Here is a 120882-nt window from a genome sequence, read left to right as displayed (position 1 = left end):
AACCAAAGTGACCAGCCGAACAATAATTACGATACAATGACGCTTGCGCAGATGATGAAGAGAATCGTCGTCCATTAAAGTGACCAGTAGTGCAGTAATTATGATCCAACAACAGATGTGCAATGATGCAGCGTGTCCTTTAAAATGTCCAGTGATGCGGAATATTGTCACAGCGGTTATACAAACATGTCGAGGGCTGAAGCTGCAATAGCCAATATTGTTTTACGATCGCACAGGGATGTGCAAAATAATTTGCAATTTTCAATGAACTGTTTTGCCTGCTGGTTTGCAGCATACACAGCTCGAGTTGAGGGAGCTGCTGGAAAAAGTGGTGACCAGGATGCCGAGGGTCCGGGAGGCGTTTGCCTTGCCCTTGTCTAGGTTCTCGCACAGTGGTAGGCAAACTTTTTGATTGGCGGGCCACAATGGGTTTGAACATTCAACACAGGGGCCGGACCAGGAGCAGATGGATGGGCTGTTTTGGTAACCTCACCTCATGGGAGAAATAAAATACATTTAATTTTAAATGAAAGTGAACAAAAGCATGACAACAATATATATGTCTTTGAAAAAACACAGTATTTAGAAAATAAAACATGAACAAGGTTTATTCATTTTTTTTTCAAATTTTTTTTTTTAAGTTCGGCGGGCCCGATTAAAACGTTTAACGGGCCGCGTGTGGCCCCCGGGCCGTAGTTTGCGCACGCCTGTTCTAGCAGTTTGATTATTTTTGACAGTCCGAAATGTTATATTTGACATGTGATCTAGACGATGGCCTGTGGGCTCTTTTCATCTTTACAAAAATAATATCATTTGTTCATGACTTCCTACACGCCAAACACAGGGAAAAAAAAACATTAATCTAAATACTGCACCAAAAACAACAAATACAGATCTTGACAATCAGATTGTCATGTTTGCATGATGCGTGAGGCTCACAAAGCATACTTTAGAATTTTCGTTCATCCGTAAATGAGCTACAAAGGCGCGACGCCGGAAACGATGCCGATTTTGAATCGAAAAACGGCAAATCGTACATAATTGTTATTTCCAAGATTTGAAATGTCGCCCATTACAGTAATCCATTTTAAAGTTGTGAGCCCCGTTTCACCCCGAGCTCTCTTCTTAATTGACTCCAGCATGGAGTAAATGAGAAGAAAATGAAAAGATAAATTACAATAATGGAAGGAAATGAAGTGTGTAAGAGACATTTTCTCCCAGTATATTCTCAGATGCGCAGCGTGCGTAAATTGAATTACAAGAACGATTCTTCGATGGAAGACGAGGCTTACTAACAACGCAACAAGATGTACTCTCATTGGTTCACTCACGCTTGGCAAAGATAAGATAAATACGCCTGAAAGAAATGGAATGGAATTGCAATAATCACAATTCAACAGAATTCGGCGCCGCTTGGAAGCTTCCTCGCGACAGCGTGCGCGCTGAACGGCCCATTTGCATTTTGTCGCTCGACGGTGTCGCTCATGCAAATACGGGCGCCGTGTCGGGATGCTTTTGTTCTGCTCCGGGTAAAAAGGTCACGCCTTATGAGCTTCTATTAAGACATAGTTTGTTTGGAGCCTGAAGGACGAAGCTCATTGAACCGGAACATAATAAATGACAGCGGAACGTTACGGGTTCTGCTCAATGAAGTCAAAGGGCAAAAGGAGGAAAAAAAAAAAGTGTCCATCGTATATTGCGATTTTTCATAAATCGCCAGGTTGATGGATTGAAAATTAATCAATATGATGCTTTTTAAAATCGGATTATTCACGGCCGAGCCTCACTCTGTTCAGTCGTCAGTCAGTCATTTTTTATTTATTAAAAAACAAAACCAAAAAAAAAACAGTTTGTTTTCCGAGCCAGTCCTCACTTAATTGAATTTTGTACATTTTCCTCCCGACACTTTATTTATTTCCACATCCGTGCACCTGTGACACTTCAAAGCCTAATTAAATTATCAATTCATTAAGTCCACTAATGGAATCATTTATCAGATTCAGCTCATTATGTCCTGTCGTCTTTCTTTATCGCTGCAGTGCAAACAAATGCTACAGGTATGGAGCGCATGTCAACGTGAGGACGTTTTCATTTCCTGACGTAAACCTCCAACCGAGGATCCGGGAAGTCACGCCGCCACTTGTGAAAGATGCGCACGTGAGCCCAATGGAAGCTGTCCATTGATTTGCTTGTCTCGAGGCGCTGTGTAAAAATAAGGAAATAAAGCCCCGGGATATAAAGGAGATTGATGTCAATCAGCAGCCCGCCTCAAGTGTGGCTTGTCCCATCTTATTAACACGCTCTCCATGCACTGAGTGTTCTCTGATGACTCCATTGATATGCAAGTGAAGAGAGAAGCTTGTCTCTTGCCATCTTAAGGAGGAGTCTCTTGTGACTGCTCTGTCGCCCGCCGCAGTTGGCAAAGACAGCCAGATAGATTGTCATGGATACCGAGATTCATCCCAACAAAGTCACAGCTTGTTCTTGCAGTGTTAACCGCACTTGTGATGAAGCGAACTATTTTTTTTTTCATGATGATGATTACAGAAGTTCACGTCTTTTTTTTAAATTTTTTTTATTTATTTATTTTTTATTTAATATATTCCAATAATGAATAATTCAGTCACAGGGCACATATTGACACATTTTAATTTAGCTCACTTTAAATTTTATTGTCTAAACTTGTTCTAATCAATGAATGATGCATTACCCCACAACCACAATCTGCTGTATTTAATTATTATCATTATTTTTTTATTTTTCATTTTTTGCAAAGTACATCCACAATCTGCTGTATTTAATTATTATTATTATTATTTTTATTAATATTATTTTGCAAAGTACATCCACAATCTGCTGTATTTAATTATTTTTTTTTTGTCAAGTCTCATTTGAAAGAAATCCAAACTCACAAAAGCAGCAGACATCAGAAAGACTTTAATAAAAAATTTCCATTTAATTCTTATCACACTTTTTAAATCCTCTATCTACCCGTGAGACCCGATAAAAGTAAAAATGAATTCTAAATGAGAATCTTCCTTTCACACCTCAAACCCCCCCCCCTCCATCCCCCACATGGCCAGTAAATTGCATCTTTGTGTATTTGTGCCACGAGTCTGAACAGGAACACGAAGCGCTGCGATAACAGTAATCTCATTCTGTCATGGCAGTCATCACCTTTAATTTATGAATACGCTCTAATTAACAAACCCGGGTGTCATGTGACTTAATGCAGTTCTCCGCATAACCTCTTAAGTGTTTCAGCTCAGGGATCTACTTTTAGCCCGAGCTGCTCGACTGCAGTAAATGAGCGCACAGCTGTGAGTTTACATCATCCTCAACACCGCCGACACTTTTGCGGCGCTTCAGCGGCGTCACATTCTGGATCCGGAACAGATAAGAACATGAATTTTGCATCCAAAGTAACCCAAAAGAAAACATCAGTCGTCTCTTGGGGGTTTTCAGTCATTGATCACCGGATCGTTAAATATGATGGCGATACGCCCATCTTGTGAAGCTGACAGAGCCCATGAAGATCACCTTGTTCTGACACTCCGATGCTTAAACCAGCATATTACAGTACAGCTACACTTGATTGGACTCCTTCAAGCGCAATGAATTTAAATTGGCTGGCAGGAGAGTGAGATGTTGCATCCGTGGATTGAACTGGGGGCCCTTCTGTGCTTATGAATCCCGAGTCAAGATCAGTCGTCTTTTGCCAAAATCACACTTTGCAAGTAGTAATTGCAATGGAAAATTTTCTGCTGCACTTCAAACAAATAGGAATATTTTGATATTCAGCTTACTCTCTGTGGCGGGCAAACAGACTCGCAATATTTTCACAGTATTAAGTTGAGAGCACAGAAGCAAAGAATAAATAAATAACCTGATAAGAAACATCGCAACCTGCATGCAGAGGAATCTTGGTCTAAATGGCCATTAGGCAATCACGAAATAGTGTAATAAAACCAATTAGGGCTGGGTTAAAAAAAAATTAATAAAATCAATTGAAATTGAATCGATTTTCCTTTTCATAGCCTGATATCGATTAATAAAACCATATATAGATACTTTAAATAATTGCAGCAAGCATTTTGTACTAATTGCAAATCGCATAAAATCCCCGATTGACTCGAAAAAGCAATCAAAGTGAATCGAAATCAAATCGAATCGGGCCCTTGTCTAATCGAATCGAATCTGGGAATTTGAACCGATACCCTACAATAAAACCTTTTTGAATTGCCTTTACCCTCAATAGTGTAAGATTTTCAAGTGGAGGGAAGAGCACCGTTTAATCCTGAGTACCGGACAAAATATCCAGAAGCAAAAAAAGAGAGATCGAGTTTCCACACTTCACTTTGTCTCGTCCTTCATCTGGGCCTTGTTAGCTTCTAGGATACTTATCTAGTACTTCATTAAAAAAAAAAAAAAAAAAAACTGACTTCAGTTTGTATAATTAGTCTTGCACGTTTATTCCCATTACAAAAGTACAAAAAGTCGAAGGGGAAAAAAAAAAAATAAAAGACTAAAACAAGTTTTCAAGTCTCTGAGTGAAACTTCTGCCGCAAACATCCAATTAGGGTTTGGAGAACATTGTGCACGGTAGCACGGTAATCACCACAGTGGGGTCTCCGACCTGTACACATTGATTTGCTATTGATCTTTGTGTGAGAAACTCTGCTTTAACCTAGTTCCCCACTCCATCTTTCCACACCACTCGATATTCCGACTGCTGGGAGCGAGCCGGATGGACAACAGCTAAAAGCGGAACGTCAAACGTCTTTCTAATGTTCTTCTGGATTTTGCGTGACGTGATCTTTAGACTGTTTGCAATTGTTTAAGTAGATCTGGTCTTGATGGATCAAACCTTTTCCCTCCAGCTCAGCGATTAAAAAAAATAAATGAAAAAAAATGGGGCATCGTTGTCAAGCTACAATGTCGCAATTCAGTCAGCCCGAATGACTCGATTCTACTTCAAAAAGGCAAATCAAACGCGTGAATTAGTCATTTAATTTTTTTCAAATTCGGCCGGCCGGATTAAAACGGATTAATGGGGCCGCATGTGGCCCCCGGGCCGTAGTTTGCCCACGCCTGAGTTAAGCTACGAGTCCTGCGTGGCTTTTTAAATGCAAGTTTGATTTTTTTTTTTTTTTCGAAAGATCAATAACGTGCCAGTCATATTTCCCGAGCCTGTTTGTTTGCTCGCTTGCTTGCTTGCAGACGGATTCAACTCAACGCAATTTCGATGCGACTGTGCATAAAAACTCTTCTGATGACCTCCAGACTTGTTTGTTGTGTCTTCACATGAAAACATAATTCCCAACAGCTTCACTTTTTAAGCACATTATGTTTGCTCTTCACTTTAGAAGAAGTCGATTGAAATGCCGCCACGAGATCGTGCGGTTTGGAATCAGCCATTTAAAAGAAGAACTTTTAAATTATGACTGCTTCGTGCCTGTCGACGATTTTGAAGGCATGAATATTTGCAGGGTTTGGCAACGCGAAAATGTGTTTGTCGGAACGCCTCAGACAAAAAGACACTTGTGGGCACAAAATTTAATTAGGTGGCATGAGCTGCCACTTAACTGTCGGTGATTACAGTGTACGCAGATTTCAGCCGTCACTTGAACAGATGTAGGTCAAACGTGCAGCAATAATCCTGTCAGGCTTGTTTTGTTTACTTCACGCCTGTGAAACAACTTTTATTTATCAAAGTATTTTAATTAAACATGAATTGGCTCTATGCGATTATTATTATTTTTTTTTTTCACTGGGATTGTGTTTAATTAAATTATTAATTAAATTTTCACTGTGGGTCAAGTCCATGAAGAGAACATACTTTGATTGTCCATCACGTCATCCGATTGACATTTTTTAGTGTTAGTTCGGCTGACTATCTAGCCGAGGCATGAAGCGATGCAGAGCAACCCACGTGCACGTATATTTCCTCGTCATGTCACCCTCTGGAGCGGGAAGCCAACGGCTCTTTGAATGTCAAACTATTGGTTGACAGCCACAACACACTTCTGTGGATGACGTGGGAGGAAGGCAAAACTTTGCATTTTTTTTCCCTAGACAAAGCGTGTCTGCTCGTAAAATTCCTGCTATGACATAAAGGAGCAAAAAAAAATATATATAAAATGTTCTCGGCTGTTTACTGTGTCACCTCCCACTTGATTCATGAGTTGGTTCCACTGGTATGATGTCGTTGTGAGATAACGAACACGGCTCCTGCCAACCTGCACACGCCCGAGAAACAGAAAAGTGATGAGAGATTATCGTTTTGCGTTTTATTCCGGTGATCCTGATCCAAATATCTCCATGCCAATGTATTGTTTTACTTTTAGGTCCAAATGAGAGCGACGGGAGGACGCCGGGTTTGAACCGGCGTCACCTCACATACCCGTCAACGGCAGACACAGAGAGCGAAGTCCACTGGGTCACCACGGCGTTGCCGATCAACAGCCCCGACCACCGGCCCGTCCTCAAAAGCCTCGTGCTTCACGAGCATCTTCTCTTGAGGGACTTTGAGGGAGACCAGCACTTTTTTAGGAGCGAAGACTCGATTGCGGCGTATCCCACCAGACCGGGCGCTGCGTCCGCCTCGGATTTTGCGCACCCCGTCACTCAAGTGGTTCCCCACGAGGACGCTCCGGCCTTCTCCGACATGGCCTCCACCGCCACCGCAGCTGCCACCTCGCCGCTGACCACCTTCTCCCCGACAACGCCCAAACCTCTGATGCCACTCCTTCAGAAGTCTTCGGAAGGAAAAAACCAAGGCGACAAGCGAGCGCCGACCTCACGCTCCCTCACAACACAAGTGGCACCCCATAATGACAACTCGCCAGCTGCTTCCGATCATTCTCAGCCTTGGAAGCCTTTTGCAAACTTTGCATCCTCCACAGCGAGGATGGAGAAAGACAAAAGCGGTCCCGATGAGCCCCTCGTGAAGCTGACAGCGTCCCGAACGGAGGGGGCGGCCGCGTCGACCTCCGTCACCATGACAACCATCACCACAGTGCAAACATCTGGTGAGTACGTTCCTAATTCCTTCCATTCCTTCTTTAAACTTTTTAGTCGGTGGAAGACAGAAGAGCTGTGAAGTTCGGAGTATCTCCTTGTTAGGATTTGACACACGCCTCTCCGAGGGGAAGAAAATTAAGCGTCGGATTGCGCCATCCTTTTCTGTTGGTTTTTCCATGCCGCACACAAGCTATTCATCTCTCCGCTGGGAATCACAGAGTTGCTCATGTGTCAAAGACAATCTGATTTGTCCAGAGAAGCAATCCTCCGAGATAGTTTGAGGGTTACACGGCCACAGAGACACAGGTGGGCTGTCAGGAAGAGTCAGTGGACTGAAGGAAAAAGGGAATCACCCGTCTTTTGGCTGTCTCCCGCAGAACCGTGCGGCCTAAATTTCACTGACCCCGAGGGCAACATTGAGATCCTGCAGCGGCTTGACACGGCAACGGAGTGCAACTACTTGATTACCGTCTACCTGGGGTACGGCATCGAGGTTCAGGTCAGTGCTCGAGACCCCGTGTCATTCTTGTGGGCATTTGAAACAACGTCGGGCTACTTGATGAAGTCATTGAGTTGCGGAAATATCTTTTTGTTTGCCGCAAATTAGCTCATCTCTAAAATGTCTTGTAAAGCGTGTTTTAGTCCGATTCTTTTTTTTAATTACTCAGATTTTTTTTTTTAATCTAAAGATAATTACAAAAAAATAGGAAACATATTATGCAGATATTGCATTATGTAGGCTATGAAAAAAAATATTAATCACAATTATTTTAGTAATAATTGAATTTTCTTTTTCAGTGGGGACACAAAACAAACCCAAAAAAATGTACATGTGGAAACAATATTAAGACAAACTTAAAAAAATAAAAAAATAAAAAATAATAAAAAAATAAAAAAATAATAATAAAAATAAATAAATAAATAAATAAATTAAAAAAAGGTGCAAATGTATAAAGTTGAGTATGGTTACTTGTAAAAAGAATTTTCTTGCTATACTCTTTGAAACTGTTGCAACATTCAAATAAACAATTTGCATAGAACGCTCAAATTTTGAACTCATGCATATTCAAAATAGTCTTAAACATTGAATAAAATGACAATAATTTGTACTGTTTTATCAATGTTTTGCACACACACACGTACATGTGTATATATATATATATATATATATATACACACATGCATAAAAATCATATATAGTGTAGATAAGTGTTTTTTACATCAACAATCATTGAGCGTAATAATCATAATCGTAACTGAAAATCGGGCATCCCTAGCATCGTGCACTAAAACGACATTAGCCACTTCCTTTCGCCATTCACCCACCAATCCGTCCTAATTGTCTTTCAACCCGAGTCAACTTTTGTGTATCAAAACAAAAAACACGACATTACATAAGGCTCCAAATGGCCGCCAATCGAATTATTCTAGCTATCTCATTCTCACTGCGAGTGACCCAATTTTTTTTTTTATTTCCAGGTGACTTGATATTGTTGCATATTATAAATGATGCCAGGCTGTTATGGCTCATAATGTGCTTAATAAGTGCTAATGTGTGTTATATAAAACACTCTCAAGTGAAATTAAGGGCGCATGGGTTAATCCATTAAAGAGCTGTGACATATTTGGTGTTAGCTTTTCGAATATTTGCCGCTCTTATGTGGGTTGACGGAGATAGACAGGCAGAAAATTGCTCGGGTGTGTGGGAGGACAGGGACAGTCTCAGGTTGAATGTTTGCATGGAAAGTCTTTTCAGAGAGGTTATAAGAATTAATTTTCTGTGTTTACGTGCGCGCGTGTGTGTTGCCTGGCATTTGCAATCCGTCAAACGGCTAATTTACCACAGGAGACTTTAAACTCTTTGTGAGCTTTGTTTCCTTGCCTCTGGAGAGCCAAGATAAGTCTTGACTGAGTATACGCTTTCTGAAGAGCGTATTTTTTATTTATTTTTTTTTTCTCCAAGAACCACAGAGAACCTCACCTGCTCGGATTCCACGCAGGCGTACCTGAGCAAAGACTTGGCCACATTTGATGTCATAGCTGTGAACCATCACAGATTTTCTCAGAGCGCTCGACAAAATATTCATGGGCTACTTTGAAGTCATCGGGCGCAAGAAAGGGAGTTTCCATCCGCCATACTGATGAGCTGATTAGGAAGGCTGAACTTTCAAGACCAGCGCGTGACACCGCTGATGAAAGTCAAGCCACGCTCTCCATTTCTTTTAAAAAGAGACGAGCGTGTGTTTCACCCGCTCGTCAGCCGTCGTCGGGGCACGTTCACGTTTCAAATTTCCGAGTGATCGTTCCTTCGCTTAAGTGCCGAAACTTGTATATGTAACATTTTCACGACTGTGCGAACTTATTGATGCAATTACGAGAAACACATCCCGGTCGTGTCCGTTTATTTCATAAAATGCGTTTCAACAAAATCCCTCCCCCTGCCCCCGCCACAACCACACACACACACACACACAAATTGATCTATTAGGCACCTCAATTTAAATGCTCTTTCCTCTCATTTGGAGAGTTCCACTTTTCATCATGTTGTGCAAAGTCATTTTGGTGATACTAATCTCCCTTTAATCACAGTATCCAATAAGAAAAGAGCCATGCCGCGAACTGTCGATAGAGCGAGTAAATTGATTGCTTCCACTTTCCTGATGAGTTTATTTGCCGGTTTCTCTCGACTATCTCTTGGAGGACAAGTGCCGTATATTTCTGCGCAATCTGCTCAACTCGGGAGACATACTATAAATGCAAATGCAAGATTGCGATGGAACGCCAAAGAATTCCGACGTCAAGGCTTGCTCGTTGGAGAGGCAGCATTTTACTGCAGCGGAATTAAATTTACAGATGATCGTTAATTACAGGGACGAGTGAAAAACATTCAAATATAGTGGTGATTTTTTTTTTTTTTTTTAGGAATTTGTGTGGAAGGTCAGCTCTCTTTTAAATGTGACACTTGCGGGGGATGATGAGTGAACGATGTTTCGGGCCAATTTTCAGTCAGCTGCCTGACAGTTGGATCTCTGTTCCCACAGCTCACAGCATTTAATGAATTTTTCCCCATCTGTTCTTATGACCGCTTTAGGATTATTTTTCAGAATAAAATGCACACACATTTGGAGGCTGAGCTCATCTAGGATAATATATGATCGACATGAAAAACATAAAAATTGACAATTAGTGGGCAATGTGCTAAAGTCTCAAGACGGATATTTGTGGTACACCCGTATTAGTTTATCTTAAAATCACTTAAAAGATTGAAAAGGAACACAAAAATATGGCACAGTTAAGAATAAATATAATTACTATAAAATGAAAGTAATGGCTTTATATTCGGTCGTCGGCAACCAAATCATTAATTTTCTGATAAACTTCCATATTGGCAAATATAACGCTGCATTATTTTTGCATCCTCCAAATCTCACTCCTTTCCTGGAGGGCATCACTTTTGAAATACAGTTTTAAAGGACAGACGGAGGTTTACAAGAGTGTGAAAGCGGTATTAAATTCCTTCAAATCTGTTTTGGAGCTGGTCTAATTTCGCCACAAGAATCCCATCGATAAACCAACCGCTTGTCAGGTTTTTGCGAGACATCTTTTCCATTTCGGTATTATCTAAGTCTTTTCCTCAGTCTCAAGGTCCTTAGGTGTGTGTACATGTTGTCCTCTCGGGTCTGTTTTGTGGAAGTCTGCATTCTCAGGGAAAAGAGGAATGAATTCTGTGGGGGCTCAGAGAGTTTGATACATTTAAGGGGTTAGGAACCCAGACGGGCAATTTCTCCCACTGCCACAAAGCATGATTGGAGGAGTTTTTCCATTTTCTGACAGGCTTAAGGCAGCAGCATTCAAGAAGATGGTGGGGATAGATTTTATGTTCAATACTGTGAATCCCATTCCTTCTTCACTTCTTTTCTTGTTTCCCCATTTCCATACTAATGCCACAGTTTCTCTATTTGTCGATGCCTTCAATCAGCATCACTTCTACAGGAAAGCTCTCAACCCTTAATAGTCTTGGCTCTTTCGCCCTTTGAATTAAATATGTAATCTCCAGTTTTACTTAGCCCATCAGCATCAAACATGCATGTTGTTTTGACTCAGCACTTTCAACCGGCGCACTAATGAAGAAATGTGACTCGAATGTTACAGAACATTAAATATGATTCCAGCTTTTTTTTTCTCCTTCATCAAGTTTCACCTTTACATAACGATGTATAATTGTTGCTCTAAAGTGCATTATTTATTGAGCTTGTTAAAGCTCTTTTGTCCAAAACTCCCAGAGAAAAGGTTGTAAATTCTATGTAATGCAAAGGTTCCCAACCGCCGCCTCCGCAATAGCTAACTTCAAAATAAAGCTGAGAAAATTATACTTTATACTACATTGATGTTATTGCAACAGCCTTCGAATACTTTTATTTTGAAGTTAGCCCATGTGGTGGTTTAACGGCCACCTTGACTTCCGCTTTTGACGTAGTGCTTTATCACGGTGACATAGTTGCCACCAACATCGACACAACGCCATCCCCAAATCATATTCAGTCGCTAATTTAGGATGCTAACAAACCACTAGTTAATTACGCCATCATTGTATGACACAACACAAGTCTCCGGTGTTAGTGGCTGCTACTGGCTAGCTGTTAGCATTAGCAACAAATGCCCTCACAACCACTGGTTGCCAGTCCGCAACAGTTCCACGGCAGAAAAAAGGTCGGGGACCACTGGTTTATAGTTTATATCCACAACTAAATACCTTTCATTGGGGAAGAAAGAGTCCAAGCTCAGATGTAAAAAAGAAAAAAAAAATGCATTCATCAAACGACATGACTAAAAAAAAAATTACAGTTGGCGAGTTACATCCACACCACACATCTGCGGAATGAAAAAACACCCAAATATTTTTACTGAACCACAAAAACATGGCACGATTGTCAAAAAAGAAGCAGACCTGTCAAAAAAGAAGCAGACCGCTAACCGTTGCGACACAGTTGACCTAACTTTGTAGTTGTAAAAGTAGCCACGTTAACATTTAAGCCAAGTTCGGCCCCACTGCTCGGTTTCCGGTGCGCCTTTAGAAACTACGCAGCGAGGTGGATCTGCGTAGTCTTTAAAAGAAACAATTGACTTTTGGCATGTCATATGTTTACAGCGAACCCTTTTGTGGTTTAACAATTGTTTGTCGACGCTACCACAGTGACCACGCTCTTCTGACTCCAATCAATAGTCATTTTAATAAGCAGCACTAACACTTGACACTCAGCCTCTTCACAGATCCGGGTGAATACCCGTATCGATCCAAGTACTCTTACTTTAAATTCATTGCATTTTTTTCCAAAGGAAAAAAAAAAAAAAGACCATGACATTGACCGTGGTTAAAGCGTGACGGATGAGACCGAGAATGACTTTTCTTTTGTTGGTGTTAATTGGCCGCACGTACGCTCGTCAAATGTGCAAGACAACAATGAATATTTCTTTGGACTCAACGGTGCGTTGGCACCGCCTGTCAACACCAAAAGATAGATTACACACACACACACACACCAGCCGAGACTTTATTTTGGCCTGATCTTAAAAAGTCCTTTTAGTGCAGTATATTGAAATTCATAGATCAACTTTTTCGATTACTTTTGTGAGTTTCTGACAGCTAAAAAAAAATATGAAAACGTTCATTCACACAAAGCAATTTACTGTCTCTTTAAAAACGTGAACGGAATTTAAATGGAATTTGAATAAAAATAAGTTGCAACTTAATGTTTTAAGGTCTTGGGTATGAATTGGGAGCAAACGTGTCAAATTTGCTTTCTCACAGATGATCACAAATTAAATTTGAGAATAAAATAAATAAAAAAAAAAAAAAAAAAGAATGGCTTCCTTTGATAGCCTGTCCGACCACATCCGCTCCATCAGGTCTTTTCAAGTTGAAAGTAGGATTTATCTTTCCGCCCCGGATTTGTTCCCCAATTTTTGAAAGCAAGCCGCAGCTGTCGATGAATCCCACATCTTTGGTGTTCACTCTCACCTTACGCGTGGTGGGTGTGTCAGAAGTCTGGAAGAGAGAATACGCCGAGATGGGAAAAAAAAAAAAAAAAAAAGGACGCAAGCCTCGACGGGGGACAAGAGACTTCACTTGAATGGGAGAATCTTACCCATTGTGCACAACAACAGATTTGTCCACGAGAAGCCGAGACTTTGCCATGGAGCTAACGATTCCTTCCGTTAGTCAATTTTGGAAGGAGATAACGTCGGTAAGAAGGATGCCGTCTTCTGGTGCTGAGGCAGGACATAAAGACCGCTTTGATCCCGATGAGCTTTTTCGGGCGTCGGGGGCCTTGCCGAGATGAGTTTTCACGAGGCCTCGCCATCTCGAAGGCAATGCTTTTCAGGTGACACTAATTGCCGCTGCACCCATCAAGCTGTCATAAAGGGAGAAGGCTACGCCTGGCAGAGAGGTTGCGTTCTCGCAAACACCGCGTCACCATGGAAATAAAAAGAGAGTAAAGACGCCTGCTTGGAAATACAAAAAAGTAATCCGCCAGGCAAGAATTGAACGCTATGGAAAAGTGCACACTGCAGTAAATAAACTCAAATGTTCCGGCTGGAGAGGCAGCGAATTTTTTATTGGAAAGTAAGGAGCTCATCTCATGAATAAGATTGATGCAAGGTTGGCTTCTGTCTTACTGTTTTCACAAGAAGGTTGTTAACGCAACGTTTCACTCCCAAGCGCATGTCTGACCGATACTCCCTAAACCTGTTCGGGTTGGTCGAACCAACCTTGGACATTAAGCGTCGACGTAACTCATCGATGTTAGCGGATCTCATTTGCCTCGATAACTTCCCACACATGACAAATAGGATTCTTAAGAAATAAAAATTGAAAAAACTGGAGAATATCTTATTGGAGATGATGTCACAAGTGAATAAATATGTTTGCAAAAAAAAAAAATGTGAAATGAGTCCAAACAAGCAATTTATTGATGAATTCAGCCAGAGTGTCTGGCATATTGTCATCCGCACGTTCGCCCGGTTGGTAAAGACTCATTGTTTTCGACAGGCAGCAACACAGGAAATGGCCTTGGCTTATTTGTACGGAGGCGAGTGTTGGCTTGAGATAATGTTTTTCACATAGCGAGCACTGGAAGCAGCCTGCTTTTTTTTTTTTTTCTTTTTTTTTACCAATGAATTTATCAAGACGTCCACAAAACCGCACCTGGAGGCGGCTTCTTCACCCCGTGATGGAGAAATGAGCATGTAAAATGGAGGGCGATGAGGCAGGTACCCTCCGTGAAAGCTTCAGTGTATCGGTCAGTAGGTTTCATCATCGTAATGAGGTCTCCGCAGCTGGCGAGTGCAAAAACTGTTGATTTATCATCACCCCCCCCCCACACACCCGCTCCCGCCCCCTCCCAGCTGCAAGGTCATTTAATTTACATGTATAGCGGGATGAGTTTGATTACATACTCCTCCTTTCAGCCCCACGATGGCTCCTGTGAGTCACTGTAAATGTTTATGACGGAGCGGCAGCAGATGTTTCCGACAATAAATTATCGGTATGAGTCAGCCGTCTGTGAAAAAAGTTCATTCATAGAATGTTTACTGACAGATTACACGTCACGTGTTTCATTCGCGGTGAGAAGTTTTTGTGCCTTTTTTTTTTTTTTTTTTTTGAAGCGCACATGCATCTCAAGCGGCGATCATTTAACTAATGTATTGCAGACGGTTGCCGGACCACCTCGGCTCATTAAAGTAAAAGCCGCAATAGTGGACGGTCTAAACGATATAATATCTGGAAGAGCTTGTTGCAGTCAAAACAGCACAATTTATGCAAGTGTTCGCCGAGCATGCACAAAATGTCTTTGGTTGCCGAGCGTTGTCATAAATTAACAAAGAATTATTATGCATGAACATTATCATTAAGTGAGATTCTCAAGAAGCCGCGAAATGACTGCCAGAGCGCAACACATTCATTATAGCGGAAAAGTATACATTTGCGTTTATGGAAACGAGCTGTTCCCGAATACTAAATATGAGGCGAATGGTGGTAACTTGAGATTTATCTTTAAATCGTTATAAGACCACAAATTAAATACAGTTTGCCGCTTAAAATAAATTAAAATGCCATTAATCCGTTCCGGCCTCTCCCAAAAAATAAAAATAAATAAAAAAATTAAAAAGTCACACACACTAGTAGTACATTGGTGTTTGCCGTAAAAGGGGCGTGGCCATGTGATCCTAGAGTCAGTCGGACGGGCGTGTATTAGTGTCTCCGACATGCTCATTGCGAGTGTTTTCATTTTGTATTTGTGTGTTGGAGTGATTGCGCTGGAAAAGTTCACAAGCAACTGCTCCGATTCGGAAATTTTTTAACATTTTGACTTATAGCACAAAGCAAATGTGTTGTTTTTTTTCACCTCCACCCCTAGATATATGATGATTAAATGGTGGATTAGTTGAATTTTTACTGATTGTAATAAAACAATTAATTTTTTATCCAAACAATTTGGTTCCCCTTTTTTTTTTTTTTTGGAGCCCCACACCCGACCAACACTGTTGCACAGAAGCGTGGAAGAAAATGTGCAAGAGCACATGAATTCACACGCTCACACACCAGTGAGCCAGTAAAAGAATGGACAGGTGAGCAAGAGAGTTGTCCCTCCGGGCTTTTGGCTGCACTAGCGGTGAATTTAAGGCAGTGTGATGTCTCCCGACATGGCCAATGAGTCATAATTGAGGCAGGACAGCTGTTGCCGGCTGCACTGACAGGTCCCGGGGAAGGTGACAGATGACAGGGCCCTCGGGGGGGCTCAGTCCAAATGTTCTATGCTGGCTGCATCCCCCCCCCCGTGTCCTTCACAAGCTTCCACCAAGTGGTCACACATTCAGATCATGTTTGATTTTTTTTTTTTTTTTTTTTTAATCATCCCAGTGAGAGATGAAAAAACACCAAAATATAATGTAGAATAGAATATAAACTGGCAAAGAAGTCTTGGAATATTTAAATATATCAAGTTTATAGATGGTCCTCCACACTAAATAATTTTCTGGCAAATACAAATGACTTGAAGTGTTTGATTTAAGCCCCGCCCCCTCGACTCGTGTGTCACCGCGTACCAGACCTGGTCAAACTAACATTGAACCATCGTTAAATGATGTTGATGGCCATGACGGTCAAAGCATCAATTGTGAAAAGGTCGCCGAAATGATGATGGCAGCTGTGTCCCCCCCCCCCCGTCATTGATCGGATGCGTGGACAGTCGTGGCAAATTGATTATATTTGGGAGCAAAGCCAATTAATCTGATAATCTGCGCAAACAAGATATGTATGTGATGCGCAACCACAGCTGCATGGCTACTAGATGTATGTTTTTAGTGATTGTCGGTAGTCTATGAAGACATTCCATAAACAGCTTATTCAAAACCAACAAAAATTTAAAAATTATATAAAATAATTTTTACATTTTTGTTTGATTTGGGTGGCTTTCCATTTTTTTTTCCCATTTCAATGGGGTATCATTATTGATATTTTTTAAGCATCAGGATACACCTGAGATCACAACTTTTTTATTTATTTATTTTAAAAAGACTTCTTATGTCAATGGAATTTAAGTTTTTATATAAGATATGCGCTTTTGGAATGGAGAAAAGATCAGAGAAAATTGTCATTCATTGTTTAAAAAAAATAAGAAAAATATTATCTCATTAAATTAAATTGAATCAGAACAGAAATGTTTAATATATCAAACAGGACTATGCAGAAAGACCTTTTTTTTTAAATCATAATGTAATTATTAACAGGATTAAATAATAATGACATCAGTTGTCGCTATTCTATTCGGATTATTTCATTTCTTCACCCATTGCGAGTCTTTGAGAGTTAATGACTAATCAGATTGATAAGCAGCAACGCTAGTGGAATCGGAAGCCCCTACTTTTTTTTTCCAATTCCCGCCAAAATTAAAAAAAAAATACATGAAATGATACGACTCTAAAATGAATTGCTAATAAGCCACGGTGATTGTTTCTTTTGTCAACAACGGGAAAAAAAAAAAATCAGGTGCTTGTTTGAAGACTTGCCGCTGTGCAGAGCGGTGTCATGGTGGCCTGTGATAAAAATCAAATCAATCAGAGTGTCTGACCTCATGGATAATTCCAGAAGAAGTCACCTCCAAACTCAGTCCCTCCAAGAGTCCATTAGCTGGCCTGCGCTTATTGTCATCAGCTCCAATGATATTTTATCAACGTGACCACATTTATTTTGTCGATGTGCTCACACTGCCCACACCGTCTCACCTCTTTCAGACTGTCTCAATAACACTCTGGCGCAGTCATCACTTTGCAGCCGACAGATTTTCAAGTTATCATTTCAGTATCTCGAGGCCGGGCCGAGTTCCCACTTTTTTTTGGGGGGGGGGAATAAAATATGGTCACTCTATTTACGTTCCTGTTATAATGCATTTTTATTTTGGCGTAATTAGACAGATTGTTGGAGTGAAGTAAAGTGAAGAAAATCACCCTTATCATTTTGGGCGATTAAATGCTTTATGCTATGACCGTGAAAATGACTACAAACCTAAGAACCAAAAGTCGCAAGACTTAAAATCAAAAATATGTATATATATTGTCAGTGTGAATTGTACAAGACTGAGATTCCACAAAGCAAACGTTTTGTATGTGTAACCATGTTGTGCGGTTGATTTTAGGTTCTGAATGCAAGTATGTCAGAGGGGGAGCAAGTGACAGTGGAGGACACGGGTGGCCGAGAAGCCTTCCCTCTCGCCAATGAGTCAGTGTTAATACGAGGTCTTGTGCTACGCAGTCGGAGCAACCAGATCTCCATTCGTTTCCGTAGCGACCAACAGCACAACTCCGGAGTCCTTCAGCTCCATTACCAAGGTGAGACAATGAATTATGATCCAATGCGGCTTGGAGGAAATGTTGATTTGAACCAGGCTCTGTATGCCTCAAGGTTTTTGTTTCGTTTCTGAGCTCAAAAATGTTTTTTTGGGCTGGGAGTGAACAGAACTGCAGAACACATTGAGAAATAAATGAATTGCCGGTGAATAGTGATTTTATTTTTTAATTTTAAATTGTGTTCTTAAAATTCTACATTTACACTAAACTTTTAAGAATATGCTAGAATTTACAATGTATTTTTATGGGAAACTTGATTGAGTAAAATAATTAATTATATTATTATCCACTAAAATGTGTTTAGAATTAAAACACAATAAATATATCTAATTTATTATTTTTTTAATTTAATTTTAATTTAATTTCCCCAAAATGTTAGCAAGGGTTCAACATGCATTGGTTAAAGATTGACCAATTATTACAGAATTTTATTTATTTATTTAGCTATTTTTATTTTTTTTCATTTATTTATTTTTTTAGTTTTAGTTTTTTTTCTCCATCTATTTCCCATATGGCCAAAAGAAGACATTGTTGGATGAATATTAGTCATTCACATTTCAGAAAATGAATTCAACGTGACAATTAAGTCAAATTAAATCGCAATGTGGCTTGGAATGAGCATTTAAATGGGCTTAAATAAGAACTCGTGAGCAAGGAAAACCTGTTGGAATAAATCATTAGCATGCTCTGGCAGCATATATGATGGCTCATAAATTTGTCCTCAGCTTGCCAAGTGTGTGTGTGTGTGTGTGTGTATATGCGACATTGATCTTCCATGTCCACAACAATTTCTGTTTATCTTAGCAATCGCACAAAGTGGCCGCCAATTACATGCCCCATCGATTTGAGTTGATGGTGGAGCTGGCCAACAAAACATTCATTCCGCCACATTACGGCAACTCTTTCATCAGCCCGAAAATGAAAGGCATCGCACAATAAATCAGCCCGTCTTTGCTGGTTGCGGTCGGTTGCGGTGTGTGTGCAGACTTGACGGGAAACATTAACGGGTGTGTACAAAAAGTACAATACGTTACTTTCAGTTTATGTATCGTTCTCCAACACTTCTTCCAACAACATCACAGACTGACGATTACAGTTTTGCTGGCGGACTGGCAATGGCGGGTACCACTGACGAATGACGGAGCGGCAAAATTTAGTCGATTGCCCACTTTGCTAAATAAATTCCTGCTTCGTCAAATCTGACGCCGTCGTTGTTAATGCTCCCGCTGCAGCCTGTTTTTTTTTTTCCTCCTTATATGACCTCGAGGTTTCAATCAATCACGAGCCCAATCGCGGTTGACTTCACCTCTCCATCTCCATTACGTGTTATCATTGGCGCAGGTTGGAAGAAATAACGAGCCCGTTTTAACAAACGGGTGATCTGCTTTCAAATGAAGAGTGTTAAAATGAAAAGTCTGCCAAATAAATACGAGTTGTATTTTATGACATCACACCACTGCGTACTGTGGCGGAGACATGGAGTAAATCGCCATCTGAATAAAACTTTTTGAGCCTATTTCAACATATTCCTTATTTTTTAGTGAGCTGGCCGAATCGTGAGATGAGTTTATCGGTGCAATATCGTGTTGTGTCTAAATTAGGATCAGTCAACCTTGGCGGAGGTCAGCGCGCTCATGAGTGCAATCCTACTTCAAACTTAAATCAAATTTAGCCACATAAAAAAAAAAAAAAAAACGGAAAAATGGTGCTGAGCTGATTTTAAATGGGGAGGGTGCACGCACCGGAGACACGGCAGATATTTCAATTTGTGTTCGTCTCCCCGCCCAGCCTCAGCGACACCTTGTCCTTTATAATGGGCTGTGAGAAATGTGATTGGACAAGCATGGAATAAGCGGACGGATGGAGTTGTGGAGGCTTGCTCTCTGCTCGGAGTAATTAATATCTGCCGCAGCATCGGCACCGCCTGCGACTGATTGATGCTTCTAGAACATTACCGGAGTGATATTCTCCTGCTGAGGCTTCAGAGCGATTTTCCTGTAAAGGCTTCATTGATCAAATATTTTACATAAAAGAATAACTTTGTGGCATTTGGACAAGAAGAAATAGATTTCATGACCTTTATTGAGTTTGATCCTTCTGCTCTAGGTTATTAAAAATTAATATGCATTATGCCACCGAGCATTGAGAAGAAAATCGCAAATGTAATCAAAATCGCAATATCTGTCACCCCCCCCCAAAGAAATCGCAATAGTTTTTTTTTTTGTTTTTTTTTTAAAAATCGTTCAGGCCTTAGAGGACACCTAGCATGCCAGATTTGGCAGCGGACACCCTCATTTAAGGTTTGATCCACTCAGAACGCGTATCTGGCATGAAGGTGCATAAATGAGAAACGTGCGCCGATGAGCGGATGTGGCGCAGCGAGAAAAGAACACAACTGTGCGCCTTTTCCCACTTCTGCGCATGGGGGAATATGAAAAAGGAGAATAATTGATGGAACTCCAGTGTAAAAAGTTTTTTTTAAATTCATAGACCATAAAACATTCCATTGGCTTTGCTTTTCTTTGCGAGTGAAGAATACACGTAACTGACAAATGATGAGATCAGAGAAAATGGGTATCAAGCCAAACCCAAAAAATTCGAAATTGGACAGTTTAGGGTTAGGAAGTTCAAGAATTCAAAGGTTTTGTAGGATTTGCTCCAAAATGTAATGCATTGGATTGTCGACAGATATTCGTTATTTGGAGGCTTAGTAAAAAAAATAAATAAAAAAATAAAAAAAGTGAGAGTCCAAGAATTTTTAAATATTTTTTTTTAAATAGTTTGGCAAATAGTTGAGTAAACAATTATTGACTGGCTTCGGATTTAAAAACTGATAAATTCCATCATTTTTTTTGTGTACGTAAAATGTGGATGTTCTTTTGCTCCTCGTTCGTGAAATATAAAAAAATAAATAAAATGGGCATAACAAATGAAACAGATTTCATTTATTTTCGCCAGCTTTGATTAAAGATGGATATTTTTGCAGCCTTTTAACTTTATTTGCTCCAGTATTTAATAGTGAAATAATAAATGAAATAAAATAATTAAGCTGCTTCATGGCCGCTGCAAGAATTGATGATCCTTCGCTGTTGTTCTGCGTCGTGTTAAATACAGAAGCAGGTTTTTTTTTTTTTTTTATTTAGTTGTGTTATGTCGAATAATGCCACAAATTGTTGCAGAAATTATGTTTTCAGTTTGAAATAAATGAAACGTATTTAATGACAGTGTGAGGAGACCTTTCATCCTTTAATTTAAGAAAAAAAATCCATTGACACTTTTTCAAGACAAAGATTAATTGCGTTTTTGGGTGGAATGAAGGCTGACCTTTATTTGAGCGTGATCTCATTCAGTGGCATCCCCTTAAAACTTGAGAATTTAAGCCATACATCTGTTTTTCTCATGGCCTAACGGTTCCACCGGCTAATCTCTCAGGCAGCGCGTGCCGTGCAGCTATTATTTGTAATAGCTAAATAATCAGACTTTATGGACCGGCATCTAAGGGAATGGAAGCAGCGGCAAATTTAATACTTCTGGAATTGGCTGTACAAGTTTGGCCCACGGCTCTTCTGCCGCACGCTCAATAGGGATGTAAATGCTTCTAAGATAATAGCAATAACTAGGTTCATTGGAGCTAGTGATAAACGACGAATTGAATGGATGACCCAAGGGCGGTGCGCCTCATCCCCGTGGCTTGCCCATTTGCTGCCGCGCGGGTGGGGTGGGGGGGCGTGGGTGCTTGTCTTTTTATTAGTGGCGGGAAAGCAATGGCTTGTGTAAAGGAAAAACATAAGTCATTAAATTAAAACAAGGGATAGGAGCGGTTTTACAAGCAGTTTATGGCCATTAGGTACTTGCGGCTATTTTCCCTTGAGGTTAATTTCAAAGACGGGCATTTTTAGCGCAAAGTTATATGTCTCATAAAGTCAACTTTTTCATCTTCTAAATGAGTGTGTGAGAAGAAAACTGTCTTTTGTGCAGTTTCGCAATCATCATCGTCATGATGATAAAACGCAATGTGGACAACTAAAGCGATTCAGGGGGTTCCATATGGGCTGCCTATCAAGATTCGGCTTTCCTTGTGGATACATGTGAAGTTTAGAAAGGTGCATTTGTCAGAATCGAAATGTAAATACCACCACGGGATTAAAAATCCGTCATGAACACAATATTGTCAATTTGAAATCATGCTGGACAGAAAGTTAAAATTGATGTATATATTCGATTGACTTTATATCAAGTATGGGCCCACGTGCCACATGATGTTTTTGGTGATTGCCCAGTAGCGCTGATGAAAAATCTGAGCCCCAAGCCTCAAATTTAGATGCCCATCCCTGCTTTGTATACAAGTCATGCTAATAATCATAATTTATAAGTGACGTATTCATATTTTACATTTATTTTAATGTACTTGCCACAATGTTTTTGAAGGTTATTTACAATGGACTTTTGATCATTCGGAGTGGCAACTTAACTCATTCACTGCCATCCCTGGTAGAATGACGTCTTTATCCGTCAATGGGAGGGAGTGAGTTAATGACCACGAAGAAGTTAAAAGTTCCATTCCAGCATTTATGCAGATGTTATCTTTCAATATTGGCTTTTTTTGTCACCATCATATCAGCCATCACTGAAGCTTTGGAACAGCTCATTAAGCAGAAAGTTGCGGTGCAAAGTTGCAACTATTTCTGTAATTTTGCTTGCTACGCCATGGCTTTTATTGTGCTAAACCATTGTGGCTCTAATTATGTTTACTTGCTATGGCGCTCACACATTTCCGAGAGTTTAAAAGTTGTAGCGCTGTCATTAAAAGGCCTGCCCTAATGAGGTAGAACCGTGTGGTTATTAGACAGAAGAGAGCTTGTTTAATAGCTTCCATTAGACTTGGCTTCCATGAGAGATTCATTTATTTTTCAACAGGGACAACAATCCGGTCTTGGGACATTGATCTTAACCAGCTCGAGTCACAAACATATGCTTGACATTCATGTTAGAAGTATCACTTTATATTGATGTGCAATCAGGATTTACATTATGGTGTGCCATCCTCGTGACACGTGATTACGTGCCACCCGACAGCCAGCGGTCGATTGAATATAACTCAAAGCGTACTTTTCTTGCTTTTTAAAGGTATTTTTTAGATCTTAACTGTAACGAAGAAGAAATAAATATGCAGGTCTACAAATGAGCACTAAGCATGGAACGATACATATCTATACGGCCGCGTTCCAAATAAGGTACGTACTTGACCTCAAGTAATTGTTTAGGAAGTTATAAATACTCACAAAGACGAACGTGTGAGATTTGGAGTGAATACGCCTCATTTATGAGCTATTCTTATCCAACGACGACGATATCGTGAACTACGTCAAAGATCCTCTATTGACAACTGATGCGCTTACATCAGTGAAAGCAAAAACGATTCTCCAAAAGAAGTCTTGCACTATGAAATTGAGTAGAATAAACTTCTGAGCAAATATGAACTGTTTGACAATAGGAGATAAAATGTGTTGCAGCAGCGCGCCTTATTTAGTACGTTTTATGGCCCCAAATACGACAAGCTCCAAAATATGTTTTCTGTGTTCTCGCTTTCTTTAGCGTTTGTGTTGAGCTGTTCATTCCCCAAAGAGCCGACTGGTGGAGAAGTTTCCGTGACGCACCTGTATGCTGGGGGAGAAGCCTACTTCAACTGTTTCACGGGCTACAGATTGAAAGGTCTGAAAATGCTTACCTGCCGCAACGCCACCACACCGTACTGGAGCGGGAAGGAGCCGCACTGCATCGGTAAGACAAAAACGACGTTGGCTGGAAAATGCACAGCATATAGGATCATTTTCTGCATCGCCGATCTGGTTCGGGGTCACGGGGAGCTGGAGTCTATCCCAGCTGATTCGGGAAGAAAAGCGAACTTCACCCTTCACTGGTCGCAAGTTTGGCATCGTGCCTGCGACAAAGTCAGGCAAATGTATCACCGCGTGAAGTACGAGAATGAAAAAGTAAACTAAAAAAACTTTTTTTTAATAAAAACAATAACTCATACACGACTAATATGTTATTCCTATAAAGTCACATTTCATTTTCAACCACTAAATTGCTTTTGGTGAAATTCCTGCTTTTCTCTTAAGGGGACAAAAGATTCTGATTAACAAAAGGTGTCGGCTTGGTTTTTTTTTTCCTACCGGGTTGATTACTGTACAATGCCGGGCCAAATGAATGCGTTTTCGTACGATTAGCAGCACAGGCAGTTATTGTCTGGGGGCACTTAGCACCTGGCTGCCTTAATTGGAACCCGGTCGCACGACTTTCCCTGTCCTGCTGGTAAAATGCTCATCTACCAAATCCAGCTGCTCTGAACCGATACCGCCACTGCTCATGCCATTTTTTTAACAAATCCCTCTCACACACTCCTCCGCTATCTGCGAACCTTTTGATGTGGTCCAGTCTGCTGGAGGTCCAGGCAGTCTGTCTCTAAAACCTTCCAGTTTGTGTGATTACGGTGTCTCATTTGGTGCTTTCCCCACACACATGCAGCTTCCTGTGGCGGAATGATCAAAAATACCACCTATGGTCGTATTGTTTCCCCTGGATTTCCTGGCAACTACAGCAACAACCTGACATGCCACTGGGTCCTCGAGGCCCCCGAAAACCAACGGCTACACATTCATTTCGAGAAGGTGGCTCTGGCAGAGGACGATGACAGGTGGACAAAGCGCACACACACACACACACACACACACATGCGCGTGCACACACTGTGAAATCAAAAAATGAGTTGGTTCGTGCATGCTTAAAAAAACAGGGAACCCTCGATTTCAACATCGCCAGGCCATTTTGCTTAAATACAGTGAGCAATGTTGCAGGGACTGAGACATAAATTTTAAAATCTGTGCATAATTAAAGCCCCCACCAAAGATGTATCATTGAGCTCACACTGGCGTCACGGCACTATTTTTATTTTATTAGACAGTGTGCTGGCCTGACAAAATGAAGCTCCGCCCCAGCTTAGTTCTTGCCAGTAAAGTAGTTATTCTCAATTATTTTCTGTTACGCCCCCCCAAAGCAAGGAGAAAACGATTCGCCCCCCCCCCCATCAATTACTCTTAGCTGCAGCTATAAATAATAGCGTTTTCGTTGCGAAACAAACCTACACCGTCGAGTTAACACTCGCTGTGCAGAATGGGCGAGGTGAGCGCCACTGCCAACTACTGGAGTGGATGCGCAATTACACTTTGGTGTATGGTGGGGGAAAAAAAGGTTCACGCAGCGCCCCCCCCCCCCTTTGCAAATATATAACTGGATGCGAGCGAAGTGGAAAGCATCAATTGCTATCATCACACACGTGACCTTTCACCTCATTCTGAGGCGTTAGACGACAGTGATCACAGCTCCGCATCTTTTGTGCATCTTTTAAAACTCAAGGGTAACGTGCATCTATTTTCATCTTTAATTCCTTTTGCTTTTTTTAAATTTTATTTTAGACTGCTGATTAAGAACGGCAACAACATTGACTCGCCTCCGGTGTATGACTCCTACGAGGTGGAGTATTTGCCCATCGAGGGAGTGCTGAGCACAGGACGTTATCTGTTTGTTGAGTTTACCACCGACGGCACGCTGACCTCCACCGGTGCCGCCATCAGATACGAAGGCAAGCTTATTGTGACTTTTACGTGTTGCGTACTCTATTCACTTGTCACTTTGATTTATTTTATTTTTTCTCCTCCCACTTCTAGCATTTGCAAAGGGAACGTGTTACGAGCCTTTTGTGAAGTACGGCAATTTCAGCAGCAGTGACTCCACGTATAGCGTCGGGGCTGTTGTGGAGTTCTCGTGCGACCCCGGTTACACGCTGGAGCAAGGCTCTGTGGTCATCGAGTGCGTGGATGCCCAAAACGCTCAGTGGAATGAGACCGAACCAGCCTGTCGGGGTGAGCTATCTGATTGACTCATTCCGAGTCAATTAAATTTCATACAAATCGACCGGATGACCCAAAAGCTTTCATACTGGCACGATTTAAAATGAAAATCAAGGAGGAACAAACTGAAATTCTATTGGGGAATTACTTTTTGATAGAAGCGTATCTTAGTCATGTTAACTAAATTTGTCCGTGAGGAGATAGCAGGGGGTTTATTTGCCGCGACATTAAACCGCACCATAAGCCGTGCGTTCACGCAACACGCTAAGCTTATCGCAAGCCAGTATAGGCTGCAAGTTGATTTTTGCAATTCAGCAAAATTGAAAAGCTCTCCTGGAAAGCTCAGCCAGAGAAATAGAGAAAGAAATAATAATAATAATAATTTGCACCCCCCACCCTCCACTGGGTCACGGTCACCCTGTGGTTTACTGGTAGAATGTTTTTTTTCCCCTCCGTTTGACTTCACGTTAAGCTTTTCATAAAATATCTCATTAATATAAATGCATAATTACCTGCAAACATGGATTTTTCTGTCAAAGTTGTGCATGGAGGGTGAGTGAGAGGAGTAGTAACAATTTAAAGAGTATTTCGGGAAACAAAAAGGAATACAAGACACTGGGCCATAATAAATTGGTAAAAACTGCAAAACATGGATCAACGTAACGAAACAAACACGAGCAAAATAACGATGAAAACTGAAGCTGGCCAGGAGGCATGAACACGGGATGCTGACGACAACGAAGCGACACAAAGGGAAAGCCAACAGGGAACTAAATACAAACAAATTAAGGAGATAACGAGGAGCACCTGGACAGGACGCAAAGGCTTGGAGGGAGCTGATTGGTTCACACCAGGGCTTGGATAAACCATCACAGGTGGACACCTTAAACATGACATTTTCAGGTCATGTTGATTATTTACAGTCAGCCAATACCCTTCATAAATAATCTGCCTTTTTAATAAAAATAAAAAAAATTATTGTGGTTGCTTTGGAGTAAAACTCAACTCCCATAAATATACTCGGATGTCAAAAAGTATGAATCAATATAAATCGATTGCGTTTGCTACACACAATTATTTATTTATTTTATTTTTTTTAACATATCGCGCTAAACTTCTGTAGAAGTCAATCCTTTTCATGTTTTTAAAATTGACATGACACACAATTCGGTTGCTGACAATTTCCAACACTTTTTCTCTCTTTTTTTTTTTTTTGCAGCTGTTTGCAGCGGCGAGATGACCGACTCGGCCGGCGTGGTGCTGTCTCCTAATTGGCCCGAGGCCTACGACAAGGGGCAGGACTGCATCTGGGGCATCCACGTGGAAGAGGACAAGAGGATCATGCTCGATATTCAAGTGTAAGGCGTCGTTGCACTCAGGTGTATGAGCGCAAAGTCACGCGTCCAGGTCTCCGAGGTCACGCCGACCTCCAGACATGAAACACGACATCTCTCTCTCCACAAAAGCACATGCCAGGCTCTTCTTCCGCTTCACTTTCTCTCGCCCACACTCACACCGACACTATGACAGGCACATGGGAATGTGTTTCTGTAGTTGCAGTCGCTAATTAGATTTTTTTTTTTTCCCCCTCCTCATCCTCTACATTAAGCATTCTGCCTTGCTTCCAGCTCGTTCTCCGACCAGATTAGCCAGTAAGCCTTCCTGCTCTCACTTCCCTGGTGTGTCTCCGAGTTGGCTTTGAAATGAATATGCTCTGGCAGTGAACTACCCTGAGCCACTTATCCAGCCCTCCCAACTGGAACTCAAAACACATGCACACACATGTCAACATTAGACGTGCACATCAGCACACGCGCACGCACACGCTTTCGCCTTCACCTTTTACTCTTCGACCAACGTTCCCTCAAATACGCTTTCCGCTCATTGAGATATTACCAAACAGTGTTCAAAGACCACATCATAAAACATTCCTGCACTGCACAAGTAAAGAAAAAAAAAAGTGATTTTTCACCGGAATGATTCTCGTTTTTGTGAAGCCGTATAGAGAAAAAAAAAATGGTATAAGTGATGATGTTATTGCCTGAAGCACTTGCACACACGGGGGCACAGCGAGGTTAAATTTAAACCAGCGGGAATGCTGCCGCGGGCTGTAGAAAAATTGACTCGCAGACAATGCCCATCACAGGCTATTGTTGCTTATTGGGCATGCGAGTCATGTGCGCATTTAAGTCTTTATACGATTGTGCTGCACATTGTAGAGACGTCATCGATGCATTCCGGCATTGTACAATCAGGTACATATTCACCTTTGGCAATTAAAGCGTCTGGTTACAAATTAACGATTAAAAATAAATATCTTTGCAGCATTTTGCTAAGGCTTCTCAATGTTATTTTCAGCTTGCTGTATAATTCTGTGCACAAGTGAATCGGGGGCAGCTTGGCTCCGATGATAGAGCGGTGTGGCTCTCAACGCCGAGGTTGAGAGTCTCGCCCCCAATTCGTCCGTATCCCGTCGACGTATCCTTGAGCAAAATAATGAACCTCTAGATTTTATACCAGCCCAGATAAATGGAATGCACTTTTTGACGTCTATACCCGTCATTGGTAGTGAATGAGTTAAGTGAGTGGCTCCTTGTTGGCACTTATACCAGAGGCGTAAAAAAAAACAAAAAAAATGTCATGCAGTCAATATTCGGAATAACCCGCTTCCGTGGTTTGCGTGGACAGCCAAGAAGCCAAGAGTTGACAATATGTTCTTTTATATGCACCTTGGTTCATGTCATGAAAAGTTCTGGAGCAACAGCTTGTTGATTCTTGTTCAAATGACAATAAATGATGAAAAAAGGGCAATTGGGCCAGTTGGTTTTTTGGTGGCAAAGATTTGCAAGGATTTTATTTGTTTCTCCACAGATTCCAATTGCTTTTCATTTTAATGGACGAGGTTATTAAGTATTCAAGATTTGAATTTTCCGGTCATTAATCTTGTGCATATGTTCAATTATTCAAAGAAAGAGATGGTTTGGGGATTATAGGGTCTCAAATCTTGCAGCGAAATAATTGAATCGACATTTTCAGTGCTTAAGCTACCAATTAATTGTCAGAATGTTTTCACAAATATGTCAATAGTCCCAAAAAAAATTGATAAAATGCAGTTTTATGTAAAATGGCTTCAAAATTTTAAATATTCAGAATTTTAAAAATCAGAATAAGGGCATATTTATGTTATTGCCCACATTTACATGGCTTTTAAATGCCTAAATCGTGCCAATATTCAGCTTTTAAAATTTTTGGGGACTTCATATAAACATCACTGAGGCTTTTTCTCGCTGGTTGGTCTTTTGCTGTCCAAAAATTACTGCGTGTCCCTAAAGTAACTATTCAAAACAGGCTTACAAACACATTTTCGGAAATAGTTAAATAACCAAAGATTGACATTGTTTGTTTAATTTCACGCTTGATTAATGGACAGGCGCACCCGCCAAACTTGTATAACGTGGAAACAATTAAAACTTCCATCTGTCCATTTTCTATAGCGCTTGTCCTCATTTGGGTTGAGGGTGAGTTGGAGCTCGTCCCGGCTCGTGTTGGCCAAAAACGCCACTGACAGGTTGCCAGGTCATATATAGAGACTGACGACCATTCATAACTCTGAGCAATTTATAACGTTCATATAACCTCCCGTGCCATTTTGCTGTTCGGTGGAAGAAAGCCATAGTACCCCAAAACAAACAAACAGGACAAACTCCTGCTGCCAGTGGATTTCTAGTTTCTCCCCGTTTTCACCAATGACTGTTAATCGTCAATAATTTTCATCATATCTGGCCCGCAGATGACAAGATAACATTTCATACAAATCAGATAACTTCAAAGAGGCGTGCGTTTCAATGCTGTGATTATGACTGATTCATATTCAACGTTCAACGTCAACCACTTCACCTTGGTAGGGGGGGAGAAAAAAAAATTATCTGAAAAGTAAATAATTTGGATATGAGGCCATCTGATTTCCATTCAGAGTGCAGTAAGGTTGCTTGGCCTTTGCAGCATTTGCTTATCTTAACAATATAGGAGAAAAATGTAGCGGTTACATTATTTATTTATTTATTTAATTATTTGACACATTTGTTTGCTCCCGTCACACGTGTTGACTTGACAAGAAACTCTTGCGGATGAGTGCTGTCTCATTATTGAAATGCGATGGGGGGGGGGTTGGTGGTCCACACCTCCCCACATTAATGATAACATTTTCCGTATTATCATTCATCACCGTGCTTGTGCTGGAAATGACAGAGGAGCAGCGTGCATAATGAGGACTGATTAATTTAGGCCAAACAGGAGGGCTGGCTCGTCGCTAATTAGCATGGCGGCAGGCGAGGTTGCAGCTGATCTGCACCTGCACAAAGCTTTAAGAAAATGTTTCACATTGCTGTATTACACAATGGGGAAATTGTTAAAAAAAATAAATAAATAAATGGCATCGCACATATTAGGTTTGGGGAGCCCTCATGTGGAGACTGGCATGACTACACGGTAACGCGCAAGCTTGGTTTGAAACACAAGCCGGCAATTTAGTTGTCAAAGAATTACAATATTGGCTTTTGAAAGCATGACACTGAAAGCAATTGAGATTCTTCTGGATAATGTCGTATTCTTTGGACTTGGCAGGTCCGATTCAAAAGGCTAACGTACATTATTCAGCACATGCCATTGTTATTCAGAAATAGATTTTATTTTTATTTATTTATTTATTTATTTTTTTTTCAAAAAGAGCCCTCAAGTTAAACATGTGAAACCACGCGCACCATTGAAGACAGAATGCAAGCCCTTTTAGAAAATTGCTTTTTCAGCCCCTGATAGTAAATTGTCATGAGAACCGAGTCCAAATGGGTATCAGTCAAGTCAATGCCGGGTTGCTATAGTGAGGCCAGTTCAGTTCAGCGGCTGGTGGTGTTTAACTACTGAATGATGTGTAAGTCTTAGCTGAAGGGTGCTTTGTCATCCCATCTTGCGTGTGTGTTGTTTGGAATTGCAAAAGCGAGATGTCAGTGTTTTGTCTGACTTAAGGTGACAATTTAAAGAGCGATCAAAGTGTTTGGGCAGATGACGTTGCGACTTGTGTCCCGGGAAAGCTTCTTGATTCGAGGTTTATTTGAACTTTCTTGTCATTTATTTGTGCGACACTTCCGAATGACCAAAAAGGGAAAAATCTGGAAGAAGCTTTAAAGTAAAGTTTAGCTTGAGTTCATTTTTATCGATTTACGGAGATGGATCCACCACCGAGCTGAGGTGTTTATTTAAATTGTGTCTGCGTTGGCATTTTTGGAGTTTATTGCACCTTGTAAAAAAAAAAAATTTGCAATGCAATATTTTAGACCACACAAATAGGTGATCTCAGGTTGCCACGGCAATGGCAGGAGCTATTGTCTTTACTACAAGCCAAGTGTACCAGTCAAATGATTTAACACGTAAAAATCAGCCGACATTGTGGCTTGAAATGAATGCAGTCGATTTCATGAAGTGGGAAGAATGCTCAATGCACGTGTGAATGTGAAGCAAACAAGACAAGAACTGACCAATGAGCTGCGTGGAATAAGAAAGAGGAATGAGGCGAATGCCCCTGCCACACGTCTGAACATCTGAGGCTGAAGCGAATCACAGTCGATAAAGATCGTTTAATGGAAGATACACATTGTCTGGGCTGCTCTGATTTTTGGGGAGACCTTTGGAGGGGGTTGATAAGCTTCCATTGTGCATATAAGCCTTGTTAAAATAGGACACAGCTTGAACTGAATGGAGGTGTGGTTAGTGATTTAAAAAAAATAATAATCATAAGATGCAGAAGGAACAATATGACTTTATCAATATTGATTAAAGGAAGTAATCCTTGATACAATGGCAAGCTGCGCCGCTCCATAAATCCAACGACATAACTGGAAGACAATAAGCATAATGCATCAAAGTCACTCGTCAGCAGTATGGAAAATGTTCATTGTTGAATGTCGAATGGAGCTTGGTGCCCATTGTGCTATTATTCGGACATTTTCAAGTTGGCTAAAATATTGCTGTTGTTTTTTTTTCCTCATTTGCACCCGCCAGCCTGCTTCACAATATTTCACATATATATTCTTATTTATTTTTAGTTTGACCTTTTGCCTGGGATACGCATCCACGAGTATCGTGAATGCAAATAATTGATTGGTTCCTCTCAAAAGCTGGACCGGTGCAGGTTTTCACTGAAAGCTGCATTTGAATGCCGGGAGGACAATAAATGTATTTAAATGTAAAGTCGCTTTTTTTTTTTTTTTTCCCCAGGTAGAATTTTTCTCTAAGGTGAATCAATAACGCTGCAGTGGTGCGAGCTGTTGATTTTCGGAAGAGATGTGTGAGGTGTTGTGGAAAGAGATGAGAAATAATGTGGAGGACATTGTGAATGAAAATGTGAAAATTTGTTGACATCATCACTCGTTTCACATCATCCATCAGTCACACGTTCTGTCTTCTTATAAATTACGAAGCAAATATAGATACAAAGTTTAACCTAACCCAACTGCTTTGCGCGACAATTGGGAACACCTGGACAAGACTTGAACGACTGGAGGGAGCCGATTGGTTGACACAAGGAACAGGGCTGACGAGAAGAGGTGAAGACGAAAAATACAATCGGGCCAAAAAGACACGGAAATAATAAATCGACTCAACAAAAACCCTCATCATGAAAATCGTCTTATGAATTTTAACCGACGAGTATTGCAAATATTCTTGACATTTATTCCACTAACTAAGTCAATACTTTAAACTGGAAAACGCAAAACTAAATATTCATCACAGTGCAACTTGCAACATTATTATGCTCTGTTCGTTAACTCGAGGTGATAGAAAATGGCTGGTGGGCCGATTTTTTTTATATTCTGAATCTCATTTTGATTTGTAGGGAAAAACCAGCCTGATATCAACAAATTGTTTTCATTATTCTTTCTATTTGTTTTGAGGGCTTAAATGAGCAGCCGGACCTAAAACAAGAAAGTTTGTTTATCTTCTCACCCTAATTAGCCCAGCAGTCAATTTATCTAATTAAAAAAAATAAAATAAAAATACTTATTAGGACATAATGAGACACTTTGATGCCCGGGTAAGAATAAAAAAAAAAAGTCATTTTCATTTTCCTGGACAAAAAAAAAAAATTGTTTGTTGGTGAAAAATGGATTATCTTCACAACTGATTTGATTTAACGTTTTGTATGGGGAAAAAAAAAAATAATCCGCATTTGTGTGCATCGTAGACTCAACTTGGGCAAAAATGACCTCCTCACCTTCTACGATGGCGATGACCTGTCGGCCAACATTCTTGGCCAATACAGCGGCAAACGTCCGCACTTCAAGCTCTACACGTCCATGGCGGATGTCACCGTCCAGTTTCAGTCGGATCCCGCCACCAATATCTACGGCTACAACAACGGCTTTGTGGTCCACTTTTTTGGTAAGATTTTAAAAAAAAAAGAAATCTCGATATTCCTCCTGTTGCGTTGTTTGCCTCGCGGCCTTGTTTGTCTGGCTCATCGCAGGTGTGCTGCATTCGATAACGGAGACAAACAGGAAGACAATAATTGGGTACGCTTAATTGTGGGCTGCCTTACGTGATGCTTTGTGTTCTTTGCCACGTGCTTTTGTGTTGCCAAGCTTCCTGCTGCGTTCCTCCCGGCAAACATCTCAAGCCTTTGTTTACATTTGCTTCTCAAAATACTCTTGTTTTTGTTTGCATCAAAAACCTCGCATTTGTATGCCGGGCTGCTACATGAGTTTTTTTTTTTTTTTTTTTTTCATCCTTAAAAAAAACAAAAAAAAAACACTTTTCTTCCTTTACAAAACATTTTGAATGTTAATTGTGGTGTGGACCGAGAAACACGTTATTTCGGAGATGCTATTGCCAAGAGAAAGGAAAATGTCTAGAATTTAGGTGTATAGCACTGGGCTTTGCAAAGCAACAGTTTTGAGAAAAAAACGCCTGCAGAGATGTCTCCGTTTAGATCGTTTTCAAGAATCAGAAGAATGTCTTTGAATTAAAATATACTTCATATTTGGTGATTTTTTGCATTAATTCCGAGGTATTATTCACGTTACAAGCTTCACAATAAATTGAAGTTGAAAAATGTGATTCATCGCAATTAATCATGGAATTTTTTTGTGATTAGTTAAAAAATGTAATCACGACAGCACTAATATATGCTTTTTTTCCCCGCAGCCGATCAGTTCAAACAAGTCCATAACTCTTGTGGACCTGCAGCAGTGCAGTGGGGGGGCGATGTTGGCTGACTAATATAAGACTATAAAAAAAAAAATTAATGGTCACTATGGTAACGCAACCACCATATATAAGCCGCAGAAACTCCCTTTTTTTGAAAAAAAAAAAAAAAAAAGGGATTCATGAGTCACACCAGGCTATAAGCCGCAGTTTTCTATGTTTTCAAAAACGAGTTGTTTACTGCATGTACAGAACGATTTTGTACTGTGAATGCACATAAAGGTACAAAAAAAGTGCCTTTTTATGACAACAGATTTGCTTAATAAAACAGAACAGACCCAAGAGAAAAAATAAATCATTTCTATTTATTCAGCGTATTTTCTGAACTATAGACCGCCCCCTAGTGGTGAAAGAAAAGAAAGCTGCACCCTTGTATAAAAAAAATCTAGGAAAAAAGTAGCGGCTTATATAATATGCATGAACAAACGACACAAAACTGGTGTATTTTGTCGGTATTACAATAAATGTGAAGCCGCATTTTAATGTAACTCCATCCATCCAGCGGGATGAGACGACATTCACGCACAATTACTCATGACCCACCTGACACGTTGCCTATTTCCTCCCCACAGAGGTGCCGAGGAACGACACCTGCTCCGAGTTGCCAGAGATCACCAATGGCTGGAAGAGCACATCCCACCCCGACCTCATCCACGGCACCGTGGTCACGTACCAGTGCTACCCGGGATTTGAGATGGCCGGCTCCGAGATCCTCATGTGCCAATGGGATCTCAGTTGGAGCGGTGATGTGCCCAGATGTCAGGAAGGTGAGGACAACTTCATGTCATGAAATGAAATTCACAATGACTGCTGAGATATTGTCAAGTCACATGTCAGCTTTCAACGTTCAGGATTTATTTTTTTTTTTATTGTCAGAACAAGATCTCTGTTCATTTCTAATTGTATCCAACACAGACCTAATCGACTTCAGAAGAGCGATTGTAAATGACTGAGGTTATATCAGTCAATGATTCTTTTCACGGTGCTGCCTAACAATTTTCATCGGGCTTATTTCTTGCAAAATATCAGGGATTTTTGACACCATTTTTTTAAATGTTGGATTCTTGCATTTGTAGCGCCGAGTACTACTCCAAAGCAGTGATGGGTAAATGAAGCTTCAAATTTGCTTCATGAACCAGTTGTAGTATTTTTGGACTCCTGTAGATGGCGCTCTCTGTTCAAAATTGGGCTGAAAGCCCACTGACTTGCCATTTTTTAAACCCTTTATTTAAACCAACAGTGCCATCTAGAGGACTCAAAAATACAACAACTGGTTCATGAAGCAAATTTGAAGCTTCATTTTCCTAATCTTCGACTTTTTTTCCCCCTCCCATACACCAGTGATGACATGTCAGGACCCGGGAAACGTGGAGCACAGTCGGCGAGTGAACACGGGCTCCCGCTTTGCTGTTGGATCGTCGGTGCAGTTTTTTTGCAACAAAGGTTACGTTCTGTCGGGCAGCAACCTCCTTACCTGTTACAACCGAGACGCAGCCAAACCCAAGTGGAGTGACCGACTGCCCAAGTGTCTTCGTAAGTCATGCTACAAAAATAAGCCTGGTTGTGCATTTATCATTTTTTTAACTGCTGAGAAGATTTTTTTTTTTCACAAAGTATAACATCTGAGTCACAGTTAGGGACTCGTACCTGCCAACGTTTCTGTCTTCAGCCGAAAAGTACGAGCCATGCCGGAACCCCGGAGCCGCCTCCACCAGTGCGCAAAGTTCTGAAAAGGCCTTTTACCAAGCCGGCGAGATGCTCGTCTTCTCCTGCCACCCGGGCTACGAGTTGCAGGGCCAGGCCACACTTTACTGCATCCCCGGACACCCGTCGCAGTGGAACAGCACGCCACCTGCTTGTCGAGGTAAAGACTCGCTTTCACGCTCCCAATTTCATGCGCGATTGATTTTCTTGCTGCAAAACAAGATTTTCTTTAGCGCTCAAGTGTGACGTGCGCTTTGTGTAACCGCAACAAAGAGGAGCAAACACTGACTAATTGTCTCTTTGCAGCTTCCTCGAGTCGATACGTGAATGAACACAGGCGGGACGGTGAGTTCTACTTTGAAATACGACAACAACGATGCGTCGATATTTGTTTTGTAATATTTTGAACAGATGTTGGGTTTTTTTTGTGTGTCTGTGTGTAATTATATGTTCTGACCCCGCAGTTGTCAATACCGATTATGGCATCGAGGGAACCAATATTACCCTCGCCGTCTTTATTCCAACTGCAGTTGTCTTGGTGGTTGTTCTTGGGATTTACGTCTGTGCTGCAAAGTAAGCCGTTGTACTCCACATTGCAAACGAATGCACATTTCATGATGCCCCACGTCACCCCCGCCCCCCCCCCCCCTTTCTCAACCTTCCATTCAGACTCCAAGGGAAGTCTATGAGCATGGCGACATCATCGCCGCCGTACGACAACATGGCAGAGGAGTCCGCTTTTGACAACCCCGTTTATGACAGAGGAGTAAGTACAGATGTGATGAGCATGCAAGCCGTGGACTCGCAAAACACCAGCGTGCTGTCCTGAATCATCCCCATCTGTCTGTCTATTTGGAGCATCTTGTTGCATTCTCATGTTTCACCGGAAGAGGGCACCAAAACTCATCTTCCCATCACCATTTTCCCAGCTGCGGAAAACAATTGCGAGTAAGACGTCCACTACTAACGACATTACAATAAAGTAAAATAAATAAATAAAATATTAGTTAGCTTATGTGTTGACATGCAAAAAAAATCATATCTGAACTTCTGCACGTAACCTAGCTCATGGACAAAATCCTGGTCCGGAACGTTAAATGGAATCAAATCGAGACCCAGCCACTTTGTGTCGTCCTCCATTATTTTAAAGGCATCGCTCCATTTTGTCTGCGTGATTTCGCCATCACAGCAAAGTGCATTTTGTTGCCGAGGTGGTTATAAAGCATCGTCTGCAATCCTTTTCCTCTTCTCCTTCAGCACTGGCAGGCACAGTCTAGATACTAAAGCTGTCAGCCTGTCCTAATGTTCACGTTGGCGCCACTTCACAACTATGAGGTGAGATCTCCGGCCGTTGCTGAGAGCACATCTAACTCACTGTCACCTGAGCCACCAGGCCGCCATTTTGACTACCTCTTCCAACCTGTCACACCGTTTCATAATCTCCACATTTATGCCGGCCGCCTTCAGAATACCATTCAGAGAAATACATCTTTTACCAAATGATTTTTTAAATAACAAATTACTAATATCCCAGCAGAGTACAAACTATATGATGTTATATGAAAGTTATTTACAGTTAGCTACATGAAATATTACAATTACAGTTGAATTAAGGATTTTTTTTTTTTCACCTCATAGCTGCTTTATTATGTTCACCTGCGCCGATTAATAAACGCCAATTCAATAGCTGTGTCCAAAATTCAGTTTTCTGTTTTGTTTCTGAAACATTTATTTTCTTGTTGTGGGTCAAGTTTGCTAGTAGCTTCAAAATGCAATCCATCCATAATGTGCAGGTGTAACGATTCAAAGTGGCCACCAAGTGTTTGTTCAACGTTGGCCCGTAATTTATGTGTCAGAATCATACCAAAAGCAAGAGTTGCTAACAATACCGCTTCTTGTACGGAGTCTAACGTGACATGTTTGCAAAACATATTTGAAGGGTGTGTAACTTGCAATTCAAGCAAATAATCAACCTATTAACATCTGTGCATTTTTTCTTTAATTCTGTTTGTGATATTGTTTGGTTATATTTTTAGGCGCCATAACCGAATGGTCTTTCCACTTTTGTGAGCACGGTGGCATATACAGATGTATCCAAATTCACATCTGGCTGGCATATGACCAGGCCTTTGTATATTACAACGAAAGACAGATTCTTTGTATGCTGTATAAACAATGTATAAAAATGTTATATCAACTGCCCTTTGACTGATTTGTGTGTCTGGTCTTTACAGGATTAATGAAAAAAAAAAGATTAAGAGGTGTCAATTTAGAGACCTTGAATTTCTCAAGCTTTGCCTTTTGGGATCTCCCTCTGCACTGTTCATCTTTTCCTTTGAGGATTTTTGTAAATAGGTCTTTCCAAGGTCGACTCTGTGAATCTGTGGATCACCATGGTGATATTTTTATAAACTAAATTGCTTGTGACAGAAGGTGATCACTTGATTTTTTTTTCCCTGTATTTTTGATGCCCTAACTCAGTAGCAGACCTTGAGGGAAAAGGGGCTTTTGTTGAAATCCGTTCGCTACAAATTCCTATCATCTCGCTTTCTGTCAACTTGCCGATATTATTGTATTTTGTTTGCGTGTCTGGATCTGCTCTTTGTAAATAAAATGCCTGTCCAATATATGTGTCGCCTGCCTGACTGTCACCGGAGAAACCTGACTGAACGGTAACATGATTATTACATGGAATTAAACAAGAGTACATTCATTGGTCCAAAGGTTCAGAATGTGATCCTTGTACCTTGGAGTTTATTCTGGATTGACACAGAAAAAAAATATACTGTTGGCACCAAATAACGTTAAGTTAAGCAGACAAGAAGGAAATTAGATATTCAATTAATAAATTAGCATATTTAAATATTGAAAGAATGACAGTGCAAACATCGATGTCCAGCAATAATAAAAAGTACATATGGGGGAAAAAAAAGCCCAAATATAGACTGAAGCAACCGCCTCAAGAGTTATGTTTGATGTGATAAGAATACAACAGTAAACATTTGTTAATCTTTTGTCATAGATGTGTAAATAGATGACAAGATGTTGAGGTTTTTAAATTAAAACTCATGTAATAACAAAGTTTCAGTCGAAATATATAATGCTGCCAATAGAGGGTACTATAACACCGCAGTGGTCATTACACTTGATCGAATTTGTATACGCACATTAAACCAAGTTTTTTTTGTGTGTGTGTGTATAGCCCTTGATCACAAGTAGTTGGCAATATTTATCACATATGCACTTCAGAATTATATTTGCGCGTCTAAATCGTTGTCTAAATGTCTTCTGATGGAAACAGAACTCCTGTTCATTATTTTTCAATTTCTTGAAGCAGTAACATATTCCACCACCAGGTGTCAGTCTACTCCCGAGTGACGCATGCAGCCGTGAAGTCTGAGCCGAACCTTCCACAACTCACGTGGCGTGATGAGGGCCTTTTTGTTGTTCACGTGGCTCACAATTAAAATGAGACCATCTTACAATCCAGAAGAGACCAAAGCATGCCACTTATTACAGTCGACCATTATAGACGCCCCGCTAAGCGTGTGCAGCCTGGGGGGGGGGGAGCAGACAGTACACTTTCCATGCGCTGTGGGGTACATTTTATGAGACGTCGTTTAATTGAGGCTAATGGTTCGTTCAAAAGTAGTATTTTGCAATAGTGCCTCAACGTGTGTGTAAATTCATTACAGTCTCAAACTAAGGGGAGACGAGTTTATTGCGGGGGGAAAAAAACGTTTAAGGCGTAATGTGTCTTTTTCTGTCAAAGAACAAACGCAGCGTTAAGCATTGTCTGTTTCCTTTTAAAAAGAAAGCAGCATCTAATTCTCTCCCAAAACGGAATCCCGAAAGGACACCCGAGAACGGGCTATGAAGATCTATTTCCAGCTACTCAAACTGGAACATGGCTAAAACCAACAGGGAGTTCTCAGATCAGCGTGTGATTTCATTTGGATTTCAACGAGCACACCTCACAGACGTGACGGGAAATAGTTCTTGAAAATTCCATGCTACAAAATATACAAGTCAATTCAACATTTAATCGCCATCGCAATTCAGAAAAGGATTCTTGTGCTCACCGCTTAATTTCACCGTTCATTTATGTGGCGCTCTGTGCTGCTCGAAGCGCTTTTCTTTGTGAAACCACAACTTCTCGGAATTTGGTTTCTACACCCCGTCTTTTGTTCTTTTGCTCAACACGAGATGCTGGACTTTAAATGTGTCACCACCACTAACGCCAGTGATTGACGTCATGTTTGTTCGACGTTGCAAACAAAAGCAACAAGACGAGACAAGGGTGGAGGACATTTTGAAATAACACAGCTGATAAAATACTTAAATAATAAAATAAGACTACGTAAGTTTTTTTTTTTTAATTCAGAGATTGAAAGAAAAGTTCTAACGCAAAACATGTTTATTTGTACAAAAACATCTATACAATCTAGACTATATGCTCTTTTAAACTCAACTCAATTCTGAGTCCGGTGGTAAAAAAAAAAAAAAAACTAATAATAATACAGTATGTTGTGGAAAAGTTGACGCTTTGTGTGGAAGCAGAGATTTGTCCGCCAGTGTGTGGTTGCGAGTCTGTGTGTGGCGTACATGACGGGAGATGGAGCTTTATACGAGATGTTTTCCTTCCAGGACGCTGAGCAGGTTTGAGATTGAGGGCTCTGAACAGAGGGAGGACAAAAGCAAGCAAGCCAGAGGGCGGAGGGGAGCGGATGAACCGGTGAGATGATAATGCAGCATGACACCTCTGAAATGAATCCCTGGTTACCATGGCGAAGAAGCGGGATGAGCCGCTCTCTTAGGAGCCTCAATAAAAGCATGTTGTAAATGATGTTTGATTAGTATTTTCAACATGTTCCTGCTCGGAAGAGACGTTTTTTTTTTTTTTTTGTCAGCTGGCTCTTCTATTGTTCTTCTCCAAACCGATATGATGAGGATAAATAAACGGCAACTTGCAATTTATATGGTACCCATAAATAGTTTATTACACTTATTACTTTGCACATCCAGACTGTTTGCTGTAATTTAATGAATAAATACATAACTTTTTTTTTTAAAGAAATCAAAACAATAGGCTAATTAAAAAAAAAAAGCTGGATGTCAAATTCATGCAAGAACACAATCTAAATTGCATCATAATTTATTCAGCCTAAACATCGAGCACCCGATCGTGTTTGCTGGAGGCTTAAGACGAAAGAACGTGTGTTCCACATTCCAAATCTAAAAACATGTGGGAGGAACTTATTCATGACACAATTATTTACTTAAGCACCTCAGCATATTAAGCAGGTTCCTTCTTATTTTCCATTCATAAATTCATGACAAGTGAAATGATGTTTATCTGACTTTAACTCATTCTCTGCCAGCCCAGGTAAAATGAAAGTACGTCTATATCCGTCAATGGTAGCGAATGAGTTAATAAGATATTTTTTGTACATTAGCGTTCCTGCGTAAGGATTTCACCCATAGTATTATTTAGAACGACAATTCAGTGAGTGGAAATAAAATACAATAAAAACTGAGGATGGCTACTGGGGTTTGTGGTTTCACAGCTTTGAGATGATTCATCCATATTTCCTGCATCACAGATCGTTGAATTAAGATCATCTGTCCCTTGTCGCGACAGCGATTATATAACCATTTATATTTCCGGCCTGTACTTTGTATTTTTCTGACAGCCTCTTCCCCAATAGACTGGCTCGAGTACCAGGAACTCTCTTAACTGTTTGGTCAAAAATCTCCAAAATGACCTCCACTTGGCATTTGATGAGTTTGCTAACCACCCACAAAGTCAACCTCATCAATCGGGCGCGACGTTCTCAGTGACCGGCTTACCTCAATTGGAATGTCTGAGACACTTTGGGGCGTACCATTCTCGTTTCATTTAACACAAATCATTCCCATCCCACCACACCTTTCTCCTGGCGTTCCCCAAGGCTCTTTCCTCTGCCCGATTTCTTTGTCATTTGTCTTACATCCGGTTAATACAAAATCTAATTCCCTCGCTTAACCTGTCCATGCTGTGACTTTACTCTCGATGCATGTTCGTGATTTTTAGATCCATGATTTAATATTGTCTTTAAAATTGAATTTAATGTACAGTGCATTCAGAAGTTCTGAAAGCAGATTTGAAACAAAATAATAATATGAACATTTCGATAACTGAATTCTCGAATGATTGGGAATGGATTCAAGCTTTGAACGGTCACCATTACTTTCAAAGACGGATCCATTCACCCATTTGCCACTTTGCGAGTTTTCTGGCACGTGTGTGTGTGTGTGTGTGTTCTGAATGCAGTCATATTGCAACTCTCTTCATGTGGCGACCAAACGGCCCATCTCCATCTCATGTAAATGCACGTCCAAGACAATCACTCTGTCACCGAGCTTATACAAAGACGATGCTTATCCACTTATACTTACTGTTTAAAGTATTGACGTACATGACAGGTATTGGCCAATCAATGAAAGCAATTTCAGGAAACATCAAGGTTTTTTTCTTCTTCTTTAAGTTTTCAAAACATTTAAAGTACAAGTCTGCATCATTTCTGAGTACATATTCACCAGTCTCATCGTCGTGACTCATCGTCACTGACGATCGGTGATTAATGAATGTTGATAGCGCCATGCTCACTTTCATCTGATATTTCACTGATGACCAGTTCAATAATTCGATCAGGAATCAAGATGCCAGTGACGCCAAAGTCGATAGTAATTAGAGTAAGATCATTACTAAGAGTAGAAATGTCAAGCAAACAAAATTGGATCCACTTAATGTCACTGTTCAATTAAAGAGTGAAGCAGTGACAAGAAAAAATGCCCCAAAAAATGTCAACTGTGAGAAAAACACGACATTGCGAACGATTAAAATATTAAAAACACGTTTCAACAATGGGTCCTTGGCTGAAGTGGATGAAATCGAGTTTATTTTCCAAATAGTCGATTCTTTTTGTACGATTCTCTTTCGGAGAGGACGCAAAAAACTCTTATTATTCGCCCCTTTCTTCTCGCAATGTCGTCTTTGTGGCTTGTGTTGCACGTCACGAATACTCCGTCTGATTTAGATTCATATTAGTATACGTACCCTTGACGCCAAAGACAAAAAAACAGAAAAAGACGCGGCTCTGTCTGAAATGCAAAAAGATACATATGGGAAAATTATGGAAGAGCTGAAGATGAAAGTGTGATAATGGCGCACAGGTACTGAATTATTTTCATCTAATCATGGCGGGAATACTGGGGGTGGGCCGGTTATGTGAAAGGAGGAATTTATCATTATTGACTTGTACCTCCATCCCTTGCTCAAGCCGTCTTCCCTCCGATACGACATAAATCATGATTTCTCCTGTGCCATGAGAGGAACAATAGCCTGCTCATGTCAGCCCCCCCCCCCCTTTTTTTTTGAGTCCCTTCCGTATTTTATCTCTGCATAGTCAAAGCATAGTCATTATCAAACATTCCTGATTTGAGGGCCTCAAGGGTGGGAGATCAAGTTTGTGTTGCTGCTTAATTTGGATGCATGAGATGCAAAGAGGAGTAAACAGCACACAGTTTGCAGAGCTTGTGCATTTGCATCCTTTTTTTATTTATTTATTTTTCTTTCCGTCTTTCTTTTTTTCTTTTTTTATTTTTTTTATTTGTGACCACCGGAGAGAATCATAAGCAGCAGGAAATTGAAAGAAAACAATGATTATCATGAACAAGCACTTTCATATGTTTGGGCTCATCACAGCCCAAACCAAAGATGTTTGCTGCTGTACAAACACAAACACAAAGTCCTGATGTGGAATTATATGACAAAAAAATAGGAAAATGTTTTTTATTTATTTATTTTTTTAATTTGATAACACAACAGCAGCTGCGTATTAATTTAGCAAATTAAAATGCAATTAATGGCTTGTTAAAGCAACGCATGATTCAAAATTAATTTTCATTTATTCTCTCAAAAAGTGTGTATTAACATTAAAAATGCAAATATGGCGTTGGATTCCCCGAAAGAAAAAAGGTTTTAGCCATCCAGTATTCAAATAATAATTTACCCTATAAATTGCGATATTGGAAGTTTTCAACCACATGGAATACGTAGCAGAGATTACATAAACTGGTAAAAAATAAATAAATAAATAAAAAATATTCTGATATTTTTTTCAGATTTGCATTTTTTAAAGTTCAAACACACTGCCAAATGCAGAAGAATAAAGAAGAAAAATTATATTTGGAATATCGGCAACCTATGAACACAAAGACACTTCTTTTTTTTTCTTTTTTTTTTTCCAAGGGTGCCAGAGAGCCAGTGTATCATAACTACAAATAAGAATGATTATCAGGCACCTGGTACCTAAAAGGTGATAAATATTTCATTTTAATTAAACATCAAATATTAACACGTTCCTTAATATGTTAATCACTTGACTTGATTGATCACATTGCAGCAAATGTATTTCCAAATCATTAGTCCCTCTTTGTTTCAACGGCTGCAAAAAAAAAAAAAAATCATGTGCACATAATTTAACCAACATTATATTTCATTAGAAATATCAAGAAGGGGGAGTCACAATCAAAGAATGCACTTTTGCGCTTTTATCATCGCATATTCTGCATGCGATGCAACTAATAAGTAATAAATCATTTGGAAATACTAATTTAATGGCTAAAAACATATCAGTGTCGTGTTGGACAAATATGTCGAGATATGAATTCATTTTGGCTATTGATGTTTGACGTAGCCTTCCTTCTCTTAATGGGCTCATGTAATGTTTGATGATATTTTGATTTCATGCAATGCTGCTCCAATTATCTGGACTTCGATGATGGACTTTGCCCTCATATTTCGACGTTAATCAGCGTAATTACTGCCACAAACAGAACGTCTGCGCATTTTCATTGTCACGAGGTAATTTTCAGCCATCGTTTAATTTTACCGAAACTAGTCATGTAGATGAATCGAGTTTATGGGATCTTATTTAAATCAAACATAATTAAGTATACACGTAGATGTAAACATTGCTGGGGGGGAAAAAAAAAAAAAAGACTGCCGGTTTAATGAGCTTCAAACACATTTCTTTGGATTAATGATAAATACAAATGAAAATAAAAATAAATAAATAAATAATAAAAAATAAATCAATCCTGATAATGAAATATTGATGAAATAAAGAAACAACTTCATTGCAATTTAGATCATTTAAACGTGTACGTGCACATTATATAATCTGCTTTATGCGTATTTTCGCTATTAGTGAAAGTCTGAGATTGTGAACTTCTATGCCGTTTTGTTTTTCGCCTTTTCGCCCAAAGTCAACCGTGATATTCTCCATCTACCTGCGCGGTAGGGAAGCGATATTACAATTACATTATTACATGTTCAGTTTTGTTATCCCACAACAATACAAATTGATGAGTTTTTTTTCTTTTTTTTTTTTTTTTGTTACATAATAATCGTGATCCAAACTAATTTCATAGAGCTCAAGACCCGTGAAACAAATCGCACTCTATTACATGATAACAAGCGCTGTAACGGTTCAGATGTCACCACATTGCCCAAATAATCAATATCTAATTGTGGAGTAATGATACTTCAACGCTTACAAATTAGACATTGTTTTGGTGGAGTTTGGAGCTCAACAAATAAGACATGAGGCTAATCCAATCCAAAGAAAATCAGCGTGGTGGATTCAACAGTGTGTAAGCGGCTCGGCATCACCGCAGAGGACGTTGAAACCTTGGTTGGCATCAAATTTAATAATGTTCATGATTAATTCCAGCATTAAAAAAAAATTGCAAGGATTTTAAGTGTGCAGCATCAGAACTTTTTGGTGTCAACAGCCCAAAGGCTGTTGCCGTCGCATCAACCTTTGACTTCTTCACTGCGGCCAAAATGAACAAACTCACATCCAAGTCCAATTAACTGTCCCCATACAGGCAGGCGCCGCTTCTAAATTTGTCATGTCCATGAAATATTCAGAATTGATGGTGTTCTAAAAAGTTGAAGTGATTATTTTCTGTCTTGGACAAGCGCTTCTGGAATGTGTCACAAGTGGACCCTGTTGGTCAAGTGGCGTGATAGACTAGAATTATATCCCACATTTTTTTTCTTAAAGCCTTTTTTTTTTTTTTTTTGCCTGCATTAAATTAGGAAAATTCATCAAATATGGCTTTAAAAAAATGAATAAATAAATAAAAAAATTCAAACGTCAGATGGGTTCAAACGGACTTGAAGGCGATAAGGTCCAGCTCAGCTCTTTCTGATAATTAAAGAGACAATGATTGCAACACATTTTCTCAGTCGTCACCAAATATGATGATAAAAACGCATTTATTATGCCTGACTAAAAACAGCCACAAAAAATATATTCCTGCAAAAGCTCACCTCAAGAAATACAAACAACGGTTTAACATTTATTTGTGATAGCCTTAAATCGTACCGCAGAGTTTAATGACAAAATAACTTCCCGTCAAACTCCACAAACTGTTTAAATAATACTTGGCGGCGGCCGGGTGCTGTTAGCAAATGGTAGCGCCATTATGGAAAATTGGAGGTGGCTTCAGCGTGTTGCCTCGCCGTCTGCTTTCTGTGCTCCGTCTCGTGGCCTCTAATGACAGCTTACAGAGCGTTTACCCATCTAACCACAGCAATCATGCGATTTATTTAGAGGAACAGTACAACACATTTAATGGGAACAATATTGGCTTTTTTTTTCTTCTCTCGTCTGTAAAACGAAAAAGGTGCGGATGAATTGTTGGGGGAGATTGGTGCAGGACTCGGTTCCTTAACAGGTCCAATTTTGTGAGTATAAACAAAAGCTGAGGGGCAGAGTGCCGCGTCACTCCAAACAAAAGGCGTGACATAGAAGTGCGAACAAAAGCCAACAACAGGAAATAGATTGGTTGGAAAAAAAGGTCACTTTTGAGGGAGCCTCAGTGGAAAGTTTCCCGTATTTGGTGGTCCGCTTTGTAGCAGAGGACAGGTCACAAAGGTCGCAGTGATGTTAGCATTTCAAGCTAAGCATAATGTCTGATTTAAAAAAAAAAAAGAAAACAATAAAAAAGCTGTATTAAAAAAAAGATCTCCGCTTTGCTTCATTCGCTGGCGTTTCACCGCACAGCTGTTCACGACTCACAGGGAAGGGGGAGGGGCTTTGCTTTGAGACGATGACAGCGTTTCCGCTAGCAAACATTGCAGACGTTGTGCTAAAGCGAATTGAAACAATATTGCCGTCTTGGTAAAGTTCAACAGCTGTTAGAAACAAAACAAAAAACAAAAAAAGAAGAAGTAAAACATAGATACCATTTTTTTTCTTTTTTTTACTTTTTTTCTATCATGGTAGCTAGCCTTGTTGAAAATTCTGGATGTCCACCAAAGCCAACAATCATTTTCACCTCCATTTTTCTTTCTTCTCTTTTCAATTCAATCACGCCGCCGAAAACGCTCGCAATGGATTTGATGTGAACCAAGCATTAGACTGCACCTGAGGAGACCTGCCTTCATCTCGGCGCTTTGACCATGAGCGGACTGCTTCGATGGACGAAGTCACCACGTCGGAATGCTAGCTCATATAGCATTGTTAGCTGTGTTCCAACCTGCCCACATCTTGACTTTTTATGGTCAGGCGTTCAATAAACGCAGAGTCTCATCTTAATTCCCGTAATGTCAAACAGCCTCGTGAGTACTTTGCGAAAATGTCAGCACCTTTCAATTTATTAGCCGTTTGGACAATTAGAGACTATAATTGCAGAATGTGAGAGCAGCTTTAGGGGGGTGCGGTTCAAGTCACCCCTTTAATTGACTCAGGTGCAGACGATTGCTTGATGACCTCGTTCGGGTCTCTTATTGGGGTTTTGTTCAAACTTAGCGCTAAACGCATCAATCGACATGATTTCGGGGATTTTGCGTTTGCTCCGTTACTATCGGCAACCATATTGACTAAACGCGGATTTTTCTATCAACTCTTCTCCGCTAATTAGTGATGACTTAGTCGGGAAAGTCCGTGGTCACCTTCTTTGGTTTTCTACTTGGTCTACCCTTTCCGAGCCGTTAGGCAAGGGGGGGGGGACATGGAAGCGCCGCTCTGTTTGTGTTGACAATTGCCAGCTCTCGGCCTCTAATGACGGCAAAACAAACAAGCGTGAGTTTCGCGACAAGCTCAGTGTGAGTCACTTCATAATTTAATAGCATTTTGATTGCTGCCTCTGCAGGCGCTGGAATTATCAATTGGATGGCGCCGCTGCTGTTTTTTTTTGCTCGCTTGTTATTGCTGTATCATAGATAATGTATTAAAGAGTCCATTTGGCCAACAATCAAGTATTTTGTTTTTTTTGTTTTTTTTTTTTTACAAATGTGCTTTTACTGCCATTTTTATATACACACAATATTGCCTGCTTTGGTTTCCAGGCTGAGAAAGGGCAATTGTTAGTAAAAAAAAAAAAAAATGAGAGGCCATATTTCTTGATAGAATAAACATGCAAGGTTTGTCTCCTCGTCATTACTCGTTTTTTAAAATTCCACTTTTAATGCCGACACCTCTCTTTTGTCTCAACGCTGACATTTCGTCTGTCACTGGGAATGCCACAGCTGCTCTTTGTGTTGGCACAATGCGAAGGTGCTCCAGACGGGTCGTCTCTGCCCAACCACGACGCTTTACAAAGGTACTTCAAATGGACCTCATTTACATGTTACCACGATAGCGCGATGGTGTCGGAGGAGCGTTCTGGCGAACATGACGACAGTTATCGTCAGGCACACGCCCAGAGGAAAACGAGGTCATTGCATTCGCAAGAATATGCGAGAATACGCTAGATGAGCGATATGCAAATGAGGCTGAGAGACTTGAAATATGACGCCTTGAAATAAATTTTGACAAACTATGCAAGGTTGGAATATGCATTGAATCCATCCGTAGCTGCGGTTAATCTTTTGTCTGTGTCTCATTTGCACATGCTGAGTGTAAGGTCGGGCACTCCATCCTTAAAGCCACGAAGGCGGCGCAGCGCCCGGCAAGACTCAGTAACACCCATTAAGAGCAGGGGGGGCCTTTATATACTTTCTTGATCCTTCATTCTCTTTCATTGGCTTTCTGCCTCCTCCTGCCATGATGGCGTGATTAACCATCAGCAGCACAATGGGGGCACATGTCCCTTTGGCCACGGACAGTTCCCTTAGACCTGCGAGTCCTAATAAGGATTAGGCAAGAAGTTAACAATGAGTCCTTCAGGGGCCGCTAATGCTATTCCATTCGGTGTCACTCCTCATCCAAGTCTATTCACAAATTCCATGTTTGAACATTAGCTATAATCCTCTTATATATCAAAGGTGAACAAATCATATTAATTTAGACATTGCCACCTCGTGGCACATTATGCACTCGCTGCAAGAAACCCCAAATCTCACCATCTGTTCGACCTTCTCCACTTCCTGCTCCTCATAAGCCGCTCGGCTCTTTTGTCAAGGGCTCGCGTCCGATCCGAGCATTTACTTGCATTTTAAAATACCAAAAAATATATAATATGAGTGATATCTTTTGATTTTTCTGATTTCTTGCCACAAATTTAGATATTAGTTTTGGGGTGAATTTCTGGTGTTCTTCTTGCCTGCGTAGAATTCAGTCAATACTGCGCATTATCAAGATGAATCCAAAAATCACCAAAGAACAAACATGTTTTTTTTTTTTATTCAGGAAGATAGTACACGTCAAAAAATAATTGATCCTCAAATATTAGGCCTTTTCCTTTCAGAACATCAAAAATGGCATCATGGACGCAAATATGTTACTTCATATCCATTTACTTGCAACAAACTTTTCATGATTCGATAATTCATATTTGGTTTGAAGTTGAATGCAGGACTTATTTTAAAATAATTTTTAGGGCCCAAGCACAGAGGTCTCCTTGTTTTCTCAAATTGTTCATTCATTGCATTTGAAGCATCTAGATCAGTTGTGCAGACGTCATCACCCTGCAATACCTCTCACGGCCACACGGGAGCTCATTCGGATTGTAGGTTAGCGAGCTCAAATTATTTTTTGGGGGGGGGACTAGTTGAACGTATCACATTTATATTATTCTAAGTAGGTGATTTCATTTCAGCACGAGCGTCGTTTCTACTTGACTCGCCGTCCTCCCACTTGTATGAAACATGAATTAACCCAAGATTGACTGATACTCGACTCCAAAACGGGGAATCCAAGTTGAAATGATCTCTGGCCCATTGCTCCCCCCCGCCCCACGCCCTATTCTTCTTTTTCCATCCTCTTCCCTCTCGCACTATTGCTTCTGGATGGTTTTTTTTTTTTTCTTTCCCGACACTCGTCCTCGTCACTCACCTGTCTCGAAGACATCAGCTGTTCCATTTGTCTGACAGACAGGTGCAAGCAAAGTCTGATGGAGTAATTTACCGCTGATGTATAGAACATGAGTGATGAGAGAAATGTCATCCATGGTGCCGGAGAACACGCCTGTGCTGCTGGATGGAGACGGAGGCGCGTTTCCATTCATCACAAGTCCTGACAAATTGTCCCACTTCAGCCTTTACATTGTCAGAAGGATGTCTCTCAGCTCACTGGTGCTTTATATTTGATACATTCTTTCGAGAGTCTTTGCATGGCGCCCAGGGAGAAAAAAGCAGCATCATAAAATTATCGTTTTAAGTTCAAAGAATGTCATTTTGACATTGCTTTTCATTTCTATTTAATGGAATTTTTTATTTTATTTAATGAGGCTGTTTGGAGGCTGTAACATTTTGTTTTAGCTATTTATTTCACTAATGATGTCATTGTATGCTGGGACTAAGCGACCACTATTTGTAATTGACAGTGTTTGGAGGCTTCTTCTTCTTCTGGTCTATTATTTACATATCTCAGAGTAGCCGGTCATGAGAATCGCGAAAGTAATGGATCGTAAAACCTGTCTAATGCAAAGCCCAGTGTGAGTCGTATCTTCCATCACAATGTCGCTGCTTTGCCAGAAGCGGATTTGACTGAGACTTGCTGGCAGTTAATACCATCATTACTGAATGCTTTGTGAGGAACGCGTCATAGTGGATCAGACCTTGCCGTCGCCGGATTAACCAGGGATCCAAAAGATTTTCAGTGATGACGGTTCAGTGTGTTTTCTTTTTTTGCATATGTGTGAAATTATCGAATGGAAATGGCAATTGCCCATCGGATAAATATGATTTTATGGATTTTGACTGATTTTGCGAGGCCAACTGAATGTGTTCAAATGCTATAAAAACACGGAGCTATGACGCAAAAAAAAAAAGACGCATAAATACGTCTTTGGGAGGCGGGGACCACGTTTTTGAAAATGTATTTGTATGTCTTATGGATTGAATGAGTTAATAGAACTCAAATAGAACCTAAAAAGGATCTACTAACCTATCAGGTTCTATTCGTAGGTGTCGTAGATGCGCGTCGACGAGCTTGCATGATGGAGTTGTGACAATAGTCATGGAGAATGGAATGAGGAAAATTCGACATTTTACGACAGTCAAGAAAGTCAACAAAAAGACCGATAATCAAAGCAGTTATTCCACTCTTTGCCTGCATGTCCCGTTTCAGTTAAGACCTGAGATTTAATGTCCAGTGACTGAGAAATTCAACACAATCGTCACAAACACGCATTTTCCTAAAATAATAATCATAAAAAATGAAAAATTTAAGACTCGGGGCTCTTTTCCGTTGAACAGCCTCCCCAACTTTTCATGGCGCTACTTATCGTCCTCGTTCCAACTATTAGGTCTCGTTCGTTATGGTGTGTGGTTTGTTCCAAATATTGCCTTCAATGCGACTGCACAAAGCACATTTTCTGAGGTCGTACTATTTTGTAGAAGAAAAAAAAACAAAAAAAACGAGCGCCCCAAATGAAGGTGTGCTGCTCACTCTGCTTTCAAGTTGCGCAGCCTTTGAGTCCTAATTTGTCTCTTGTCTTCAGATGCATCGGATGAACGTGATCAATACATCACACAAACCCCTTCAGTGAGACACCAAGTCTTCGGCGAGTGAGTGAGGCCCAAATGACAACATTGTTGAAGAGGATAAGGCCCAAATCGTATTCATTCTTTGTGACACAGAGTCAAAGGAGAAATTGATCTCCCCACCTCCATTCCCCCAAAAAAAAGAACGCTTTGTTCAGCAGAGCGATATATCTTTTCTGCCGACCACAATGAGGATGACCACAAGCAGGGAAAGCAGGAATCCGGGCTTTTGCTTGATCATCTCCTTCATCTTGGAGCAGAAAAGGCACCAAGTAATCGTCGTGGCCAATGTCAAAGAGCAAGTGAATCAAACCTGACATGGCAATTGTAGAGACTCACTCCCCTCGGGGACGCACGCACGTGTGCGGGGGTGTGTGTGTGTGTGTGTGTGTGTGTGCTGATCTCTGACCACTCCTGATGGAGGAGCACGGTGCTCTTTCACTTTCACATCTCTCTGCATCTCCGGAGAGAAGAACCAAAGCATGTCGAGCAGCAAGACACTGTGCAGAGCTGATCACCGCTCGGCTGATATTATCTGAGGTCACGTGAAGAATCGATGATTCTCGCTCCTTTCTGCCGCCTCAACGCTGCGATTTGTGCTCACACCCCCCTTTTGGGGGAGCCAACAAGTCAGATGTGACAGCGTGCAAATAGCTTTATTGACACGGCAATGGCAACATCTGTGACGTTGAAGCAATTTCAACAGACAGTTTGCATGGTATTATGATTGTGCTGGAAAGTGTCATGTTAGAGCGTGTTGCGTTCACTTGCTTTCTTTAAAATGAAGCAAAAATGGAGTATTAGGGATGGGGAGCCTGCACTGATTTTTTTTTTTTTTTTTTTGGGGGGGGTGGGGGGTGAATAAAGATAAAGCGCAGCAGGGGTGCCAGAGCTGCAGCCACAGACGTGTTTTGTCACGAGCATATGTCTTAGTCAAGAGTCACCGAGCGTTGGGACTGGCAGACGCTCAGGGTGAGATCAGCTGCTCCATTAGCACTTCACGCCGTACATTCCCCCCCGACCCTCACCACCCACTTCCCTACGGACACAACGCTCTCGTAACTCAGGAGGGTGAAGATGCAGATTCGATTCACGGAGCTCATTTTCTTCGGCCCAAAAATATTTCCGTCATCATATTAAGGTAAGGCAGGCAGACAATATTTTGACAGGAGAGTTCCAAAATAAAAAATAAGGTGCTATGTTTGTGTCACGTTCCAGGCTTGAAGTCTGCAAGAAACTGAAGATGCCATGCGCCTTATATATTTTTTCTGGGATTGTCATGATGCAATGGTTGATGAGGAAAAACACAACGTCGCTGATTTGGAAGCGCCAAAATTCCATGTGGCTCCACTTTCCAGGTTTTACGAGAAACAACGGGCATCGTCTCTAGTTTGACGACGCCTAATATCTGCTCGTAGCCTGCAGTCTTCAATTATATTACTAGAATGTCAGAGAAGCTTTTTCAAATTAATATCTTAAAATAGGAGAATTTATTAGAGTGAATTCAATTTCGTAAAAAAAAATAAATAAATAAATAAAATAATTCAAATGACTTAACTGATTGGAATAAGTGCCTAAAGGCGACGGAACAAAGCCACCATGTTCCGCCTCAGGCACTGTTGGAAGACATTTTAATATCTCACACAAAACACAAGTGTGAATTTAATGTACACAATCTATGAAGCATAAAGGTTGCAGAATTAACATAAATGCCCCCCCCCCGACCCCCTCCCTCTCTGCCCTGTGGGCCTTTATGCCGTCACGTATGAGGTCCTTCAAACACGTGACAGCTTTAAAAGCCGTCCTCTCTCACGGTGGCTTTATTGACGGCTAGTAAAGTTGCAGTACGGTGCACAAATGTTCAACTGTCAGTGGGAATATACGGCCTGGGACCGGCAGCCAGGTGTGCCGAGGCCAATTGTTAAATTTGCCCGTTTCTCTTCCTCAGCAGGTCTTTTACGGAAGGTGAGTCCCCGGCATCAAATGACTGGAGGAGCATTGTGAAAATCAGACGACAAATAAAACTAGTGAGAAGAGTTGCAAACATTATAAACTGCAGCTTTCCAGCGGCTCAAAACGAAAGCGAAATTTGAGGGAAGTTATTTATTGATATTTTTACATTTATTTATTCATTTATTTATTTTTAGCAGATACATTTGCTGCTCCGTTTCCAAATGGTGTTGACACATGAGTCGCATGTTGATTTGTACATGCCTGTGAGGTTGGGGGGGAGGGCGTGGCCAGGGGAGGATGTCGCACTTCTAACGGCTTTTGGATGTAGATAAATGGCTTACAGATGGCCTCGCTCAATATATTCAAATGAGATATAAAAGTAAGGGGGGGCGGGGCTATCAATACATGCGTGGTTCTTGTGTGATATGATTCAAATGCCAATTGGCTGCAATTGTTCAGCAATTCAAACTCTGACAATTTTTTTTTTTTTTTTTTTCCCAGAAAGCCGTAAACACAAAAAGTCCTTTAAAGTGTTGTGGGAGTATGCTGAGGGTCCAGGCTGTTTGAAATGGGCTCAATACTCAAAGGAAAACATTTAAATGGATTTTGTATTTGCAATGAAAAATGATAAACCTTCATTATATGGCGTATCGGCCCAAATGAAAGACAGAAAACCCCCCAAAAAAACTGAGCAACTCGTTTGAATGCGTACCTCATTGTGAGATGTATTTACCTGCATGTTTTCCAATCATGGATTTTATCAAGATAAAAAATATATATATACATAAATTCAACCCATGTAATAAACTGGCCAGCAATCAGTTTATTACTGGCCAGATAATTGTCTTCATTCAGTCTGGTCGCTCCGCAGAAGATGTCCTGGAGGAGTTCTAAGAGCTCCTAATGCATGCCACACTACATCGGACGATCAGCATAAATTGTATTTACCCGCGTCTCACCTATAACACAGGGATGGAAAAGAAGCGCAAACGCGATTATGCACACGAAGAATTAATCCGGAGATGAGCGCAGGGTAATGTATGCTAATTATCTAACAGGATATTCTTACATAGCAATTAGCATATCTGGGAGGCCAGACATTGATGGTCGCGCACCCGGAAATGAGAGCGGGGAAGGACACAGCTGCTGATAAGAAGTACAGCTTGTTTTTGACGTGCTCTTTATTTGTATTTGTTTTTACATTGGATTTAAAATGTGCCACAGAGTTAAGCTAAAGTACAATCAGAATACCTTTTTCTGGTTCTCTCCATATGAATATTGCGACATAACAAAAATGTGCTTACAATGTTCCATAGCGTGACAATACTGCTCTCGTCAGAGGGCAATAATATCTCAAATTTTTTTAACGAGTTAAGCACAAAAAAATTCCATGATTAATCACATTTTTCAACTACTATAATATTTAACTGAGTTAAAAAAAATGCTTTAATTTTGACAGCCCTAATATATATATATATATGTATATATATATTTTTTTTTTATTTTTTTTTTTTTATTTTTTTATATATTTTTTATATATTTTTTTCAATATAATATAATATAATATATATATATATATATATATATATATATATATATATATATATATATATATATATATATATATACAATTACTATTAGAAGTGGTTATCATTTCGTGAGTGTTTGGTATAAGAACCGGTTAGATTTTTTTCCACTCTGTCTGCTCTGCAAATCTCATTGTATGAAATGACCAGGAGCCACTGTATCAATTCTGATTTTGGTATTTAGGTGTAATCAGCCATGTAGAACACCAGCTTGCAAAAAAGCCTGGCCTTTTGTAAAACATCCATCTGTTTTGTGCATTGGGAGAAGCCCGGTCCCAAAGAGCTGCCGCTGATAAAAGAGTGAGCATGAGAAGGCCCAGCTGAAAGGACAAGGGTGGGCGGCGGCTTTCGGGGCGCAGTCTGTCTGTGACACTTGTGCGGTCCACTTGTATTCTTCTGTTTGAATCCATGACTCCCCTGCTTGCATACAACTCAGAGATCAGAGAGTGACAGCTGCTGGCACAGAGCAGAAGCAGGCTGGGACGTGCGTATGACAGATGCACGCATGCATGCCGCCATGCATGACACCGTCGGTCCACCTCTCGCTCGTGCTCTCTTAATCTGTTTGGCTAATATTTTCCATTGACTCGCCAGTGTAAATATCGCACGTCGTCTGTGACCTCTCGGCGGGAGCAGGAACGGGAGCCAATCGATTCATACAGTTGGCTCCCCCTCTCATGTTGTCAGCATATAGGAGCCTGAGTGGGAAAGGATGATGATGATGATGTCGGAGGTTTTGGACGTCTTCCGGAAGACATCCTGCAAGATGCGAAAGTGTGTCTGTCAACTTCTGAACATTTTTGCATTCTTTTGCAGCTCTGGTGTTGTAAGTTGTCATGCCACAACCTGCCGAGCAGCACTGAGGTCAGCATAATTAAGATGAGGCAGAGAAGGTCCCCAACAGAGATAATTGCGCACATAAATCAGAGAGAATATATTCCTTTGTCTTTTTTTTTAGTTTATAATTGCTGGAATATATATCATCGTAGTCCCGTTTTTGGCGTATTTTTTTGTTTTGTTTGATGTCTTTGTTGCTATAAACTTGAACTGGAGAGCGAGAAAGCTTCCCACAAGCACGCACACATTAGAGAATAGGCGCGAAGAAATACACATTAAAAAGTGTGTTTTAGTAAGTTGAGAAATGGAAAAAACAATTTTTAAACATGCTTTTTTTATTAAAAAAAAAAAAGATTTTCACCCCTTGCCGATGGAATGCCACGAAAAAGGTGGGTTCACTGTATTGTTCAAGTTCAAACGCGACTTTCACATGTGTCCGTTTGTCGACTGCCTCTTTTTTGTATTTGTAATACCAACCGCTTATTTGCATGAAATAAACATCGACAATATTGCATCGACGGAAGGCAAATTATTTGTGAGACAGGTGACGTTCTAGTGAGAAACTTGTCATGTGTTCTGTGGAAAAGCCTTTTTCTTTTCCTGCTAGGAGAACCCGATGTCTCCAGGGGCTAATCCCCCCCCCCCACTCTTTGATTCCCCCCAAACATGAACACGCTGGTGAGCCGCCGACCGCCCCCCCCCCCCCCCGGGCCAAGCGGGCCTCCCCTTTTCCCCGGCACTGCCGATAACTGACGGCAGCTGCATTGATGAGCACAATGTGTGCGCCAAGGCAGCTCAGCTGGCCTCTCTCCTCACTTGACACGGGTTTGACCCGAGCCGTGTGACTTGTCCACCCTGCAGGCTGCTCTGCCTCGCCTCGCGCAGTCTGTCTTCCGTATCTCTTCTCCCCACACACGCTGCTCCCAGGCAAGGGCGCACCTCCAACAACGTGCGCATCATCAGGTCAGCCGGGGTCAATTAAATTCAAATTGAAGATAAATGATTTGTAAATCATGTAGATAAGGGCCTAATACGCCGTGGAGGGAGGCCTCGCTTTGCCTTTCGGCGCATTATTTGCAAAGAGACAAAGTGACTTTCCAAAAGCATAAAACTAATGCAGAACAACACAATATGTTGTTGTATTTTTTTTTTTTTTTTTATGTGGGTTGAAGGATATTTGATTGTTTGTTATCTGGCAGGATTATGTTAAAAAAAAAAAAGGTTCCACTACCTGCCATAACGTAAATGCTGGACTCTTATCCTGTCCTTACGTCATTCTTCAAGAACCAGAAGGTATTTTTCCACTGATCATATAATTAATAAGTTATTGTTAATGAGTACAAGTTAATGTCTTGTTTCAATGACTAATGTTGGACGAGGAATTAACGGGGAAACGTCAGCCAACGTTGTTGCGTAGGACATCACAAAGGCCATTCATTCCATCCACTGCCTTGTTCTTGTCTGATTGCCCAAAAAAAAAAAAAACCTCAACAATGTTTGCTTGTTGACTTCTCTCAGACTCACAAAATAAAGAGCCCGGTCTCAACTCATGGATGGATCCATATCGCTTCATCACGCACACACAAACTCCCATCTGTGCGTACGCAGCATCAACGTGAAAGGCTTGCAACCGCATCCCTGAGGGACTCCTGACGCTGAGGAAGCTAAACAGAAGCTGATGGTGTGACAGAGCTCGGGGCAAGAGGCACAGGGGGAAAGAACCCCCCCCTACCCCTCGCCGCCGCCCCCTTCCATTCAGCCCCGCCCTGCCATTCTGCTCCTTTCGAACTTTACAAAATAGCCTTTTAATTTGCTGTAACGTCTGGGGTGTCTGAATTGTGCCTGCATCAATCACCATCATCACCGAGAAGCTGAGGGCACTCTGTCCCATGGGCCCTCTCAGAGAACGGCCCCTCGGGCACATCCCTCAGATGGGAGAGGGATCCCGCTGCCTCACCGTGCCTGAGACCCGTCCACGGCCGCGCAGTGCTGAGTAAGGCTTACAGTAATGGAGTACAGTGTGTTGTGTTTGAGGACGGAGAGCCTGCTTGGCTCATTTGTAAGCATAAGGAGAACTGCCGGACGCGTCTTGAATGTGATACGACGGAGTTTGCGGCTTTATTTACCATCGCGTCTTCTTTTTCACCAACCGTCTTCAACCCTTTGTAATTATCTTTTCATAATTAATTTTGATTTTTATTTATTCATATAAACAGTCCCGGTGGGTGGGCTCATCATATTGTTAAGGCCAATTAGCAGCAATTAACAAACACTAATGACATGCCCCCCACCCCCCCATCCCCAAAACAAAACGTGTACACCATGCCAGATTCCGTTGCTGGTGAAAGACCTCTTGCGAGTCGCAGCGAAGGGGGCTCAGCACCCTGGGCAGGGTGGCTCATCAACACCTACAGTGGAAAAAAAAAAAAAAAAAAAACAGACCTAGAGGGAGACACTTATCCACTCTCGCACTTGGAATGCCACCATGATAATTGCTTTGTACCTCCTGCTTTTTAGGATTGTTTGTGTTATAATCATGAATAGTGTTTGTACCTTTTTCTTAAAAAAAAAAAAAAAAAAAACACAACAACACATTATAAATCTCACCATCGAGTTGTAAATTGGCTGCCTTTTAACGAGTCGGAATTGCAAGTCACGTGACTATGGTTTAATGAACCTGGAGTCAGGCCAATCAAAAAAAAAATGGCAGAGAATGTCGTTAAAATTCACTAAAACGATGCTGCCAGACAATTTGTACTGCTTGCCAAGTAACAAATCAAATTCAATTAATGTAAAAAGTAACTGAATTATTCATAATATTTACGTGAACGCTCTAAAATATTTAGTGGTTGACTTTTTTTTTCAGATCATGTACATGACATTTTTTTTTTTTTGTGAGGTGTGAATGGATGGAGCTCAAGTGCAAGTGGCTGAATAAAAATATGCTGCTTAACATTTCAAATGTTCTCACAAAATTCTCTTTCCAACAACTATTTAACATTGATTTGGACTGAGGACGTTGAACTTTTTTTTTTTTCTCAAGCGGATCTTCCAATTTGTACTGCAAAATCTACATATCAGTCAATTTAATGTTCCATCTGTGGACGGACAACTACAAAGCTGACTTTCCTTTGCAGTGTGATGCCTCTTTCAAGAACTTCAAAAGATCCCCAATCATGAATGAGCAGTGACTTGGTACATGAACTAAAATGGCGCAATCTTCATCCCACTGGCGCCATCCCAGTATGATAACATCTCAAATGTTGCCTATATGGTCAGAAATTATTGCTGCTAATCAGCCTTGTCCTTTGAAGCCAAATGAAGACTAATGCAAGGGCCATGTGTGGATGTAAAGCTTGGTGGTATAGTTCGAATGATTTTATTCAGCACTTGAGTCGTCATGTGGTCGTCATGTATGCCTGAAATGTGTGACGGTTTAAAACGCGCGCAAAAAAAAAAATAAAAAGTTGAGGATGCAAATACGATTATGTGAGTTGTTATTTTCTCTCCAGCTGTAAAATATGGTAAGACATTTTAATATTTTATTATTGATTATATTTTCTATTAAAAATGTTTATTTTAAATTATTTATTTTTATTCATGTTATTAAAATAAATGAGCACGTAGCTTGATAAAATAAAATTAGCTGTAGTTGGTGTTTCCTTGAGAAGTGTGGAATTTAAAAAACCTTTTTATTGGCTTCCGTCTTCGTGACGTCACCGATATCTCGGTATGTGATTGGCTGCTCGCTCAGCAGGGAGCTCATTAGTGCGTCTTTCTGTACTGATGTTACAACAGAGAGAAAATGGGACTCAAATGGCAAGGTTGGACACACTGACAGAACAACTCGGTATTTTTTCCTCTCGTCTTGATGCAATCCGGGATATACTGACACGCAGGCTCGGGTTGATGTTGACTCTTGGCCACTGACGAGATCATCCTGATTGGCCCGCCGCTTGTTTTCGTGTTTATGACAGAAATGTTGTCTACCAGTCTTTTTTCAACAGATGACCTGTTGTTTGGAGCCGTGGGTCTCGTGTGGATTCTTTTGACATCTTTTAAATCGGTTGGATAATCCTTGTCATTATTCACATTGACTTGGATGCACGGGGATCCCAGGATAAGAACGCCGAGGTGACGCGGGAGACTGGAATACACCCCAAAGCACTGTGTGTAAAATATATATTTATATATTTATTTATTGGAATTAACCCTGCACGATGATTCATTGCGCCAACTGCGAAAAACCAATTGTAGATCGGTTCTTGCTCAAAGTTCTGGACCGACCGTGGCACGTTCAGTGCGTGCAGTGCTGCGAATGCAAGTGCACTCTGACAGAAAAGTGTTTTTCACGAGAGGGCAGACTCTACTGCAAGAATGACTTCTTTAGGTAAGAGTCGAGCATATCAAATGATCTATCTATCTATCTATCTATCTATGGTAAAGAGAAAACGAAAATGAGGAAATACCTAAATAATAATAATAATAATAATAATAATAATAACGTAAAACAGGGTATGAATTAAGGAAAATTGCCCGTATGGGATGTATAATTTCAAATAAAAACTTGCATTGTAATTGTAAATATGTCTGTACTTATTCTATGTTTTTTTTGGAGCGTATTATTTTTTTGTATTTTTATTTTTAGGTTTCTTCAATTTTGCATTTTAATGCAATACACTGCCTTTGTTTTCTTTTTGAAGACTTTACAGCACTCAGTGTTTATGTAGCATTGTATAATAATAATAATAATAATAATAATAATAATAATAATAGCAAATGACTCCATCGCCCTGTACTGTCTTGTCGCACACGAATAGCTCTACTGTTTTCTTGCCGGCCGCAGGAGATTTGGGACCAAGTGTGGAGGTTGCTCCCAGGGGATTCTGCCCAGCGATCTTGTCCGCAGGGCCAAGAGTAAAGTGTTCCACCTCAACTGTTTCACTTGTGTGATGTGCAACAAGCAGTTGTCCACCGGCGAGGAGCTCTACATCCTGGACGAATTCAAGTTCGTTTGTAAGGAGGACTATCATAACAACAACGGCAAAGACACCATTCACCTCTCAGGTTATTATTATTATTATTATTATTATTATTATTATTATTATTATTATTATTATTATTATTATTATTATTATTATTATTATTATTATTATTGTAACAAGATCATTTCTGATCGATGTAATATATTCGATCATTGCATGTGTTTTAATTTTCAATTATCGACATAATTTGCGACTCGTATCTTTTGCTCAGTCCATATTTGGTCTTGTTTTATTCTTATTTGTTGAGATGCCAAACTGTAGCGTATTTCCAACTCACAATATTATTTACATTTAAATGGGATGAATTTATACAGTGACGTCATTAGAAAAACCTTTAAAAGGGAATTCCATTTTGCAATTATACGTGGCTTACGGTGGCAAAAACATAATTTAAAATATTGTTGGATTTGAGTAACAAAACGTGTTACACGCTTTATAAGAGGCCACATTTCTTCCAGCCCACTCGGACTATTATTAGACTTTATTACATTCATATACTCGGGAATCGTAGTCATAATTGTTCCGCTTCTGTAAAATTAAATCGAGTTCCTTTGAATCCTAAAATAATTAAAACCGTCACGTGACAAAGTCTGCCTTTTCGAAAGAGTTCGCTAAAGTGCGCCATGTGTTTGCTTTGCGTCAATTGCCAGTGACGACGTGTAGCGAGCCCAGTTTATCTCCGGACTCCCAGGACCTGCAACAGGATGACTGCAAGGACTCGGAAGCGGGTCATTTGTCGGACAAAGACACTGGCCCCAACGAGAACGACGAGCAGGGCGCCGTCGGAAAGAGACGCGGGCCTCGGACCACCATCAAGGCCAAGCAGCTGGAGACGCTGAAAGCGGCTTTCGCGGCCACACCGAAGCCCACCAGACACATCCGAGAGCAGCTGTCGCGGGAGACCGGTCTTAACATGAGGGTCATTCAGGTAAATGCAGCAGAAAAATACAAAACGGAGACTTTTGCCCGACTGGAATTCAACGTGGAAATTCGTGCGCTGGATTTTGGCTTTTACGCACGCAGTTGGCAATTCTTCCTTTAATGCATCTGTGAGTTGAGCGTAAACAAGAAATAAAATCAACATTTTCTCGCAACTCCGTGCAGTATACTTAAAATTAAAATCTAAAAAAATATATATAATTATGATTTACGCTTAAAAGTGGAATCTTCAATTGCGCAAACGGACTGTCTCGGTAGTTTTTTTTTTCTATTTGTATCTTGAACTATTTTCCGAACGTCATCTCGTTTTTCAAAAGGTGTGGTTCCAAAACCGGAGGTCCAAAGAGAGGCGCATGAAGCAACTGAGTGCGCTTAGTGCCAGGAGACACATGTTCTTCCGAAGCCCGAGAAGGATGCGAGCTCTGGGAGAGAGAGTGGACACCGCGGAGCTCGGTCATTTCTCCTACTATGGAGGTCAGTCGTACAGCAAATAACATTTCTTCATATTGCATCTGTTTGTTCAATTGCATGACGTATCCCTGCTCGTTTGTCAGTTACATCGTGCATGTATTTCTGATGTTACATATTTACAATATTTAATTTCATACGTCTGTAGTTGTGGAGCGTTTGACCAAGATGGCTTTCAAATTCCTGAGTAAAAACAAAAGTAATTTGTGATTGACAGTGTGAGGAAGATTTCAGTAATCTGACATTTTTATTATAGTGCACGTCATCCGAATTTTTCCAAGGTGACCACAATGTATATATTGAGTTTTAAAATATTTTGATTGTAAATTTTTGAAAATATTTAAAGAGTGTCAAAATACAGATAAAATAATTGCATTGTTGAAAGAAAATCTCTTTGATAGTCAATCGGAATTTTTCCTATTTGTAATGGATTCTTCAGATTTAGTTATTCATTTAGTTGATGTTGACTACCACCCTTAAGATTTTAACCACACCAGCGCAACCTTATAATACAATCTTATTATACTGTGTTCCTAATGTGGCAACTTATTGTCTATTTTCCCCCCCAATTCATTTCTAATGTCCCTTCTGAATGAACGCAGATTATCCCGGTGAATATTATGCCCCTGGCGGGAATTATGAATACTACCAAGGCCCACCATCATCCCAGGCGCAGACACCAGCAGACTTGGGCTTCGTCCCCTCAGCAATCCCCGCCGGCACCCCCTTAGGGGCCATCGAGCACCGCCACCCCGGTGGGCACCACTGCCCGGGAGAGGTCCAGTGTTACCCCGACAGCGTGTCACACCACCCGGTGAACTCACCCAGCCCGGAGCCCAACGGACCGGGCTCCATGCACAGCATCTCCAGTGAGATGTGCGGGCCCAGCACGCCTTTCACCACCATCACCCTCGGCGACAACGGATACACCAACCAACTGTCGCAGCCCTCGTCCGAGGTGAGCGAAGGAACTGTGTGGTAACGCCGGGCGTTTTGAAGGCAAATCATCACTTTATTTATTTATTTATTTATTTATTTAAGCATTTATTTACATATTTATGTATTTTATTTAAATTTGTATTTCTTTCTTTTTTTTTTTTTTTTTTATGAAAGTCAAAAATTATTCTTCAACGTGATTCTGTGCAGTCGATTGTATTCAAATGGGACAAAGTGCTGGATAGTGCTCAAAATCTTGGCTCGAGCAATAAACTCACACATATTGTCATTTTGGACACGTCACATCATTTTATGTCGTCTATTCACATAAATCCATTTATCCATTCATGGTATTTTCTGCTTCTCCTCATTAAAAAATTAAATAAAAAAAAAAAATAAAAAATCACCGTTCAGTATTAAAAAGCAGCTCCCTACAGCTAATGGTGAATACAAGGTTTTAGATTGTGATTGTCAAGTTTGTCGCATTTGACCAAAAAAAGCTCTCTCAGGACTGTCTACGCTTTGCTTTTTCAAATTTCATTTGTGTCCAAACAGTTTTTGCCTTCAATAGGACATGTGACGTCTGCAAGAAAGCATTTTGTATAGAAACCGGTCACGAGTTCAACGTTATAAATAAAGAATAAAAATGAAGGGCAGTCAAATGTTTACTTTGAGCCCCAGTATTTCAATATCACTGTATAAAACCCGATTGATTGTTGAGATGGATTCCGGAGCAGAAAGACGGACAAAAACTTATTGGAAACAACGCTTGTTGGCGAATGATGAAACAACACAACTCGTCAAGTGGGAGCGAATTCTTGATGAAGTCCTCAGTTTGAAAAAAAAATAAAATAAATAAATACTGTAACAAAACACAACTAAGACAAATTTGTATGCGTAACGCCAGCAGTAGCGAATGTTTGTCATGATTTGATTGTCGAAATAAGGCTGAGACGGAAGTTTCCGACCATTCACTGTATGATAAAACGCATTCTGATTGTTATTTGTAGGAACTTGACTTTGGACACAAATAAGAGCTTCACGCGTTCAAAGACCGACTGGAATCCTTTGCGCCCATATTTGCAGTCAATATGTCAACATGTTTTGGAAATAGTTTTGTATGTTTTATTGTGTTACATAAAAGATGAAGTCAAATAAAATGATGTGGACCGGATACAACGGAAGCGTTCCTTTTTCTTAGGGCTCGACATGATCTGAATTTCTGGACGTTGTTTCGCAAACCAGGTGACAACAAAAGTAAACGTCAAACAAGAAATCGCACAGCAACATGACATGAAACCAGCCGGAGTTGAAATTCAAAGCCGGAACTTCTCGACCAATGAGCAAACAGTTCGTCAAAAAAACTAAAACCTTTGTTTGCTTTGACTGAAGCCAAAGCGTTCATAAACATTTTAGATTTGCCAGCCTGCTATTTTTCTTTCGAGAGTGACCCACATGTATCTTAAAAACTGAGAGCAAACAATAAAAATCACGCAAAAAAAAAAAAAAGAGGCACCAACTTTCTACTTGTGCCATAAATTCATGTTTGCACACACTGTCAAATATTTGCTCCGTGGCAAAAAGCGTTTTCCCAAACCCCCAAAACTTCCTTTTGCAGCTCAGGTGGGAATTTTTGAATTTTGATTTGTGGCTTGACACGAAGGCTCACCAACATGTGGCCCGTCAATAATCTCGAGCAGGGCCGTGACCGCGCAGAGAAACTGGAAAAAAAAAAAAAAAAAAGATTGAGTTGATCAAAGAGTCACCGTGAGTCAACTATTACAGAGTTGTATCCGTGATATTTATCGGTGGAGAATCTCGGTGACTCAACTTATGAAAAATAAACCATACTCGCTGATATCTACAGGAGGCAATCGCGTTTGTGGTCCATTTTGCGCTTTTATTAATCGAACATTGTTGTGGAAACTCGATGAACACACCTGGAAGCCTTGCAGATTTTCTGATGAGAGCAGTGGTCTTCAATCCTCTTCCTCCAGGGCCGCTTTTTTGTCTGTTTTTTCCATCTCGTCCTGCGACAACACACCTGATTCAAATGATAATCGTCACCAGCTGGATAGCAATCCTGATTATTTGAATCAGGTGTGTTGCAGCAGGGAGATGGAAAACAGAACAGGATATCGGCTCTCGAGGAACAGGATTGAAGCTCTGAAATTTGTTTTTTTGGGGACTGTAAAGAATGGATTTTTTTTTTTTAAATGAGCGCGTTTAAAGTAAAATTCAGCATCCTTATCATTCTGAGCTATTTTGCATATATTTGGTGACAAAAGTCGAACGTGGCAAATTGCGATATTTACCGTGTATGTGGGAAAAAAGTGAAATGAATGAATTTGCAATTGGCTCATCGGCGCACATTTCGCATTTCCCTTCAGTGTAAGCGCGGCCATATTGGATACGTGTTCAATTGAAATTTAAATAGAAAAAAAGAAAATCTCGCCTAAATTGGAATTCGGCACTTGGACCTGCAAATTCAGCCTCAATGTGATCATTGCACATGAGCGGACGTGAAAACGCCAAGAAATATTCATTCGGCAGCTTTTGTTGTTTGAGAAGGCGTCGTAAATAAACGAATGCAGGATATAACTTGGCTGTCGTCGAATATACGCTTCTATAAAGACACATTTACATCTGCAAATATGATCTGACAGCCACATTAAAGCATCACAGATTGTCTGACGGCAAAAAGTCAATACCTTAAACATAAAGGACGCACAAAAGACTGCTGACTGTAACCACTGAGGCCGTGGAGCCGTCGGGGGAGGTAGGGGGTGGGGGCGGGGGCTTAGAAAGCCCAGAGGGTTGTAAACCATAAACTGCAGGGAAGCATGCACCGAGGGGACGTTTTTAAGATTCATTTTCTCCTCCGATGTGTTGCTCGCACAATCCAGATGAGGTCAAAAGGGGAGGTACATATGGCTGGAAATGACTGCGGCAATGCAAGCTGGGGCTGAGCCATCGTTCCGTCCAGCCAAGGCTGGGAAAGGGGAAACGGCAACGGGCAAGCAAGGGCTGCGGCGTTTCCATATTCTTGCAGGAAAATTCAACAAAACAACTTTCATTTATTTGCCAGCTTGCCACCACCGTGTTCAATTTCAATTTCAGAGAAACCTAGAGAAAAGCATGTAGAAAAATGAAAACACAGACACAAACATACCTGTTATATTCTTCCAAACAACGGCAACGTGTCATTGAATTATCGTTTGGAATAATAACTCGGCAAGTTTATAGAGAAGAACAAAAACAACGATAAAACCTGAAATGTATGCATCTGTGATTCAAATGTTTTTTGTTTTTTTTTATTTGGTGTGAATTAAGCACAATGGAAAGTCATCTACGGTTCCATTCCCTGGTAGGAGATTATGCCACGCTGTTAATCAAACTAATCCCTGTTTATCTGAGCAAAATGCCTTGATTAAGAGAGAGATTTGCAAGTCAAACACCAGACCAGCAAATCAATTTACACCAAGCTGACTGTGCTTCTAGTAACAGTGGGCTCAACCTTCATCTTTGTATTTGTACAATAAACGGTTGTTTGGCAACTTTTGCTTTTGCTGTGGAACAAACTCTGTTGCTCCTGTGCAACCTTTTCTTACAGTTCTAAACTGTTATCGATAGGTTCTGGTACCAATTCAAATGCTCATAAGAGGGTAACATTCAAATTTTAGACGAATAAAAATTTCAATAAAAATAAATAAAATTGCGTGCGTCCATCTCCAGCATGGACTTCATGTAGACGGCGATGTCGTGGCGGCCCTAAGTGTTTCGTTCCAAAAAAACAAAACAAAAAAAAAACGGGATTGAATAGATCACTTCCTGAAGTGATTATTATTTTTTTTTTCTCCAACCATACTTTCTATAAATGGTCTGCTATTAAAATTGGGGACGGCATTTTTAAATAATCCATTCCACTTAAAAGAGTTGTTGTTCCCATCACTAGCAGTCCGTGCGACTTCCCTGCGATGAATTTAAAAGGAATTAGACGAGCACATTTTATGAGCAATTTCTGCAGAAATCCAGGTCATTGGAAAGGTTTTACTAACTTGATTTTTTTTGCAACTGCACAAGGAACGCATGTCATAAAACTGCTTCGAGCCAAAATGACAATTGTTGACACTTCAAGAGTGCATTGAAAACGTCGTTTTCCGGTTTGGCGGGGAGGCGGACTCTTTTCAAATTCTATTCAAATCGCAATCTTGTGCAAATTTAGAGTTGGCCTTTCTGTCATTGCGGCTTCCTTTTAGTCACTTGAACAATCTGCTTCCATTTGCTAATTTGACCCTTTCTTTACTTTTGGCTTCAGGCTTGCTAGTCCACTTTCTGCATGAAAATCACTCACACATACAATTTTATAATCAATGCCCACAGTAATAGGATTCCTCTGGCCACGGGCAATTAATACAGTACCCCGGCCCGTTCAACCCCCCCCCACCCCCTCCCCTTCTTGTGCTGATCTCAAAGCTACGAGACATTGGCTTCTCCTCATTTACATATTTATTGCATTGGACTCAAATCTGGCGAGTGATTGATGTGGAGCCTGCCTCCTGAATTTTTAGCGGCCCATTATTATGACAGAGAGGGAGGGAGCTGCGGCACGTCAGTGTACTTTTGATTAAAGTTGAAGAAGACAGAATCCTAAGTGCTCCCCACCTACTTTCTCTCTTTCCGTCGGCAAGGCCAAGGGCTGACAAGATGTAAGAGCGTGTTATAGCTATTGACAAGTCATTTGCTCACAAAAGTCAAGGCAGATACGCTTGTTACGACTTTAATCACCATATCACTTGCGCGACATTTTTGGAGATTATAAAGACAATGGATTGAAATTTCCCGCTACGCTAGCATCGGCACTGTGAAGTAATATTGACTTAGACGTTGACGCTGCACGCTTGTCATGGAGAACGATAGCATCGGACAATGTTTGCCGTTTTGCGACAGCGGTACGACGATATCGGGAGAATCCTGTGAAATGAGATATCGTTTGGAGCAAAAAGATGATTTTATAAAAAATAAATTGGATGCATTCTTGAAGCGAGTCACTCGCTTTGGGGTTTTAATTACCCTTTTCAAAGCGATCAGTGTAAATTGTGCCACGGTAAATCGGAAAATGGATATACAGTAGTTTATGGCGAAAAAATCATGAATAATGATTTTTCACAAAACTTCTGTTGGTTTCCATTCATTTTGGTGAGGATCTGGAAAAGGGATTCAAAATGCAAACGGAATTCAAATGGCGACGTCAAAAGCAGACCAGCTGACAAAAGGCATGTAGCGCTCCACAAATCTCTTCTCACTTTGAACTTCTCATTGTCTTGGAAATCGTTGCAAGTTATACTACTGAAATTACACAGTTGAAAGTGTTTATTTTTATTCATATGACTATTTAATGGAATTGAGTCTTCCTTTAAATGAATGAGCAAATAAACACGTTTAAAACTTGCCGGCAATCAATTGAACGATCACCTTGGACTTTTGCGCTGTAAAGTTTACATGACGGATTTTGCATCGTTATGCAGAAGACGGACAAAGAAAGGCAGCCATGAGCGTATGAGCTTGATGATTCTCTCGTTTGCAATCGAGCATGAAACGTTCGTGTGGGAAAGAGTCTGCTCGGCAAAAACGGACGTTTGTGGTGTGTGTGTGTGTGTGTGTGTGTGTGTGTGTGTGTGGCCTGGTTGAGGTAGGGTTGGCGGCTAGCAGACCAGCAGACACGCTTCTGCCAAGTCTACACTCGGGCTCTGTACTGCTGTGAGGCGAGAGCCGTCTCAAACTGATAAGAGCCACACTTGTACCATATTTAAATATATTCAAGTACGTTCACAAAAAAAAAAAAGCACTTTCAGTGAGTTATTTCCTTTCAAGGTTCAAACATCATGTGTCGATTTTAAAAGTCACACGTTTGTGCCTGCCGCAACGTCTGGTTGTCTTTGTCCTTCAGGCCCAAAGGACATCGGGCATACATGGAACCATTGTACAGAGCGCACGAGAAAGAGTAAACCAACATTTCCATAGGGAGATGGCTTTACACGCTCCACTGATACCACCTAATGTATGCATTTTAATAGATCCGACCTTTCAAAAAAAGCGCTGCTGCAGGTGGACCGCATGAAGAACGGATTGTCAGCAACCGTGCATCACGTATGCATCGACATTATTGCGACGCTTACGATGCTCATATCCTTTCAGAAACATCTCAAACGTCCATCCATTATTTCTCCTCACGAGGGTGCTGGAGCCTATCCCAGTTGCCTTCGGGCTGTAGGTGGGGAACACCCTGAACCGGCTGCCAGAAAACCACCGGGCACACAAACACAAACACACCTGGGGACAAATTTAGAGTCGTCAATCAACACTACCATGCGTGTTTTGGGGATTTTGGACGGAAACCGGAGTACCCGGACAATACCCGCACAGGCACGGGGAGAAAATGTAAATATCGGTTATAAGCTTCGCAAAAAATAGTAGTTGAAAAATGTGATTAATCACAATTAATCATGGAATTTTTTGTGATTAATTAGTTAAAAAAATAACCATTTGTCATATATATATATATATATATATATATATATATATATATATATATGTTTGTCCCCCCACGACGAGCAAGGGTCAACCCTACTTTGAAATCCAAATTTCAGAACTACCCAACCAAACAAAAGCACACATGCTAAAATAAAATCGGGAATGATTTTTTTTTGCCGAGACACTGCATCGGTTTCCAACGATTTCCTCTTACCCTTGCCCACTTTTCCCCCTGCCATGCAGACGGCCCCCCTGCCCTTATAATTTCTGCACCAGACAATGACCCACAGTAATAATCGTGATCTATGGCCCAAGATGCTCCACCTTGCTTGCTGACCTTTCCTACAATTCTTCACTAGCGTGTCTGTTTTTTACCACTAACCTAAGTCAGGGCCTCTACGCTTCATCCCTCTTCGTATCTAGCCAGCAACACCCCCCCCCCCCCCCCAACACACACACACACGCACAAACACACACATCACCGGCACCTTTTCTCTCCTCCTCCACACATCTCGTCAAACGGCTCGATGTGCGCGGCTCGCCACACTTCACTGGCTCCATGAATGTTAATGTCAGACGTGTGAGGGGACTGGAGAGGGGAGGGGCTGCAGTGTATAGGAAACACATTCTTTTCTCGTATACGGCACATGCACGACATTTATCAATATATCATCGTTTAGGATTTTACAAAAAAAAGTCATCATAATCAGCGTATCTGTTTATTTTACTCTGTGGGCTTTTTTTTTTTTTTTTTAAAGCAATTACTCCGAATCACCTTCAAGGAGATGTAATGAAAAATGCTCCTGTCTTGTTCCCGGCTGAAGCAGGTGTGTCTGGACCTCATCCCCGTCTTTCGTGAGTCACAAGCCCTCAGCCGATGTTTGCCAAGCCCTGGCAGAATGACAATGTGTGCATTATGTGGGTGATGATCACCGGGTGTTGAAATCTTTGACCCCTGTGACACATTTTAAACATGGATTGGGGATTAAGCCCGTGGTGCAGCTGGCTGACAAGCCGCCCCCAAAGAGATTCGCATCCTCGCTTCCTCTCTGTAAAAACACTGGGACACTAATACCCTTTTTACTCTCCAGTGTAAAGTAAGCTGCTTTGGAAATGTGCGAGGACATTGTTGATGTCTACGCATCTTGTTTGAAATTAAGGATTGTGCAATAATCCAAATTATTCATGACTCTCTTCGTTTATTCTTTCAATGCATTTACTGACAGCGTTGCGCAGGAAATCCATTTGTTTAATATTACGGAGGTGTATAATGATTCAGAGAAAATGCATCAAGTACAACTGCACAGTCCATCAAGATGCGATGTGATAAAAAAAAATAAATAAATGAATAAATTAAAAAAAAAAAAAAGATAATTCAAATACTGTGAAAGCGTACAGCGCAGACCAGCAAGTTTTCAATGTTACTTTCTCGGTTACATTCTGGTATGGATTAAAATAATTAATAACGAAAATGAATTCAGAATTCCACTCAATAATTAAGAAATAAAATCAGACAAAAATTCAGAGTCATCATACAAGAGTGGGCTCCATGTGCCGATCTCCAAAAATGAAAAAAAAAAAAAAAAAGATTTGTGAGCATCTGGCAACGCTTTCTATTGCCTATAGATGCCACAAGATATAGCAAAGCACTACTTTTGTCTAAATGAAGCTCCTCAACCCACTTTAACAAAGTTCTTTGGCATCAAGATGCCATTTTCATTAAATAACGGATGAATGGTTCCTCCGAAAGAAATCAGCAACGATCTGAATTTGACAATATGTGAGGGTGAACTGGATAGGGATGAGATGAAACGGGAGAAGGTCCGTGAGTGACGAGTGAAGCAACTTCGAAAACACATTTAAAGCATCTAAACGCAACTTGAGCCGGCGTACATTTTGCTATGTGGTCCAAACATAAAAAGGCAGGCGGGCAAGCATGGAGGATCTTTTCTTTGGAAACCCTCAGCCTGGAGAGAGATGGAGAACAGCTGGGGCCTCACACTCCCCGTGCGTCAGTCGACTCTTTATCATGGGCAAAAGACTTTTTGTTTTCAGGCAGTAATCAGCCAGCCCAGGGGCTCTGTAAAGACCCCGTTCGCGTTTCATCTCAACTGTTGCATACAGCCGGCTAATTGGAATCCTGCATCTGGGTCAGATGCATTGTCTCTCAAGTGCTGTCAAGCCATTGAGACATGAATGTGGAATTATGGTTCTCCCCAGATGCATGATAGAGTCTCCCCTCTGAGCTATCTTAATTCCTTCATTTCAATCTCATTGCAGTCGTTTTTTTTTTTTTTTTCCAAAGGTTTTTTTTTTTCCACAATTAGTTTCCTGCCAACAGTTCCCGCTGCAAAAACAGCAAATCACAATCATGAAATACATGCTTTATACATAGTTTGTGTATACTTGAGAATATTTATCAGAGACAAACAGCAAAAATCCAGCAAACATTTTCCATCACAGGTATCTATAAAAGTAACAGCATGAAATCAGACGACAAAACACAAAAGCATGGACAACCACAAATGCAAAAGACGTCAAGTCACAGGTGACTTAAATAGCCACCGGCAAATCAAATAGATGACAAACAGCTGAGTTGATCACGAGGGCCAGGCGCTGGGCTAACGAGAGCTACATGTTGAACCCAATTCCCAGCGATGATCGGATGACTGCTAAGATTTTCCTGACATGCATGATGTCTGTGGGTTTATATTTATTTACAAGTAGATAAAATTTAGTGAGTACCCCCCTTGGTAATAAAAAAAAATAAAAAATAAATCCCCCAATGATCTCTTAAATAACTTACAACTGACAAAAGTAATTGGAAATATTAAAAATTCTTTTTCACTTTTTCTAATTGTGGTTAAAGAGAATCATGAAAACAAATAAATAAATAAAAGCAGGCCTGGACCAAAAAAATGATGACCCCACTAAACTTCCGGATTACTCATTATTGGAGGCTGAAAATTATTTTAATTTGAAACGTGACTGGTTCTTCCCCGTTACATTGGAGTCTTGAACTCTTAATCATTTATTTTCTAGAGCATGCGGGCCGCAAATGTGTGAAACCCTATCCGAGTTTGTGTGAAAATTTAGATACACCCTTGAAATATGGGAGGAAGGCGGCGAACCTGCAAACCCCACAAAAGGGGGACCTGAGTCAGGATTTGTATTCAGGACATAAGGTGTGAAGCACATGTTTTTTTTCCCCGCTATTTTTTATAAACAAAATGACATATGTCGGAATAAAACCATCTTGTTTAATCTGTGTTTTGCAATTTGACTTTAATGTTAAACAATCATCGCCCCTTTTACGTTACCGCTGTTAGAAAAGAAAAGATTTGGTAATGTGCAAGTTCCGCCTAACAATGCCGTTTCTGCTACTCAAGTGTCTTGAGAAAGAAAATGAATCTGCATTTTGTCACTGATCAAAAGAATTATCCCGCCGCGCACACCACCACAAATGAGCAAAACCCTGTGGGAGACAAGGGGGAACACACAACACACATTTCCAATTATAGCGCCAAATGACTTTTTTTTTCTTTTTAGGACTGCACGTAATTGTTGTGGGTATTGGGCACATGCAACTCAATTTGTCCTACATATTTGTTGGTGGGACGATAACAAAGTTGACAGAGCCGAGGGGATGATACAAACGAAATAAGACAAAATTAAATAAATAAAGGGACGAGATAGCTCCCTCAGTATTTGTTTGATCCGTTTCATCCTTCTTAAGACTGTTGAAGTTTAAACGGCAAGGGGGGGGGGGGGTGGAAGACACTTTAATCATCTGGGTTAAGGAATGCGAAGAGTATCATTTTTCGAGTAATCAGAAAATGTCTCCCCAGAGTGATGGTCCCTGTTCGGACTGCTCCAATTTAAAGATGCTTTCAGTGATGCAAGGATCTGTCCTGGTGATCACGTTTATATATACATGTAAGAACCCGATGTGTTCAAAGAAGTACGATATGACAGACAGGAGAATGGCGGCTAAGCTTTATTTAGATTGCTAACATGTCATTATTTCAGCATGACTTTACGGTTTGTGTTACAAAGCAACTGACTGGCAAGTCAGCACAGGTCAAGGAAAAAAAAAAAAAAAGGCACAGCACTGAGCACAAAGTCTTTTTCAAATTGGAAAATGAAAATGAGGCTGAGATGTCAAGGATTGAGTTCAACATGACAGTGCTGTTTCGCTAAATGTGTGCAGTAAGTTGTCACAAAGTACCTTTTTAAAGAAAAAAAAAAAAAAGTTGGAAATTTGCAATTAAGACTCAACTGTTATTAAAAATAAAGACATTTAGTACAAAATCTTATAAATAAACACAGTTAACATGGATTACATGAATCACTGAACAGAAATCATCTCATCATGTATTCAAAATATTTTCTATTATAAAAACAAAAGAAAAATAACGCTATTTTCATCAATGATTGTTTCGGAGAGTAATAAGATACTAAATGTGAGAAAAGAACAAAGTTAATATCATCCCTGTATGTCGTACCATTCCCATTTCCCATTCCATTTCAATCTGTCCACTGTGTGTGTGTGTGTGTGTGTGTGTAACAGCGATGACATGGATACCACATTTAGCGTGAGAGCACGTTTGCTTCCGTATGCAATGTGAACAGCGACGCAGTCTAAAGTGCATGTGGAGCAGCATGAAGCTGGAACAGAAGGGACAGCTGTAGTTTTGTGTTCACTGCAGGAGAACGAGGAAGCAGTCAGCGTCTAAAAGGGCTCCTTTTGCTCCCCGCTGTGCTCTTCTGTCCAAATGGGTTCGAACGTCCCTGCCATTTTTCTGCTCAGTAACTAAGTGCACCCTTGTCGGTAGTTTAAAAAAAAAAAAAAAAACTTTCTCACCAAGGCTGCTGGCATTGTCCACGAAATATTTAACAAGGATTATGTAGTCGTTGGAAGATGACAACATTCCAGTTCATTAGTTCAAACCTCACACCGGATCAAATGGTTATCAAATAGGATTAGTCGTTTTGTGCCAATTGAACAGGAATGCAAAATATGCATTTGTATCCAAACTGGTGGTTGAGACAACTTACAAAGTATCACAGAGCTGAGAATCATGACCAACGATCATTGGTTCCCTGGCGGCTGCCAAGGGGGCCCTCACGTTGGCTCCTCTGAAATGTATTTCCGAAAGCCGGACGGCTGTGGACGCATGGCTATGAGGAGGCCGAGGTCTCCATTGTGGACAAAATGCGCACCACCTCGGCTCTCTGTGTGGGTGAGATGTGTTGGGTCATGTGCACGATGGAATCCATTGCCACCTCTGGGTTGGCTTGAACAAAGCTGCAAAGCACAAGACAATTTTACAAAAGATAAATAAAAACTTCATGAAGTGAAATGACGATACATTTATATTTTTTTTTAAGCAGATTCCGTTGTTCAAAGATGGCTATGAACAGAGAGGACAGGATTTAGCTTTGCAGAAATTTTTCTGAACCTTGGAGCAACAATTTTCCAAAAAAAAAAAAGCACACATGAATTGAATTCCTGCCAATAAAGTCAACATAAGCGGAAGCGGTTTGACATTGTTGAAAGGCAACTCTAGAGTCAATTGCCTCGACGTTGCCTACGCCAAAAGTAGTGATTTATTCTATAAATCGTTGGAAAGGTTTGACCAGAGGTAGGTGCACCCAAGCTGCAATATTTTGCAATGATTGAATATTTAAAATTTTAATTTACATATGTGTTTGAACAAAAACAATTTCTACGATTTCTGAGGAGGTTGATGCAAATTATTTAAAAATGTACTTAAGGCTTGTTTGGTATCCACAGGAAAAAAAAATTAAATCTCAGAACTTGATTTGAAAAATGTCCTTGATATTTGCATTTTCCATAAGCAAAGGGTGAAAAAAAAAGACGCTTAGAATTGGAGATTGGATTTTTGAGAAGTTACATTTGAAAAAAAAAAGGGAGCTTTTAAAGCCATTATCACCCAACGCCGATGTTGCTGCTGCGACTCACCTGCGAATCTGCTTGAGGATGTGATCACGGCGAATGTATTTGATGTTCTCGTCGATGACGGACCTCGCTCCCTCATCTTCGGCCAGTTGCCTCTCGAGCCATCCCACCACCTCTTCATTGTTGTCCCACAGATAGGCCTGCGTGATGTCATTGTCACGTTTAACCATTGTGCTAATTGGGAACTAAACATAAAGCTCAGAAAAACGGTACCGGTGGAGTGTGCACAAATCAATACGAACACAAACAAAAAGAAGTGGACCTGCTCAAAGTGGACGCATGATGTCTTGGGCCTGATAGGAATATTAGTATTCATGAGTACCGGCATCTCTGATCCCAAACAAAGCCAGGCTGGAGGGGCTTAAAGATTTGAGGGTGGAGGAGTTTAATAGGCCCTTGCCTTTATATGAATAGCCCTGCTTGAGGTCCGCAAGAACATTTAATGCCCTTATTAATCATTTTTAATCTGTTTGCTTTTAATTAAGAGACAGCGTGTTGCTCTCCTATCAGCACGTGCCAGGGCTGTGATTAATTGTGGCTTAAGACAGTGAGTTCTGATGGGGTTAGCGTTCTCGCAGACAAGAAGGCAGAGTTGCAGGCAACATGGCTCCTGACAGCTCCTGCCTGCTGCTCCTCGGAGGCGCACATTGGGCCTGAGGGAACTGTGGCTATGTATCTTGATTTCATGCGATATTTCATCACTATTTTGGGAACAAAGCATTTCGACGGGCATCTTTAAAATCGACCACAATATGCAAAAAGATTCCATCAAAAGTTGTCAAATAAAACGGTCAGCTTCCAATAGAGCAGGTGAAATTAAACTGTTTGTCTTTATATGAAAATGAAATTAATGAAAAAAAAATAACTCATCTGTTATATTAGGAATCTAAAAAAGAAGGTAACCAACTCATGGATGCGTTACCTTCACAGCACCTTCCGCCTCAACAAACCAGCGGCGCAGCATCGCCTGGATTTGCCCGTCTGTCAGCTCGCCGTTGGCTGCTTGGATCTTTCTCTTCACCGTCTCTTCCAGGAGGAGGCGCCGCAGGCGCCAGTAGAAGAACTGCCGCGATGTTTGCCACTCCAGGATATCCTGACAGCAAAAACAGGACAAACATCTTGTTAATGAAATAATGGGGACATTAAATGTCACGAACCATGCCGTTAAAATTAATGTGATATTTGATGCGACATAAAAACAAGGACAGCCCTACTAACATTAAAACCTGCATAACATCAATCGGATTACGGCATAAAATTCTCCGCTGGTTTTCCAGCAAAAAAATGCAGCGATTCTGTCAAGGGAGACGAGGCAAAGCACCCACCGTGATGACGCCCTTCTCCTGCATGCGGCCCGGCGTGTCGTGCAGGTCTGCAAACTGAACAGCCACCTGGTGGTAGATGGGCAACAGAAACTCTTCGCGCTCTTTTAGTTTTGTCTCCAGCTCCTTACGGTCAGGAGGGCTCAACTCCGGGGTTCCTTTGGAAGAGAACAAAGCGTTTTAATGCAAAGTTTGTATTAAGTGCACTTGACATGCGTGATGGCAGGACAGGAAGTTGATTCTCGGCTGAGTTAGGGTAATAAAAGTTATGTTGGGTTTTTTTCTTTTAATTTTGAAACCAATTCAAATCTGCTGAAAAAAATAGTCATCATTGTGAAAACTGTTCCAATAAGTAAAACTAAAGATATTCAAATGGAGGGAAAAATAGTAGACAATAAAAAATGTAAGCGGATGAGACAAATATCGAAAGTCAATGTGTTCAAAATGTAAAAAGCAGCAGATGAGTTAAGCCAGCCTAACGTTATTTTCTTTAGCTTTTCCTCTCCGAGCTTTCTGGCTGCAGACTGATTTCTGTCAATTCCAATCTGTTCCTCTCAAACCCTCCTCAATAACACTGCACCAGTTTTCCCAAAGCGGCAAACGCACGCAACATTGGATCACAGTTCCTGTGAGTTAAATCGATAAGCTGCGCCAAGGAGGCACGCGAGCTGACAATTGATCCTAGCCAGCTGTGATTGACACGTCTCTCTGGGGGACGCGGCAAAGATGATACTATCCGCAGATAAAGAAGGGTGAAGGTACACAGCCCCCCCCCAGCCCGTTTCTTTCCGACGGGGGAATGGGAGGGTGAAAGACTACAAATGAAGTAGATCGCGTCCACTAAAGAACATTAATTGGAAGTGAAGATGACGACTGACCCAGTCTTTCAGCCAAGCTCATGTAGACGGGATCTACTCGTCTCATGGTCTTCACCAGGTCCTTCCTCCTAAACTTGATCTCCACTGTCCCCTCAGGCTCCAGCACTCCACCTCTGAGCACATCAATGGTTTGAGTGGGTTAAAAGTTCACGCAGGCATTCACATGTGGTTTCCGAACCACCTTACCGGCTGTCCTTGTCGGCGTACATCTCCATGTGACGAGGGTTGATGGTGGGATCGATGACCACCCAGGAACCTCCCCGCAGCTCGGCCTGGGGGGGGATGTAGACCAGGACGGGCTGCTTGTACTCCCGCAGCCCGTCCACAATATAGGCGCCGAACTTCAGCACTTGGTCATACATGTCTAAAAAAAAAAAACAAAAAAAACAAAATGTATTTAGAAATGGCATCCATATTAGAGAACTATAAATAGCAAGTCTCTTTCATTTCACACCTTTCATTCCTCCAGAAAAGCCCCTCCAGTTGGCAAACACGAAGAGAGGCAGCCCCTCTCGGTTCAGGTCCTTAATAGCTTGCGCTGTTTTGAAAGCCGAATCGGGGAACCACACCTGTCCTGCCTGCTGGATGATCTAAACATACACATGGCAACATCGCAGTCACTCCATGGAAAGACAACGAAACACTTAGCTCATACTTGAGCGTGTGCAGCGAGTGACCTCCCTCACCTTGGCCTCCGAGTCCAAATTAGCTGGATCGGCTGGGATTGACAGCTCCACTGACCTAGTTTCCACAGCAACCACTCCAGTTGGTATCCCACCCAGTCTGCGCAAATACAGTATTTTAAGCGCAGACACCGACCATACTGGCGGAGAGGAAATTTTACTACAACACGGGAAATCCATTCTCAGGTATTGTTTTGTCTCTATTTTGGGGCTTACCGAGCTCTGCCGACCACCACACTTTGAGCCCACGGCTGCATCATCTCCATGAAGGAGCCATGGTCAAAGAAGCCGCTCTGCCATGAACCTTTCGGACCTTCAGATACGCAGATTGAAATCAGATGAAAAGGACCAGAGACAGTCATTGATCGCGGTGGTCCGCTACGGACCGGTTCATACAGGTCCATAACTTTTGCGGTATGCCAACCGGTGTTGAGGGGGTGGGCGGAGCTGGCACTTGTTGCTAATGCTAACAGTGAGCTGCTAGCCGTTTTGTTAGCAGCCTAAATTAGCGACTGAATGATTTTTAAAAAAAAAATTTTTTTGTTATGAATTTTATTTTTTTAGTTTAAAAATATAAACAAGTACACTTTTTTTTCTTTTATCTGAGCAGCTCGTTCCAAAGTGGCCTGCGGCTGGTGGTTGGGAAAAATCTTGATTTATAGCAAATTTTAATCACAAACATGAATCACTTTTTTTTTTTTTTCCCCCTTACATTTCATCCATTTCTTGTTAATACAGAGAAAGGCTGTGTGTGTTTTCCCTCTATCAGTAATCCTGGCAGGAAACATAATGGATGATTGGATACAAAAGGCTTGCGAAGCTGTTTTTCTGCTTGCTAACCCTGAGAAACACGCCATCCACTAGGAGGTTACTGTTCAATTAAGACTTGCCGCTCATCCCTCCCACCAAGGTGCGCCTCTTTCTACACAATCCTCCAACATCTCTGTGGTCTCAAGCTATAATTACACTGTTGCAGGACCTGCACAGTCCAGGCTTGCAGTCGGGAAACGCAGTCACATCCATTTCGGTGCTATCTTGATCTTGTCTCTTGGAGCATGATAGCAGACTTAACGGTTTCTCTCTTAGTGGCTACCCAGAGGCTCTCTTTGAAATGAGTAATTGCAACTTCTAACTCGTGGCACATTTGCTGGACATGATAAATCTTTATATTTACTTTAGGTAGCAAAAAATAAATAATCTTTATCATGGCCACGCACTTGGCCTACCTAAAAAGAATGTACTGAAAACTTGGACTGATGCACGATAAGAACATCCATCCATTTAAAATAATGCCATCACGATCATCTTAAGATGTAGTCACAAAAAGAAAAAAAAAAACTTCAAAAGGGCACTCACTCTGGTTGGCGCGACCGGCCAACATCCAACGAGGGTCATAGGGTGCCTTTGTGGGCACAAACTCAACAGGTCGATCTACGGGGTCCTTGGCACTCACAATGGGCACCGGACAAAATTTGCACTGTGAAAAAAAAACCCCGAAATAAATACAGCTCTAATTCAATCTATCACGCGATAGGAATCAAGTTGTTAGATTCTACCTTGGGCATGTAAGAGAGCCACTGCAGGAGAGTGAAGACTCCCTCAAAGTCATCACAAACAGTACTGTGGGTCACACCATTGTTGTGCATGATTTGGATCCCACCGAGCTGGTTATTTGATGTATAAACCTCTCGGCCCAGCACCTGGCGGAGGACACACATGCACCAACACGAGTGCGATTGAGCATGCCATACTTTTTTGCATCTGCCATTTGAAACGACAATGTAAGAGCTGGAGGATTTGGATGGGAGGTGGATATGATTTCAATCAGGCTGGGGAGCTTTAGATGAATTTAGCTTGCCCATAAAATAGAGCAATGTGTTGATAAAAATATTTAAAGGGGAAATCAAGCCCCCAAAAATAATAAAATAAAATGTTCTATGCTTCTAAACATGGCATTGTGATTAATAAGCAAAATCCACACATTTTTAGCCATCTCAGTGGGCAGCCATTTTGTCACTTCTGGCGACTGATGCCTACAAACGGGTGCATTTTGCAACTTAACTTATATTCCACAAACATTATTCATCACAATGACATGTTCAGACTAGTGAAGGCACACAGAACAATTTATTGCAATTTTTTTTGGGGGGGGGTTGACTTCCCCTTTAAACATTCGATTACGTTACAATTATATAGAATATAACTACTACTACTATTTTTGTACACCAGGAGTGTAACATGGCCTGCTCAAGCTCTTCGTATCCTATGCGCAAACGCCATGGCAACACACTTTACAAACATGTGGAAAGAATGCACTAATAGCCAATAATTTGCCATGGACAGTGCAATCCTCCGAATCAAGCAAACTACTTTTATCTGGCAAAGTGACCCTGAACCAACCTAAATCCATAAAGTCCTAACCTCAGCCTGCCTTATTTTCATAAGCAGGCAGGAACAGGTGGCAAGGGCCTGACATGGCTGAGTAAAAATCAGAAGAGCACACTCCCTAGCCTCGGCTTTCACCTTTTCAGCCATCATTTACTTTCTTTATTACCATTAATGGTTATGTATCTGGCTACAAATCTAGGGCGCTCTCCTAAAGCTGTCAGGAAAGCCTGCGGTCCCGAGAAACATTGCAGTCACCTTGACACACACAAAGCCTCTGAGCCTCCGGCCATCGCGGCTTCATTAAGATTCCGCTGTGCAGAGACAGCGAGGGGATGTAGGAGCAGGAAAGGAGGGAGATCGCCAGGAGAGAGAAAAGAGAGGCCAAGTCGATGGAACAGCTCATTGGGGTATTTGTGCTCGTAGTTACTATCCAAAGCCCATGAAAATATGGAAGCTTTCTGGAGGCTAATTAAATGATGATCTTGGGGTGGCAGCCTCCTGCTCTCAATTAAGTTTCAGTTAATAGCCGGGAAGTCACTCGAAGAATGGGGGGCGGGGGGAGAGGGGGTGGTTGGACAGAGAAAGAGAGAAAAGAAGCGAGAAATATCTTGCTCCCAATCTTAGCAAAAATACAATCACATCTACTTCAACTCAGAGCGTTTCGCTATTAGCCTGTGATGTGGACACTTCAACAGCAAACAGCTAAACAGTGGCGTCGTCTAAAAACAACAGAGGCTTCAGCAAATAGGTGCGCCGACAACCTGCCATTTGCATGATTTCTCATGCTGCCGCCTGTCAATTAATTTGAAATGGAGACATCTTATTACGCTGACAAGGAGTGAATGGGAGGGAAAATAAGAAAAACCGGAGACGTAGTAAGTAAAGCGTGCAGGCTCAAACATGAGCACTCACAGCAATCAACAACAAGCAGAAAAAAAAAACCTGTCTCAGCAAAACATTCATTTTAATGGAAAACAAATAATGCGGATGTCCCGCATTGCAGCCTCCAGCAAAGCAAATAGAGCTTCATGATTCGCCTTCAATTATTTAACAATGAAGGTAGGGGGTCTGGGATTGCAAGGGTATCCTTGTGGAACATAAATTAGAAGCGCCAAAAAAAAAAAAAAAAAAAAAAAATCTCAACAACTGTCGTATTCAGTAAAACTCTTTACAAGCACAGGAAATCTCAAGTACAAAACAGAAAAGATAACATTTATAATTTTAAACAATGAAATAAAATTTTAATGACTCCCCCTGCTGTGCTCTCATATTAATGGAATAAAAAATGTATTGTGAATTTGTATGCATTGCTTTTGGAGATCCTGGAGGAAAAACTCAATAAATGTGCGAATCTGACGGAGCCCAAAAGCGAGAATGCGGGCGTCGACTGTCGCTGCGTAATGGTGACAATGCTATTAAAATATTGCAACATTTGTTTGGACTATCCCGTTGCTTTACCTTATTGAGTGCTCCAGCGCCAGTAAGGATTATGTGCGAGTTGTCCACCTGAATGGTTCTCTGACCGAGTCTCACAAGATAGGCTCCGATTCCAATGGCTCGGCACGTTACCTTTTAAGCGAGACGATCAACGTTAAGGCTTCTTGACACCGAGTTGACAGCGAAAAGCTATTTGTATTTTGCACACACGTGCTCTTTACCAGGTTCATGGTGATGATCTCCTCATAAGCCACGGACGATTCTCCAGCAATCATGCCAGACCCTTTCAGATTCTCCACACCCAGCCCCTCTTCCTTTCCGATGATGTCAGTGATCTTGTACCTAGGTGACGGCAAATAATGCAGTTCACGTCTTTTCAGGGGTGAGCGGCCAACAGTCTTGCCTTCCACTTTTTATCTTAATCACTATGCATACTTAATTGATCTATGAACAGCTTCCTTAATCCTTTCCCATCCCACACACTATCCAGAAATCTAGAGACGTACCTGGATTCTCCCTCATCCTCCACATGTTCGCAATGTACAGAGTTGAGGGCTGAGACCTTCTTATAATCTTGAGGTGTCAGGTAGAGATACTTGAAACCCTGCAGGGGCAAGACGGTGACACCTCTGTTATTGTATGACGGCGACAGTGGCAACATCTGACCTCAAACGGCAAATTTGGTTTCGTAACGGACCTTGTATGGGTCGGCGGGATCTTGCCAGGCCACGTGGAACATGTGTCGGATTTCCTCAGCCAGGCCAATGCGGGCGCCGCTGTTGGCCGCAATGTAGATACGAGGGATCCCGCCGTCCCGGGCCATCTCGGAGGCGCGCAGAAACAGCACATCCTCCTGAGGTCCGAATGAGCCGATCTTGTGCGTGATGTCATTACTGATGACGATGATCTCGCGTCCTGCTGGATATTCGGGAGTGCGGAGGGTCATGCGCCATGCCACCATACCAATCTACAGTAGATGGGGGGGGGAAGAAAAGAGACATATGCAAGTAAATACAACAAAAAATGTTTGCGTTACATTTCAAATCTGCATCTTGGGGAAAAAAAAAAAAAAGATGTATCACTTATGTACTGCAAGGATAACAGAACATTTTGGATGTTAACAATTTGCCTCAGAGGTTTACCAGTTACTTTTATTAAAGTATGAAAGCACAACAACAAACCTCATTGCCGCCTGGCAGTCGGTTCATCTGCACCAGTTGACCTTGGGCTTCCAACACCAGCTCGGTGAAGGTCAGCAACTCGGAGGGAAGAGGGCATTTAGGTACGAAAGCATGCGCTTGGCTTGAGTGCCACAACTTTTTCAGAGCCTGGAAAAAGAGGTGGAAGAGTCCGGTCAGGTGTATTGATTGCATCAAAAGCAAAAATCAACATGAAATTAAAAGTAATAATTCTGATGACGTTAAAGACACACATGGAGGTTTGTAATGTACCTGTCGAAACATTTCTGGGAAATCATAGACGTAAGTAGTTCCCAGCGACTGTGCTTGAAAGCGCTTGGACTGCAGCAGGTCCTTAGTGACGTAGGGTGTGTTGATGAGCATGCCGTGCAAAGGACCCTGCTTGTCTCCATATGCCTGGAACATGATCTGCACAAAAAAGGAGGGAAGGTACTGTAAACTGTTAAAAATTGCGAACCTTTGGCAACACGGCAAATGGAAAATGGGATTCAATTTCTTGCCGTACGCGAACGAGCAAATTGGGATTGATGGTTGTCAAAGACTCATTTACGCGAGTCTTCTGATCAACCATTCTTATCACACTAAGACAAAAAAGAACTTCTCGCTCACAGCGAATGGCCTCATCAGTAAATAGCAATGAAATCAAAATAAAAAAAAAAATAAAATTCACCTTTGACAAGATTCTAGGATCTTGCTATGCTTGCCAGTTCTAAGCGTTTGTAAAGTGACACCCTGTATTTTAAAAACAGACACGTCCTGCTACTTGACAAAACCTCCTAAAAAGAGGCCATTAAATTGCAACTCGGATGATGAGGACTCCATGACGGAACCGGAGCACAATTCCTGTGATGGAAAATGTATGAGTGCCCCACCTGGCGGTCTTTGGGCCCCACCTGTCCCGTTCGGGAGTCAGTGACCTCCTTGTAGAGGCTGATATCCAGGTAGTAGCCGGATTCATTTGTGAGAAACAAGCGAATGGGGATTTGTTTTCCGGTCGGCGTCAGGCGGATGTTAATTTTCAGTTCGGCTTGCAGGACGCGCAGCTTCCAAAGCCGGCTGCCGTAACGCATCACCATGGAACGCACGGACTCCTCGATCTGTTCACGGAGGCATACTAGTTCAAAGTCGATGCTAAATCACAAAGAAAATCTGAAGCCGTTGTTTCTGACGCACTATACCTTCGAGGGGTCCATGATGACTGTGGGGACAAAATTGAGGAAGATGTGGTTACAGTCCGTACGCACAGTCGTGTTGTTGAAAGCAACCTCGAGCTCATCCATGGCCTCTAGAAGCAAACGCTCAGCCTCATTGTGAAGGTACTCAAAAGAGGCCTCCTGGTGAAGGCAAAGAAAGAAAAAAAAAACAATCAGTGAGGGGTAGGTATGATTCATCTGTGGCTGATCGAGCAGATGGAGCAGGTTGTCAGGTTCTTACTTTGGTGACTAAATCAGAATGGCGGATAATAGCTCGCACAAAGAACCGGTAGTCTGTAACTTCTGCTCCCACTTCCACGCGTGCTGCACCCAGATAGAGGTGCATCTTGTGGTTGGCGCACGGAATGGCTGTCAGGGCAAAATTTCGCATGCGGTTGAGCTCCAGCTGGAACGCTAAAGCCGGCTCCAAGTGGCGGTAGATCCTATCTTCCACAAACTGTTGAGAAAATGCCACCATGTCGAAATAAAAAAAACAATGCAACACACACACACACACTCTTCAAGAAATTGACACTTTTTTTTTTTTTCTTCACAAGGCAACACTGCTATTAACCGAGATGATATCAATGGCAGTTTCAAGAACACCGGCTCCCAATAAAAGTAGAAAGATGCCCGAGAGCTACACACAGTATTAAGTAAATGAAATCGTGGGCAATCTCATTCTCAGAGAGCAGCTAATGGGTGTCATTTCTCTTAAATGGGAGACATAATTAAAGAGTTCATTACTTTAATGAGTTTTGCTGGTGTCATTGTAGTCAAACTATCAGGGGCGAGAGAGAGAGAGAGAAGGAGCCATCAAATGTCTACAAGGGAAGAAATCCGGTGCAGCCTCGGGTTAAAATAAATAAATAAATAAAAGTTGCCTCAACAATCAATCCAAAATATAGTCACCGTAACGTTAAAGAGTTGGTGCTCAACTGCTGAAACGGGTTGCCCGATGCCTAATTCTGAAGTCTCCTTAAGCACCCCTTGTAGCAACTTTAGCTTTGGCATTGTTTTAAATGCAGAAAACGTTCATGGTTTATCAAAATGACACTCATACCTTATCTCTGGCGCGGAATGTGAAAAATTTGGGGAATTCTCTCTGTGTAGGAAATAGAAGAAAAAGGAAAAACAATAAAACACACACACCACAAAATAAAAACATTTAAGTCGGCGCAACATAGAAACGTCATCACAACAAGCTCGAATAAGTTATTTGTAGCTGATATATCTCGTACGGAATTCTTCCTGATGGTAAGTGAATATAAGAATGGCCCGTGTTGAAAGGTATACATTCCCTTTGTGGATGAATAAAACATGTCATTCTTTCCGAGACGCTCCATCCGCTAAATAGCCGCTTGCCCAGTTGAATGATATCAGATGAAGTGTTCGACAACAATGCCGGCCCGATTGGAGACGCTTTCCTCACCTCACGTGCGACTTGATAACTGAAGGCAAGCAATTGTACACAAAGTGCAAGCTTGGCCGACACAATTTGACACTGATTACACATTCGGTCAAGATTATCGTCAATGGGCGGGGAGAAATGTTTTGGAGGTAGAGTGCGACAAAAATCCCCCTTCCATTTAACGAGGGCCTCATAATGGCACGGACACCTCTGAGCATGATTAGTTCGCCGTCGCGGAAGGGCCATGAAAAAAAGAAAAAGAAGGGAGGGGAAAAAAAAAAAAAAAAAAGAAATCAAAGCCTATTGTCAAAACAGTATCATGGTCGAAAGGCAGGGCACTCCTCACGATGCTCTCATTAATGCCGTCATTACCGGACCGTTGGTGTTTGGACACATTATGCAACAATCGGTTTACGCAATGTCGTGGCTACAGAGTGAACAGTATCCACAGACTTTTTTTTTTTTTTTTAAAGGAAAACCCATCTAATGAGGTCTTTTTCTTTCATTTCATGAGACTAGCTGCCCTCCTTCCCCCTTCGCCTCTACTTACATGAAACCTTTGGTCCACCTCACAGTTGATTTGCTTCCTGAAATCCTGTCATCATAAATGTTGCGCAAGCAAGGCATGCAAGAGGAGATACAGGAGAGACAAGGCTCAATTTATAATGCAAATTATCTCAAATGATTACAACAACATACAAAATATGCTATGCAAATTAGGCAATATTAGTTATTAGCATATATTGGGATTTTTAAAAAAAAATTTCTTTTAGCATAAATAGCAGCCCTAACAATTACAAGAGTGACATGCAAGGCAGAAAGCAAACAAATACACAAATTAAGCAATTACCGAAGCACAGAACGAGCATCTTACCTTCTGAGCCACAAGGAAGGTCAAGCGACGGATTCCGTGTTCAAACAGCAGAGATTTCTGGGATGGATTGAGAAATACAAAATACCTGAGTTAGTCGGTTGGTTGGCATAATCAACTTAAGCAACGTTCTACTTCCTACCTTTGATTGGGTGAACTCCCGAAACATGGCTGCCAGGCCGTCATCGTCCATATCACTATCGGTCTTTATAGCCACATTCAATATGTGGATGGGTTCCTCTTGGGTGCTCTGGATGAGCAAAAAGCAATGAAAAAAATATTTTAAAATTTGCACCACATGTAATAATTCCAAGTACAAAAAAAGCTTTTACCACCTTGTTGTCCTCTTCACCATAAAGGACGGGATTACCTCCCTCAGGGAAGGTCGGGCTCGGGGGAGGAGAGTCGGTGAAGCAACTCAGCACATCCGTTATGTTCCTTAAAAAACAGGCAACCGCAAGATATTCAGATTTGCCTTTCAAATGATTTCAAATAGTGCGCACTAACTTGCTGAAGTCCTGGAAGGAGCGATAGGAGACCATGGCGCCCATTCGTTGACAGGGGGGCGTAAAAGATGTGTCCAGCAAAACATCACTCACGCTCGCCATGTGCACCATGCCGTAGTGGTTCAAGTTTGATGAGAAGGACATCCTGTGTGCGAGAAGCGCTCCGAATGAGAATTCACTCCATCAAGCGTCATTTGAAGACATTTCCCATCCTCCTTTTGAGAGTCCCAAGTTTAAGAGTTTTGAACCCAGAGCTTTTTTGATGCTGAGGAAAAGCAACCGCTTGCCGATTCTCTTGGCGTAAAGATTGTTAAATTGAATGAAGCACCAACAATAAAAAGCAGGTCCTAAAAACATTTCACCATTACATTTGAGAACAGTGAAGCAGCTGGACAGTGTATCGCGGGTACTTGACGGACGACTTGTTAGTTAAATTGGCCCAATAAAATTGCCCGTGTCCCCACAAAGTCATCACTGTTAGAAGGGGAAAAGAAGAGATCACTGACAACCCATCGAGTGGTGACAAAAATGTAACATTTGGGACCCGCTATTTCAGATTAAATATGATTCAGAATGAAATGCATTCTTGCGCTGACAGATCAAAACCAGAGATGTCTAAAAATCGAAACGGAATCAGGATCAGTTGAACGGCCAAATGGGTCAGACAAAACGTCACAGCAGGATCGTTGCATAGATCTTGACGGCAAATTTTGAAGAGTTGCAAGCCAAAGCAGCCACGGTTACGACGGACTGAGACCAAATTTCATTTTGTCACGTCACTCGACTCAGCCTCCATAAATTCTCAACACACCAAGAAAAAGCAAAACGCACCAGTCGGACCTTGTAAGTAAGATCATCAATGTTAAAAGGTTACACCCGCTGAGACTACTTCGACATTTTGCATCAAACCTGTCCTGAGATTCGAAACACGACAAAGTTTGGGCTTTTGTCATGTCCAGGACTGTGGGGGCAGACATTTTCCTAGTAGGACAGTTACATTATTTATTTCAGTAAATGTGAACATGTTATTCAAAATCTCAACACACAAAGACTCACAGGCAGACATTAAAAAGTATTAAAAAAAAAAAAAAAAAAAAAAAGCTATGAGCTGAGGGCCACGCTGTCGTTAATTAAATTAATAAATCATCCACTTAGTACTTCTCCACTTCTACCAACTGTATCATGTCTGCTAAATTAGCAGTTACATTGATCTTGAGTTGAATTTGCGCTTTGGCCATGCATCTAAACTAAGTCTATGCGATAAAAAGAATGTTTACAATACCTGTTTAGAGTGGGGATGTTCCCTCTGCAATCAAACAACATTGATTACTACGGGGTTAGTGGTAGGCATCAGGACAGCAAGACAGTCAAGTTGCAGCGGTGTGTTCATCTCAACAACGCTTTAGCACGCACTTGTCAATATCGAAACGAATGCGCCCGGGTGTCAAAAGGTTGAGCACACATTTTACTTCTTGACTGCTCTCTGTACAACGTGCATCATTAGATATTTAGGCTGTCGTTTGTCCAGCGCCTTGCTCAACAAAAGGGAGAGGATCACATGCTGTTTTTAGAAAAATGTGATTGTTATTACAGAGTCGTAACACAAACATGCAGTATACACGCTCCCTAGCGACGACAGTAGGTACAGCCGCACAAAATTCACAAGGTGTTCAATCCCAAATTTTTCATGCTCACTTTTGAAGAACACTGACACAGATGATTAATCTTTTTATCCTGATTAAGACCTCAGTAGTCACATGTATTGCCTGCTAATATTTGGGAAATTATGATTTCACAAATAATGCAGTGCAACGCTACACACCCTTGCAAAACAAAAATAAAACTGATATATAAAAAGCTGAATTTTTGATTGCGCTTTAGGGTGCAGCTGTACCTAATGTTGCGGTTGGTATGTGCATATGGACAGCTAACAGTCGTCGAAGCCAGCATGCTAAACATGCCACAGAAACAGAAAGCAAACAAACAACACAATCACGCAGTGGGTTCACAAATGCAATGATTCCCAACTACAAGCATGGTCAACTGCTGAACATGCACGAGACAATCCTCAAATGTGTGGAGTTAGCAATGGCTATGGCAACAGTGCCCCCTAGGAAGACAAGCCAACATAAGGTACTGCAGGCCACAGAGCAGTCAGGTCTGGTAATAGACCAACTTTGCAAACAAGGAGCATTTACAGAACACAATTGGGATAAGCAACCCAAACACCACTGAAGATCATAGAAACGTCATCCAAAAAGTGAAAGTCGAAAGTCAGGATACAAAACACAATGTTTCAGGAAAATGTGTGCATTTAAACCGAAATAAATCTAACAAAATCAACTCCAATATCACGTTGACTTTTTTTTTCAATTACAAGTTGGTCATAATGCAATCCCATCATGTGTTTTCGTGACCAAAAAATAATCCTTTAGGAAAAGGGATGTATGGGAAAAAAAACAAGAACCACCAAATACAATTCCGAAGTGCACTGTAGTTTAAAATAAAAGTTTCGACAAAAACCATCAATGCAAAACTAAGAAAGCGTCGCTACTAAAGAGCAGGAGGCAAATAACTGTTCATCTTTGGGAATGAGAAATACCTGTTTGGGTGTGAGGTGGGGAGCATGAACTGGAACTCGACTATACATGTGTTGTCCTTCAACTGGCGATGCTGCACGCTGTTGAGCTCATAGGCGATATATGCGCGGCGCACATACACCTGCCGTTATTAGGAGATCCAGGCACATAATCGTAAGTACATTTGAGTGACCGCCGCTTTAAACATAAATGAGGGCAAAGTCGTTGGAGAACGGAGAGAAATGAGGATCTCACCTCAAGGGCGGCCATTCGGACAACCTGATTACTGTGGTAGAAGAAGTTGGGCAAAACATCAAAGATGGATGTCTCGGAAAGGATAAGTTTCTACAAGACAAGTGGACAGTCAGAAACGCTTGCGCCACGAATGAGTCGCTCACATCTGCAGGTTGTTCGTGCCTACCTGCAGATTCTCAATGCAGAATTGGTGGCCGTACATATCGATGGCAGAGAGGAAGATGGACTCCACCTGGTTGTGGCGGAGCTCGTAAGAGGGGAGGTGGGATGCTATCAGCACCTGCAGAGAATGAAATTATCAGGGATTTCATAGCTCATTGAATTTTATTATCTTCAGACATTGTCTTTTCTATGTTCACACAGTGCGCAGCATAAATGAGTACACCCCACCTGATTTATTAGAAAACATTAACTTTCCTTTCACTAATGTATACTGGCATACGAATGAGATTTGGCTTCTTTGTGTGGTGCACACACGAACATTTTTTCCCCTCACAAGTACATTAAATGATGCAAAAAGGAGTACACACCAATGAAAGTCTACAAAAATAAATGTTACGTTAGTATTGTATTCATTTATTAATTCACAAGAATTCAACCACGGGTGAGTTTAATCATCATCAAAATTCTTGTGTTCTCTGAAAACGGTGCACGTTGTTTTATACAAAACTCTGCAAAGCACTCTTAACTCCGCCCGTACTACATTTGAGGGATTTCTACATTGTCATTTCGTTTTAAGTTGAACAACAAACCTGCCGAGCGCGAAGTGCCACCTTTGCGTTTGTCGTCTTGCTGAGCTGGGTGAATTCCGTCAACATGGCCATCAGCTCTTCTGTCAGTGTAGGATCGCGGCCACACAATTGGTCCTAACGAGAGGATACACAGTGTACTATCGCTATCATACATGTACAGAAAAAGGAAAACCCACAACACAACATCCTAGTGTCTGCCCACGGGGCAATTGTAATGAAAAATGAGAAACTTACAATCAGCATGGTAACCAGCAGGTTCTTCTTGGTGACTTGGGCGTGGGAGAAGATGTAGTTGAGCACATTTGCCATGTCACCTTTGTTTTCTTCTCGCAGGGCAAACACACACTTGTCATAATGTCCTATCAAAACAAACAAGCAAACATATTTGTACTACGCAATACTGAGAAACTTGCAGCCCAGCGAAGTTGCTCATTGTGAAAGAGCTCCACCCAATGGAGGCACGAAGTATTACATCTGACTCTATAACTGCTTGCATGGTTGGTCTTAGAGTTGCTCCAATACCTCACCATTCTGAAACTGGATTTCCACTTTCAGGTATTGCCGGAGCAAGTCGATCACCACTGCCTTCATGAAACCTCGGATCCCACTGCGATATCTGGAAGAAAAAAAAAGTAATAAAATCAACAAGTCAGCCCGGTTTGTAGCTATTTTTGGAATGTGTAGTTCGATTTCATCTCTTCTGACCACCAGTGTGGTCACTCGGGATTCATAGAACTGCATTTAAAGATGGAACTTTACATCCCATCATTCGCTGTCTAATATGATAGTCAAACTTTTTTAATAGAAGTCATCGGGCCTTGTCGGATGCAACGTAAACAAATTCCAGAGGACACCGCTGCACTCACTTTTGCACCAGCTGAACAATGCTTTGTGTGTTCATGAAGAAGACTTCTCTCTCAGACTTCTTGTTAAGAGTTGCAGCGTGGCTGTCCAAGATGTTTGCAATCTAGAAAGTAAGGAAATGCAGGGAAATGCACAATTGTAAACATGTAAGACTTCCAGCAACTATTTTAGGAAATCTAGTAAAATGCAGAAGTGGAGGATGCAAGTCATTATTAGTAGTAGTCCACTTTTCTTAATGATTACACATGACACCACCATCTATGAATAAGGTGTGCTTTGCTGCCACCCTGTGGCAATTATAAACCTTTTTCTAAGGAGGTGTCATTATTTGTGGCAGAGATTTATGCCTATCTGCCGCAAATAGCAGGGAACACTTCATTTCAAGTTTGACTTTCATATTAATTTTAATATTACATATATGCTATCCTAGTCATTTAAACGGAGAATGTGTGGTGGTTTAGCTTTATGCACGTTTGTGTGTGTGTCTGTATCATGGACCACCTGCTGACTGGGGAACTGGCAGAGCACTGAGGTGATGTTGCTGGCATACTGAGCCATCTCCTTCTTGATGGCTTTCTCCACAGCAGGTGGGATGCGACCCGAGACGCTGGTCATAATGTCTTGAAGCTCCAGCAGCGGCAACGAGGGGTCACGCATGGTTTTCATCAGCCTTTCCACCCACTCTTTCAACTGGGAATACAAAAGTTAGAGTGTTCAAGGAGCCTACATTTAGTGTCAGGGGTTTTTTTTGGTTTTTTTAACCAGGTGTTGTATGAGGTCTCACCTTGGCGCTGAAGAAAGGCTCAGGAAGACAGTAGCCATTCATGACGTGAACAAGGTGATCCAGTGTGTTGTGAAAAACTCTGTGAAGTTTTTCTCCTCGCAGAGCGACAGCCTGAGTGGAGGGCAAGGTACCTGTATGCAACTCTGCCTGCAAAAAAAATAAATAAATTAAAAAAATCCCCAATCTTTTGAAAACTTGCAGAGTTTACATAATATCGATATATAAGAAGTGCATTTTTTGTATGTGAAAAGTCCAAATTGCGATTCGACATTTCACTGGCATTTTGGGAAATTTGCATTGACACACTTTTGCAAACCAGCTTGCCTTGCCACTTTAATAAAAGTCAAAAGTGTGGAATATAAACCTTTGCTCTTCCTTGATTGTTTGACATGGATTAGCAAATATAAGACCATATATTGATGCATCAGAATCCAATTGAATCACAACTGAATCGAACCCCTCCTTGACATGCAAACGGACATCACTCTGTCACCTTACCTGTTGCACCCGAGTGGGGTCATCAAGTTGAAGTTTGGCGATGACACACCCGGGCTCCAGTGACGCGCCGGCTCTCTTCACATAGTGAATACAACCCGACTCAGCAGCTGTGAGGGCCATGACCATCTTCATCACCTGCAATGGAAATCAGGACAATCGACTCAACCGACACATTACAATACGTTCACTCGCTAAGCAAAAACGACATACCTCGATTTCAGCATAACACTGGCCAGCAAAAACATGACCGCCGTCTTCGACGGTGTACTGGATGATTTTCCCTGCCGAGGGAGATCGCAGCAGCGAGGGGTCGTTCTCCTTTTCAAAAACACAGGTCCTGTTCCCTATGGTGATGCGATACCTTTCGAGAGGAATAACCGGTTGAGATCAAATCTAAATTAAGCATATGTTGTCATGCAAATGGATGGTTTTCATCTTACCGGTCTACCTCTTCCTTCATGTAGGTAGTGTAGCTGCTGCCATCATAGGACAGCAACAAACCTCCGTCGCTGAGCCGATGGACGTCCACCTCGACGGTGGAGTTGTTCATGATGAGCACATACGAGTTGGGAGACTGGCGAGTCACGGTCAGGATGTACTTTATGCCTTCGTAGATCAGCTCGACATCCACTGTGTTGAGGAGCGTGTGAGCTGGCAGCACCTGCCCTCTGGATCACAATGTAGAGAAGCAATTATAGTGCACACTTGGAACTTGAACTCGCAATTTTAAATGGAAAACAAAATGAAATACAGAGGGTGAACAAGACTCCAGAGTCTGCAGTAAAAGTATGGAATTATTTTTTTTTTAAATAATCAAAAGTCATTTTTTTTGCTTTATTATTTAATGCAATTCCTAGCTACCTACACTGCACTAGCACTTAAAAGTTGTGATGGACAAATGAAGCTTCATGAAGCACTTGTGATAATTTTTTATGCCTCTAGATGGCTCTCTCCGTTAAAAGATGCAGTGGAAATGTAATCAATTTCTATTGTACTGGCCTTCATCTCTAAACCAAGAGCACCATCTAGTGGAGTAACAAATATCACGAGTGCTTCACAAAGCATCATTTTGCTATCACTACTTAAAAGGATTCCAGCGGCAAAACTACTGAGAAACCGAGAGTAGTTCCATATATTTTCATCATTCTCTATTCACTCAATACAGTATCTGAACAAAATCAACCATTAAACAACTTCCTGGAATGGATTTGATGATGGCCGCACGCTTACCTCTCCAGAGAATGCAGGAAAATGGACACGCTGTTCCTTAGATTAACATCTGCCACATGAAGAGCTCCACTTACAAGTCCCAGCATTGTGTCTGGACGCTCCGCCTGAAAGCCACAAATCCGATTCAGAACGACACGCTACCAGAATCATCGCAGTGATCAAAGCAGAACAATCTGAGCACACCTGCATCTTCTCCGAGATAAGCCTATCCAGCCAGCCCGTGTCGATGGTGTTATTCTGAAAGCTGTTTGTTTCCAGCAGCTTTATGAGGTATTCCACAGTGGTCCGAAAGTCTCCTCTGATAGACAACTCTTTCAAAGCTACCACCATGTTACTAGAAGAATCACAACATTTCACAATAAGATTACAGCACAGCAAGTTGTTGACGAAAAGATTTTGTGAATCCTTACGAGATGGCTTCTTCACGATTTTCTCCCCAAGAAAAACAGTGTCCAAATTGGGAGTCGGCAAACTCGTGCAGTCCGCCAGCAGCCGCGACACTGAAGTAGCCCCACACGTTCTTATTGCTGCGAAAGTTCAACTCTTGTACTGTTCCGGAGCTTGGCTTGAAACCCTGCAAATAGAGACACCATTTGATGACAACATGCCGCCAAAGCCATGAGGAGAAACTTGGTCAAAGACTCGCTTAGATGAGCAATAAGCATAACCTCGTCCGGGTTTTCACTGGTGATGCGAGCTGCGATGACGTGCCCACGTGGGGAGGCGGCCGTCGACAGACCCTCAAAGTCGATGGGAGAGTCACCCCAGGGCTGCGTCCCGTAAAGCATCCGGATGTCTTTGATTCGGTGAAGCGGGATGCCCATTGCAATCTAAAGCAGGAACAAAGTTAACTATATATAAATAAATAAATAAATAACCTAAGCAAATCATGTGGCAAGTTAATTATTTGCGACACCTGCACAATTCAATGACAACACATGCAAAGCTGTGTGAAAAAATCTGCTTGTGCAAAAGGTAATAAATACTCAATACTAAATATAAAATGCAGACCAATGCCACTACAAACTCAACCTGCAGTATTAAATTTCAATTTATACGTCCGGGCGTGTGCGTAAAGCAACGCATATAAAAGCTACTGAATCACCTCACACTGTGCATGTGTACTCAAAGTGCACCCATTAAAGTGTCTGGTGAATTCATGTTAGCTTTTTGAAGTGACTGATGTTCAAGATGGCACCTTTTATCTCCATCAAGCGAACAAAAAAAAGGGAGGCAGGAATATTCTAGAAACATGACGCTCATCTGTCAGGAATGACTCAAGTGAAAAAACAGCACCCAGTAAAAAGAGATAGTGAGCACTCAGTTTGCCCGCCAAAAGAATGTGTCACTCTCAGCGGTGACGTCCAATCCGCACTCAAGTTGGCAGCTCTCCCCTGCAACGCTGCCCTTCAGCTTGACTGCCGCTGACCTAAATACAAGCACAATCCTGAACACAGCGGGTGTACGCCATGTGACCAATTGCCGCTTCAAGCACTACGTCGGCAACAATGACGTCTCTCTTGGGCAGTGGGTTGCCATGGAGACGGAGGCTTCGTCAAACGTAGACTATTGGAGGCAATCAGGCGTAAATACTGCTTGCTAGCCGATCCAACAAATCGGGTGTGGTATTCTGCTTTTTTTTTCTTCTTCATTTTCCTACCAGTGCAGACGTATTTGCAACTCACTTGCAGCTGGGCAGCGGGTAAGTTGACGTCAGCCACCATCTCAGTGCAGGGGTGTTCAACCTGCAGACGAGGGTTGAGCTCCAAGAAATAGAAGCTGCCGTCTTGGCTGTAGAGGTATTCCACTGTGCCCGCACTCACATAGCCGACCATCTTCGCCAGCTTCACTGCACACTGCATACAAAACATATTTGATGTCAATTTATCATCCATTTTCTAGACTCTTTATCCTCTTCCCGGGTCAGTCCGGAAACCGCAGTTTTGAACTGTAACTCATGACATTTACAAAACTGTCTGTGCCCTATGAGGTGGTTTCATAAAAGATATAGGCTTACCCTTTCCATATCCTCAAACACATCAGATGCGGCAATGGCAGCAGGCGCCTCCTCGATAATTTTCTGATGCCGCCGCTGGACTGAACAATCTCTGCCGAACAAGGAAATGGCGTTGCCGTATTGGTCTGCCAAGATCTGAACTTCCAAGTGGCGGGCATGTTTGGCGAGCTCCATGACGAACACAGGGGAACCTGGAACTTCTGCCTGGACCTAGAGAAGAAAGTAAAAGAAAAAATAATAAACACATGGATTGCAATTACAATTCAACAATAAAATGTTGATTAATGTTCACGTACTTGTCTGAATAAGTTTTGGAAATCATCGGCGCAATTGACTTTACGGATGCCTTTACCCCCGCCTCCTTCGGAGGCCTTCAGCATAACAGGGTAGCCAATCTTGTCAGAGGCCTGCCGGCAGACACAAAAAAGAAAAAAATAAATAAACGGTTGTCGCATACACGCAGTTTTTCACAGTGCAGTGCAGCACGCATGTGACAGTGAAGGCAATGAATGTTCACTTTAGACAAGGCTCTTACTTTCAGACCATCGTCGACATCCTGGATGCAGCCAAGCTCATACAAGTCATGAGGAACATTGATAATTTGTTTCTTTTGATCGACTTCGGACCATTCGACTGTCAGGCCTGTCAAGAGAGAATCGAGCACATAAGGATAGATATATTTTTGCGTTAGGGCAGACAGCTGTTTTCAACTAATTTTAGGCTTCGTTTCATTTGAAATAAATGCAAATGTGTAAATCAAACACTAAGACCTTTAAAAACAAAACAAAAAACAGCATAAAACAAAACAGAACTTCCAACTGAATGTCCACGATTTACAAGTTTAAGAAAAAGGCCAGCACTAATCCTCTTAATTCCTACTATGTGAGCTTTCTGTTTGCCTCACCTCTCATTTGTGACTGCACAAAAAAGCTGTTAGTCAAATTACTAACCAGCTCTTATTTAAGACAGTCTTATTACAGCTAATCGGTGGAATTTTGTTTACTTGGAGGAAAATCTGTGGAAAAAAACTTTTAAAAAAAATAATAATATAATATAAATAAATAAATAAATAAATTCCCATTTGTTGCCGATGGACACTCAAAAATTATAACTATGACCATTGCCCAAGGTTTGACTTTGCTTTAACTAAGAAGAGCAATAAGCAAATGTGGAAATTGTAGCTATGAAAAAGTGACATTGTGGCAGAAATCAGAGGCTGGTTTATTTCTTTATTTTGAAATAATGGAACACGATGCAATAGCATACCTGTTCCACTCCATGGCAAGGTGGGGATGCCGGCTGTCTGAGCCACAATAGACGATGCAATCTTATCTCCTAGTGCCCACATTGCTTGACTCGGAGGACCTGAGGAGGAAGTCGGTAAAAAGAAAAAGAAAAAAAAATACTTTTAGATTATTTCAAGAGATGAAGCTAAAACATACTTTATGTCGGAAATCATCTCTTACCCATAAAAGCAATGCCGTTCTTATGCAGCAGCTCTGGCAGTTTGGGGTTCTCTGAGGCATGACCCCATCCGGCCCACACGGCCTGTAAGACAACGTATGAGCCACTTTATATCCCTCGCAGAGCAAAAGAAAAGAGTCCATTGAATGCACGCGGGGTACCTGCACAGGTATTCGTTTAGCGATGTCCAAAATGAGCTCCACATTGGCATAGTTGTTGTTATTAGTCCCTCCTGGCACAGGCACATAATGATCTGCCATTTTGATGTACTCTGAGGGAAGAAAAAACTAAGTAATTACATGATAGAGTTCATTAACAGCAACTTTCCAGATACAATTTCTAAGGGAATTGAATTTGGAACATCTGGTGTTTAATGAAATGATATGTTCCTCACCGGCGTTGGCCTTCAGGTCCTCCGGGGTCACCATCACCACAAATCGGATTGCCCGTTCGTTCCGAAACATCTCGTAGGCCCAGCGGCGAATGGAGCGCATGCACTTGACTGCAGCAATGCCGTTATTGGCGATAAGCACCTGGAAAAGCAAAATATTACTCTCATAGTTTCGTATCACTGACGTAGTCCGGACATGACACATAATAATGACAGAGCCTTTTTTTTTTTTTTTTTTGCGCATGAGACCAAGTTACCTTCTCAATGACCTTGTTGCCACCAAAACGTGTGACAAACTCAGCGGGAGACGCCACAGTGAAGTCCCTCTGCAGATCGATCCGTCGGCGATCGCGATTTTGCTTCATCAAGTGCAGCCCAGACATGCTCGGCCTGTTCATAGAAGTACAAAACTTATTGATATATCTCCAGTCTGTGGATATAACGTCGCTCGTTAACGACACACACAACAAAGAGAAAACTGAGAAGGGCCCATTTTCAGCAATTTCTCTTTAGCAGATGTGAAATTCAGGCCGCAGTTATGAAGAACGTCAATAGCCACATGGTTGAATTAGCAGGCGGCAGACTTGAGACAAAGCTTCTGTTTGCTTCACAATAATGAACATTGTACAAAGCCCTCAACAACCATTGCACCATATAATGACTGCACATTCTCGTGGTAGTTACGATAACCACTTCAGCGACACATTCCACACTCATGGCAAGCATTTTATTTTTTTTTTTTTCATAAAAAGTGATACAATAAATAATCTAAAATAAAACTGAGTGGAAAAGAGGATCTTGTTAACAACGGGGAGTTCCATTTTATGAATGGTAGTTTTATCAGCTACAGCACAACTGCAAGACTATACAAACTATAGAAAGAAGCACAACTTTTTGACTTTAGCTCCACCCAACTGGGGGGAGGGACGCTACGCTGAGCTGGAGGGCGTGCCAGCGCCTGAGCCCGTTTGGCTGGCTGGTTTTTGTGGCCTGAGGTTTTTGTTTTTTTTTCTGCATGACTGAAACACCCTCAACGTTACAGGAGAGTGAAATCACACTCCTGTTCGACAGGTTGACTGTGAGCGGCCATATATATAGAGCAAATTATTATAAAATTAAAGTGTTGGAGAGGGCAAAACCAGTATTTCCATTTTTCAAGGATGCTGAAGCCTCTTAAAATGTCCTCCAGAAAACAATTTGGGTTATTCCAGCCAGATTTAAAATCTTCCAAAAATCAAAACTCAAAACCTTCACCCCAAAATAGCAACGACAAACTACACAAGGCGACATTACTTATCAAACTGAATAGCACCATTTACAAGAAATATGACGGGGCATTCATAAATTTGTCTTGCTCAAGCAAAAATCCAGGTGTTTCCACCTACTTTCCACCCAAAAACGTACACCAAGGGAACATATAGAGACTCTTTTCAGCAGCGAGTACCCAGTGAAACCCCATTTTTCACACATGCTGCAAAACAGACAAACCGTAGGCATGCAACTCCGTGAGAGGCCTCTCTCCAAGTCTGACACAAGTGTTACATTGGGAGGTAGGGGCTTCATTTTGCATCTCACGTCGGCACAGTTAGAGTGCAGAATTGAAGCAATCATCAGGAAGCGAGATTTATTTTCGACAGTTGAAATGCAACATGTACTGTACATGTACGCCATTAGGACTGTTGCCGCTGAGACAAAGCGTTGTACACAAAACATAACATACATAGCACAATACAACACTTGACATACACAACTAGACAGTCTAGACTTACTGGTTTAGCAACGGTACCGCATAATGAACATCATTATTTCTAAATACAAACAAAAAAATGCAACAAAAAAAATTAAATGAGTTTAGAAATGGTCCAAGCATTATATATACATATGTGTCTAACCTTAGATTGTTGTGCGCAGAGCCATCAATGTGCTCAAAGCTTATGTCATTGGTGCTATCAGAGCTCCCGGATGATGGCGACAAAGAACGTCCCTCCTTCTCCTCCAGCTGCACATCCGGCTTCCCTTGGACTTCGTCTTCGGAATTCTCCTCGGACACCGACCCCACAATGAAATGGGGGGGTGTCGCCGCCATAGCTGGGTGCTTCTTGGCAGCATCTTTCTGCTGTGCCATGGCTTGGTGACACGTACAGGCTGCAACCACTGGACAAGGAAGAGAAGCACCGAGAATAGGCATCACAAGTTATTCATGACAGTCATAGAAGATAGTATTATATCAACATGCACATGAAGAAATGACGTCATGTATTATCTATTGAGTTAAGTATTTTTTTTTCATGCGGAAAAATAAGCAAACTATTGGGTGGCGATGCGCTTCTAAGTCTGCAATTTATCTGGTTAAATTCAGATGAAAGCATACAATTCCATAAGAAAATTATACATAGAGACAGAGAGGGAGAGAGACAGAGAGAGAAGTAGATTAAAGGTGAAGAATGTCAGTGTCTCTTGCATCCTTTGATATTTTTTTGTTTGCAAGGGTTGAGAAACATGACAGACCCTAAAGCCGCACCACATCTTATCCTAATCCCACTGAATCGAACCAAATCTTTACATTTTAAAATTGCTAGATCCTTGAATCCTAATGATTCGTCTTTTGTGGGGAGATGCACCCCCTTACTAGTACTGGACTGTTTTACTTTCTACAAAGAACAAATCCGGTCTCATCATCAAAGACACCGTTCTTGTCATTCTAAAATCCTTCTCGGGAAACCAGGCTGTCTATGATCATCAATCACATGGACTCCACGTGGTAGCTTGTGACCCCCCTCAGCATCTTTTCCAAATGGACCACTGGTACTCTCCACTTTATGAGATGACACCCCTTGCCTTGCTGCAACAAACTGCTTGAACGACCTGAAAAACAAGCCGAACTGCGACCAAACAGTTCAAAGCGAGTCAAACATCGAGAGACGAGAAGAGTTTAAATAACAGAATTATCAAAAAGAAAGGGAGTTTGACAGACAAGCTGTCAGGCAGCTTTTGTCCAAACTTGACACCTGTCGAGTGGTAGCTAATGAATGCTAATGACAGCGTTTTAGCACACACACTCGCTCACAAAAGCAAATTCAGCAGAAACGTTTGCTCGCAAGCAGACTAAAGCTCATCGATACAGTCTCGTATCGTACTCGCTATCTCGCGGGCGCACTCGGTGATGGATGGCCCCACTAAGCAGCGTCTTCAACGTCAACTCACCGGTGGATATAAGCCGGCACGCAATCCTGAACAGTTCAGTAGAAGACTTCAATGAATTCCTGGCATTTAGCAGACGTATCCGTCTCCGTCGTGAAATCGCATCATGGTGAGGTCACAGTTGCCGGTTCACAGGCTTTAAACACCAGAGTGTGGGGTGATGTGACGAATCTCAAGCAGGTTACTTCTGTGCATTCCCCTCTGACCCCAACTTCCGACATAGAAACACGCGAGATAGAAAAGACTCCGCCTACAAAACGTCTGCTAGCATGCCTCTTCTTGCGTGTATACAATGATCATAAACTAATAATAATTACTATTAGATTGTTTTGTAATCGGAATGATTGTGTATACTCCTAACACCGAAAATATACACAACTTAAAATGATTGCAATTCACCTATTTAACCGTAAGAAGAGAACGCTATAAACAGCGACATCATCTTCCTCAAAAATATTTAACTAAACCATTCTCAACAAAAATGTAATCTTATGGCGTTTGCAATTGAATGCACGCGAATCTAATAAAAGGTCTCTCTCTATTTGTTCTAGTTCTAGAAGGTCTCATTCTGAGAACCAATGAAATAGTAGGGGCGTTTCTGTGGGCGTGTTTAGGAAGATTTTTTAGGCTTTCCCGGAAGTGGTGTTCTCTCCTCAGAGCCCGTCGTGCATATGCCTCAACAAATCGATAGAAACGCTTCAAATGTTATTGTACTATATTGTATCGCAAAACCATCAACTGTCCTTTTTTGCCTACATATTTTACTAAATAAAATTTGCCCTCTCCATCGAAAGACTGTCTATAATGAGCATCACAGTTCCATTTGATCAAATTTGTTATATATATTTTTTTTCCAAAGTCTGCAGTCAAATATACCGATAATATTAAATCATTTAGAAGCATAAACTTCGGTTTTCATATTCTTAAAATACTACTATTGTTTGAGTTCTTATATTGATATTCATAGGAAAGCGCGCATTTAAATCTACAGACAATTTGACAACCAACACAGGACACCTTTTTTTATTACTCTCAAAATATACTTTCAAGTTCTGTACACATCGTCAGTACAATTCCAAGCCACTAGATGGCTTTAAAGTCACTTGCTATGCAGTTGAAAGTAATTTGGGTATAAACAGCATGGCCTTTCTTTCACAGCAAAGCATTTGTCTTCATTTTTATTATTTTGCAGTGTGCTGGGCCTGCATGTCGCTGTATCGTCACTACCAATTTTTTTTTAAAAAAGCACCAGCAATTATATCATGTTGCTTTCCCTGCAAGAGAGAGATTCAATGAGAGAAACAAATGCCCAAATTGTCCTTTTCACTCATCACAGAATGTTTAACAGTGTTAAGGTAAACATCTGCCCACATTGCATTTGGTTATCATGTCTATTAAGTCAACGTGAGATTTAATTCAATTAGGAACATCTGAACGCAAGAAAAGTCACATATAGGGCTTAAACTGCACTGCATAGACTTGTAACATTGAAATGTTCTCGTATATACGACATTAGTTCAATCAATGACTGTTAGTTTTATATAGTGCATGCACAGCCGGACAAGTATGGTAACATAATATATTTGAGTCCCAAATCTTTTGTGTCGTTCCTGTAGTCCTGGAACAGTGGATGCATGTTAACTGTCATCATTCTCATCTCGCCTTTTACTTTACAACCCACCAGACCTGTAAAAGTTTTGTGCTGACGGCCAAACTTGGCTATTGACCCGCTTGCCACGTTTCCGAGTCAGTGGACATGTTCCCTCAGTATGTCGTCCTGTTCAGTCAAGGAAAAAATTCACACAACAGCACATGCACGGTAGTTGTTTTTTTTTTTTTCGTTCAATTTTCCTCTTGGGGGATGAGCTGACCTCTCGGTGCCAAGAACTGCAATTTTGTGTAATGCTATGTATTTTCCAGCCTAACTTGAAAAATTGACCTGACAAAAGGCATTCATTTTCAAAACAGATACATTTGCTCCTCAAATCCAACATTCATTTCTTTCATTTATGTCAAATTAACATGATGGCATAGTTGTGTTTTTGTGACATCATTTGTCTGGAGGCAACAGCACATTGGTAGACAAAAAAAAAAAAGAAAACGTAAAACATAATGTCTTTATTTTCTTCGTGAAAACAAATACACACAAAAGTATGCTGAGTTTGAGTCCACAGTGCTGCTCGACGACATCGGAAATAACGTAAACGTGCGCATGTGACCTGTGATAAAATGTCCTCGCAACTTTGGCAGATTTGAGAATGATGGCTGACAAAATGTGTATTTTACAACCTGTGAAATAAAAACAAACATCTACATAAATAGTCGAGTGCAATTACAATGAAGAAATGGTGATATTGTCGTCTTAGATCACCGTCTCACCCCACAAACCAATCCATGATTGCGAGAAAATCCAATCAGTCGAGCAAAACAGTTGAGTGCTTCAGTTAAGCATTTTTTGTCTGATCCAGATTCCATATTTTGACAAACATTCCCCCTCACACACCCGAAAACCGTGTCGAACGATATCCCAGAAGAATGGAAGTTTCAGCTGCGTGCAATGTGACTAACTTTATGATTTTCTTTTCTTTTTTTAACATTTCATTGATTTGTTGACATTAATTGTCCCTGACATGTGCGACGCAGATCTCAACAGCTTTTCATTACTTGCGGAATGAACATTCAGTGACGTTTATAGTTATAGAGGAACTGATTTATCAAACGCAACATTTTGGAGTCCATCTGAGGAAACTTTACCATTTTCAAGTGAAACAGTCTGATGGCTTCTGGACTTGTTGTTGGTGTGATTATCAGACTCCGGACTGCTCCCTTGCCTGTACAGTTTGTAGCGCTCAACTTCATTTGAGTTTGAACTTGCTGTCAGCAGCTTTTGACTTGATATGGCAGCAGCTGGGATCTGATAGGGACTCATCCGCAACCACGGCAAAGAGCTGTGAAAAGAGCGGTTTCTTACAAACGCTGATGTTGTGGAACCAGTTGGGAGAGCGGGATTCATTGCAGCAGGTGATGTCAAGTAGCTCCACGGGTATGAAAGTAATCCTCCAAAAGGTGGGAATGAGAGTCCCTGTTCACAGAAACCAAAGTTAAGAATCAATATATCTTCTTATCACCAAAAATATTTTGAAATCCCCTACAATGCATGCTTAATTGGTACACTGCAGTGGTGGGCGGTCAAGGCCTGCAAGGCCTTCTCTGCTGGCCTAACATAATATAAAAAATAAATTAATAAATAAATAAAAAAAAAAAAAAGATGTCATATTCTATCCTAGTTTTGTATTTTTTAGGTGAGAGTTTTTATCCAATCAGAATTCCGCTAGCTTGTGTTGCCAGGCAGATTTCGCAATACCAGGCGCACGCACTATTCGTCCGAGGCCTTCAGATCCAATCGAGCGGGCATCTGTTTTGTCAAAGTCAATGGGCTTTCAGGTTTGATAGACAGTTGTGATAGCCAATCAGATTACGAGTTGGTTACAGCGTTAATTTAATTGCAGATGCACTTGCGAGGCCATTTTCAAGATGGACCTTTCAAGAGGAAGCTAGCTCGTTCAACACTCACTCAGTACTGTGTTAGTGTGCTTTTGTATATTATTTGTCTAGTGGTGTCATAAATGATGGTATTATGAGGGGGATTTATTCAAGTCAGACTAAGTGGGACTTCACTGAAGGCCTACGTGTGAAATGCACGACCCGCCACTGCTACCCAGAGGGCCCCAACATCAACTTACCTGCGGCACCAACACATGCTGCGACAGGTGAAACATGAACGGAGACGGCGAAGTGATGTTTTGAGAAGATACACCGCTTTGCTCCGGGTCATTTAATCCTGACAAAGAGGAAAAAAGATGTCCCGTTGATGTGGAGTGAATAGCCCCCGTCTTCGTTGACAGCTGGCCCTGGTGAAAGCGCAAAGCTGGTCCAAGCTCAGGACACTGCCGGCTGTTTGATAGATTTGCCACAGTTTGAAGATGTCCGCCACTGAGTGACGGCGAACTCGGTGTTTCCGATAACGGAGGGTGCGTGTCATCTTCGATTTTACTCCTGCAGCTTTGTGAGGACTCACTCTCCGTGGAAAACGCCTTGGTGGACATTGCCGCCTCCTTCTTGTCACTTTTCACACTCAGCCGAGGTGAAGATTTTTCGCCGTCATCGTCACCTTGGAGATCAATATCTGAATCACTTCCGCTGTTGTTTTCATCTGTTGGGAGTGATTGGGAGTAAAACATTTGCAATTTATTTATTTATGTATTATTTATTTATTTATTTATTTATTCATTTATTTATTTATTTATTTATTTATTGCCGTAGTTGATTTGATAGCAGCTGTGTCAGATTATGGCGACTCATTTAAAGTGCTAGACCAAATGTTTCGAGGCAAAAAAAAAAAAAAAAAAAAGACAATTTGATTAAATTCAAGGCGCCAGACGTACTATTTCGGGTGCTTCAAATTGAATCATACTTGTTGTTGGGATCTACATTTGAACAACTTCTCTCCTTGTCTTGTGTGTGTTTTTTTTTTTTTTTTTTAATTTCTGGCCCCGGCTAACTAAATCATTCATGTCACTGCAAACATGCTTATTGACTCCCTGCCAGACTCACATCGCACACAACGCCATCCGCTAATCACTATTCCAAAACCAACCACGCCACGCCCATCCATGAGGGAAAACACTAAGAAATCGTTTTTTAACCACACAACAACAATCAACTGAAGGATGTGACTTGAATGACTAATTTATGTCTTCCGTGCATTTCATAAATTAATAAAGCAGCCAGTTAGCGTTCATGCAAAAAATGCTCACAACAACAACCTGGTAAGAAACAAAATGCTTATTGCGTCACCTTGACAGTTTGGCATGGATGTCGCAGCCCACGATTCCCGAGGAGAGTGAAACGGGTCACTGGTCCTGGGCTGTTCCCATGAGTCATTCGAATCGGCACAATATGCTTTGTTCTCATCCGGTGGAGAAATGTTTAAAGGGTTATTCCTGCAGATCATAAACTGAGATTAATGAGGTCTCCATGAAGACAACCAAAAGTTCTACACTTGCAAGCTAGGCTTACCTCTTTTCTCGTCTCCCGTTTCCCGTGTCTCTGAATCCTTTGGCAAATGGGTTGTTGTCAATTTTTAGCTGTGTGATCTTGCAAAACAACATGACAAGTTGCTGGTTATTAATTTCAAATAGCCTCCACCAGAACAAGGTGTGACCGGGTTCATTTGGTCCGATTAAGCTCCGATTCATGCATGCTCGATAGTTTACACTGATGCAAAGTCGTATTCGGTGTGTTTGGGTGAGTTACCTTTTCATTTTGATATGCAGTGACAGCAATGAATTCTGTCTCCGGGAAAACGTAGGTCAAGAATGTGCTGTATGGAAGTTTCATGATGTCGTTGGCTCTCACAATATGAAATCTGGGCTGGTATTTATGCATTGAATTCAAAATTGTCTAAGAAATATCGGAGAAAAAAAACAATTAACTGGTGAGAAAATGACATTTTAAAAAGTGATTTCAGATAAATGTGATGACTTACAAATCCATGTTTATCCGATATGTTGTTGGTGAGTTTCAGTTTATGGAACGCGACGGGTTTGCTCATCCACTGTTCTCCCTTGGACGGACTGTCAGGATGAATGTACATGCGCTTCGGCATCTCCGGGTCGGCTTTTCCAGCTACGATCCAGTGGGAATTGTGGAACTTGTAACGAAAGTCATCAACAGTGACAATGTCCATTAGTAGGATGTATTTGGACGCTTTATCAAGTCCGTCAACCTTTACTTTGAAAGGTGGGAACATCCTCCTGTAAAACATGAAAAGTAGAAACTGTATCATTTTATTTATTTATTTATTTTTCATAAGAAACTATTTCCCTCCTGTTTTAAAAGAACCACAGAAATTGTGCTGGTTGGGACTCAACGGGCGCCTTAACGGCATTAAATATATTCAAAATACTTTTTAATTCCCGAGCTTTCAACGTTGCTTAAGATGATGTCGTTTTTATGTTCCCGTCTGAGCTTGTGTGTTTTATTTTTCCGATTCTCACTTGTTTCTGGTCGTCATTTTTTATGTAATCATTTTATTGCTGTTATAAAACAGTTTTTTGGACAGATAACTACTTACAAACCACGTCGTTATGTCCACAAATGAGTACAAAAAGAAAATCTCCGTTTTGATTGACAACAATGTTTTACTATTGTGGTTGTTCCTGCGTAACACTAATATTTATATTCCATAAAAATGAGGAAACAAACAGTAAGATTCCATGAAATTGTTCAATGGATATTAACGCAATAAAAAAAATCCTTATTCTCAACAAGAAGTCCCTTAACTTTGGAGCAGCACTCACCGTCCCGATTTTGTAATCACCATCTCCGTCCCCATTTGGTGAAACTCGTTCCACAAATCCTCTGATTCCAGAGTGACTTTGGGGTCGTCGCACAAGCCATCCACGGGCTGCGCATTCTTCAAGGAGCGCAACTGGGCCGCTTGGTGCTGCCGACTCAAAGCTGCGTGCAGCCCCGCCTCGGTGCCCACCTGCTCGGGCTCAACCTCGGATCTCGAACCCGAACCGGACGCCACGGCCGGGACACACAGCGAGGGAGGAAAGGAGACCCCTGCCGCGGAAAGAAAGGCTGGCAAGGGCAAGGCACCCGGTCGCTGCGCTTGGAACGGAAAATAAGCCATGGCGAGCATGCGTTGAGGGTTCCTCCATCAAAGTGGGCGATAATGGTTCAACCCACCTGCCCGGGGCGCACGATGCCTCATTCCACCCCCACCACCCCCCCAAAAGTGGACTTTTTCTTTCTTTTGTGCGGGGAAAAAAATAATATCCAAGAGTTGATCAATTCCAGAGAATGTCAATAAACTCCAGAGAAGCTCCAGTGAGGACAGGACAGTTGAGCAAACACTGAAATAGCTCCAGAAAGTGAAGTTCTGCGCTTCAGTTGTCAGTGCAATAGATGGGCGGAGTTTAGCTGCCCTGACTGGAGGCACTTCAAGACTTTGGAGACTAGCTGGAGAAATGTTTTATTCATGATGATTGTCACTAGCATAGACCACCCTCCCACCTCCAAAATTGCTTAACCACACACACAGGAAGTTATGGAAAGCCATTTTGAGCTTTTTACGAGTGCAAGATGCTGTCCACTATTATGCTTTTTTTTATTTTTTTTATCACAAGTCTGACAATTCTTCCAGTTGTTGATTGCACAAGTAGAACGACCGCCTTACTGGCGACGAAAACAATGTCTGTCCCAACATTCTGACGTTTCTGTGCAGTAGTAAAAATAGAAGAAATTTCTTGTGAGGCAAAACTGTGCACTAGTTACTTGAACGCTACTAGAGCACACTAAATGTTGGTTACAGCACTAGTATAGTCGAATTGTGCACTCACTACTTTTGTTTGAAAGCTTCGCGTTGCTCCTGCCTGCTGTTCTTTGCTCCAGTGGAAGAACTTTGTGTCATTTTCCTCACAATGGGAGCAAGTTTTTTTTTTTTTTTTTTCTCAATTTTTGTATCCAGCTAGCCACAGTTGGGTCTCAGATGAACAGGAGACAATCCCAGCTGACTTTAGGTGAGAAGTGAGGAACTCGCTACAATCGTAGAGCACATGTGGAGAATCACTCAAGTTCACGTTCATACCAAATGACATGTTAGATATGATAAATCTTCTGATTGCACATGTGATGAAAAGCAAATAAAAATTGGCATACAAATGCAAAACATGTAGCGCCATTACTGCCTTTTGTCGAAACTGGATGATGTTTTCCTCTTTTCTCATGAAAAATGAAACTAATATGCACCTTTCGGGTCATAGCAGTCTGTAAGACTATCTCAACACCATTTCTGGATGCGGATTCTGTTTGCTGACAATGTGTCTCCAAAGTGTCTGCGAAGTGAAGCAGCAACATCCCTCCGAGACTCATGATGGATTTTAATGCAGCACTGCCTGAGGGATCGAATGTCACAGGCGTTCAGTGTCTGTTATTCGCAGGGATTCTTGTAATGAACTTGAATAAATCTTTTAATGATATTGTGGATTGTGTGGCGACATAGCAATAATTGGAAGGGAAACTTCCTCTGATGAAGTAAAGGCTAATACATTTGGATTTGGCATTAAAATAGAAACACTTCAATTAACACGTGCACGATGGTGTACGTGCACGTTTGCTCTTACATCAATGTGGTGCTTCTATATGGAGTGGTTGTGTGGAAATATCCCGTAAACCAAAAGTCCAGACTTGAGTGCACTTTGCAGGCTCCAGGCATGTGGGATTGTATCATCATTAGAACTTTATGACGCTGAAGACGACCAAAAGATATGGAGAGCGAATGAACGCAAAACCTCGGCGTGATCCGAATAATATAACAGATGACTGTCGTTCCGTAGAGGGTTCTAAAAGGGGAATAGACCATCTCACCCTCGGATATATGGCTTTGAGGGTTGCTAGGGGTTCTGGAGCCTATCCCGGCAATCTTCGGGTAGTAGGCGGGGTACACCCTGAACGGGTTGCCAGCCAATCGCAGGGCACACAAAGACAAACAACCATTTGTGCTCACACTCACACCTAGGGCCAATTTAGAGCGTTCAATCAACCGACCGTGCATGTTTTTGGAATGTGGGAGGAAACTGGCGCACCCGGAGAAAAGCCGGAATCCAACCCTGCACCTGTGAACTGTGAGGCCATCGTACAAAAGTAGTTGGCAACCGTCTCTACTTTGACGCACCACCCTCCACTTCTGAGCATCGTGTTTTTGTTGCCTTTTGTTTACTGGTTAGGGGTTATGCAAAAAAAAAAAATATATATATAGAATAAAAAATTCATTTCCACAAAATGTGGTTGGGTGGAACACAGGCCTCGCAAATATGTCTGTGACGCTTTTACTTTGTTCAACAGCAACCAAAACAACAACAATGTATGTTAACCCCAAATAAGTCAGTTTCTTTTTTTAAATTTTTTTATTTTTAATCGCATACATTTTCATTCCTTTGTAGCCACTCTGAAAAATCACCATGATTCTACAAGAAGTGCCACACTTGGAGAGGAGTCCCAGAAGTGGACCCTTCACTGTGCGCAGTTAAAAATGCATGTTTAAAGTCTATTTTTGTCGGGGGGGGGGTGGTTGTGTCAAGAAATTCACACACACTGACGGGACAGAATTTGTTCTACAAGAAACACCTCGCTAGTCTCTCTATCATTTATCACATCACCACATTAATGTGATAACTGCTGAAAACCAAGCCAAGAATCAAGTGATCAGATGGTTTCAAAGGTGTCGGGGGTGATCTGCCACCATCCAGTCGAAACATTTAGGATTATTTCTGACACTATATAATTAAATATCTTAATTACGAGTTAACTTTACCAGCTACTGTATGGTGGAAAATTGTGCAATTTTTAAAAATGTAAACAATTTTTTTTTTTTTTTTTAATTAATCGGTGATTTAAAAAAAAACACTTCAAAGTAACTTGAGTTACTCATTACTGCCAAAAACAGTAATATTGTAAAGTAACAGATTACTTTCCCTTGCAAGTAACATTAAATATGTAATGTATCAAAATTTTAAAGTCACTTGCCCAACATTGCAGAGTTTTCAAACGTGTCGGAAATAAAAGTCAGACGTCATCAGAAAAATAACTACTCAAGTGAAGTAGAGATATCTGAGATTCAACATACAATCATTATATTTGTTCATTATTTCCCAACACGGCAAACGAAGCCACAACAATCGTCCAAATACTCTGGTTCCGTATAATAAATCAATATTTTTTTTGGGACACACGATGCTTAGCTCGGAAAGTCCTGTATAACCAAGCGGGTTAATCGGGTCAGTTAAAGCTTTAAAAAAAACCCACAGGTGTCAATTTGGGAATCCAGCTGGATAACACTTCTCACCCTTGGATCACAGCAATGGCCCCCTATGACATCTCAATCCAGGATTCAAAGGTTTGCTTGGAGTAAGCGCATTAGAAACTACTGGAGGTCGAGTTGGAGCAAGACCACGGCTGAGTGAGGATTAATTATCGCGTCCTGCTAACAGAACTGCCGTAGCACAAATTTCAAAGACTTGCCGCATGCCATTCATGATACGTTTCAGGTGAAAAAAAAAATGTTGCTCAGTCATCCTTGGGAAGATTTCAATTAAGCTTATAAATGATTGACATATTTTACGTGCCATCCTTTTAAACATCTTGGCTTATACTCACCAGCTTTAGTTGACGATTAATTGTCGGAGGCTATATTTTGCGAAACAGAGCTTCAACTAACTTTTTATTGAACTGACGAATAAAACACACACAATCCAGCAAACTGAATTCTAACGCGGGCATATAAAAGTACATCAAAACATTTCCTCCACTGCTGGCCTATCTGTTTGAAGCGATTTAAAGGCGGTTAAGAATCTTAACCTGAGGAACCCTTTAAATCCAGTCCCAAAATGAGACCTTTAGGTCACAGCTCCCATTTCATGGAAGAACGTCATGACCAAAGAGAGATTTTTTTTTTGTTCAATTTTTTATCACGATCAACATTTCTACTCCCGAAGCCGTTTGCTTCCATGCAAGTCATGTACTCCAACACAATTTAAAAAATCGACAGCAAGTCATTAGGCGATCGTACAACATGTTATAAATGTAATTACGCGGTCTGAAAGTCCTTTCTTTCATTGACGCAAATAAATGTGATTAAAAAAGAAGAAATAAAAAGCATGTGCTTTTCCGATAACACGTAACTTGCGTATAGTCAGCAGCAAAAGGGCTCATTGGCGTTTAAAAGATTGATTCACAGCCAGCAGAGACACTGAGAAGGAACTCTCACCTCCGGAGAGTTAATTCAGTTAACTTATTACACTGATCCTAAGTCTAAATCATGTTACGAGAACAGAAAGTTTCCACATTTTCCACTTGTGACCATTTTTGTCTCGATCGCATTACACTCACTTTTCGTGAACTGATTATGTTTCATTTGTGTATTCGTGTGCGCATACGTTGCGTGTTCGTCATTTGCAGAGGGTGTTGAAATCCTGAGTACAAAAATAAGACGTTAAGGAGGCTACTGAGTCTCTGCCTGTTGGTTGAACGAATTAAACCGTACGTGTCCACATGATAAAGAGTACAGTTGGCATTAAACATGAGCCAGGACCACGAGAAGCAATTGTCCGACAAGTTCCTCTTATTTGTTGCTATCGCCAGGATCAGCAATCACAGGATGCCTTTAAATGTGAGTCCCATGAAGCGACTGATAAACGAGAGAAAAAAAACAACAGCTGACACTTGCACCGCAAAACTTCGTGGGAAATTCCTTTAAAAGAGAGGAAAAAAAAGAAATGATTTGAAATTGAATTTGATCAAGGGGGAGGGGGGTGGAATCAAGGAGAGCATTTTCGATGACATCCCTGATCTGAGAGGAAACAAGGTCACGTCATCTCCCATTATCCTGAGAGGTCCTCCTCCTTTCAGGACTTACCCCGCAGCCTCCCAAGAGTTCCAGACGACAGACCATTAAAACCCTGTTGAAACACTACTGATTACTGTCAGAGGGAGGGCAGCAGACGTGAGGAGAACAGAGGCTCCACCTAAAGATGCCGGGGAGATGGAAAAAGGGGGGGAAAGCTCGACATGTTGATTTGATAGGGCGAGTGAGAGGTGGGAATTAAGTTATGGGGGGGGACAAACACACACAAAAAAAAAACCATTAAGTGTTCAAGTAACTCCCGCCTGGTTTGCTCTAGATGCATATTTGTTGGGAATAGGAGCAGAAGAGTCGAGAGACAAGCGGGAGACACTAGTGATGATGTGACTGCTAATGCAAAGTGACAGTGTATGCGGCAAGAGTGGGTAGTTGCGTGCGAGGTAGGTCAGCAGATGTTGGGCTGACAGTCAATAAAATATTCAGGGCCAGACACCACTATCATCACTTTGTAATGTTTGTCCGTATGTTTGCAATGGAAGCAAATGGTAAACATTTCAAAACAATTTCAAGGCATGGCTTAAAAACACCAGCAGATGGCGTTTGCCAACAACATTACAGCATTACCTCGACTTGTAATAATAATGTAATAATGCAGGACAAGAATTACACTGGGTAGCAGCTTCACTAAAAAGATTTTTTAAAAATGCTAGACTAACCTCTGGTTTGTTTTAGCCAGGTTTGTCTCACTGCGAGTACAAAACAACACAAAAGTTGCTCTTATTTTCAAGGGCTCCATCAGTATATTGGGTATTATAAAGGTCCGCTCATAAAACAAATAAGCACAATAGCACATCTTAAAACAGTGACGAGGAGACGAGACTTTAAAAAAAAAAAAAAAAAATCAATTAACAATGCTGCCATCTCCTGGTACAAAACGGCATTGCAAGTGGCCCGCAGCAACACAAAACGGAATGTTGTCGTGAGCGTGTGCGTCTTTTGCAATTGTTGCGGCCTTTCTCGGCCACCGTACCCTGTCTGACAGTGCTCTCAAGCTTTTATTTTGAAAGGTATCCCACCTTTTCGGGCTTGACCGCGCCCCTCCTCCGGCCAGATGGTCTTGGCTACATTGAAACGAACGCTCCAACTGTAAAATGGAAACTTTATTACAACACAGAACACAAGTATATATCCAGTCATTTTTGACGAATGTACCTCAACAGTTAGTCCTGAGAAGTGGCGGTGATATGAAAGCAAAGTGTTGCAATCGTCAAAACACACAACATGTCCATTAACAGCCATGAGCTCTGGAAACCTCATAACGCAGAAGAGATCTGAGCATGCCAGACTTCTGGAAACCAGATTACTTTGCATAATAACGTACTGTACAAACTCCTATTGCATAATGAACTGTACAAAATAAACAAATTGCCTGCAATTGTGGCGGGGACTCCACGTCACGGGCTTATTAGTTTCATGTCATATGACCTTGGTGAGGAAAATTGAAGGTGCATGATAAATAAAATGAAGCCTAACCACAGGTCAAAGTATCCGGGAAATTCATTAATATCTGGATCCCTCATACGAAAAGCACCAACTTGTTTGTGCTAAGGCAACAATTCATGTAACAAAAAAAAAAAAGGCAAACAAATTTAGTACAACATCATCATGCCGCATCAAGTTTGACTTGATGCTATAATGGATACTCATTCCAACTGAGTACCACACAGGGGCGGATTCATACGCAAATCTCCTACAAATGTACACAACGAGCCATTGAAAATCATTAGCGCATAGTAAATTGTTTAAATAGCTTATATGTACCGATCAAAACAATTTGGGGACGATGACAAAACACCTGCAAAAAGCACAAGCTTGTGATGACAAAATGAGTAGCATTTCTTTCGAAAAGTAATATATTTTGTGGAAAACTGACATTTTCAGGGATATAACTACTCTAAATATTCATTAGTTTCTAGCGTAACCATCACAAATTTGTAAAGTAAGACGCCCACTGAGTAAGAGCCTTTCAAAAACAAAACATCACTAGCAGTATGTTTGGGTCCCAGTGATGACTGGTCTGAATTCTGGATAGATTTGAGAAAAATTGATCAAATCCAAATAATCTTAAAGAGACGCTTCACTGATGTTAACATTGCCGAGTCGAATTGGAACGCTCCATCGAGTGGCGTACGTGTAGCCCGGAGCTGTTACGTTCCAAAGAATAAAACGGTGCGTCATAGTTATGTCGCCTACATTTGAAAAAAAATCATCATCCTCATCTTGATCAGCAAAAAAGCAGTTTGCCGCGTCCTAACACCATAATTTACGTTACCTCTGCTCACTTTGATATCTCCTCATTTTTATATAAATCAGCCACGCAGAGGTTAATCCTTTTAATATGTTTAAGTGGTCATTGGTAGAGCTGTCCACGTGAATTTTGGTGCCAATTGATCTCTGTTTTAGGACGTGATAAGCAATGAGAGAGTACAATGATTTCCAATGAGTGTGTCATCGGTCCCTTTAATGACTCGCCGAAACATGGGGAGAGCGGAGGGGGCGTGGCCATATTCCTCATTAGACGTAGGCATTTTTCAGGTCGTCACTTATTTTATAATTTCTCCTAAATGAATAAATTAAACGATAACTCATTTCAGTTTTCTGATTAAAAAAAAATATTAACTGAGATTGTTAGTGGAAAAACGGGCCATCTTGAGTCTTTAAAAGTCCTTTTAAAGGAACTGGTGACATTTTTACGCATCAAAATAGCCTTTCGATATATACTTTAGTCATTATAGTCGTGTATAAGTATGAAAATAGACAGCGTACGTTGAACAAATCTACAATTTCCGACTAAAATTTAAAGATGGGGCAGCGAGTCGAGCCAAATGAGAAAAATGTAAAAACGCACATTTAAAATATCAACGTTAGCTATATATTTACAAATAAGTGACTTTATACAAATAAAGTCAAAATCTCTCAAAAGAGGCTTGTGGTTCAGTATACACACAAGAAAGCCTTGTGCTGCTGCGGTCCGGTTGCGTTGTCGCTCTCTCGCTTGTGAATTTCACACGACTGTTCACTTTTGCAACGAGGCGACTTATGAGGCAAACTTTTGTCTGGGGATTGATCACGCTGAGCATCATCGCGGGCGACGGGCGCAGAGCGGTGAGACCTTTTTAACGGCGAAGGCGACTCAGAAGTCCGGTCCGCGTGGATTGCCGAGTCTTGCCTTTGGAACACATTCAGTGGCCCGTCTGAAGGGGGCAGCGTGGAGTCAACGTCAGGCACGACATGCGCGGTGGCACGGAAAGCCGCTTCATACACCCCAAATTCCTGCTCCAAAGTCTTTGTACGTTGTTTAAGGAGAGAGGAGGCATTCTCTGCTTCATGACGCTGAAAAAAAAAAAAGTAACAACATATATATGATCATTAAAAGATGGAATATTAATTGTAACAGAAAAATTCATCATTCAAAAATCAATGAATGAGTTGTTTTTTTTTAAATTGAGATCTAGCAGAAAAAAAAAAACAGCTAATAAGCTAATGACACGGTTTCAAGATGAGTCACCTGACTACCACTCCAGGCATGTCCATCCCTCATGTTCTTCTCCATATATCTCATCTTCTTCATTAAACATGCCATCCTCACGCTCCGCCTGTTGGCCCCCCGAAAACAAAAGCATGATATGATGAACCACTGGTCAAGTGTTCTTTGAACTTGAACGTCCACATTTTAACCGGCGAGCATATTGCGAGTTTTTAAATAACAATACAGGGAATAGTGGAGAATAAATCCGGTCAGTGACCAACTCTGTTAGAAAATCCCAAGTTACTCGATTTCCTGGTCTCAGTGGTTCAACCTGAAGGCAAAACGCAGGGTGAAGTCACGACGAATTCAAGTTGTGATACTGACCTTCGGAACTTCATATAAGTTATAAGGAGTTCCCGGGAAGGGAATGTGGTCAATCCCCTCAGCCATGTCCACCACAATCTCATCTCGATGCATCGGGATCGTCGGGCCGCTGCGCTCCTGCAGCGCCAGCACGATGACTGTCGTGTTGTCGGCGCGAAGCATGCGCTTTTTCCAAAAAAGTAGCGCGGTGCAGCCCAACCGGCAGGCACATGACATTCCTTTCGGCCCCTAGGTCGCAAACGAGGAGATCGTGGAATTATAGTACAACAAAATCAAAGAAGCTAACAAATGTCATGTTCTGTTACGGCATCTAAACTACACACCACCATTTTGTCGTGGCTATAACACATATTGACGGCATTCTTCGGAGGCATCATGTTCCATAGACCGTCACTGCCGAGGATGACGTAGCGATGTCGTTTGGGGTCAAGGGTCATCACCGTGGTATCGGGCTCTGGCGACACCACAAACTCTCCGCTGTAGAAATCGTAGCTCCACAAATCACCTTTCAAGAGAATAAAAAGTGTCATGAACATCATGGGTTGCCAAACTGCACTCGTGTTATGGAACGGCGTCTTCACCAAGCGATCGCGCCACTGCCAAGAAGGGGATCTGGTCGATGACCGTGCTCCTCCTCACTGGCCCGTTGTGCGTCAGTTGGGGTCTTTTCCACACGACGCGGTTCACCCCAGATTTCTTCATTACACTGCAGCAAAAAAAATTAAAAAATCATCGCATTTCATGCGTGATATGTTTACGGATCACACAATGACTCATCGGTGCTTGCTAAATCAGAATTCTTCCTCTGGATTAAGCCAGAGCAAGAGCAAACTGGATTACAAAAAGTATTGGATCTTGAGAAATGTCCCCACACTCACCTCCCACCCAGTCGCTCAATCCTCTCCTTCTCTTTAGGAAGTTCAGGTTTATGATCTTGCGTGACTTCAAGAGCTTGAAGTGTGATATCCGATTCATTTTCTTTCACTCCAACCACGACTGCCGAATCGCCCACGTGAGCTACGTACATGTGAACTCCGCGGATCACAATCACACTCGCTGTGGTGCCTGACGTACTCGGCAGACCTGTAATTGTTTTAGGCCACTCCGCTGCAAAAAAAAATAAAAAATAGAAGAAATGATTTATTCTTACATGCACTGAAATGCAAATGTCAACAATTCCAACTCGTTTCATATATTTTAATAATCGCTTATTAAAGCAGAATTGAAATCCGAAGTCAACTGAAATTTATGTTCCAGAGCCCGAGAGCTCATCTTGCTAACATTACATCGTACCTTTTTTTCGGGTTTGGTCACCTGACGTTTGAAAGCTTACATCCTTCCTTCACTTGATGATAATCACTAAGAAAATTGGATTATTATGTAAACCAGGAAACTATGGCTACAGTATGTAGTCATACAAATTTGTACAGATGCTGATTTTGTGTCTTCCAATAAAAACATAAATTTGTCATCTATCCTACATTTTGGAGTTCAACTTCCAGACTGAAAAATCACTAGTACAATCCCACTGAAGTTAAACACCAAATTGTCAGAGTTAAATTAAACTCAAATTGAACAAATCTTCAGGGGCCGAATTTCACTCATGTTATGACGTGACAAATTGTCAGCAGAAATCATAAGAACTGTATTTTGCGTTAACCAAAATATGATGAGAACCATGAATGGAATTGGAACTACAAGAGCAACTCCATGCACCACTAGTGGCCCTCAAACCACACTTTGAGAAGCTCTGCTCAAAACTGTGGGAACATAGATTAACCAAGGCCGGATTAGAAAAAACAGTTTTCACATGTAAGTTAATAAAAGTGACAAGTTTTCAAAATGTAGCGTATGCGGAGAGATCTTTTTTTTTTTTTTTTTTTTTTTTAATATCGTCAAGTATTGTATACCTTTGTTATTTGATTTTATTTAAGTAGAGGATGCTTTTAATAGAATCCTTTCCCCACCCGTATAGTATATAAATGGGAGTAATGCAGTTTATGGCTTTAGGTATCAACCTCAACAGTCTCGGTCTTGGGCGGTGTGTTGACTTATAAGCTTGTTGGTACGTCAGCGTTTTCTAAGGTGTCATATAACCAGCTCAGCTGGGAGCGATGCAGCCTCCGTCCACATTGCCAAAATATAAGGAAAGGCTTACGTAGTTGCTTCCACATCGCATGGTGGCAGGCGATGAATCCTTTCCGCAGAGCACCACATACTTCCGAGTGGTCCTTGGACCAAAAGCCCCTCTGTCTCTTTAATAAATCCCACAAATGTTCCCGGGCGAAATGGGCAGCTTCCCGGCCCCCGTGACCATCAAACACGGCGAAAAACGCCACGGATCTGCGAGTGTCCACAAGGCGCCCGTCGACTTTTTCGTTTGGAACACACTCAGTGCTGTGATCGCCGGTGTGCTCGCTTGCCAGGCTTTCAACCCACATAGCAGAAACCGGGCCGGGCTCGCTGGGCACGTTTTGGGCTTGTCGATCGCTTTCAGTGCGATCCGGCGAGTCGCGATCCGCGTTGTCTTGTCCCCCATGTCTGTGCGACTTTGTGTAGTCTTCGCTAGCCGCCGACGTCGGCTCATACTCGATTCTTATCTCGACAACATCCTCCATGTATTTCCTCCCTCCTTGCTCGGAAAACGCACTCATCCGAAATATTATTGCATCGTCCATGATTGCTAACACCAAATGCTGCCTACCTAGACAACAAAAGGCTGCACGGAGTGGCTAACTGTAGCTCACGAGCTAAATTTTTGAACCGATTTTGCCGCGATTGTATGGCCGAAGGCTTCCTTCCTTTTTGTTTATCCTCTTTCTCGCGTCATGCGTCATGCTGTGCGTCATGACGTCACGACGCCGTTGCACAAGTAAGATGTGCGTGACACGGTTCTTCAGATGTACTGGACAGAACAAAACTAAAGTCCAAAAAAAAAAACAACAACAAAATGAAATAGGAATTTTGAATACTCAATTATTTTTTTTTCATTCTTTAGGACAAGTGTTTTATTCACAAACGAAAATTGTCCAAGCAATGAGAACTATAAAATCGTCATTTTTTTAAAAAACATTTTCCCTTCTGCTTTTTTTTTCTGCTACAAACGTGTCTTTAACAACTTTTAAAAAATGACAAATACATTGGCAGTTCCAAGATCATAAGGAATTGCATTTTACAATATGGGAATAATGGATTGCAAGGCCCACTCACTTTTTTTTTTCATTTCTTGAGAGGTGAAAGAGTATCACCGGACAAGAGTGACCTTGAAACAGGACAAGGAAATGACACCAAATCCACCAAGTAGCCTTGGAGGAGCTTGACAGTTATTGAGGGCTCTGCAAGGGAATTTTAACCATGAGCAGGGAGCCAGTGCAGAAATAAGTGACTATAACCACCACAAAATACTAATTCTACTGGATTTTTGTACAATGGTGGCAAAAATGTTTTATTATCCTACAACAATAAAATAAAACATTAAAAATATTACTTATTAATAATACAGTGTACACAATATTAAACGTACTAATTAGATGTTTCTTACAGGCCAAAAG

General features: G+C 41.3%; 5 protein-coding genes and 2 long non-coding RNA genes across 18 annotated transcripts in view; 3 read left to right on the top strand and 4 right to left on the bottom strand.

Moving 5' to 3' along the window:
• Positions 1-26579, bottom strand: part of LOC148320311 (uncharacterized) — a 46082-nt gene extending 19503 nt beyond the window's left edge. Inside the window, exons 1-3 of one of the 2 annotated variants that reach the window (XR_015839597.1) lie at positions 26354-26579; positions 23660-23872; positions 22839-23595 (exon numbers count right to left, since the gene is read on the bottom strand). This is a non-coding gene — a long non-coding RNA (uncharacterized LOC148320311). Of the gene's footprint in view, positions 1-22838; positions 23596-23659; positions 23873-26353 lie in introns of those variants that run through there. The other variant, XR_015839598.1, reaches the window with a different exon arrangement.
• Positions 1-38428, top strand: part of LOC148320310 (seizure protein 6 homolog) — a 70092-nt gene extending 31664 nt beyond the window's left edge. Inside the window, exons 2-18 of one of the 3 annotated variants that reach the window (XR_015839596.1) lie at positions 6348-7031; positions 7401-7522; positions 17721-17913; positions 23527-23712; positions 24460-24628; positions 25407-25573; positions 25659-25853; positions 27061-27199; positions 33079-33275; positions 34670-34864; positions 35439-35630; positions 35767-35961; positions 36108-36146; positions 36266-36374; positions 36471-36567; positions 37059-37136; positions 38036-38428. Coding sequence is in view for 2 of the 3 variants with exons in the window: in XM_088279675.1 (XP_088135801.1) it covers positions 6348-7031; positions 7401-7522; positions 17721-17913; positions 23527-23712; positions 24460-24628; positions 25407-25573; positions 25659-25853; positions 27061-27199; positions 33079-33275; positions 34670-34864; positions 35439-35630; positions 35767-35961; positions 36108-36146; positions 36266-36374; positions 36471-36630 (2942 nt within the window). In the remaining variant the exon portion in view is untranslated. Of the gene's footprint in view, positions 1-6347; positions 7032-7400; positions 7523-17720; positions 17914-23526; positions 23713-24459; positions 24629-25406; positions 25574-25658; positions 25854-27060; positions 27200-33078; positions 33276-34669; positions 34865-35438; positions 35631-35766; positions 35962-36107; positions 36147-36265; positions 36375-36470 lie in introns of all 3 variants that reach the window. The other 2 variants (XM_088279676.1, XM_088279675.1) reach the window with 2 other exon arrangements.
• Positions 38429-59976: 21548 nt separating this feature from the next.
• On the top strand, positions 59977-64616 carry LOC148320309 (LIM/homeobox protein Lhx1-like). The gene is made up of 5 exons (XM_088279688.1): positions 59977-60552; positions 61009-61229; positions 61858-62135; positions 62464-62620; positions 63217-64616. Exons 1-5 carry the CDS (start codon positions 60383-60385, stop codon positions 63594-63596), a joined length of 1206 nt encoding a protein of 401 aa, XP_088135814.1. The 5' UTR covers positions 59977-60382; the 3' UTR covers positions 63597-64616.
• Positions 64617-74066: 9450 nt separating this feature from the next.
• On the bottom strand, positions 74067-102216 carry LOC148320307 (acetyl-CoA carboxylase). Of its 8 annotated transcripts, none has more exons than XM_088278808.1 (55): positions 101994-102216; positions 100682-100943; positions 99047-99179; positions 98793-98931; positions 98560-98669; positions 98401-98482; positions 98201-98299; positions 97470-97576; positions 97231-97341; positions 96935-97144; positions 96603-96773; positions 95586-95747; positions 95328-95491; positions 95101-95251; positions 94918-95021; positions 94128-94355; positions 93898-94048; positions 93688-93822; positions 93190-93336; positions 92907-93095; positions 92408-92508; positions 92069-92157; positions 91776-91900; positions 91542-91655; positions 90956-91069; positions 90790-90879; positions 90558-90676; positions 89238-89261; positions 88865-88936; positions 87957-88100; positions 87785-87887; positions 87592-87699; positions 87453-87509; positions 87129-87173; positions 86231-86272; positions 85409-85624; positions 85153-85308; positions 84847-85071; positions 84227-84382; positions 83957-84103; positions 83473-83742; positions 83282-83379; positions 82997-83117; positions 82797-82907; positions 80507-80650; positions 80307-80427; positions 79167-79263; positions 78954-79050; positions 78722-78857; positions 78454-78631; positions 78268-78380; positions 77393-77547; positions 76990-77160; positions 76071-76207; positions 74067-75392 (listed from the first exon to the last, which is right to left on the bottom strand). In XM_088278808.1, exons 2-55 carry the CDS (start codon positions 100912-100914, stop codon positions 75266-75268), a joined length of 7149 nt encoding a protein of 2382 aa, XP_088134934.1. In that variant the 5' UTR covers positions 100915-100943; positions 101994-102216; the 3' UTR covers positions 74067-75265. The 8 variants fall into 8 exon arrangements, with proteins under 8 accessions (XP_088134934.1, XP_088134935.1, XP_088134936.1 ...); XM_088278809.1 differs by having other exon boundaries at positions 84868-85071; XM_088278810.1 differs by lacking the exon at positions 87129-87173.
• Positions 96404-97220, top strand: LOC148320308 (uncharacterized). Its single transcript, XR_015839547.1, has 2 exons — positions 96404-96619; positions 96961-97220. It is a non-coding gene; the product is annotated as an uncharacterized LOC148320308 (long non-coding RNA).
• A 922-nt stretch (positions 102217-103138) lies between the features above and the next one.
• Positions 103139-108993, bottom strand: LOC148320306 (T-box transcription factor TBX2b-like). The gene is made up of 7 exons (XM_088279662.1): positions 108353-108993; positions 107539-107806; positions 107307-107453; positions 107070-107146; positions 106848-106993; positions 105734-106203; positions 103139-105072 (listed from the first exon to the last, which is right to left on the bottom strand). The coding sequence occupies exons 1-7, from the start codon at positions 108697-108699 to the stop codon at positions 104686-104688; spliced, it is 1842 nt and encodes a 613-aa protein (XP_088135788.1). The 5' UTR covers positions 108700-108993; the 3' UTR covers positions 103139-104685.
• A 5566-nt stretch (positions 108994-114559) lies between these two features.
• Positions 114560-120157, bottom strand: LOC148320305 (protein phosphatase 1D-like). 2 transcript variants are annotated; one of them, XM_088280453.1, is made up of 7 exons: positions 119490-120157; positions 118210-118438; positions 117913-118037; positions 117655-117836; positions 117332-117559; positions 116987-117074; positions 116666-116811 (listed from the first exon to the last, which is right to left on the bottom strand). In XM_088280453.1, exons 1-6 carry the CDS (start codon positions 120007-120009, stop codon positions 116991-116993), a joined length of 1368 nt encoding a protein of 455 aa, XP_088136579.1. In that variant the 5' UTR covers positions 120010-120157; the 3' UTR covers positions 116666-116811; positions 116987-116990. The 2 variants fall into 2 exon arrangements, with proteins under 2 accessions (XP_088136580.1, XP_088136579.1); XM_088280454.1 differs by lacking the exon at positions 116987-117074 and having other exon boundaries at positions 114560-116811.
• Between the last annotated feature and the right edge of the window lie 725 nt (positions 120158-120882).

This window comes from Idiotropiscis lumnitzeri, chromosome 17 (assembly GCF_059441095.1).
Source record: "Idiotropiscis lumnitzeri isolate Australia: NSW breed Sydney's pygmy pipehorse chromosome 17, RoL_Ilum_1.0, whole genome shotgun sequence".
NCBI classification, from domain to species: domain Eukaryota; kingdom Metazoa; phylum Chordata; class Actinopteri; order Syngnathiformes; family Syngnathidae; genus Idiotropiscis; species Idiotropiscis lumnitzeri.
This window is presented reverse-complemented; position numbering and strand designations above follow the sequence as displayed.

Bases quoted from the DNA above. Each gene is read 5' to 3' on its own strand.
- LOC148320309 (XM_088279688.1), top strand. From the start codon at position 60,383: ATGATTCATTGCGCCAACTGCGAAAAACCAATTGTAGATCGGTTCTTG. The intron at 60,553-61,008 runs GTAAGAGTCGAG...TGCCGGCCGCAG, and splicing joins TGCAAGAATGACTTCTTTAG to GAGATTTGGGACCAAGTGTG. The intron at 62,621-63,216 runs GTCAGTCGTACA...GAATGAACGCAG, and splicing joins TCATTTCTCCTACTATGGAG to ATTATCCCGGTGAATATTAT.
- LOC148320305 (XM_088280454.1), bottom strand. From the start codon at position 120,009: ATGGACGATGCAATAATATTTCGGATGAGTGCGTTTTCCGAGCAAGGA. The intron at 118,439-119,489 runs GTAAGCCTTTCC...TTTTTTTTGCAG, and splicing joins TGCGATGTGGAAGCAACTAC to CGGAGTGGCCTAAAACAATT. The intron at 117,837-117,912 runs GTGAAGACGCCG...TTCTCTTGAAAG, and splicing joins GGCAGTGGCGCGATCGCTTG to GTGATTTGTGGAGCTACGAT.
- LOC148320307 (XM_088278808.1), bottom strand. From the start codon at position 100,914: ATGGCACAGCAGAAAGATGCTGCCAAGAAGCACCCAGCTATGGCGGCG. The intron at 87,888-87,956 runs GTTAGTGCGCAC...CTGTTTTTTAAG, and splicing joins TCCTTCCAGGACTTCAGCAA to GAACATAACGGATGTGCTGA. The intron at 85,625-86,230 runs GTATGAGTGTCA...TTTTCTCAACAG, and splicing joins CATTCCGCGCCAGAGATAAG to TTTGTGGAAGATAGGATCTA.
- LOC148320306 (XM_088279662.1), bottom strand. From the start codon at position 108,699: ATGCTCGCCATGGCTTATTTTCCGTTCCAAGCGCAGCGACCGGGTGCC. The intron at 107,454-107,538 runs GTAAGTCATCAC...GATATTTCTTAG, and splicing joins TATCGGATAAACATGGATTT to ACAATTTTGAATTCAATGCA. The intron at 105,073-105,733 runs GTAAGTTGATGT...TTCTGTGAACAG, and splicing joins AGCATGTGTTGGTGCCGCAG to GGACTCTCATTCCCACCTTT.